Source organism: Trachurus japonicus, chromosome 19, assembly GCF_045865225.1.
Source record: "Trachurus japonicus isolate A0001 chromosome 19, Traja_1.0".
In the NCBI taxonomy this organism is placed as follows: Eukaryota; Metazoa; Chordata; class Actinopteri; order Carangiformes; family Carangidae; genus Trachurus; species Trachurus japonicus.
This window is the reverse complement of record NC_140925.1, coordinates 6,866,374-6,971,917: the sequence shown is the minus strand read 5'-3', so window position 1 is coordinate 6,971,917 and position 105,544 is coordinate 6,866,374. Positions and strand designations below refer to the sequence as shown.

The 105,544-nt window shown below is 45.0% G+C and overlaps 1 protein-coding gene across 33 annotated transcripts; it reads left to right on the top strand.

Annotated features, from left to right (window-relative positions):
• Positions 1 to 1,846: 1,846 nt before the first annotated feature.
• tcf7l2 (transcription factor 7 like 2) lies at positions 1,847 to 96,219 on the top strand. Of its 33 annotated transcripts, none has more exons than XM_085762233.1 (16): positions 1,847 to 2,125; positions 2,336 to 2,402; positions 2,604 to 2,728; positions 34,269 to 34,370; positions 41,454 to 41,513; positions 77,066 to 77,198; positions 80,423 to 80,525; positions 81,468 to 81,554; positions 86,301 to 86,426; positions 86,541 to 86,703; positions 87,189 to 87,296; positions 88,032 to 88,080; positions 88,942 to 88,992; positions 90,311 to 90,383; positions 93,869 to 94,365; positions 94,410 to 94,650. In XM_085762233.1, the coding sequence occupies exons 1-15, from the start codon at positions 1,937 to 1,939 to the stop codon at positions 94,326 to 94,328; spliced, it is 1,896 nt and encodes a 631-aa protein (XP_085618359.1). In that variant the 5' UTR covers positions 1,847 to 1,936; the 3' UTR covers positions 94,329 to 94,365; positions 94,410 to 94,650. The 33 variants fall into 33 exon arrangements, with proteins under 33 accessions (XP_085618359.1, XP_085618358.1, XP_085618355.1 ...); XM_085762232.1 differs by having other exon boundaries at positions 87,189 to 87,297; positions 88,018 to 88,080; XM_085762229.1 differs by lacking the exon at positions 90,311 to 90,383 and adding an exon at positions 91,004 to 91,076 and having other exon boundaries at positions 86,286 to 86,426.
• Positions 96,220 to 105,544: the final 9,325 nt, after the last annotated feature.

Here is a 105,544-nt window from a genome sequence, read left to right as displayed (position 1 = left end):
CTGGATGTATGTTTCGGCTCCGTTTCTCGCCGTTACGTTTTCAAAATTCATTTTGGATTTATTGTGATTGCTCCATCAAATGTAGTACAAACTGCATTTTCCTGAGATGATGAGATAAGGATACTGAATCACCGCTGCTGAGCTCATCATCGACATGTGTGCGCACAAACACACACACATTAAAAAAAACAAAAAAAAAACACATGCACAATCCTCTTGTTCAGCAGGCTGCAGGATTTCCCCCCTCCCTGTCCTTTTTTTTTTTTTTTTTTTTTAAATAGGTAGGCGATGGCAGTTTTTTTTCTTTTGGGGTTTATTTTGTGTTTATCCCCAATTAACCTATTTCCACCAAGAGGACACTGTTAACTATTTTACATTTTAATATTCTCCCTCAATATGTTTTATTAATCAATTATTAATTAATTGGAACTTGGTAAATCAAATATGGTGTTGTAAACATATATATTGAGCGTGTATTAGAATTTCATGAGGTCATTATATATTTAAATTTACATTTTCCCTATTATCTGCAATCACATAAAGTCCACATGATCACTGTCTTATCCTTTAAAGGTTGAATCTCTATATAAATATAACATGGAAGTGGAGCATCCAAATCTGCATCAGTTATTTGTGTCCAGTCTGGCTGCTGCTGCTGCTGAGGGAGGAGAGGAAAAATAAAATAGTATAAAAAGAAAATAAAAAAAGAAAACAGCCCAGTCTGTGCTGCCAGTGAGGAATTCAGGTTATAGTCCCAGAGGACATCACACCTGTCAAGAAAGCAGGATGCAATAACACCCTCCATCCCAAAAAATAGATCTGAGGAAACATTATCTAATAAAATGAAAAATAGATCTAAGGAACTGACAAAGCAGATAAAATAGGAAAACAAGCTAGGGAGTAATAGCTTTTATTCTGCTTTGATAGGCCTCTGGTATTTAGAATAAGCAAAAAAAAAAAAAAAAAGCAGATGTAAAAGTAGGTTATAGAGTCTTACGTGTGAATGATGGGTTATGAAAGAATTAAATAATAATAATAATAATAGAAAACTTCCATTTTAGCCATAATGTGAACTTCATTTGGCTCCAGTGTGACAAACTGGTCGGGAATAGTGGAGTCAAACTGGTTGCAAACAGCCTGAGGAAGTACCCTCTTTCCCTCTTTTTTTCTCTCTCTCTCTCCCCCTCTCTCTCTGTTTTCCTCCTCCTCTCTTTCACCGGGAGACCGCCCATATGTGCGTTTAATCCACATTTGCAAGCAACTCCTATCTTCCTCCTATTTTACCATCACTGTCCTGCTCCCAAACTGCCTTTTTCCTCCTCACATGCTTTTTCACTGCAGTCGTCCGCCGGCTTCCTCTAGCCTCTCTCTCTCTCTTTCTCTTTCTGTCTCTCTCTCTCTCTCTCTTTCTTCCCCCTCCTCCTCCTCCTCCTCCTCCCTCCACCTCCTCCTCCTCTTCCACCACCACCACCACCTCTCTCTCTCTCCCTCGCTCTCTCTCTCTTTTTTTCCTCCTATTTATGAAAACGTCACTTCAAGTCCCTCCCTGTTTGAATCTCATTAGTTTCTTGTGTGTTTCTCCCTGTCAATAATCCTGAATCCAGACTCTCTCTATTTCCATCCCTCTCTATCTGTCAATCAGCGCCGCCTTTGAACTGAAAACCACTCCGACCAACTTCAACTCACTCAATCCGAGCGGCTCGGCTCCTTCTCCGGCTTCCTTTTTCTGCCAAGATTCCCTTCTTTTTTAGTTTTGTACCAACCGCCAGAAGCTTTGGAAAACGCCAGTGCAGACCCCCAAACTTAAACTCGGACTTTCTAGATCACCGAGATCAAGGGTTTTAAAACTTTGTCTCTCTTTTTTTTTTTTTTTTTTTTTTGTGTGTGTTGCCCCCCTGACTTAAAGAGAAAAAAAAATTCTTCTTGCTCGGGAAAAATGCCGCAGCTCAACGGCGGTGGAGGGGACGATCTGGGTGCAAACGATGAAATGATTGCCTTCAAAGACGAAGGGGAGCAGGAAGAGAAAATTTCGGAGAACTCCTCGGCAGAAAGGGATTTAGCAGATGTCAAATCTTCTCTTGTAAACGAGTCGGAAACGAATCAAAACAGCTCGTCGGATTCAGAGGTAAGTTACAGATTACCACCAGCACCAAAAAAAAAGAGAGAGACACAGACACACGCATGGATCGATCGTCCCCCCGGTTTGTGTTAAGTTTAAGAGGCCTAAGGTTTGTTATACACTGTGCTGATTGACTTGAAAAGAAAGTTAACTATCGCCCTCGTCGCCCCGCTGTGTTAACTTTAACGCAATCCCTGTGTTTCATTGCATTTCAAGGCGGAAAGACGGCCTCCGCCTAGATCTGAAACTTACAGAGACAAAACAAGAGAAAGTTTAGAGGAGGGTGAGTTTCTGCTTTATTCTTCCACTCTTGTTTTTATTTTCGCACCATGACATTATAAGTGTCTGACGGAGGGGATATCCCAACCCCCCCTCCCGGCTTTGTTCCCTCTAATGCATTTTTTCTGGATTAAAAAAAAAAAAACAACTCTCCAAGGCCACTTTATAAAAAAGTTTTCTTCTTTTTTCCCCCCCGCCATGTTAGCTGCGAAAAGGCAAGATGGAGGGCTGTTCAAGAGCCCACCGTACCCGGGCTATCCATTTATAATGATCCCCGATCTCACAAGCCCCTACCTTCCCAATGGATCACTTTCTCCAACAGCACGCACAGTAAGTTCATTTATTTACAACTGTATGTGCACACACCACACCACACCACACACACGCACTCACAGACTGACACACACACGGACACCGTATAGGCAAGTCAGTCAGACACGGGAGTGTTGTCACCCACAAGTGCAGCCGATTACAAAAAAAAAAAACAACCTAAAAAAAAAAAAAATCCCGTAGAGCCAAGTTTTCCAACTCCCCGTGAAGTGTACAGTACAATGGCATGCATGTCCGCCTGCAGCTCCCTCCAGCCTGTGAGCCTGTCATGGTCAGCAGCAGCTAGCATGCTAACCGTGCTAAACGCTAAGACTCATTGCAATGAAATAGGACATAATGGTTTTATAGCAGGTCATGTGCACATGACATTTTTTTTTTTTTTTTTTACACTGCTGTGCTACCTGAATTTATACGTTAGCAACTTTAAAAAAAATTAAATGCATGGTCAATGTGAAATTATTATTCTTGTGTAATATTATTATTATTATTGGTAATGTAACTATTATTATTATTATCATGCAGGGTCTGCTGTGTTGCAGGCCACAACAAGTGCATGTTTTTAACCCACTGAATAATGCAATTGGCTTGTGTTTGCACAGCCTCATCAAAAATGCCCTTTTTTCTACCACAAACTGCATGAGCACTCAGACCTTTGCACTGGCTTTTCTGACACACTGTAAGCAGTTGTAAAGCAATGTAAAAAAGATAAATAAATAACACACACAAATAAAAATCAATATGCAAATGTGCTTTTCCAAAGTGATTTGCATGTGTCAAACCGTGTGAAGACATTGTGTGAAAGGTGCATGCATTAAAATTTGACAGCTTTTTTTTTTTTTTTACCCCCCCCCCTTCCCCTCCTCCTCCCTCTTCCCTCCAAAACATCAGACAATATTTTTTTTTTCCTGATTGATGTATATTTAGATTTATTAAGAGGTGTGATTTGTTGAATAGAAACACAATATGCTCTGCTGTGCATGTGCACCACCTTTGCCTTTAATGAGGAATCTATTGCCCCCTTTTTTTTTAAGAAAAAAAAAAAGCATGTGCCATGCAAACCCCATATTTATAAATAAATTCATGTTATTTATTTAGACACAATCAGCCATGCTGTAATTATGCACACTTACTCATTTGCTCAGCACCTCACTGGTCCCACTGGGCAATAGCAGTCCTTAAGCGGCATAATTTTTTTTAACCATGGGTGTTTTTTTTTTTCTTTTTTCTTCCTCTTCCTTTGCCCCCCTATTTTAAACGATTGCAATTACAAGTCTGCGCTTTAGGACCTGTCATCTCATTTTACAAGGTTAAGGCAAAGACCAGGCATTAGGAAATATGACCCCCTCCACCCCCTCCACTGCCGCCAACACCCCCCCCCCCACACACACACACACACACACACACACACCACCTCAGCTCTGCCTAACGAAACTGATATTTTGTTACCTCAAATTTTTTTTGTGCGCTGTGCACACCTTGAAAATAAATGCACATCTGACACATAATGCCTTCTTTTGTGTTTCTGCTATTGAGTTCAACATGATCACCCAGGTTTTTTTTTTTTGCATTAAATTATTTTATTTATTTATTTTGCTGCTTCTGTGTGTGTGTGTGTATGTGTGTGTCTTAATAGTTAAAAAAGATTTTATCATTCTTGGCATATGCACTTATGAGAACGTTTTGCCATTCCTTCCCTCTTACTCAGCCTCGGCCTCGTTAACGCTTCCGGCTGGTGCGTGGAATTAGTCACTCATTATTCTCATCATTACTGACACAAACACACATTCACACTCGACACACATGATTTTAAACTGAAGCGACTCCTTGTTGCAGTGGCCGAGGTTTCGGAGGCTGTCTCTTTGTGGCTGTATCGCAGCACTGTATCCGCGGAGCGCTCACTTCACTGTGCTCAATGCAGCAGTTGGTGGTGGGGTGGGGGGGGGCAGTAAATTGTGTAGTGTGGCTGGAGGATGCTGCGGCGAGACGGCGTTGACCTTTGCTCTCTTAATCCCACTATTTTCAGGCATATTTCACACATGGAATGATCTCATTTTTGTTTTTTTAAATGCACGTTTCCTGATTTGTTACCTGTTGTGAAGCTCCTTCTCAACGCAACTTTCCCTCCATTCTAGATAAAGTCATTACACATATAACACGTGTAATGGCGACAGCTGAGGGGCTTCATTAGTAATAAAGCAGGCCAGATTTATTCCATGTGAATTCACACATGTACCTGAGCAGTGTCTGGAGATGAACATGGTTTTCAGCGAGCAGTGGTCTTGGTACTGTATAGCCTCGGCCCCCACTGTCTGCAGCGCCCTGTGTGTCCAGCCATTACAGCTTTGAAGTCAGCGGTCGCTGTTATATAAATGTATTAGACTTAAAGCAGGCATAAATAATTCACCTGGACATTGATTAGCTGTCTTGCTCCCTAACATGTCACGAGAGGCAGTGAATATGACTGCAGAGTATTATTGGAATGAGACTTTCTCTGTCTTGTCATGAAAGGCTTTGATTCTCGCTGCTTTTCCCTTCATTTTCTCTCCTCCTGCTCCTCGTGGTCTGGACGATGCTGTGATAGAATTCTCAGGATGTGGATTTCGGCATCAAACCTTTTTTTTTTTTCTATTTTCATATAAATGATTTTAAAATTATATTTTTTTCACATTTCTGTGTAGGAAAATTATCAGGGTTTTTTTTTCAGGGTGAAATTCAGATCAATTTTGATTTTATTTAACCCGTTTGGCATTGATCTTGGTCTGTTTGGACATGTTACCTTGTTTCAGTGATTTCTCATTTTTGCATGACTTGAGGGAGGGGGGGGGGGGGGGGGGGGGGGGATTCCTGCATGTGGCGGTTATCATAATTTGTCTAACCTCTGGGAGCCATAACCAGTGAGAATTTGTTTTTCCTACCACCTAAGTCCAAGGAGGCTCACAATTTAGTATCATTTAGCAATTTGACATGACGCTGTGCCCGGGCTTTAAAAACACCTCTTGCCCTTGTCTCCTCCTCTCCTCTCCTCTCCTCTCCTCTCCTCTCCTCTCCTCTCCTCTCCTCTCCTCTCCTCTCCTCTCCTCTCCCCTCTTCTCATCTCCTCTCCCTGCCGTCTCCCTCCTCCCTAAACCTCACACAAAGGCCTGCTGGATCACTGGGTGCAGGTTGAATTGGAGAAGTGGCCTGGCCAGTTCACCCTGGTTTTCTGTCTCCTTTCACTTTCTCCCCCCTCCATCCCTCCACCCCCCCCTCCTCCTTCTTCCCTCCTGTTCCCTTTTTGCTCTCTCTACCTCCCTTCCTCTCTCTGTCTTCCTTTTGTTTCCTGCCGATGCTAACACGGGGCTTGTGGAAAAAAGGCGGTGGGTTAACTCCGGTGCTGTGGGCTAACATCACACCTCAACAGGTCTGGAGACACAGAGGCTGAGGGGAGGGGAGGACGGGATCTGGGCGGCCAGCTCTCCTGCATCGGGGGCTGCAGGGCCGTAAATCCACTGGCTTTATTTACTGCCTCTCGGACTTATGAATGTTAAGATATTTGACGCCACCCCTGGCCCCATAATTCTCCAGGCCTGGAGACTTTTGGCGGAGGTTTTGAGTTTCGATGTATAATTACGAGTAGTTTAAAAAAGAACAAGAAAGTGTGTGTGTGTGTATGTGTGTGTATGGTGGGGGGTGGGGGGGGCAAAGGGAGGAGGAGGAGGGTGTGTGTGTGTGTGTGCAAATGCAACACCAAGCATCCACCGCTGTGTTTAGAGTGAAAAAAGATGCTCTCAGAACCTGTGGCGATTCCTCTACAAGACGGTGCAAAGGCTTTGTGTGGTTGAAACAATAGCTTTTCTCCCCTTTTCCCTCTTTGTCTCAGTTGTGTTGTCGTGGCGAGGATCGCTCATGTTGCCGCAGACTCACCTTTTTTTTTTTTTCTTTCCTTTTTCCTTTTTTTTTTTTTTTTTTTTTAAATCCACTTTCACACAGGGCTGACTCCTTCCTTTATCGTTTTTCATTTTAAGAAGAAATAATGGAGGGATTTTCTGCTCAGATTATTGTAATGAACATGCAGAAACGAATGCAACACTACATCCTTTGTGCTCGTGTGCACACACTGCTCGGGCCTTATCTGTTACAATTGACACAGACAGAGACAGTATCTTCCCTTAACATGGCAGCAGCATAAGCATAACAATGGTATATCATATGGATTATGTGTGTTCGGCTGCTGTAAATGGATTTTTGGCTGTGACAAGAGGAAAGATAGTTTAATACGGATTTAAGGGATAGGGCCTACACCTTATCAAATTGGCTTTACATGTTAATAGGGCCTAATTGGTGTCCGTGGGGGGTTTCCAGGCACGACGCGGCCGCATTTTGTGCCTCTAGCCGCAAAATGCACTCTGAATTTAGTTGGAAGGTTGCGCTCCTTTTGTCTTGCAAATCACTTTTGTTTACAAAGTATGGCGGAAGCAGCTCCTGCGCTCCCTCTCTCTCTCTCCCTCCCACTACTTCTTTTTGTGCTCCCTCTCTTCCTCTCTCTCTCTCGCTCTGCTGTTTCTCTCATCCTATGCTAGGAGAGGGGAAAGAAAAGGTCCTTATTTTTTTCTTCGACTCAATAAACAGTCATAAAAAGTACAATCTGCTTTGGATTTGAGGAGTTAAGTTAGAAAAAGAGGAGGGGAGGTGGTGGTGGTGGTGGTGGTGAGGGGGGGGGGGGGGACTGGGAAGCAAAGTTTGGCACCATTAAACTAAAATTGAGGCCTGCTAGACATTAGCGGTGCACAGCACATTCTCGGAGCTTAATTAGTCCGAACTGTAATTGTTCATGGTCTGCCAATAGGAGTAATGCTCAGGAAAAGTGGAGTTGCACTAAATCGGCCCAGGGTTTTTAAAACAATAAATCACTCGCATATTTGTGCCGTGATTCAGATGGAGGCTCGACCTCTCCCATCTCGACATGTGGTAAATTGTAAAGTCAATGAATCGCAGATGTAGGGGTGGGGGGGTGGGGGGGAGCAGCGGTGGTGGTGGTGGTGGTGGGGACTCAGAAAGAGAAGGGAGAGGGAGAGTACAGTAAGGTTTTGTTAGTGCCTGCTGAATGAATGGAAAAAGATTTGTGCAGTAAATATTTACCGAGGAGAGATATATATATATATGTGTGTGTGTGTGTGTGTGTGTGTGTGTGTGTGTGTGTGTGTGTGTGTGTTATTCTCTCTCAGCTAGCAGGGATTAATTGTCAAACGCTGATGATGTTGGCAGGCTGAGCCGCGCAAGAGCTTACGCACCCATCGATCTGTCGCTCTGCTCGAAGGGGAAAAAAAAAAAAAAGAAATCAGTCAGTTTGTGGGTGTGTTTCTAATCAGATTTTTAACTAGTGCGAAGGGAGTCGTGGTTCCCTGGTGGCAGTGTGAGCTGGGCTTGGGTGTAGCTAACATTTCAGCTGCAGTCAAGTCTGCTCTGGGGCTGAACCTTTTTTTTTTTTCTTTTCTTAATTAAATCATTGACTTCATTGTTTTTAATGCAATAACAGCTAATCTGATGCCTAATTTTGACTTCAATGTAACAGATTAGGCCTGTTACTCATCAAGTCACAGCACAGCCTGGATTTTTTTTTCTTTTTTTTTTTTTGTAAAACAAATTATTCTCAGAATGGATGCATCCATTTCTACCTCCTGTATCCTTCCCTGTTTCTGTCAGTGAGCCACCACACTCTGCTTTTCTGTGTCTGAGCAAAAGAGAAAAAAAAAGGCATTAGTTTAGCAGCTGTGCACTGGTGCCCCCCCCCCCTCCACCCCTCCACCCCTCCAGCCCCCAGTGTAACCCCCATCCTCTCCCAGCCGCAGCCCCCCCCCCCACCACCACCACCACCACCACCACACCACCACCCCACCTCGCTCCCTCTTTCTCACATGCATGTCTATAGAGCTCAACACAAAGATAGTACTGTACATCTGGAATGCAACTTTTGTCATCTGTTAAATATAGGCTAGCTCTGCTCCTGGCCCACAGGGCTTGGGGCTCCCTGAAAACATGGAAATTAAATTATTCTGTGTACGTGTGTGTGTGTGTGTGTGTGTGTGTGTGCGTGCGTGCATGAAGCCACCAGTTAAATTTGTATCTGTATACAGAGCGTGTTCGCTTTATTTTTATTTACTGTTTTTCCTCGGTAGACAGCACATCTTGAACTCCCTAGAATTGTTGGCAAGTTCACTTTTAATCTCAAAAGCAGCGAAAAAAAAAAAAAAAATCTGCACAGAGCTAGATACTACAGTAGTTTTGGTTTTTGTACGATTCTGTTTCTCATCCCAAACAAAAAGTCTTCAGAGTTTTTATTTAAACTTGAATGTAAACCAAACTTTGTACGTTGTGCTTTCAAAATACATTGACCTTCGTGAATTCAAAAAATTTCTTGAAGGACAGTGCATGCATAGCTGATCCATTCATCCCTGCTATGAAAAAAAACACGCGTTGACAGTGTTGGTTTCTGTAGAATGTGAAGCTTCCTTTCACTTTGCAGCCAACACACTGAACTTATATGGACGAGTTTCATATAAAGGCTCAGTGAAAACGGCAGTAATTGGAAGTGGTTGCTGGCTGGAGATTTGGGATTTTCTGCGTTCAGCTTGAAAGATAAGGTCAGAATGACTATTGATCTCATGCATCTTTTAGACATGAAAGTGAAGGCTATAGGGCTGGGATTAGGATTAGGCTAGTTTTAAAACATGATTACCTAGAATCTGTATTTTTCTGAAAGTGTCATAATATTTTTTTTTTCTCAGTAAAAGTTTTGAAGAGTTAAATAAAATAGTTTCTCCTGTGCTGCTGTAAAAGTGCACTGAACATGATGAAGTTGTGCAAAAAATAAATCACAGACTGTAACATGAAGGATAGTTTGAGCTCAGGTATCACTCTACAAATACTTGTGGTATGTATTTGGCTTTTTTCTTCTCCTTCCTCTTCTTCCTCCTGCTTTTCCTTTGCCTGAATGTGCATATTTCTGAAAGTTCATTCATAATGGGACCAGAGTGGCTCCAGTAGCTAAATGAGTTCACCAGTAGCTGTAGCCCGAGTGGGAGGAAAAGCACGGGGCAGGAGGGAGGAGGGAGGAGGGGGGAGAGAGAGAAAAGCGGGAAATGTGTGTTAGGACTCTGTGCGTGTGTGTGAGTGAGTGAGCGGAGGGGGACGGAGGGGTGACAGCGGGCGGGGTGGGGGGCGGTGGTGGAGGGGGTCGCACACACAAAAGCCTTCTGAATAGAGCGCATAATTGCTGTTAATGCCAGGGCAATGAGAGCAGCGACAGTTCCTGGTTAGATGTCCAAACAATAGTTGCCCCTAGGCTTCACATTTATCTTCCCGTTTAAAAAAAAAAAAAAAAAGAAACAACGTATGGCCCGAGCCAGCGAGGGGGAGCACAGATTGGAGCGGGCAACTTTCAGTTTTTAGCCACGCTTTGACGAGCAGGCGTATGTTCATGTGTGTGGTTTCTGCTTCTGAGCTCCCTCCCCTCCTTCCCTCTCTTTTCTTTTCCCTTCCTCTTCCCCTTCCTTCCTTCCCACTCCTCCACATTAGCCCCTCCGTGCTTCCCACCCCTCGTCCTCCTCATCAGGAGAGATTTGCCTTAAAAGCTGCGAGGAGAGGGTGAGAGGGAGAGAGGGAAAGAGGGAGAGAGGGCCACGGTGACGCCGCCGGAGGAATCCTGGCGGTGCCGGCCTTCTGTTTGGATTGTTGGAGTGTGTTTGGGAAGGGTCAAAGTGCACCGGCGCTGACATGCTTTTCGTTGAGAAAGGAGCTTCCCCTCTCACCCCTTTTTTTTTTTTTTTTTACAACGACTGATAGGGAGTGCTTGAGTTTTCCCCCCCAGCTTGTGTGTGTGTGTGTGTGTGTGTGTGTGTGCACAGGGAGGAGGTGCCACACTGCCATCACAGCTCTTAATGATCATGTCGGGCTAGATAATGACTAGCCGTGCCAGTGTGCAGTGAACACCTGTGGTACGCCAGCCTTTTATGGATGTGGTAGAATGCTCTGGAACGCACCGCAGAGGAAGAATCTCATTCGTTCAAATATGTTTTTAAAATAGTTTTTTTCCCCCCCCATTTTTTTTTTCTTCTTTCCCCTCTGGTCCATAAATACTCACAGAGCACAGATAGAAAATACACAGGCTAATTTCATTTTCAACATGAAATGAAAACAGATATCTCTTATTACCTGTATGTTGTGATATAGCTTGAGCTCCCATATTCTGCGGCGTGATTCTTATTGCAACATAAATAATGTCAAACTCTGTGCAGTCTCCAACTTTGCTCAGCTGCATGCAGTATATTATGCAGATGGTGTTCCTCAGCGCTCTTGTTTTTTCGCTCCTCACTCTCTATCTCCAGTCTTAATGCAGTCAAGGGAAAATCTGTATGCAGATAATCTGTTCAAAATGGCTCAGATGGGAAGGAGGCACTTTGTGTGAGCTAAACACATAATGGAGGAGTTTAAGGTGATAAAACTCCAGTCGATGTATTTTTAATCTACTAATTAAACTTTTTAATTGTGGCGGGATAATCTCCAAGGAGTGTGTTGCGATTATGTGCGCCTGTATGTGTGTGCGTTTGTGTCTGTGTGTGTATTTGGGAAGCGGAGCGTGTCCACTAATGAGGTGATCGTCCGCTTGTTTTGTCGTTTTTAAAGGTGGCGGATTCGTAGCCGCGTTGCAAAAGGTGAGGGAGTTTTCAGAGTGCAAGCAGAAATACATTCATCTGCTAATCTGCGGATTATGGTAGGATTTGGAGGGGGAGAAAAAAAATGTTGGCGAGATTTACTTAGAAATGCACAAGGCTAATAAAATGTAACCCCCTTTACCCTGACTCGCTGTGTGGAACTGTATTAGATTCTTTTCCTTTTTTTTTTTTCGTCTTTTCTTAAGTTGATGAACCAATTCCAGTGGAAGACAGATTAAGAGTAAATTCCCGTGTTAGCTCTTTAACCAGCTGTTAGAAACCTATTTACACACAATAATAATACGCCTCTTGTAAAGAGGCAGCTGTCAACTTGTGTACAGCACTAGATAACATTTCATGTGAACAGCTTGTCACATCCACACATGGCCTACGCCTAGCACGTGAGAGCTGGATTGCCAACTATTGTGCAGGTAATGCTGTGTGTTTTGTGAGTGCACTAAGTGTGCGTTTGGCTCCAGAACGACTGCATCAAGCAATGTGATTTCTGGTGCAAATTTAACTAGATTGTTATGTAATTTCTATTTTCTGTCTCACATTATTAGTTTATGGACTGTATGTGTTTTTTTTTTGTATGTTAAATGCATTACATTCGGGGTCGCCTTTCAGATTATGTTTGTTTTTCTTCTCTACCTTCCCCCAAAAATGGGTTTTTAACTGCTCTCTTGATGCGTAGCTCTGAAAACTGAAAACTGAAAACATATGTACGGACATTATTTTAACATGTTTAAAGGGTTTTTCTTTAAAACTCCCTTCCACGCCCTCCACCACTCCTCAGTATTACGTATTCATTCCACTCCAGTGAGAGGCCGGTGCGTCAGCAGCGTTCGGGGTCAATTCCAAAAGTGAACAAATTGACTCACGGCACTGAGTGAATCGTCAATTGCCTATCTCCCTCGAGAGGTCGGAGTGAATGGAGTGTCTTGTTTAAACAACTGTCCCGACGCGAGATGAGTGGCCTTCGCCATTAAGCCAGTGGGGACACACTGATGGACAGACAAGACGGAGAGGAACCAAATGACTTGGCAGACAAACGGATGGGGGGGGTGGCGAGAGTGAACGCGGCGCTGTCGAGGCAGAAAACAATGCAATCCAGTCACCCTGAAATTACTGTTTGATTGACATAATGACCTGCAGTTCACCGTCATTTGCAGCTCTGATGGAGTCGGTCGTTGCCGAGGCATCGACACCGGATGGAGGCTAATGATTGTTGGAGTTTTCCTAATAATAAAAGCAGCTCAGATCGACAGCAGATTTAGTGGAAGCCCGTGTTAAATATTAAACGTAGATCAGCGCTGCCAAATGTTCCCGCACTTAAATTCACACACTTTGGCGACGGGAGCGCCGCGAGGACGATCATCGTACCACATCCTGGTTGTTTTTCTAATGACGGGTCTTGACCCAGAACGGTTCCCCTGTGGCTGTCCCGTCTCAATAACTGTGTGAGCAGGAGATTGAATTTCTTTTTTGGTTTGGAGGCCGCTTAAGTGGAACAAAACCGTCAAAGTCCAAAATTAAGACTACAAAATGTCAACGTTTGTGTTTGGTGGATAATCCCATAAGGAGATGGTGGCCTGGGACTTTAGTGAAGACTGCATTTAAACGTCTTGGTTATATATGCGTAAACACAGTCTGAAATTCTTCTAGGCTGATGTATATGCAGTCTGGGCTTGTGACAAGCATCATAACATCTCTCAGCAGGAGTAACACAGCTGAAGCGTTGTGATGTATCTGCATGCAGAACGTGCTGTAAACATTTTTTGACTCTTTATGACTTTATTACGCGATGGTTATTTTCTTTACTACCCCGTGGCATGTGAGCCAAAGGTCTCAGTTATTAACCGTGAAACCTGTTTGGCCGTAATGAAAGCTGAGATAACAGGTTGGCATGGGTGAGCAGGGTTGGCCTTTGTGTCATGTGATGCACGTCACTGTGTCCTTTAGAACCGGGGGGGGGGGGGATCTTTATCTCCTCTTTACTGCCTGCCTGTATCTTTATAGGCTGCCACACTTTGCATATTTCAAATATCAATAAAGATAAAAATTCCAGCTTCGTCATTACAGGTGGCGTCAAAAGTTGTTAAGATTTCATAGTAGCAATGTGATGATTTCAGCTAATCTCTATTCCGTGGGAGGTCAGCCGGCGTTTTAAGTAGCTCTGGAGCATTTCTAGTAGACGACGAGTCCAGTTTTTGCATGTCTATAAAAGCCCTTTGTGCGTTTGTGGATGACCCTTGCTGTCGTATGGCCCTGTATCTGTCTCTGCTCAGGCGGGCGAGCAGGCCTGCAGTGAGGATGCAGCAGCTGGCCGGGGCCCAGGCACAGGAATGCTGTGTGTGCTGTTTAAACAGTGGCTTGTCTCAGTGCAGGCCTGGAGGAGCGGAGGGAAGGAAGTTGCTGCATGTTTACATAGCTGAATTGTCCTTTGGGCCCCCCCAGTGTCTAATGCACTTCTGTTCAAACATTCACAAGTGTGGAGATGACCCCCACTGATGCTGGTGTTCACAGCTCTGCCTTCGCCCGGCCTCTGCTCTCTGTCTGTGTGGACAATGAAGACTCCCAGCCACTACTCCCTTCCCTACTGTGGGTGTTTGCTGTTTTAACCTGGAGGCTTGGATGATAGATAAAAAAAGTATTACAAGGCTCAATTTATCACACTGAGGGAAGGGCAAAGAGATATATAGACAGATGAAGAGATAGACGGCACCTCATGGCTCTAACCCGGGTCCTGCCCAACGAGGAGCCAGAGTCAGACATTGACGTACGGCGGAGTCGTCAAACTAATTGTTGTTTGAATTACCTGTTATGATTCGATGACAAATCTCTCACACTCTCAGCCACCGGAGCGGAAAACGCATCCGGGGGATTGGCATGATCTTGGTAAGTGTGTAAACCTGGCTTCAACAAGATGGATAAATGCAATTATTGGGCAGACCTGGAGAGGAGAAAATCCATTTAAAGCCCGTAAAGCTAAGCAGGGGCCGTGGTTAATTCATTTGGCCAATTTACGGGTGATGTACGAGTGTCAGGGCACATTAGTCAGGCGTGGGGAGGGGTGGGGGGGAGTGTGTTGGCTCAGTGGGTCGGGTGTGTGTTGTTTTTTGGGGAGGGGAGGGGAGCTGCATGTGAAGTTGCTCTTTGGTTGCATGGCTGTCTCCTTGAGACCTGGTTCCTTACCTCCCACCACACACACACACACTTCACCCCCCCCTCCCCTCCCTTGTCTCAGTGGACAAAACAAATGGAGCCTGGACGTGGAAATGACAAAAAGATGCACTGAGTGCACCGAGTGGCAGAGGAGCAGGATTGCTTTGCAAATGAGGTGGGGAGAAACGTGGCTGTGGTCCGCTGGGCGACAGAGTGAGTACCAGCATGCTTTGCTGTACTGAGAGCTCAATCTGGCTCTGCCCCCCCCCTCCTCACCCCCCTAAACTCTCCACATCCTGCGAGTTAAATGACTGCCATTTCTTTTTTTTCTTTTTTTTTTAAGCAGCAATTGCGGCCGTGCTGAGACCAGTCACTGTCATTCAGTGCTGTGAGAGCACAGACCTAATGTCTGGTTCTAGTGTCAATCTGTCATGAAGTGTTTTAACAAACATTTTAATTTCTATGTAATTAGAAGTGAGAGAAAGATAATACACAGAAGAGAAAGCAGAATAAAAAAAAAAACAAATATAATGTTTCCGTAGGATTTGATGTTAATGGTGTTAAAATTTCCTCTGACCCAGTTTGACTTTGATACTCTATGACCCCAGGGGAGTTTCAAATTGACTTATAATTAGTGTGGTTTACTGTGAGCAAGCACACTGAGTGGTTCACCTTAGAAATGTTTGCTTTAGGCCCGGGCTGCCTTCGCCTCAGTCTCACCTACGTTTCATTTTTTTATTTTGTTATCATGAAAAGTCTCCGGTTGCCTCACGCCTCCCTCTGTCTGCATTTCTCGTCTCGCGTTGGGACTGAATTGTGTTTGTCAACTCTTGAAAGGCAAAGCGACATTAGATGGCTTCGCTCTGCTTAGTCTGTTACACAGCCATTGTCTCGCTGGGGCGAAAGAAAACCACTCGACGGTTACACAAGCCGAGCGGTATGCAAAAACAGTGGTTAGAGCATAGCCGGGCTGGTGAGAGGCGTTGAGGGAAGCTTTGGTTTACAGCTCCAAGCCACAGCCTGAATCAGGGCAAGGTTTGCTATCAGACGGAGAGAGACATGAGAGGCTAAGACCTCTCTCACTATGACGCCGATGCTTTTTAAGTGGTCGGATCATACTTAAGTGCCTCTTGGTTCAGTAGATCTGGGATTGCCGGTGTGCATGCGGCGTGTTTGCCGTCTGCCGTTCGGAGACAGTGTGTGTTAGCATTTGTCACCTGACTGCCAGGCAACCGGCCTCAGGAAACCAGAGTCAGTGTGAATGCCGAGGCTTGTCAAAGACAGGTGCCAGCGCTGCCGCCCATGCCTGCCATACAGCAGCTGGGGGGAGAGAGTGCAAGGCCCTCGGTCAAGTGTGGGCCATTGGGAGAAAGCATCAGCTAGAATTCCCTGCCGTGGGGGTGGGGTGTGTGTGTGTGTGTGTGTGTGTGGATTAAATGGGCAGCATAAGGCCTCAAACATGCCGTATGCACCTGTGCATGCACCTTCTGCACCCTCACACACTTTTCTTTGCACCTCTGTGTTGTGGTCTGAAATAAACTTTGACATGTAAAGTGTCTCGCTTGGTTTTGCTCTGGTTTTAAGTGCGATCAAAAAGAATCAAGACATTTTTCAAACATCTGAAGTCCAGCTGATCCGTTGTTATGTTTTTCAACTGGACATAAGTACAGAAAAAACAAAAAAGCAGGCGATGGGCAGCTGCTGCCTCCGTAATGTTTTGAATTGGGAGAGATAGGCAACAGATTTGCACGCATACTAGGATTACATCATTGCAGACGTGAGATTGGTCATGAGTTAGTGAACACCAGGAACCACAAGGCAGCATGTAATAGCCCGGAGTGTTGCCTGGTTATGAAACGGAAACTCAAAGATGCTTTGTGGAGTTTTGATTCAGTCTTGGTTTGACCTCGGTTCAGGCTATCAGCGCTCTGTTTTGCCTCATTTTCGTTTTCAGTTCAAAAAGTTTGTTGTTGTTTACCCAGCATTGTCTTAGAAACGCAGAGCAACTCAACTTTCATGTGAAAATCCCCCTTCAGACCTCCTCTGTTAATGTTTTTTTTTTATGCCTCTGTCTACAATGCTGTGAACATTGTGCTATTAAACAGCAGAGCAGCTTCTCTCTCTCACAGAGAGCAGAGCAATGGCACAACTGGAAAGTTGAACAGGAAACCTCCCCCGTCCTCTCAGGATAGCGGGGCTGTGGATGTGCCTGGGAGCCATTACTGTAAGTCCTCTGAGCCTTCCAGGGGAAGTTCCACGGACCCCGTCTTCTCATTTTCTACACTCGCCTTCTGGGATAACGTCTTGAATCCCGCAATCTGAAAATCCTGCGCCATAAATATGTAGATCTAGTCCTCATCATCTCCTGAATCCGCCTGCTCCCCTTCTTCCCAGATGCTTTTGCCCACCCTCATGGGAGAACAACTGCTGGCTGCCGTCTATAGGCCACTGGAATTCCTCACCCTGACTCAGAAAAAGAAAAAAAAATGGATGGAAGTTTTCTATATGCGCCCACAGATCGTTTTACACCAGTAGACGTGCCTCTCAACACAACTGTTCCCAGTTAGTGGCGAGCTGCCAGTCTTATTACGGCCACCGGTGGGAGTCGGACAAATGTTTTTTTCCTGAAGCTCTTGGACCAACCTGTTAATCTTCTTCAATCTCCTCTGCATTGGTAAATTTAGAAGCAAACGTTCGCTTCAGCTGTACTTTTAGGTAGTTAAATTTTTTGTTTTACATGGCATCCTGACAAGCTGCGGTTTTCGATACGACACCTATTGGTGCTCGAAGAAATGATGTAGCGGAGGTGCCAAGTTGCTCCAACAAGCTGCAAAATTTACAGTCATGCAGGTCAAACATGTTCAAGATCCAAGTTTTGATAGCTGCGTTAACATTAGTGGTAGGCCTCGCACATTCACAAGTGATCTCACTCAAATCATTTCATGCCTGACATTAATGAGGCCAGTCAGCACAGTTAATTTGCTGTTATTTAGCTCTGCGGTCGTGTTAAATCATAAACAGGCCGAGAGATTCCTCACTAACAGTCAGCGATGAATAAATAGCCAAACCTGGGTCTGAACTTTGAAGAGAATCTTGTTCCTTGGCCGGCGAGCTCGGCTGTTGGAGCTCCCCCTGGCCAGAGATTGAGATGCTGTGGTCTGAAGCGCTGGGAAAGTCGACCTCTAATTGTTCACAGAAGCCATTGGCAGGAGGAGCTGAGAAATGATGAGTGAGGCATCAACAGGGCTGGATGCTGAGACGAGTCCGCTCACACTTGCCGTTTTTTCGGGGGATTTTTTTATTTCGCAGGAGAGAAGTTGAGCCTATTGGGATGCTCCCAAATGACAAACTGGTCGTCCTGAAAAGAAAAGAGAAAAAAAAAAAAAAAACGACACAAAAACCCCAAGAAAATCCAAACTCTTTTTCCTTGGCTCACTTTTAAGAGACAGACACTTTCTTCACGTTTTAAATTGGCCTTGTCATGCGGTTTCCTCAACTGGGCTGCCGGGAGCCGACTGTTTCCACACAGGCCAATGTTCTGTACCAGTTTTGGTTTCGAGAAAAATAAGGATCTGTTTTTTCTGGCAGTGATCACCGTACTATTAAACTTCCAATTTTTCCCAAAAGCTAACACAGTCATGTGCTTGTGTTCTTCACGCCTTTTTGATCTCTGTCACAGTTGCTTGGCAAGAGCCACATCTGCCCCTCTGTCCTGAGCACCGCCACGACCCCCGTAATCCCACCCATCCCCCCGCCCCCCGCCGCCGGCACACTTGTAGCGCAAATCCAGTTTGTTTTTGTTTTTTTGCTGGTGTTTTTCTCTCTTCTGTGCTATAATTTAGCAAATAACATCAGTAATGATTCAATTGGGCATAAAGTAATTGAGAGGCGGCCTGCTTGCCATCTGTCCGGTGAGATTACTACTTTCTGTGTAATTAAACGTGTGACCTTGCGGCCGTGGAGGGAGGTGCCATTGGGCAGCCGCCACCAAAGAGCCAGGCCGTCTTATTTGAAGTCAGGGGAGGCTGGCTGGGAAAGAGGAGGAAGGGGAGGAGGAGGGGGGGGTCGAGTTGTTGTGTGGTTTTAACAGTTTAGCCCAGCTGCTAAAGATAGCACAGGCTGATGTGAGTTGAGCTTAAGTGGCAGTCTCCTTTACATGGATGTGTGTCTGTGTGTGTGTATATATTCACACACACCAATGAGCCTGTGTCAAAGCCCGAGTCACCAGGTCTCAGTCAATTTGGCGATGCGAGAGGAGCCCCCGCTGAAATTGGTGTGATCCCTGTGTGCATACAGTGTAACCAGGAGAGGATAGAGACACGGGCCAGAAGAGAGAGTGTGTGTGTGCGCGTGTGCGTGCGTGTGTTTGTGTGCGCTGGTGGGGTCACGACAGGCTGAATAGAGACTGCTGTTTTAACTCTGATTTTATGTGTGGTTTTGTTTGGACTCCTGAGGTTTGGTTTCCCTTGGACAGTGTCCAGAGACTACAAGGCCTGCTTCTCCTCAGCTCTCCTGCGAGGCCGACGTGAAGGGCCCTGCTCGGCTCTGTGATTGGATTTCAGTCCTGATCTGGTTGTTTTGTGTTGTAAACAGGACATTAAAGACAGGGAAGATGGTGAGCTAATGAGTCTTTATGTCGGTGTGCGCAGGAGGGTGTGTGTTTGTGTGTGTGTGTGTGTGTGGTTTTCAGGCTTTATCTTGTGCGTCCATTGCGGTCTCCACACACCCGTTTCAGAAGAGGAACCAAAACCTAGCGTAGCACCCCGATGACATACAGTTGCGCGCACATATAGCAACTGAAAAAGACATCAGCACCGTTCGTTCGCTCAGTGTGGGTTGGATGGTGTCTTACAATACTTCCGCTCCAGAGCTCTTGGAAAAAAAAAATCCATCTTGTTCCCCCCAAAAAACAAAAATAACCATTTTAATTACTATGGTTGTGCTATGTTGCAGCCACAGCGCGGCTGGCAGGACCTGGCTGAGGTGGCACCGGCCACTGGGGATGGGGACGAGGTCTGGGCCGGCCTCCAGGGAAATTACAGGGTGGTGTGGAGAAGGGGAGGCGTGAGGGGAGAGGAGGAGAGAGGAGGAAAGAGGAGAGAGGAGAGGAGAGGAGGGGAGGGGGGCAGCTGAAGCCGAAGCCTGCCTCCACTCCCTGCTGTCAGCCCCGGAGAGCTACTGTTTGCAGCAAGCTAGCTCCACTCTGTTTCATCTCTGCCCTCTGGAGATAATTGGAGATGTATACGGCTGCGTAAACATGTTTTTTGTTTCAACGTTAAGTTTCATTGTTTCAGTCAGAAAAGGCCTGCGTATCGGCGGCCCCTCCAAAAAAATACGTTTTTATTCTTTTCTTTAAAAAAACAACAACAAAAAAACAAAAACAACATTTTAAAAGTGGACTCAAGTTTCATTTTCGGTTGTTTCTTACATTCGTATGCTTCTGTTCTCCCTCTAACCTCTTCAGCCATCTCTTGTCTCTCCTTCCACCCCTCCCCTCCCCTCTCTCTCTCTCTCCTCCTCAGCCCCTCTCCTCTCTCAGTATGTGCTCTGATTACCTCTCCAAACTGGCAATAAGTTGATTGCTTTACAGAGATGATGTAAGCCGCTGCCCTAGGGTACATCAGGTTGGATTTCTCCCGCTTTATCTTGTAAAGCCTAAATTAACAGCTGGTTTGGTTGGAGTTCTCCTGGATCTGACTAAAGGATTAGGCTTGGTTCTCATGCGAGTCAATCCAGTTTGATTTATTGCAGGTCTATCAAAAAAGATCAATGGGAGTCCTTTTGAAAGTAAATCCTTAATCGCTCTTTGCACTTACGTGTCATCATTGTGAATTTATTTTCCTCCCTTCTATCTCTTGCTCTCTCCTTTCTCCATTTCTCACTCCCTAATTCTTATTCTTTCCTTACACCGCTGCCTTGTCTGTTTTTTTTTATTTATTTTTTTCCCCTCTCCCTTCTCTCTCTCTCTACTTCTACACCCCACCCAAGCCAATCTGGTGGTAGTAGTGATCTTCCCCTGTCGATGGTATCACCGTGAATCGCCGGATAGATTTTTCTCTGCTCTCATTAGTTATCCATTGGGGTGAGACGGCCCCAAGCCCGGCTTTAGTATCCTCTGGTTGTGATCACACCCGAAATAAGACCCCTGGTGCCTCCGCTCTCGTTTTGTCGTCGCCCCCAAACTTCACCTAAAAACCCACGTCCTGTTCCTCTGACATAAGGTAACCAGGAAGTGGAAGAACGCTACATGTTTTTGTTCTCATCATGTCGACTTTCTGGTCAATATTAGTGAACGCAAACTCACTCACTCGATCATTAAGATGCTGGAGAAAGTGAATGTGAGAGCACCCGTGGGGATATTCATGTGATAACAAGAGTAACCCCTTCTTTTTTTTGTGGTTCTGAGATTGTAGCTCTGTTGTAGTGCGAGGCTCATTTACATTTTGCGGTTCCTCAAAATCAACAGAGCAGTTTCGGATTTCACCTTTTGATGACATGAGCCTTTCAATCTCGGTTCTCTGCTCTTTGGTTTCAGGAGAGTGGGCTGTTTGTAGAACTGATACATGGGCACGGCCGAGTCACATCACAGAGATATCAGCCTGTAAATAAAAAAAGGGAAAATATGATAGAGGAATGGACGATTTACCAAACGTTGTGATTTATATCCCTATATCCTTATCCTTTTATATCCAAAAAAACAGATCAGGAAAGCAGTAAAACTGATTCCAGAACATGATCCCAAACTTTCTGCTATGTTGAATATTGGAAAACTGAACGCTTGTTTTCCTCGAGCATCCGATTGCACATACTTCCCTCTCGACAAAATGATATAACACTCAAACAACACCCCGCCGCATATTTTCTCCCAGACGTTCGTAAAGTGACCTGGCAGCTGTTGAGAAGTGGGGGAGTGTGTCGAGGGCGGGGGGCGGGCGAGTGGGGGGGTAAAGATCTCGGCGAGGTTTACACTCTTCCGCCTACTCCTGTTCTCTCACTCTTTCTGTATCACTGTCGCTTCCAACCGACAGCGTTGGTCCTATATGTTATCGACTGTGCTTCTTGCCCCCCCCACCCCCACCCCCTCCTCACTCTTCCTCCATCTTTGAAGGTCCATGACTTTAAAGGACTCTGTCTTGACGAACGCGACGGGCTGCGCTGACAGGAAGCCGACATGAGTGGACCGGCGGCTTTTGATGATGGCGCCGGTGACACCTAACTCTAGTTTTTTTTAGTGGCGCGGTGGATTTTTTCCGAAGCTTCTCCCGCTGCTGGCCTGACGGTCGGAGAAGAACATCTTGTGTCTCCCGAATAATACTCGGGAGTCACATTTTCCTCCAGTGTGTGTGTGTGTGTGTGTGTGTGTGTGAGTGTGTGTGTGAGAATGTGCATGGGAGTGAGGATGGGTGTCGATCGATGTCAAACTCAGGTGTGTCCTCCTTGGCATGCTCGGCGAGCTGGATGGGCTGGCAGAGCTGGGGTTGGAGAGGTGTGGGAGGGGCTCTTGGAAGTTGTGGGGGTGGATGGATGGATGGGTGGGTACTGGGGCAGTTGTGTGTGTGTGTGTGTAGGAGAAGGGGTAGGGTGGGGGGGTGAGATCGACGGGATACGTGGGAAGGAAGGGCTTGCTGTCAGCCAGCTGGACCTCTTAATCCCACAGCCTTGGGGAAAGGGTGTGTAAGCGCGTTTGTGTCTCTGTGTGTGTGTGTGTGTGTGGACTGTGTTTGTCTCGTAGAGATTTGTCAATTTTAGCACACCTCTGCCCCGCTCTCTGGCCCAGCTGAGCCCACAGTGTGTGTGTTTGTGCTCCAGCAAGAGACAACCAGGATTTCATGTGCTCTGTGTTTACTGTAGTCCTCCGCTTTAACGGCACACTGTATATTTATGTCGAGACGACACAGCCTCTCTCTCGCCCCCTTGATGTTGCAGAGGCACTGGGGGGTTGGTACGAGGTGGAAGTCAGAGGGAGGGGAGTGGGAGAGGGAGGGGAGGGGGGAGGGGAGTGGGGGGGTCCCGTGTTGCTGGTTGAGGATGAGGGGGATGTTGTTGTGAGGGCAACAAACACTGCCAGCCCCCCCCACCACCACCTCCACCCCATCTCTACTCCGCCCCATCCCAGTCCCTGCCTTCATGCCCGGCCCTTTGCCAGTATCAAACGCTCACTCTCCAAAACTCATATCAGAGTCAGAGAGTCAGAGTCGGTTTATTTGCCATTTGTGGAAGGAGACCACATTGGAAAATGGATTTGCAAGAGCTCAAACAGGAACACTTATAGGACAATAAGACAATAGACAACATTTTTGTTAATAAGACAATCAATAAACAGATACAATAGATAGATAGAATAAAAAAAGGGCAATTTGCCCCCATGGATATAGGCTGACGGTCACCAAGACAAAGTACAGCACATATAAAAAATGCATACTATGTAAAGTGCAAAGTGCCTACAGGAGCATTATACATGTGTGTGTGTCTGTCTGTTTCTGTGTGTGTGTGTGAGCACTTTCTCCCGCTCTACGTCACAACTGTAGCTCTATGGCCGATTGCGTCATCATCCTCTTGTCATTCATTAGACACAAAACATACTGTTTAACCACATTCCATGCAAGCCTCCTCTATTATTTATTTATTTATTTATTTATTTATTTATTTTTTGCTCTCGAGCACCCTCTCTCTCACTCTCTCTTCCTGTCTCTCTCTCTCTCTCTGCCCCACTCGCTCTCTTTTGGCGTAGACTTTTGCATATATCACAGGCTGGCAGGCTAAGAGCTTGGGACTTCCCCACGCCACACTCCAAGCCTTTGATCCTTTGCTTTGGAGGTAACATCAAAAGGAGAGGCATAGAAAGGCAGCTACTACTGTGAAGTTCAATGTTCAACTTGATGGCTTGGCTGAGGGCTTTTTTTCCTCTCTCCTCCCTCCCTCGCCACCCCCCGCCCCCCCTCCCTCCCTCCCTCACCTCACCTCCCTCCTCCCGCTGCTCCCTCGATCCCTTCGCTGCATCCCTCAGCTGACAAAAACACACAGTTTGTAGCCAAGGGTTTTTTTTTAGGTGTGTGTGTGTGTGTATATGTGTTTGTTTGTGTGTGTTTGCGTGTGTCTGGTCTGACCTCACCTCTATAGAACCTATCTGGTATAAAACAAGACCTCCTCCCAGTAAAAACTCCGACATACAGATGGTGTACACAAAGATTCGTCCGTTTTCCTTTTTTGACGGCGTGGTAAAAGGTGCAGTTCCAGTCGCCCCGGCAACTTTCCCCCTCGTCGTCTCTCCGTGTGGGTATAACCTGCAGCCATCCCCTACTTTTGCAGCTGCTTGCATCAATGCCAATGGATGGATGGGATGGATGGATGGGCTGGATAGGAGGAAAAAGGGGCATGATCACAGTGTACTGTTTGCTGCACGCCTCCCTACTTCTCTGTATGGATCCATCCTTTGCGCTGGATCGACGTCACTTCTTCTGTGAGAGGAAAAAACGACCTGCTCTGTCTGTCTGCTCTTCTTTTTTTCAGATGCTTTGGTTGCATGTGTTGACACAGGGGCACAAACCAGCCTGCAATCATTTGTTCACAGGAAAACAAACGATTTTCATAACGAAAGCCGCAGCTGGGTTTTTCTTATGCAAACTCTCTCTAAATTAAGGAAGTGTCAGATGAAGCTATATGCATTCCAGGTCAAAGCCAGGCTTTTTTTCTGTGCTGCAGTCGACCGTATTTAAATGACACAGACTTGATAAGGCGATCCAGAAAGATGAGGTGCTCCACTAAATGCTTTTTCGTTTTTTATGAGCTTCCCTGTCTGACTGTGCCAATTAGCAAAGGCGTGTGGCCTGCTTTTTCTTCTCCTCTCTTCCTCCTTTTTTTTTCCCTCCCTCTCCTGCTCCAACTCTCTTTCTAGATAGACGCTCTTTTCTATCTATGTTCCCACACACACACACACACAAGAGCGCGTGCACGCACACCGCTGTACACACACCGAGCACACGTTTCACGTTTGGTGTATCATTAGCTTAGTGTGCGGGGAGGCGTTGGAGCCCGGGCTCTCTCCTGCCTTATCTCCATGTCAATCACAGCGTGTGTGTGAACATCAGTTGTAATGATCTCCATCCAGCCTGTCGGTGCGTGTTAGCGCCTGGCTTCCCTCGCCCCCGGAGCAAGCCGTTCCCTAGCTAATAGATGCAAAATTAAGCTGATCAATAGATGGCCTCAGCTCATTATTGACATGTTATTGCGGTGTGGGATTTTTGTCTGGGGGTTTTTATCCAGAGCTGGCCAGATGCAAGGCAGGAGGAGCGAAGAAATAACAACAACAACCAAAAAAAAAAAAAAAGTTAGCGAAAATGGCTCACTTTATTTCAGCTCTGCAATGATATTATATTACGATAATTTATTCTCATTAATGTCATTTTTTTAGATGCTGGATGTATTTTCTATTTATATTCCTTGTACCAGTGGAGGAGTAATCACCTGCTCAGTGGTAGGAAATGAGATGGAGACTTTGTAAAACGCCATATTAAAGATTCATCAATAATTGGCATGTGTGCTGGCTGTTTGTGTTGCAAAGGAGGAGGAGGGTGGGGGGGGGGGTGCAGGTTTTGGGAAGGGGGGGGTTGATCACCATGTGATTGAGCTAAGTGGTAATTAACCATGAGAGAGGTGCGTTCGTGTGTGTGTGTGTGTGTTTCTTTTTCCAGCTGTACACATCCACGCATGAAGACGCGTGTGCTGCTGCTGCTGCTGGGAGGGAAGGTGCAGGGTGAAGGTTGGGGAGGGGGGTGGGGGGGGTTCATCGCTGACAGGAGTGATTTGGAGGTGAGCGCCGGGGCAATGTGGTCAGGTTAGGGAGGGACAGGATGGAGGTGGTGGGGTGGGGGGCTAAGGAGCCACCCACTCTGGCCTCAACCACAAAGCTGCCCCCCCCCCCCTGACCTTCCTCAGGTCTTATTGTCATGGAAGCATCTCCCATTTTAATGAGCTCCAATAACCAAGCCCTTATTACTTATTTATTCATTAAGCCACCGTGGCAAAGCGGCAGTACCCCACTGTGTGAGTGTGCATGTAATTGCCTGTGTGGGAATCCCCCCCCCAACCACCCCACAGATACCCTTCCTCCATGCACAATATCACAGTAAATACCCGTGTTAAGTAACACCACCAATAATAAGTGGGGTTAAAGCTAATTGAACCAAAAACGGATCGCTCACAGCTGATGTATCATCCAAGCCGGTTGGGTTCCAAATCTATAACCCCAGACCATATTTGAGATTTTTGAGCCGGGACCCTTAAAATTCTGGGCTTTAGGTATGCTGAGGGAGTAGGCCTCATGAATATGGAGGCTGAACTGCTTCAAGGTGTATGTGCAAGTGTGAAAGAGACACAAAACAGGCTGAATGTTTGTTGGTTTCGTATGATGCTCCTGTGAAGATTAATTGCCTGTTGGTATGTGTGTGTGATGCCTTCGACATAATGCTTTCTGATTGATGAATATGCGTAGGTGGAACTGTGTGATATCGTGTAGTGTTTTTTCAGAGTATACCAAGTCTTTGTGAAGCCTGAGAGTGTACACATTCTCTCCCTCTGAGGCATGTTTCATAGCTTCCTTATATCCAGTCTACCGTTTAACTAATTCATAGTGAACTCTCGCAGAACAAAACCAGACACCCAACATCAAGGGCAGCGTTCAGCTCTCCTCCAGCACAATACCAAATACAGCATTCTCCAGCAGAACGTGGGCGCTGCAATCAGCTTACTTTTCTCCCTCAGCAAAGAGCTCAGCTGCCGTTCACCTTTTTAACTCTAACCCTCCACGCCCCTCGCCCTGCTTCCTCGCAAGCAAAGGTAAGCGTGTTGCGAGCGCACCGGTTGCCCAACCTCTTCACCTTCCTCAGCCCTTGCCTGGCCTGGCCCCCTTGCGTAAGGGGGCTCAGACACACCTGGGCCTGCAGACGTGCCTGCTCACCTCCACGCTGCCTCTAAAGTAGGTCAGTGTGTACGGATCTCCCAACCAGGGAAGTCCAGGATCTGATCTTTGCCCTGTTCCTGGTCCAGCCGCCTGTTTTCTGCTGAGTGGTGGGGCCCCTCAGCTGATTACCATTAGTAATGATGCTGGTGTGAATATACTGTACAGAGCACACACAATCGCAATTACTGGACTTAGGCTATAGTTAAACTGCATATTTACATTGGTTTCAGTCTTTTCTTTTGTGATTTGATTGTTTATTGTTTAGCATTAGTTGCAGTATGAAGCACAGACAGGGAAGTAGAGTCTCTAGAAAGACTGGGTCTGCTGTTTCAACTTTCAAAAAGGTTTCACTCTTGATCCAGGATGTATATTAAATTCTCTAGATCTGATAAGTGCCAAACATCCTTGTGAGCAAACCAGTTAGTCCAGCACACCTAGATATCCTGTTACCTGGAGACATTATAGCGAGGAAGGTAAATGAACTTGTTGCTATGTGAAAGATTTGATAGAGCACTGCAGTATGCCACATGTTGTTGTGGCTTTACTTGTAACATTAAAGCATTAGTTTCATCGATGCTGCTTTTTGAAAAAGAAGTCAGCACTCTGTTGCATCCAGATATCTTTCTCTGGCCTTTGTGGTGTGAACATGAAATGAAAACAGGAGAAGTAACTCCAAAAGAGAGTATTGACGACTAATCCCACTCTGTTGATTAGTGAAGTTAACCATAATTACAGCCCTAATAGGAGTAAGTAAGATGCATCGATCAAGCTGCTGCATATATTACAGTCGCAAAACAATCCTTGCTCCTGGCTTCATAACATGCAGCCCACTCAATTTGGGATTGTGGAAGCCAACCAAAGCAGCCAAAAGCCCAAGTTAGATTTGTGTCTGAGTAAAGGAAAAGAAAGAAAGAAAGGAAGGAAGGAAGAAAGAGAGAGAGGGAGAGTCAGTGGGATAGAAGAGCAGCGATGAGCTCTGTGAAGCAGGAGAAGCACCTGAAAGCAGAGGCATTCTGCAGCCGAGCCTGATGCTAAAGGTGCCAGAGCGCCTGTTCATTAGCGGGGCTGATGGAAGACTAGCCAGCTCCTGCTGGCCTTCACCCTCCCTGCCACTATTTATAGAGCAGCCAAGAGATACTCCTAATGACACAGGGAGAGGGACAGTGGGAAAGGGGGGAGGGGAGGGGAGGGGGTGCAAAAGTCAGAAATCGAATGCTGTTTACTTTCTGAGGCTCGCTGAGAAGTCGGAGTGTTTTGGACTGCAATCACGTCACCACCCCCCACCCCCCCTCCCCTCTCTGCTTCCTCTGAGAGCACTGCACCCACCGCATGTGCATCCAGGTGTAATCTCTGCTATAGTCTGTAATCATCCAATCAATTTAATTATAGGCAGTAAACCATGTTTTTGTTAAACATATGAGCACTGCACAATTTAGTCCCTGTGCGATTGTCATAGGGGGAAAAAAAAAAAAAAAAAAAAAATCGTGTTGGCTGTGTGTTGTGCAATCCTTTTGAAACTTTCCGGTCAATCAGCTGGTGTTTGAACAGCACATTTGTCCACACCTGCTAAGTAAACAGTGTCAGAGCAAAGCCATGCGCATGAACCAGTGCTTAAGGGAGCGAGACTAACTCTCCAGAACAGGCCAGATAAAAGTCGAGCGTTCATGGAGGTGAAGTCTAAAAACTGAGCAGTGCTTCTTTCTTTCTTTTTGAATCAAATCTACTGGCTTTCTGAGATATTTTGAACAATAGTAGTTTCACGTTCAGCTCGATTTTCAAGGGGTGAGTCGGGTAGAGAGGATGGAGAGGTCACGTGCATGTGGAGAAAAAAAAAGGGTTATATGAGAGTGTCAGGTTGAGTTTTTTTTCCTGTAAGGAAGCGAGAGATGGGGAGTTTGAGGTGGAGATGTTGGCAAACGGGGCAGGGGTAGGAGGTGAGGAGGAGGATGAGGAGGAGGAGGAGGGAAGGTTTTGGATAAGGTTGGCTGCCCCGGTGCTGTCAGGGCCAGTGGAACCCCCAAGGTGTTCTGGCTTTAGAGTAAATATGGGCCCAGCGGACCCCTTCCTGCCCCAGGGCACACAAACCCCAGGCCTTCCCACATTCCACTTTTATTTTCCTGGTTGCAAAATGCCTCTGGCTATCAGAGCAGGTGGGGTGTGAGTGTGTGTTTTTTTTTTTTTTTTTAATATTTACTCATAAAATGTGCATTAGCAGAACCAAAGCAGCCGTGATGGGCCCTCTTGTGTCTGCTAACTTTCTCCCAGTTCGGTCCAGAAATCCTCGTGCTATATTTCCATTCACTTTTTTAACCCGTCCGTTTGCACTGCACTCAGAAACAAACACGGTCTATCGTCGTTTTTTTTTATATTTTGTTTTTAACCAAGAGGATTTCAAAGGGTCTGTGTTGCATTAAGCTTCTCCCTCCCTCAATTACAGAAAATTACCGTCCCCTCCTCAACAAATTACATGTTTGTATAACCACGTGTTTGCTTCTTCTCCTGCACCTGCGAGCGAGGACAAAGACTGCCGGCAATATCCGCAACAGATCAAGACAATATGCTCGGCTCTCGTTTTTTAAAGGGATAAAATTGTAGTCAAACTGGATGTACTAATCTCTTAAGCTTGGTGCAGTTTACTTGCAGAGCTTTGAATGGGCTCATCTTACTAGCCTTGATCATTTCAGACTTAAATAAAGCTCTTTATAGTAGCAGTCTGATTGGTTTAATCTGCAAGCTGTCAATCCCATCGCTGAGCGCTCTCCCAGAGGAGCTGCACGCCGCGCCTGGCGACCAGAGGATGTTTCAAATGTGGGTGAGCGTTGTCGTTCAGGTGCCGCGTATTTATGTACAGTAAAGTGCATGTAACGGTATGTCGAGGGAGGGAGGGAGGGAGGGAGGGAGGGGGTCACCGCGAACCTACATGTGTTATCCTCCGCACACACACTGGCTGTAAATGTGCAAAGTGAAGCCGTGTCATGCCTGCGATGATGCGAGGAGGCCACAGATGGGCCGAAGATCTGCTGGACTCTCTAGATCGACATCCAGCATCCATATGCTGACTCTCAACCCAAGCTGCTATCTGTCTGTCTGTCTGTGTGCGTGTGTGTGTCTGTCGCTCGCTCGCTCACATGGCTGGAAAACGCTCGGACAGATCCCCCAGCGGTCCTCATCATCTGTCCCACGGTCCCCTGCTGGAGAGTGGACCAGTGTTTGGGAGCCATATTGGCACATAAGGAGCTCTGTTTGTTTGTTTGATTGGTCTGAAGCCCTCTGCTCTTAATCCAAAACAAAACGAACAAGCCGTGCGGTGGCTGCCGCTCCAGCCGCCAGGCCGCATGTGATAAACACATCAGATGGAGGAGAGAGAGGGAGAAAAAAAGTAAAAAAAAAAAAGTTGGTTGTTGACCAGAAACAGGCAGAACAATCCTGCGCTTTTTGCGTGTCTGTCGTTCACACTGAAAAATTTACGAGTAAGACTTTTCCTGTCTTTTTTTCCCCCTGTCTTTCTGTCAATGGCTCATATTGACGTTTGGTTAATGTTTGATAGAATCTGTAAAAAAAAAAAGAAGCTTTATTTTGGGGAGGATCAGAGTCTAGCTCCGGTAGGAAGGAGTGTTTTAGGGGCCAAATTGCTTCTGTGGCAGCTTGTTGAATTAGTAACAACGAACGGTGTGTGTGTGTGTGTGTGGAAGTGTCGGTGTTGTGGACGTGTGAGGATGATGTTGATGTGTGAGCGCTCAGGATCAGGATGCCCCTTCCATTTGTCTTCAACCTGCTGCCCCTCTGCCACCACGAGCTGTGACACCCCCGGCTTGTTTTCACTGCGATGACAGTCGGTGTGGATCTGGGTTAACACTTGTGTAGCTCATAACATGCCAAGCCCCCCCCCCCCCCATCCCAGTAGCTGCATGTTTAAAAATAGTGTGGTGATAAAACAGCACTGGAACAAGTGGGAGATAAATTGATCAACAGATTATCAATCTCCAGAAATACAAGTGTCTTTAGGCGCTTTCTGTCCAGGCTAATTGGTTAATTGAAAAAAATAACCAATCAATAATGACAATGATTATTTGCTGTAGGCCTTGTAAACAACAACCCCTCACCCTCCCCCCCCCCCACACACTCTCCACTTACCACCAACTCCCCATCTTCTGCTTGGGGAAGCAGTAGTGGACAGGGAAAATCGGGGACAGTGAGAGTGAGTTCATCTCTCTGTAAGGATTTAGAGGACTCCCTTGTCTTTCACTTCATCAGAGACAATTGAGTCATTCAGCTCCCATTGTGGGGCTGTGGGGCTGGCCAGGCGAGGAGGAGGGTGGGAGGGAGGGGAGGGGAGGGGGGGTACAGGGTAGGGGAAGGGGAACAGAGGGTGGTGGTGGTGGTGGTGGGGAGAAGGAGAAGCCGTCTGCTGCTGCACAACACGGAGCTGGAGCACAACCACTGGGTGGCTCCTACAGGGTGGGGGTCTGGGGGGGGGGGCTGGTTAGTGTTTGAGTGTATGTGTGTGTGTGTGTGTGGCAGAGGAAGAGGGGAGGGGGGGGGGGGAGAGAGACAGAGGAGAAGAGAGAGTTATCCTGGAACTCCGGAGCAATTTGTCACATTGGAATGGCTCTTGAGTTACCCGGGGGGCCCCCTCATAGCAGGAGAGTTTTCAGGTCGCAGAGTGAATATGGTGGGGTAAAGAGGGGGGGGGGGGGCTGGGAGGGAGGGAGGGGCAGAGAGGGGTCAGAGGTCACGGGCCTCCTCGAGCCCATGCAGGCGGCGGTGCGTCCGTTAGCGAGCAAGCAGGGCAGACGGGCGGGTGGAGAGACAGAGACAGAGACAGAGAGAGAGAAAGAGGAAGGAGGCCAAGAAGGGGGGAGGGAGGAGGGGTGAGAGGAGGGGAGGGGGGGGTCGGAAAGCCCGGTGCCTGCCAGGGCTCCGTTTTCCTTGGCATGCTTGTAAAACCTGCAGGAGAGATTAGTGTGTGAGAACATTTGCAATAGCAGGGCTGAAGAGGAGCCACTTGTCAGGGCATGCGCTCCGGCACCCTTCCCCTCTCTCCCTCTCTCTCTCCCTCTCTCCCTCCCTCTCTCTCTCTCTCTGTAGTCTTTCAAAGCCTCTCTCGTCCCCCCGTTGCCACACTCGGGGGGTGTCACCTTCACGCTCCTTTACCCATCTCCTCCAGAATGTCCCCTCGACCCCGTTTTTTGCCAGCTGCAGCTGCGTTTGAATATTTGCATGTGCGAGCATGTGTGCACAGTACACGCAATGGCAGGCAGGACTTTCCCATGGACAAGACCCCGTCCCCACCCCCCCCCTCTCAGACCGCCACCCTCTCCCCACCTCTCTCTCCAGCGCTAACCCATGTCTTCTCTAGCCCTTCTGGCACCAATGGACACCGTCTTGAATTACCTCATAGATGACAGCGGCCCCGTCACTCTCTTCCTCCTCTTTTCCTGTTACAACACCCCCTCCTCCTCCCCTCCCCTCCTTGTCCCTCCTCCTCCCCCCGCCCCCCCCTTCATGGCAATTAATACCCAGTGTGTGGGGTCCATAAAAAAAACCCACAAGACCTCAACTCTGGAGTTTTTACAACCTTTCCTTTTTCCACTCTCAGGACATACAAACAAGCATAAACAAACCCAGTATTTTAGCAGTAAAAAGCCATCGTGGGGTCATAAATGAGTGGTAGTGGTGGAGAAAGACCAGGCAGCAAACTGTGTTTTTTTTCTTAGCAGGGGCTGCAACTGAGGACATGGAGTCAATAACTCCCTCCAGCGTCTACCACTGGCAGGCACCCCACAGTGAACTCTCCGCTAATTACCACTGATATAGACACAGTCTCAGGAAGGGTCGCGACACACTCACTCACTCTCTGACCAGCTCTGACACACACACACACACACACACACACACACACACACTCTCTCTCTCAGACATGCATACAAACTAGCGGTCACCCTCTCTGAATGGCAACACAGATTGAATTAATGTACCTGCCTCTCCATGCAGGAAAGAAAGCTGCAACTGGGAGGACTGGGGGGCTGAGGGAGATGGTTGCACTGATCTATTCTAATTTATATAGCAAACAAAACAAAACCATTGGTCAACAAGTGCTGAAACTTGATCCTGGGCCATGGTGGTGGGATGCATGTGAAATGTTTACAGGATTGCATGAAGCTCTGAGGTCGTTATAGGAACCAAGCTTGTGATTTCAATCAGTCATGAAACATAATTGAATAGGATTCAGACAGGATGTTGAAATGATGCAACAAAACTGGACCATCAGAAATGCTGTTTTACAGATTTCTGTTCATGTTGTCATAGGCCCACATCTAATTCTTAAGTAAAGGTTCAACCCATTCATTTGCTTTTGAAATATCTGTGGCGCTGAGGTTTCACTTGTTTGTTCCCGTCGCTGCTCTTGTTCTGTTATTTTATTTAATTCCACAAGAATTTGTTTGAGTTTAATAGACTTTTTCTTTCAACAAATGTTTTATATTTAAGCATCTTTTTGGACTTGAGCTGAGGCGAGAGGTTTTTTTTTTCTTCTTTACTCTGCTGATGTTGAGCTCCAACACCAGTTTCCACCTTTTCTACAGTTTTCAGACCCTTCACCTCTCCGCGCCGCAGCCATTCCAAAGGCCTCAGAGCCGAAACAGCTGCTGTGACCTCTTTCCCTCAAACTAGGTGGCCGTGACATTGATAAGCAGAGCTCGGACCACATACTGGAGCAAAGTGAAACACCACCAGCAGCAGTCGGTGGCAGGAACTCACTGTACCGACAGTCAATCTGAATGTGAAGTTTGATGACAGCAGATTCAAGATTGTTTTGTCATGTTTTATTATTATTATGGGGCGTGTAATTGAAGATGCTCATTTTTTTTTTATAAGATGAGGCACCGAGTAGTCGACCGTTGTAGGTAGAACAGTCAACACAGCACATGTCATCAAATTAAAAGGCCTCCACCCAGTTTATAACGCAGACAGATGTTTCTCATGACCCTCGTTTCTGCTTATCTTGGTTTTCTGTGCTTATGTATGCGAGTGATAGAGAAAGAGAGAGAGAGAGATCGAAGGAGAGGTTGGGTGGGAGAAAAAAAGAGAGAGAGAGAGGCCAAGTCAATCATTTATGGGAGCAGTCAGGAGGTTCAGCCTCAGAGGAGTGTGGTGAGACGCCACGCTTTAACCTCTTTATGGGCTCCAATAAAACTCTGACAACAGTCACATTTATGACATTAGGTCATCTTAAAAGCCATAAGCTATGTACAATACTTCCCCTAACCTCTGCCCCCCCCCCCCCCCCCTCCGAGCTCTAAATTAGTGACCTAATGAAATCCAAAGAAGCCACTCCTCGGCTACTTTAGAGACAAAAAGTTGTTTTGTTTTTGGATTCCTTACTCGCTGTGAAGGAGTTTAATGCCATATGTCCCTGGAGGGGGAAAAAAAAAAAAGTGTCATTTGATTTACACAACCGCTGTGTGCTCTCCTGCTGGACTCACAGATGCATGCTCGAGGCTATCTTCACCCCATCCACCATCCGCCTTCAAGATCTTTATTTGCTTTTCCATGTTTTTGAGTTTCCACACCCATCAAGAAATGTCGTCCCCTCCCCTCCCCGTCCCCGTCCCCCCCTCCCCTTTTTTTGTCTTACCTTTAATTTGTTCTTTTTGGTTTTTGATTTCTGCATTGTTAACATGTTTTGTTTTCTTTCTTTCCATTCTGTTTCCTTTCTACCATTCAGTACCTACAGATGAAATGGCCCCTGCTAGATGTTCAACCAGGAGGTCTTCAAAGTAGACAAGCACTTAAAGATGCCAGGTCCCCGTCACCGGCACACATCGTTGTAAGTAACACTCCGCTCGGTACTTTTCCTCTCTCACCAGCTCTTCTTCCCTTTATTCATGACAGAAAGACAAACAAACGCTGCTTTCCCTGAACATCCTCAGTGTTAAAGCCCTTCCTCCCCCCCCTTTGCCCTGTGAATGGATGCTTTAACTGGAAAATGCATATTTGTTTGCATTTACCCCTAAATCACAGTCTCTATACGAATCCCAGTCAGTTTTATGTGAACTTCTTCTATACATGCACATTTTCACAATGCAAGTGTTGTGGTTTGCAGAAAGTAGAGCTTTTGTCTTGTTAGGGAGTGATCAGTGATCAGGAGGCGCGTGGCGTGGTGCTGGGGGGGGGGGGCTGCTTCTTTGGACGGCCACCCCTCAGCTTTGTACCGAGCTGGACGATATTGGAAAAGCTGGTCTCACGTTGACAACTTTTTTTTTTCTTCTTTTTCTTTTTTTTTTCATGAGAAATGAGCTAATGCTGGGCTGCTAACATACTGTCTTTTGAAAAGAAAGTGTGGGCGCTCCTTCAACATTGATTACCCTATCCATGGAGTTGGAGGAGTATACTCTGGCAGGAGGAAGAGTTGGCTGGAACCGCCATAGGGGCATATGCAGCACATAACACATAACAGAGCATCACCACCGCAGGCATGTCGATATCTAAGAGGCTAGCAGCTTCTAGAACGAACAGTCGGACGTGAACTTAGCAGTTAGCCAAAGGCAAAAAGTTTTCAGGAGGTCAGCGGAAAGGTTGAACATAGGGAGGTGTACGTATGTGGTCACGAGGTTAGCGAGCCAGGAAAATCAATGAGAGTGGGGACTGAGCAGAATTAATGAGGTGACCATGAATGCCCTCGGCCATTATTGGCACAGTTGTTACTTTTTTTTTGTTTTGGAGTGGTGCATCTCCTTCTACATATTGTTATCAACACGGAAATTTGAAAAGGGCATAATGATTTTAGATGGAGAAGCCTTCCGAGTTAGTGCGCTCATGAATACACCGTCTCCTGTGGTAAAAGTTCAGCACTGGAGCTAATAACACACATAAGACCTTTCCTTTTGGTTTTTGTTTATGTACCGTGTGCATCAATGCAGTTAGGCGTCGTCATGGCGCTGGAGCTCACACACGGAAGGCGGCGATGATTTTTATCGCACAAATTAGCCTGTCAAGAAACAGTGTCCCCTCTGAGTCACATTCGACATTTGATCAGTTCAGTTACTTTTATGGTCTGTAATAAAAAACCATCTCGAAACAGTTACTCAGAAGTTGGCGAGCCGAGGCCTCCTTGGTATTTTGCCAATTTAAGTTAAGCACATCTTAAAATAGCAGGAGTCGACAGGGTTGTATATTTGAAACAGAAACCTTGTCAAAAGTTGCGTTTTTTAAGACAAAGAGCTGGAGATGACAGTGTTGTTCTGAACAAAACAAGCCCAGCTAAGGCCCTCCTTATCTACCCCTGTGATGCTGCTGTTATTTTTATACCTAAGAGTTCAGGGGCCTCTTCTTACTGTTATTTTAGGAGACGCTGAAGACTCCCAGCTCCTATGAAGTCATTAAACTGGTTGTAGGAAGCAAAAGCTGCAGGTAAATGCTTGTGGTTTTATCCTGGTATGAGTCATGAGGCTGTAAATACTCACCACCTCACATCTACATCGACTCCTGCTGTACGATTTAAGAAGTTTTAGAGCAAAAAAAGTAAAAGCCACAAGTTTTTAGAACGTGTTAGTGACGTTATCACACATTTTATATACATTTTTGTTGTTATATATACATTTTATTGGATTTCATGGGTGCGAAAATGATCTATGATTATGGCAAAATATTTTTGGACGCTTTTTTCTCCCCCTTTTTTCTTGGGAGACTAAATTTACAGATCCATTTTTCACTATGTCCACAGACAGCTGTAATACAAACAGTCAAGTGTGCAACACTTAACAGGCTTGGAACAAACAGAAAACACCAGCAACTCATCACAAAAACAGAAACTGGCTGTGGGGCGAAAAAACAGACTTGAAACGGCAAAAGATGGACAAGCAGTCAAATGGAAAAAATAGGCTCAGCACATGGTTGCAGTTATACACCAGTTCACAACAACAAAATGTTGTGATTGTGCCCGATGAGGTACATGAAAAAGACAATACAGAAATAAATCATAGATAAAATGCCAGTCAAATGGCGGGTTGGCTTTTCTTTTGGTTTTGCTTTTAACGAAATACAGAGAAACCGTCTTGTGAACGTTGAGATAATCACTACCAACTTTTACCTGCGCTGTAAAAAAGTGACATCCATTGTGATCTCAAGTTACAAACACAATATAATCCTGTTTATTGTTGGGTTTCAGTTGAGTTTTCGAGAGGAACGATGGACGCCGTTTGGTCGTGAGGTGTTTTTGCAGATTATGAGGAGATTTTTTTAGCAAAACCAAAGAAAAAAACACCAAATTCCACAATCATCTCTGGAAAGTCTAGAAAATAGTTGAAGCTGATGATAAATATCTGAACCTTGAACCTTCTTCTTTTGCTCTTTTATTTTCCATTACGGGGGGGCTTTAGCTTTGAGCAGAAAAGGCAAAGAAAAGCAGAGCGGAGCAGTGGGAGCGCCGTTAAATGCATATCCTAATTAGTTCTGACACTGATCAATAAGAGAGAATATATTGTAATATTTGTGGTCATATTGCCCAGCCCTGGTGTGATCTGTTTGATAGAGTACACAGGCTGATAAGATCAGAGGCATTGCAGCATCACTGCATAGGCACACAACTCGCTGTTGGCACAAGTGATGAAATTGAATGTGAAATGCAGCTTGTATTGTTGGCGCCCCTTCCATCCTGCTCCAGCATCCACCTCTGACTGAGAAGGAAGTGTGATTGAATGTTTCGCTGGTTTGCATCATACCGGCTGTCGTACATATAGAAAAGACAGATTACTGTGGACAGCATCGTGAATGCCAATGATAACCCCACACGGACTCCCGCTGGTGTCACTCAGTCAATCAGTCAAGGTTTTTTTTTTCCCCCTCCTTCCTTCCTTCCTTCCTTCCTTCCCCTCCTTTTTTTTTTTTAAACTTCAGGATGCCAGTCTGCATGTTCCAATACGTGATCCCCTTATCAATAAATTGGGCTGTAAACGGTAGTTTCTTTTTGTTTACAAATGCGCAGAAACACTCGGGCACCTTGACCTCTCCCTGCCTTGGAGCGCTCGCAGGCTGCATCGGCAGTGATAAGGAGCCGTGGATCGGCCTGCGAGATAAAGGCGATCTGAAGCCCGAGTGACCCTGACAAACAGTTGAAACAACAATAGACAGACAGTGAGAGATAGAAGCAGAGATATAGATGGCTGGAGATAAGACTCAGAGTTGTGGCTGAGGAAGAGCGTGGCGTTGGAGGAAAGGGGGAGAGAAGGAGGCAAACGGACAGACGGTCCGGCTGAAAGAAGCCAGGTGGAATACTTGAGTGTCGGCCCCGAGAAAAGAGGAAGTGACCTCACGCCGGCTGGTCTTTCTGAGGGCAACGCTATATGCCCCTGTTTACCATGCTCTCAGAGGGGGCCACGCAGGGCCTTTTTGAAGTGGCTGACCACCCCGCAGGCAGCCCTCAAAACCTGCCGCCGCTGAACTTTTATGCCATTGGCTGAACGTTATTCAATATTTATCCACCTATTGATGTGTCTTTTTTTTAAGGGAGAGACTCCCAGAAGCATTCTCATGCCTCACACGGCTCCTGAGGGAAGGATCATAAACAGTCCTCGCTTTGTCAACCCGCCTTTTTTTATTGTGATGTTTTAATTTGACATTGTGGGTTTAAAGAGTCTTTGTGGATACTTAGCAGCAGGCAGTGACGGATGAATTTAGGAAGGGGAGTGTGCGTGTGTGTGTGTGTGTGTGTGTGTGTGTTTTGGACTGTTTTCACACTCTCTATTATTTAGACTGTGATTATTGCATTAACCCAATAACGCAACATAACATACCATACCAGATTGTTTTGTAAATCTGCTGTTTAAAGTGTGATAGCATCAACAATGGTGCAGTGAAGGCCTCAGCAGGAGTCCAGCCTCATGTGGGTAATGTCATGACATCATTTGGCTGAAAAGCATTAAAGCATCTCGTCTTACATATGGAACTTTTTCCAGTGTCGTATAAAGAACAGCGGCTATAGATTTCAACTGAAGTCATTTTATTTTTTATTTTTTATTTTTATGGTATCACATTTGTTCATTTGTAATTCTGGGAATTAGGACACAAACATGCACATGTTAAAGAGCCTACACACAAACTACACTTTCCTGACATTCATACACACACACACACACACACACACACACACACACACACACACACACACACACACACACACATACACATACACAGACAAACACATGCACACACAGCCTTAGAGTCTAGAGCCTAGCCCCGGCTGAACAATGTCTCCATTGTTTTGTGGGCTTTCACTGGCAGCAGGGGATGGCTGGAGTGTTAACCATTTCCCAACTGCACCTCACTGTGTTGTTAGAGTGTGTGTGTGTGTGTGTGTGTGTGTGTCAGAGGTAGTGAAGCCCAGGGATCAAGAGAGGGAGGGCACTTGTTCCAAGTGTATGGTAATTAGTGTGGAGGAAGTGATGGAATCTGGCCATTTTTACGGCCTGTAAGACCTCCCACCTGAGCCTTTACAACTACTGAACATGCTTAGTTTATTCCCATTCACTCTCACGTGTCTCTATGAAGAATGTGCACTGGGAAAGGGCTGTGTGAAAAGACAGGCATGTTTTTGATATTATATATATAAAAAAAAACAACAACAAAAAAACACAGCATTTAGCCAAGCATTCAGGAAAAGACATGGCACAATAACTCTGCGGATCCCCCACAATGGGCCAAAGGACTGGACGGGCCATGCGACTGCTGCTCCAGGGGTTAGTGTTAGAAAAGACACAGCCCTGGATCACATTCATCCTCCTTGAGCGCTTCTCTGTCCATTTTGGAGGAACGTGGGGGGGTTGGGGGATAAAGAAGGGCTTCCTGTGGTCTGAATGGAGGCCGTGCACCTGGTCTGGTCAAACAATTGCTGGGGACTCGGGGAGGTCTGGCCTCCTCGGCTGTTAATGAGCGACCCGGCGGTCAGCAGCCACCACCCACACACTGTCCACAGGCTTTACCTAGAAGGCTTTCTCTATCCTGACTTACACCGACCTTTCGCTGCTCTTTCCCTCTGCATTTCAAGCACTTTTTGTCTTCTCTCTGTGCACGCATCCCTCCATCCATCCCTCCATCCATCCATCCATCCATCCATCCACCCTCAACCTTCGCTGCAAGGGAAAAGCTTTAAGTATCACATGTTTATTTACCGCTGTGGTCACTTGAGTTGCAAACAAGGCTCTTTGCATGTAAAGATTTTTATTTACGATGATTTCATTTCAGTTCTTCTTCGCACATGATCCACCCCCCCCCCCCCCCTCCAGATAGAGGCCTTTGTGCCTGTCAGCTGTCTCTCACTTGTCTTCTCCAGACAAGATGCTTGTTCATGGGGTCACGCTTACATCATCGGCTCGAGCCCAAAAAATGGGAGGCCGTCGAGACGTGGCGTCAGGCCCGGGAGCCGTGACAATGAAAATGAGAGCACCTCTGTCATTGTATCTGTCCAGCAGTCTGGACCGGCTTCTTGTTTCCCACAGACAATCCACTCAGTGTTGTTGGCTTAGTCAGCAACAATACCACAACACAGACTGAAGAGTCTTCACACTCACTTCATGGACTTCACAGAATCCCCCAAAGGTTTTTTTTTTAAAGTAGAGGTTTCTGCTAAGTTGCCGTCGGAGCCGTCGTGTAGCTATAGCGACAACGTTAAAGGGCCAAATGAGCGGAATTCAAAACTTTGCACATTTTTTTTGTCGAACGTGTAGATTGAATTTGTGAAGAACTCTTAGCTTCTGCATTACAACATCTGATTGCAGGAAATGTGAATAGCAGCTTTTTGTATTGCCCTCCCCCCCCCCACCCCTACCTCTCAATCTGTGTGTGTGTGTGTGTGTAAGTAGCTCTAGGGCCATTGTCGTCTTTTCTTTCCTTGCTGTGGTATTTGACCGATATATAACCCCTCGTGAACTTAACCCACCCCGGGGAACGTGTGACTCCATGTTGGACACGCACATTTTCAAAGGATAATAGATATTTGTATCTGGAAGTGTGTGTGTGTGTGTGTGTGTGTGTGTGCCGCGCAGCGCTCACCGGTCTGGCTGTTATGAGAAGTTATCACGTTGGCCTCAGGTTCAAGCACAAGTACAAATAGAAGCTGCTGATCTTTGTGCAGCGACCTGCACAGTAGCTTGTACTGTATGCACACACTGCTGCACTACAGTAAATCAAAGGCCCTGTTGCTTCTCTTCCTCCACCATCATGTTGCAAATCTTACACCTCCCTTTCCATATTTTCCTCCTCCTCTTTCTTCCTTTTCATCATCTCCAGTTGTTTCAGAGCCATGTACTGTATTTGCCATTACGTCCACTAGATAGGAATCCATAGTTGAAACCATCAGAAATGACTCCTCTGGGGACCCGTAGTCTTCACACTTTTCATGCTGTCATTTAAAACCCATTAGGCGTCTCATCCACTCTTGTTTCTGTGCCGGATCTCGCTGCCTTGGTGGCGACGACAGTGGATTCCCTCAGATCAGCTGGAGCGTCTGTGAAGGTGCTGCCGGGTGCTAAGGAGGTTAAATGTTCTACTGAAGCGAAATATGGTTTTAACAACCAGCCAGCACAGCTTCCAACAGCCGTGTAAACCAGTTCAGAGCCAGTGTTCTCCTATTCTCTCTGTGTAAAAATCAGTAATAATGGTGCCGAACATGCACCCGGGAGAAAGCTGAGCCAGCAGAGGTGAGCTAGTAGTTTAAATAACTAAAAAGCCAGGGGATGCATTATATCCTGGGAGAACACGTTTGCTTTTGCATAAAAAAAAAACCTAAAAAAAAAAAAACCCTGTTGGCTGGGATTGTGTGCAGATGTGCATTTTGTGTGTGTGTGTGTGTATGCGAAGGAGAGATGGAGAGCTGATATAATTGTGTGACTTGGGAACGTCCATCTTTGCCTTTCAGGGGCCCTTCTGCTGGGAATTCCCTGGACAGTCAGATCTGAGCCTTCACCAATTTCATTTGGTGAGAGAACTTTGAATTCCAAAAATATCTTGCTGGATTTTTTTATTTTGTTTTGTTTTGGTTGATTCCACGCACAAATTAACAACTGATAATTGATGATTTTTTAAAAGCAAAAAAAAAAAAAAAAAAAAAAAAAATGAATGAAAAGCCTAAATCCTGGTGATGATGAGTGATGATAATCATGCTGTGTTGCGCTTTGTGCTAATTCAGTGCTGCTGCTTTGATGCTGATGTGCTTCTTTTTAATGTCTAAAATGCCAATTTCCCCACCATGGGATATTTGTGTTGGAGCCTCATACATTTGACCAATGTGCTTACTTAACATTTCTTTTAACACTAAACAAAGACGGTCCAGTTTCCTGAGGGGAGTTCAGTTGTCATCTTTCTCAGTTTTGTTTTTCACCCTTAACTCATCTCTATGTGTTTGTCATGTGTCCTGTTCCTAACGGGTCTTTGGTTTCTGGATCGCTCTGGTTTAATGACAACATCCTCTTCTAGCTTTTTGGGAGTAGTTGTCAAAAAAAAAAAAAGTGGATGTATTTGGTTTGAATAAGCTGAGACTCCAGCAGCAGCAGCAGGAGCAGTCAGAGAGTCTTTTCAGCTTTGTTTGTGTTTTATTTCTCTGCACAGCTGTTTTGAAGACTTCTCTCTATTAAACAGCATCTGGATATAAAGAGCGGAGCGATGATACACAGTCCGCGTCCCCCTTCGGTTGAAGATTCGGAGTAAATATTTCATGATATAGTGTCACAGACCAGAATCCTCCTCCGTCCGCCGCTGTGCTGCCACTTTAAAAATCAGTCCCTCGAACGCTGGCTGTAATTTAAAGAAACCAGAGCCCAAAGGTACAAAAATTTGTCTTGATTTTCCTGCGGCGCCAACATGCTGAGGACATCAGTGAGCCTTGTTTTGGTTTGCTTCACTTAGGCTCTGTGAAGCTAGAAAGAGGCTGGCATTACCAAGCCCAAAGGGGGGAACTTATTAATCTCCTCTGAGGCGACCGTGGACTCTGTGGATTGCCTACTTGAATTGTTTGACTAATCAATTGCTTGTTGATTTTGCACACTCTGCAGGGCCTTTGTTGTCGGTAAATAACATGAGTCCTTCAAAAAAAAAAAGGAGAGAAGGATAGGGGAAAAAGAAACAAGGTAAAGCGTGCTTGATTGTGCAAATAGCTGTTAATATGACGGTGGAGTCTGCTAGGATTTAAAACAAAACAACAACAACAAAAAAGAAAAAGAAGAAGCAAAAAAAAAAAAAAAAAACCTCCTTTCCCCATGTCAACATGCTGCCTCTCTCTCTTCCCTCCCTCTCTTATACAAGCACCTTTGCTAGAACTTGTTTGACAAGGTCTGGCAGGATCACTGTTGGGTGTGCCTGTCTGTCTTTCTGCGTGTGTGCGTGTGTGTTTGTGTCTTACAAACACACCTTTGTCTACACCAGTGCATATGTAGTATCCTTCCCTGCATCTAAGGTGTGACTCGAGCTTTAGATGACAGGTCGTCAGAGTCAGTTCACTTCAGGTTATAAACTTTTTGTGTGTTTGCATACAATGACGTGAACTCATTTAACCCCAGAGGCCGGACTTGCAGGCTTGTGTGGAGGGAATACTGAGCAGGAAGATCAGACACACACACACACAGAAAAAAAAGACAAAAAGACACACAGCAGGCTTTAGAGAGAATGTGGTAATCATGATTTGGTCATAGTTCGTTTGCACAAAGAAGCAGGATCAAGGTTCAGAAATTATATTGATAAATAATCTAATTTATGGTGAAGCGCTCCTGACAGACTGACAGTCGAGTGCACTCATCTTTGACTAATTTTCCCTGGGATAACGTGATCCCCGGCTCCGTTGTGCGGCGGCCCGGGCCTCCGGAGTGACAACAGACTCAGCAGCTCCCTGTGCTACTGTATTAACACTGGAGGCCGTTTCACAGAGAAACTTGTTTTGACAGAACTCCAGGTGTCTTATTGTTGGGGCTGGCATGGTTCAACAGATTTACCAATTAGCACTGGGCCGAGGGCAGGGGAAGGGTGGGAGGAGAGGAGAGGAGAGGAGAGGAGAGGAGAGGGGAGAGAAGGGAGGGAAGGAACGAAAACGGGAGGGGGGAGAGAGTAAGCAAGTGAGTGAGGAAGGGAGGGAGGGAGGGAGGGAGGGAGGGAGGGAGGGAGGGAGGGAGGGAGGGAGGGAGGATGGATGAGGCGGATTTGGCCGCAGTGATGGAATGAGGTTTTGAGTGAGAGGGGAAGGTGAGGCGGGAGAGGAGGAGGAGGAGGAGAAGGAGGAGGTGGGAAAGGGGACAAGACGAGGAGAAGGGGAAGGGGGGGGGGGGTTGTGGCCATACGGAGGCAGGCTGGAGTAAGGCGATCCGTGACCTCGTTTTTTTTTTTCTTTTCTTTTCTTTTTTTTCTCTTTTTCCCAGCAGCAGCAGCAGCAGCAGCAGCAGCAGCAGCAGCAGCAGCAGCAGCAGCAGCATGGAAGAGTTTGAGGTCTGAGCTGAGCCACAAAGAGGAGGAAGGGGAGGAGGGGGGGGGGGAACTACGTAGAAAAGGAAGGAGAGAGGGAAACTGTGTTAATTCATGACAACTTTACCACAGCTGAGTTTCTTGTGTGTGTGTTTTTTTTTTCCACACATAGGTACCTGCTGGGGGTGAACAGAAGTGCGGTAGTTTTATTCTTATAGATAAACTCCTGACACTTGATTCGGTTGTTGTGTGTTGTGTTGTGTTGTGTTGTGTTGCTAACACACATCCGTCTGCAGGGGAGCGCTGATTTTTTTTGTTTTGGCTCCAAGTCCCTCCTGGCTCGCCTGTTCTCACTCTGGTACGAGGCAGAATTTGTGTGGGATTAAACACGACGTTATTACTCTCACTAACCCTCTTTGTTATTCCTCAGAAAATATCTGCTCCTTTTTCCAGGAAGTTTGGAAGTGAACTTTTGAAAACAGGGTGAAGTGATTTAGTAAATATCCCAGGGGTGGCCCGCAGAATGCAGAGCAGTTTTTTTTTTTTTTTTTGGCTCATGAGTGTTATGACACCGGCACATGTGCCCACACATGCGTTGCTGCACCGCATGTATGTGTAGGTACATGTGCCCTTTAAGCTGGAAAATAGAACTGAAACTATAACTACAGGACGTGTTTCACTACTCGTGCTTCTTTTGGAGATGGAAAAACTATTGTTACTTTTTTTTTTTTAAGTTGCATGTTTTTTTTTTGTATGTATTTGAGCCAACCAATCACAAACCAGAAAAGTCAGGCTTTCTCTATATGTAGGAAGCCGTCAGGTCAACAGCTAAACTCGAAATATAGAAAGTAGCGGAGGGGGGGAAAAGTTGCGGAGTAGCAAGTTGTCTAATGTTTTTAGTGTGTAAGCAGAGCATGGGATGTCTGGTCTGAGTCACTGTTGAAAAAAAGTTGAATAGCTGCTAACAAGCCCATTGTTTAGAGTTAAACACCCCCCCTCCGCCTCCCTTCAACCAACTGCAGCTGGCTCCACCTGAGCAGAGCAAAAACTATAGGACAGCCATGAGTGTGTTCCTAGAAACCAGTCGTTGTGAGAGGAGAGGAGTGCGGATGCTTCCTGCTGCTCCACTTGTAAGTTTTAAGTTAAAGTAAAAGTTTGTGTTCTGCAGGAGAAGTTGGCTACACTGACATGCGGTAATAAGGCCTTTAAAGAATACACACCGTTCATGTGAGCTCGAAAGCTTCAGTCAGTCAGTCAGTCTTCGCGAAATCCAAATACTTTTTTTATTTTTTTATTACCACTGAGCAAGACTGAATTCATTACAGCAGCCAGCCGGGGAAGGTTCGACATTTAGACGCTTTGACACTTGAAGCCTTTCAGGAATCCTGTTTCAAAATATTCAGATCCTGTACCCGGCCCTGGCAACCTCACCGTGTGGGATGCCAGGGGAAAGGTTAAACCCAAATGAAGACATCAGCGTTTAATAAGCAAAACACAAAAAAGGTGTTTGATCAGTGGAGATTACAGTCAAAAAGCTCATTTCGGGACATCCTTCATAGTGCGGCCTCGTGAATCTGCCTCGATCCCACTATTGCTCTTGTTGTATACATAAAGTACGTACATGTACAAGCAGCTTGTGATAGAGAGTGATGGAGACAGCTTTCTGGAGATAGTGGTGGTGGTGGTGGTGGGGATAAGAGAGGAGGGGGGGTCGGGAGGAGGAGAAGAACATGAAGCCCCGCCAAATTCCCCAAAGAACAATTTACAGTTATGGATGAATACACTGTCACAGTCAAATCTGAACAGCGTGGATGTGTGTGTGCTGAGGACGGTGGAATGCTGAGTGATTCCAGAGAGCACTTAAGCTGCCTCGAATTCATTTTTTTTTCGCCCTGTTCCCACCCACTTTACACTTTATAACAGGAGAGGGGGCTTCTCTTTAGAGTTTGCAGGGGTAAACACCGGGGTATCTGCTTTCCTAGTCATTTAGCAGCGTTCCTCCGTCACCTTCCTCATATATTCTAAACAGTGTTTTTGAGATTTGTCGGGCCAGCGCGAACGACACTAACCCTCCAATTTATTTGATTTTTTTGTTCCACTCGGCAGTTCCAATGAAGACCTATCTGAACTTTTTGTTGGATTTGTTTGGCTCCGGTTTTGATGTGCCGTGTTGTTATTTTTTATTTTTTCCTTCTCTTCTCTGTCTTCTCCGTCTGTGTGTGTAGTCGACGGTGTCTGAATGCCAGGCCCTGCTTTTGTCTCGGGCTCGGGGAAGGAATTGTGATGTGAGACTTTATTTTCCTACCCAGTCAGTTTCTTTGAGCATTTTTATTCCCCCCCTCCCCTCCTCTCCCCTCTCCCCTTCCCCACACCCCCTCTCCAAACCCACCCTCCCACCACCTCGCTCCTGTGTTTTTGTTTTGTTTTTGTTTTTTCTAATAGTCCTGGAAGTTTGGGACACTTCTTTGAGGCAGGTGACGCCGCGATTTGACTGCTCTTGCATACCTGTGCAGGTGTGCACACGCTTTTGTATTTATTTATCCAGCCTTTCCAAAAAAAAAAAAAGAAAGAGAAATCTTGTCTCTCTGAATGGGCTGTTAAAGTGTCACTGAAATCTGTCATGTCATAGGAGGAGGGGGAAGTGTGATGGGGTGAAAAGGAGACCTGGATTCCACGAGATTAAGGAGGATCATCATACGAGAGGTTTTTGGATGAAGGGAAGGATGGCTCAATCCTGACGGTATATGAGCTGTTTTCCATGGAAGAGGAGTCAGTCAGTAACATGTCGGAGCACTTTTTATTCTCATCAGCGAGATGTGCTATATAGTAGACTGCTGCTCAGCGTTGGCCAGACGTTGCCTTGGAAAAAAAGATGCAGAGAGTTGCATGCTGGGAAAAGAATAAACAAGCCTGGCTGTCACCAAAGTTGGGGAAGAATCCTTAGTGCAGCGTTACTGTCAAAAAGCAGCTTCCATTTCATTCATTATTAACATTACCTAAACGCATTATTTGTGTATTTATTCATTCATTTGTCTTGTTAACATCCTCCCGGAGTAAGATAAACAGCGGCGGCCAGACTGGCTGTGTGACAGTTGGGTGTGTGAGATTTGAATAAAGAGCCCGGCAGCGTGATTGGAGCGAGACAGGAGCCGATTCGATGGACACCAGACTTCCTCTCCAGGCTCATTAAGGGACAGTAAGGCAATGATGTCGAATCGGCGCGCACTTTACCGGCCTGCCTTCTTCTTTGAACAGCGTCGCCCTCTTATCTGCAACATGCTCTGTTCCTCCATAACAAGACGCTCCCACTCTCGCGCTTACGCACGCACGCACGCACACACGCACGCACACTGTCTGTCTCTCTCTCTCGCTCTCTCCCCCTCGCGCACAAGCGTTCTGCCTACATACACACTCCCTCACACTTATTTAGTTTGTGTAGACAGAAAACTCTTAAGTATGTGGCTTGTCCACAGAATTTTGGCAGCTTTTGTTGTATTTTCTCCTACGCTATCGAAAAAGCCCGGTACTTGTTTTCTTTTTTTGTTCTGTTTTTTTTTTTTTTCTGCACAGACATCACAAATGGATATTTTAATTGGAACTTTTGGCACTGTCTCCATCTTGTGTTGGAATGGCAGACAAGTGAGTGGCTGGCGAGGCCGGGGCCGGGCTGATTGGTGTGTAGCGAGGCGTGCCTAAATCAACTGGCAGCATGAATAGCTTGCTTGATTCTCACTGGCATTCACTGGAATCCATGACATTTTTTTTTTTTTTTTCAAACAAGATTCTTTCTTTGGAGAGAGTCTGGGATAACCAACAGGGGAGAGAGAGGGAGAGAGAGAGAGAGAGAGAGAGAATACCTCCTGCTCCCATGAAGCATGACTTCCCTTTTGTTTTGTTGGTGCAATTTGCCTGCCTTTATGCCGACTCACTTTTTTGGGGGGGCTTTTGTGTTGTCAGAATTAAACAACTAACCCATGTTGTTGCCGCTCTCCAGCTGCAATCATTCGCTTTACAACTTCATATGGTTTTGAGATCTTAATGTACTTGTGATCACATCAGCGTAGAGAGTTATTGTCGTCGCACTTTTGATTTCAGAATGGGTTTAATTTACATAACAACAGAGCGAACAGGCTCGTTGGGGTTGGTTGAATAAGAAAACATGTGGACGGACTCATCGGCCTTGAAGATAATATAAAATATCTGATTGTTAAAGTGTCATTCAGTCTGCAGGCTGTGCTGGATTAGACTTTGTATGCACTCTGTTTAGATGCCTATTGCAAAGTTGTTTATTCTTATTTTTCTAAAGGATCTTTGTGAACCTTTACAGGCAGGTAAATGCCCAACACGATACATTTTATTCTTTTTATTTATTTATTTTTACTAACAAAGCTTTTCGTTGTGTGACCATGAAGAAGAAGATAATACAAATGTGCTGTTTTTTTTTTTTTTTTAATTCTTCTCCTTCTGCAGTAAGTCTGTCAGTGCTTCCACTCCTCTGGGCTTCAACAATGGCAGAAATACTTGAGATATTACTCACATCTCCAAAGTTTGCATAGAGGTTTAAGTTAATAGATTATTCATACATGCACCTTTTGGAATTTTGAGGAAATATCCACGTCCAGATTTCAGGGAATTGAAAGTGAATAGATCACCAACCCCAAATGACATGTTGGGCTGGACTGCTTAGGGGGAAAGCTCACTTTGGCTCGGCTGCAGCGACTAATGCAAACCACATGTTTGAGCTGCGCATCTGCATAAGTACACACCTGTTTAAACTGTGGACAGTCTTTTTTACCTCAAACAGTAAATTCAGGCACACTCACGCCAGCGGCACAGCGGCTGCAGAGCCGGGTCAGGTTGGAGTCATTGTAATCCTCCTTGACATAATGGAGTCCTTGTGTTTGGCTGGGCCTGTGTGAGTGTGTCAGTGTGTGTGTGTATGTGTGTGTGTGTGTGTGTGGAGGAAGAAGAGAGAGAGAGAGAATGGGAGAAAGATATGGTGTATGTCCAGGTGGGGTTGTGTGATCTGTATATACTCTGTGAATGCAAATAAGTGTTTTTGTGAGTGTGTGAGTGTGTGTGTGTGGTAGTGGGGCCTTCCTCTCCGGGCTGGTAGTCAGTGCTGTGTAATTACCTGGCTGTCTGCCACCGAGCCCCACTGGAGAAGAGACAGGAGTGGAGCTGTGTCTTACACAACGTAACGCTGCAGCCCATCTCAACCACTGGACCACAGTTTGTTCAGCTTGGGGTGTGTGGGCGCGACACAGTAACCTCTGGAGAGCCAGACCAGGTCGCTGAAGGTTTCGAAAGACTCACATATTAAAGGTTATTCCAATCACATCTTTTTTTATTTTTTTTAAGCGAGGAAAACGGGCTCGAAATGTATCAACACTCAGGTTTGTGTACAGTATGAGCTGAAAAACTCAATAATGGCGAATTACCATTATGTTGATGTCAGAAAATTGGGCAAAATGTCTTTCACATGTTCCCACAACCCAACGTGAAGTCAAAAATCCAAAGCTAATTTAATAAGTTTTAATATAATTTGATTTATTTAATTTGATGATATAAAATGGAAACGCAGCCAATTCTTGCATTGGAGCTGAAAAACATAAAAAAAAAAAAAAAAGAAAAAAAGAGCCAGCTCTCTTGGTTTTTGCCTTGTAAAATTACCCAACTAATGAACAGATCATTAAAACTGATGATTAATTTTAAGTTGCTTAATTGATTTATAGGCAAAAAAAAAAGAAGTTTGTAACACCAAAGTAAATACAGGGCAACAGGCCAGGAAAGGTTGTGAAACGCTGCTCTGCTGCTTCAGGGTAGAAAGCCCTTAACTGACAGACACAGACGGAAACAGAGCCAGCCAATCAGAGGACAGGAGAAGCCACAAGACAGATTTATAGCGCTGGCATAAAGAACATCTCTGAACTGGCATGTGACTTTTTTTTTTATTGCTTCACCACCAGGCACTGGGCTGGGGGAACTGATCTCTGCTCTAATACTGAGGCGCACCCCCTACCTGTGAAGGCCGGGCTCTCGTAGGTGCACAGGCACAGGAGAGACCACACCGCCATTTTAATTATTATATCTCCTCGGTCTTGATATGAGCAAAAAGCGAAGGCCTCGGCAGAACCTGGCACATCAAAGGATACCTCCCCTAGTCTTACAAGTTGCCTGTCTCTTTGGAGGAACCCAGGCCTTTGGAGTGAGCCACAGAAAGGGGGTTGGAGCCGCGGTGTGGATTCCCGGCTGGAATGAGTTTGATGGGCTAATTGTAGCCCCCAGTGGACACAGGCACACATCACAGAGGGACGGCAGAGCAGGGGGAGCAGGAGCTGTGGATGTGGAGCTGCAGTGGCGGGAAAAATCCTCCTGCTACTGTAGCTCGTCCCTCCACCTCTGGATCTCTGGATCTCTGGATCTCTGCACATACTTTTGATTCCAGCATCCCATCTTGCATTTATGGAAGTCTGGTATATTCTGACATGTGTCACTCTTTTTCCACTGTTCGCTTCACTCACTTTGCTGCACATGCACTTATTCTCTTCTGTTTAGCTCTGCAAACCTGGCAACTCCTTCGAGTATAGTCGCTGCCCATCTTTGCATTTTCTCTTTGCATATTGTGTTTTTCCGAGCCGGAGGCCTAATCTGCCGACTTTGACATTCTCCTTCGGAAATGACACTTTTCTCCAGGCTGTTGTGCACATTAATGATGAGCCGGCCTTGACAAGAATGCACGGCGGTCACCGCTTTTTAATAAGCCCTCTGACCGCACGATGGAGGGGCCGAAGCCGCAACACGACGCACAACAAAGCAGTGTAATGCACAGACAAAAGCGCACAATCCATTGTGCCTTGCAACCAACAAACATTAGCAACTGGCTCGACTGTGCTGGTGATCAAACGGGGCTTTCTGCAGCTTTGAACAGTTCTCTTTATTTTCTTCCTATCTGCATCCAAAAAAAAAAAAGAAAAGAAAAAGAAATCAATAGCCGAAACTTTTGAGTGCATGGATCAGTTTTTCCTCCCATTGCACCCGTAGCACCTCCCACACCCCCCCAACTCCCACTGCTAGTCTTCCAGTTGTACATTATGCCACAAGAGTAAAAACTCAGTTAAAAGGAGAAAGGCACAAGGAGATGACACCAGCAAGGAAGCGGCTCGTGTTTGGGTAGAACCCTGGCTGGGAGAAAAATCAATGGGAGGGAACACTTCCATACACGGAAATGGCACAATGGGAGGGAGGGGAGGGAGTAAAGATTTTCTTTTCTTTTTTTTCTTTTTTTTTAACTGAAAAATGATGCATTTGTTTTACCCAGAGAGAGAAAAAGCAAAGACGAGGAGCGAGGAGAGAAGAAGAAGAAGAAAAAAAAAACACTCTTCTGAACATCTTTTGAAAAAAAGCTAGCTCTTTGGTGAGGTTGAGTTGTGTGGTTAAGGTTTGTTTTATCCAACTGTGCGGAAGCGTGTGTAGCTGTCTTTCAGGTCTCTTTTTAGTTGAGGCGCAGAAAGACTACTCATGGCATGTTCAAGGGCACTCGGTGGACACGGATGCCCTGCAGGAGGCGGAATTATGAATACAACATGAGTAAACAGACACCTACATATACTATTAAAATAGTAAGCTTAGTACTTGGCAAGAGACGCTTCTAAGTAGTAATTTGAGCCGGTCCGTAGCAGTTCAACCTCACTCTTCTGAGGGTCATTGATAAAGACTTGTGAAAAATCAGCTCTAATTTGCCTGATAGTGGAATGATTTGCACATTGGCAGTAATGTATTCCTGCGTGCATTCCTCCAATACAAGCTTTTTAGTATTCAGCTTAGTGATAAAGGATTTTTTTTTTTTTTTTTTTTACACAACAGCTGTGAACAAAGAATACAATAGCACACAAACTCGAAACACAATTCCGAGCCTGAGCCTTGAATGGCATTCAGACTTCACTGTGACTGAGCGTACCCATTCAGTGGGAGTATACGCGCCGGCGGTTGAAGAGATGGTATCAAGTTGCCTGCAGATGGGGGTCAGTGTGACTGGCACAGTTGGCACCTTGGCACAGCAGCAGCAGCAGCAGCAGCAGCAGCAGCAGCAGCGTCGCCGTATAGCACTCAGATCCGCAAAAGGATGCGTCGACTGAAGAGGTTGAGGGGAGGGGAGGAGGGTGGTTGGTTGGTTGGTTGGCGGTGATGGTGGTGGTGGTGGTGGTGGTGGTGGGGGGGGCCGGGGAGCGAATCGTTCTTCTCACTTCTCCTTTTTTTTTATTTTTTTATTGTCTGCGCTTCCTGTTTTGAAAGCCATTAAGGAGCAAATTTCCTCACAGCGAGAGGGGAGATGAAAAGGCCCGGTCTTTTGAAACATGTCCAAGCGCAAATGTGAAAAAGAGGGGGAATGATAGCTATCTGTAAACATCTCTGTCGAGGGGTCGACGGAAAAGGAATTGTGAGGGGGGAAAAATGATACATTCATTTGCGTTCCTCTTTTTTTTGATTCGCTGATGAAAGAGATGCTGCAGTTTTTTGTTCCCAGCCAGCTGTATTGCTCTATTCACAACCACACTAATATATCAGGGTGCTGGCTCACATAACTGCACAGCCATCCCCCCCCCCCTCCACCACCACCACCACCACCCCCCTCACCCCCTTTCCGAAAATGCTTTGTGACATCTGCATCCACACATGTCTGCATTCACTGTAGCCGGCGAGTATTTATAGACGAGTTTGGTTTTGTCATCCATTGATCCCGTCAGGTCCTCTGATCGCAAAACTGTACTTTCAAGCAGCTTTTAAAATGCAATCTCGCTGCGTGCGCTTGAACCGAGAGCGCCCGAGGTTATACCTGCTCCACCAGACCTGGTTTTTACGGAGGAGACCTTGGAAAGTCTTTAAGTGCGACCCCGGTAACACCAGTTAGTCATTTTGTGTGCTGCAGCTGTCGCTTCTATTTAACACGTTCAGTTGGCACACACTACGTTTATGCCAGTCTCCCCTCTTTGGTGCTTGTCTGGTTTCTCAAGAGTAGCAGTAACTCGGTGCTGCAGACTCTCCTCCTCCTCCTCCTCCTCCTCCTCCTCCTCCTCCCTCTCCTCTTCCTTCTCCCTCCTCTACCCCCTCACTGCCCCCGAGCCTGGCCAGTCTGTGGCTCTTAATAAAACCGACAGGCTCTAATTGGGCTTAATTGCACCCTTCGGGCATCGTCAAAAGGAGTGTTGCAAAACAAACTGCAGGGTCTGCAAGCAGGCCAGCCAGTGTACGGCAGCACGTCGGCCCACCGAGCTCGCGCGTCTTTATGCGCGTACGCGTGCAAAATGTTTGCCGGAGCTTGTCGTTTTAACGTACGGCATGCACGAGCGGTGTAAAACGGGCCGCGTCAGGAATGTGCATGAGTAAGCGTCATGTTTAATGACGTGGGTGTATGTGCAGGGAGGAGGTTTAGCAAACCATTCATTCCTCACAGCGAGCCAAAGTGAACAAGAGCTCACAAGTCTGGGAATCTTATGCATTCAAGCAGGCAGCATCACCTGACTGTGAACCCCTCGCCGCTGTCTGCCGCCAAAAATCGACATCAACAGTAAAAAAAAACGGAGTACGTCTGGTGTCTTTGAGGAAACGTCTGCAACTCCATGTGTCAAAAAAAGAAGCCGTCTTAAATCCCCGCTATTACAAAGAACCCCTACTAAACAAATCCCCATCTGCCTTTGAGCGGTGTAAGTAAAAAGATGAAATGGTGCTCTGCATCCCAGTAGCACCACCTCCTGGTTAACGGACAGGGGCGACCATGATACTGGCTTCCCGTTCGAACGTGGGCTAATTCAGGAGAGGCGGGGCCCGGCGCTCCCCCACAGGAGCCTTTGCTGGGTCATTGAGCACAATCGATGGAGAGCTCCAGATGGGATTGAGTCATTCAAATGGCAAAATCTAACCTGTGTGTGTGTGTCTGTGTGTGTGTGAGAGAGACGGTGGTGACCCCTGAGGCTGCGACCCGCAAGGAAGACGGAGAGATAATCACATTGAGCACAGAGCTGTGCTAAAACTCTCCTCGCCATTTGTTCCTCCTTCTACCCTTTGAGTTGTTTACTCCTTTCACAGTCATCCCCCTGAAAACTTCTGGAACTCCATTTTGTTTTGAAGACCTAGTATACAGCTTGATAGGGGGAAAGGAGAGAAAAAAAAATAAAAAAGATGCCACAAACCGGATCATTTCTATTGTGCGGCGCGTTGTGCCGGGTAGAGACACGGGGAACGAGGCATCCACTGTGTTTTTGTCCAGAGCTTAAAAGTCATGTAATGATGCAGTGGCTGAGCCGGAGGCCCCATAAAGACTGGAAGGGCCTTATTTCAGTGGCCTGCTGCTGCTCCAGCGCCTGACGAGCAGACTCTGTCAGGTCTTTCAGGAAAAGAGACAGAGCACATAATTAAGATATACAGCCCAGGGTGGACTGAATATATAGACTGAAAATATAGAGGAGCAGACCAGTCGGCCTCAATCACAGCCTGTGGTTAAGTGTTTGGCTGCAGACGGTGCCCAGACCTGTGCGAGTGTATGTTTCTGTTTGTGTGTGTGTGTGTGTGTGTGTGTGTGTGTGTGTGTCTGTCAGCAGTCTGAGCAGCATGCTATAAAAGGCTGGTGAGTCGAGCCATAGCCTCTCTGTGTGTCGGGGTCACAGCGAGCCAAGCTGCTTGTGCGTGTATGTGAACACGTACACGTATTCGATGTGGGTATTCTACGTGTTTATTTGCAAGCGTGTGTGCGTGTGCATGTGTGTGTGAAAGATGCAACTCCCCCTCTCTGACCCAAAGTTCCTTCCCCATTTCCGTATTCATCCCAGTTGTAATATATAATCCTGCTGTCTGGGGCAATAGTGTGTATCTGAGAGGACACATCCTCCTGCTTGCTCCTTGACTTAACACCCAATGTAAACACACACACACACACACACACACCGACACACACACTTTGCTGCTCACACCTCAGCCGTTTCAGTGCTTTGTCACTCTCTAATGATAACTATCCATCAATGGCAGGGGCGTTGCTTTGGGAAATGAAGATGGATTGAATTAGCGTCGAGTGCGCTGGCCGCTGCGTTGTGGCGGCAACCCGTAATTACACTGTCAGGACTATTGAACCGACACCACCCCCCCCACCTACCCACCCAATACCCCCCCACCACCACCCTCCTTACCCTGAACGAGACGCTGAACTTAACACATTTGCACCAGTGTTGATTACAAGGTCTCTTAGTCGGGGCAGATTCACATCATGTAGTTCCTAATGGCAAGTGAAAGGCCCGGTCATCTGCGGAGGATTAGAGCGTCGCCGTGTGTACACAGCGCTGAATCAACAGCGGCGATGGAGCGACGGCTGCAAACCGTAACCCTCATTGTTGGAGGAATGAAAACAATGGGGGAAAGCTTCACGCAGTCTCATTGTCCCATTGTAAACAAACACACATGGGAGCAATCATGTTTGAAACTCGCCCGAGTGCTATAGCACCACATCGCTCGGCAGCTGATCCGCATGGAAACCAAAGCACTATCAGTGTTTACCACAAGTTCATGGAATAACCAGTCCGAGTGTAGGGAGGGGAAAGGGAGGGAGGGCTTATTGTTTTCCTTTTTGACTCTTTTGTTGCATTTTTGATTTTGCAACTCGGCTAAAAAAAAAACAAACACGTAAATTTAATCTATAAAAACAGTTTATGCTCCCAGTCCGGATGATTATGAATTTTGCATTGCTGCACATTGCTGCTGTTTTCATTCCATTCAGAGACATTCAGCATATGAGATGGGCAGGATTATACATGCAATCTGTTTGTACAATTGAATAAAGAAAATTAAAATTTGTAAAAAAAAAATAAAAAAAAAGACATAATGAGACACATACAGGGACCTGTGTGTGGTGATTTCTACACAATGTGCAGCCACTGTAACTTCTGTAAACACAGTGTCCAGCTTCATGGAATTGTACAAACAAACCTTAGATGATAAAATATCTGTATAAAAAATATTTTATGAAGTATTTGCAGAGCTTAAAATGACGGGATCTTTGTGAGAATTCAGAATGGGAGCTGCCATTGCAACCATTTGTCTTTGAAGAGGCACAAACACAGATAGCGTAGAGGCGACAAGTAACACAAGCACAAACAACCAGACCTTCCTCCGCCACCACCATCAGCATCCGTTTCCTGCGACCCCCTCCCCTCTCTGTGGGAAATTAAAATTGGGCTGAAGTGTTTGTTATTAGATACGTCCGAGGAAACTCCAGGAAATGGACTTAATTTCATATTGAGGCACATGACTCGGAGGATCTTAGCGAACCAATTAACCTCACCTCAGCTCATTAAAAACTCTCCTTTCATGTCCAGAAGCAGCGACTCATCCGCCAACACGGGACATGAAAGCACAAATTTGTCCATCCAAAACTCTTAAAAGTAATTGGAAAGGTAGATACAAAGGGCCGGTAATCTAGTGACACAGCCTAACTCAAGTGAAGTTATAAAAAAAAAAAAAGAGGTGAAGACGAGCTGAGAGAAAGGATCCATCATGCAGATGATCGCTTATATTATCGGCTTTGAAAGGGCAACCTTAAAGACCTCGCCCCGCAGGATTAAGACAATCGCACTCCAAGGTCACCACAGCTGGAAATGCAGAAACATCTGCTTCACTCAATAGATGTCAGTTCCCTTCGTGGCTCAATGCAAACCAGGGGAGGTGCTGCGGCAAATGGTTTCCGTTTTTCTTTTTTTTTTCCTTCTTCTCAAATGACCCATCTCCATGTCAGCGAACTGTAAAGAGCCTAACTAGTTGCTATTGTGTTTTCCTGCCAGATAAGTTTCCCTGCACGCACGCACACTGCCTGGAATTTGAACTCTTTCAGTTTTTATCAATAGAAAGAGTGATAAATATATTTTTTTTTACTTACGCCACCAAAGCAGTAGAGTAGAGGATGATGAGATGCGTGTAGTGGCTGTAAGCTTAGCTCAGCATTGTCGCATTGTTTCCTGCGGTTTTCTGTGTCAGTCTCATTGAAAGTCCATTTGTGTAGCCCAACAAGAACATTAATATTAGTCATAACTTAAGGATTATGGTGCAGTAATTGCATGTGCACAGTGTGTGTGTATGTGTGTGTGTGTGTTTTTCTGCACATAAAACACAATTTCAGGCCTTTGTTGAAACTATCTAATGGGTTAATGGCATTGAGAGGGACCATTCAGCTCTTTGCACGCCAGCATGGGCGCGCGTGCTGAGTGTGTGTGTGTGCACGTCTTGGCTCACACAGTGCACACTCATCAAGCCACATGCAAACAACCAATCTCTGTCATCTGCATCAAAATAATTACAGAGAGATAAACACACCATTTGACCATTTTCACAGTGATCTAATCTGAAGCTGGGCTGTGAAAGCGCACGGGGGAGATGATCAAATCCCTGCTTAATGGAACTGATCACTACTGTGTGTTCAACATTCAGCCGACAGCCGTATTACAGATGCATCTCCTCATCTTTCTCTGCACTTAGCATGCCTGCTTTGTCTTTTCAGACATTTCTATTTAAAACAGAAATTAGGAGAAAAATTACATTTAGCATTCATTTAGATTTTGACTGTCTGACCCATTTTTTCTTGGCGGTATAAACCATTTAGATCAGATGTTAAGGAGGGGGAAAAAAGTGCAGGCCTTTTGTCTTGAGATCAGGATGGCGATGGACTCGGAGTGTATTGGTTACAGCCCTATTGCTCAACGCGTTTCCATCTCCTTTTAGCTAGAAGGCAAACAGCCTCCGAAATCTGATTAGCCTCCATTATAAAGAGTGATATTTTCATCCCGCCGATTCTCGGCACTGCGTCAGAGCATTTGGCCGCTTTAATGCCGGGAAAAGCATGCTCTTTTGACAGATAGTAGATATTCCTAACATCTCTTGTTTGGACATTTCTGTCTTTTGTGACATGGAATAAAAGACGGGCAAGAAAATAAAAAGCAACTAAATAATGTCAAAAGATCAGAAATCAATGGGCCGGAGGAACGTGATCCGCACGGCTCCGTATGCGACCGCTCTGCCCCCCACCCCTGCATTACGAGTGTCTTTCCACGGCCGCTTAAGTTGCTTTTGTTCACCCCCTCGGAGATGTAACTCAAGCATGAGGAAGCCGTCTGACAATGTTTGGATATCGGCAAAAAAAAAAAAAGAAAAAGCCTTTTACTTAAAGGTTACTTGCCCAAGGTTTATTGAGTTACACGTTCATCAGTGATGGGAGGCAGAAGAGTTGAGCCATGAGAGAGCTTCATTAATGTGTAGGTTTGTATTTCACATTTTGATGTAACCGTGATGTGGAGTAGCAGGAAATGATCAATGAGGCTGTGGATAAAATGTTTCGTTCAGACAGATGGAAGTTGGATTTTTGGCATACAGTATGTGGATTTTTTCTATGCAGCAAAATAACAATAAAAACTGAATATCAAAGAAAAAAACAAAACAAAAATCAAGATGGCATATTGTAATTGTATTTTATTCATTTTGACACATTTATTTTTTGTATTTGTTAGCACTGAAATATACATAAAGTTAGCAATAACCATTATGAATAGAAAATCCCCCTTTGTAAAAGAATTATACGTAACAATTTAATTGGCTCAAACACCTTTTTACAATATTTGCGCAACATATACAAAATTTGATAATAAATTGTAAACAATTCAAAGGGCCTGTGAATTAAATGCTTGATTTTGAAGATGATGTTGCCTATATAAATATAAAAAGAGCAGTTCTCCTTTTAAGTTTTTTTTTCTTCTTGGTTTTAATCTGATAATAGCTCCCCTTGTTGGATAAAAATAGATACTGCATTTATTATCATCTTGTATTTTTGCTATAACTGTAGGTCATTGGCAGGGTACTTTATCACCCCCTTTTCTTTCTAAAGAAATGTTGGACTCCTTTTAAAACAATTTCTATGGGTTACACTAGAGGTTACAGTATAAGGTTTCAACTTCTGTGGGAGTTGTGATCTGTTCTAATGAGAAAAAGAAAATGCAGCACCACAATGCTTTGTGTCACCCACTGAGGCAGAGAGATAGACACAGGATTAAAAAAAAAAAAAGAAAGAGGCGAAAAAAACAATTTCTGGACATTTCTAGGAGATAAATTTAATTTCTTTGCTATTTGGAGGTCTTCTTTGAAAACGCAATTGTAATGAACACATTCAAAACTGGAGAATAGATTTACCCTCAGCTTCAAATAAGTTGGCGTTATCGGACTCTGTCATTCGCTCCTTCCCATTTTCGAGCTGCTAATTGATGTTTTTGATGTCGGCGAGAAAATTGAAGAAAATGTCATGTGTGAACCGGCGCGGAAGTTAATAAGATTGACTTCGTTGACTGAATTCACAATGAGCGAAGGAGAGGCGTGTAATGGGGACTGCTGCGAATTCGCCCGTCCATCTGCCGAGGGTTGAAATCGACACCTAGCGCGAATGGTCGATATAGGAGGGATGGAGCATTTGGGATGCCCCCTCCACCTCCAAAAAGAAAAAAAAAATTTCCTCCGTTCTTAACAGTTGGGTTTTGATTTTGTTTTCCCACTGATTGGAGTGCATAAGCAGCTGTTTTTCCAGAGGGCTCCTGCCCCGGCCCCGGCTCCCAGGGCTGCCTCCTTCCTCGCTCCAAACAATACTCGTTCTTAATGCTGTTTTGAGACTGAAAAGCCACGGAGCTCTATAGAGGTTAGATTAAGATGTGGCTAAAAGATGCACCAATATCAGTTAGGGTCATTGCATATGCTTGGCCAATGTGTAACAGAGCTTGAACTTAAATCCCCTTAAATAAAAGGATAGAAGCACCACCGGGGTCGCTCCATCTTGAGCCATTTATCGAGCACTGGCTGAAAGCCAAACGTAGCCGCTTTACCTCTCATGCTCTTTTTTTCTTAAAGTTCGTCCAATGATGAAATTATAAGTAAGAATTTTGCCGAATTTTTAATAAACATAGCATCGATTCAATAGTATTTATTTGTTGATTGGCGTTTGCGTTAGGTGTAATGGGTTTTGCGTTTTTAATTGGGGCACGGATTAGTTGAGTTTGGTTCAGTGCTTCTGATTATTTTTCCCCGGCCTAAAGGGGACTGAGCTAAACCCCTAATACGGCCAGTACCCCTAAGCGCTCTTCTTTTTGAAGACACCAAACAAAAAAAAAAAAAGTGGCCTCAGCTAGCGTTCGGCCCTCCGAGGATCGTGGATAAGGGACATTATTCTCAGAATAGGCAATTAATTCCGCTGGCAACGATCGGTTAGAGCTTCTTCCCCCACCGCCCCTCCAAATGCCCTCCTCTCCACCCTCCACTCGCCATTTGAAATGCTAACACAATGAAATATTTTTCTATTGGTCCGTGTCCCTCGGCTAAGCCACCGCCGCGGGCAAAGAATTTCATCGACTGATGAGACCACAGGCATGCTCGATAAAAAGGTTAACTGTACGTGACACGCACTCCAAGTAGCTCGCGCTACCTTGAACTCTCAAGTTCTGTAACTTTTATTTGACTTTTTATTGTTAGCGAGGCAGGGCTTGTTTGGCTGCGGCGGCTAAGGACGAAGCTGTTTTTTTTTTTTTTTTTGTCACAGTATTACTGAAAAACGAGGATAACGTGACCGTTTTTTTTTTTTTCACACAAAGCAATTTCCTTGTTCTTGATTGTGCCTTTTCTACGATAGCATTTTCCGGACGAGTTTTCATTGTCGCTGATTATATGACAGCTTTTTTCTTTTTTTCTTTTTTATATAAAAAGAAAACAGTTTATAATCAAATGCAGTGCCTTTCAAATGCTAACTCAGGATAGTTTGCCATGTAATGTCCCGTTTCATACAGAATGACAGAAGAATTAATGTGTTCAATTGTGAGACACTGGAATTGATTAAGAAAAAAAAAAAAAAAAAAAAAGAATAAATATGGGCCGGATTTGTATTTGTACCGTGTTATTATTGTCATGCTAAACCTTTAGCTTTCGTTTACATTTTCCTTTCGACACCGCACAGTATACATTTGTATCCATTGTGTTGTATTTTACAAAAGCTTGGCTGTGCTGTGTAAGAATAAAGAAGAATCCAGGATGGCACATTTCTTCCACCTTCAGGGATAGGCAAAGGTAGACTGCCAGAGAGTGGGAGGAGGATTCCAGGCTGTTTTCAAATTGTTAGTAAAAGATATATGGGCACAGAATAGGTATGGCTGCTGCAGTACCCCCCAACCCCATCTTTCATGCACACAAACACACGCGCACGCACACACACATACACAGAGTGCTGTGCGAGGACTGAGGCAGGTGGCTCCCCATGGCTGCAGCTTCATGACAACATGCCATTAGAAATAGCAGGCCTGTTGATCAATCCTGCCGACATGACAGCTTCGCCGCGAGGCCTGGCTCTTTGAGTGCCGACGCCGCGGCAGCTCCCTCTCCCGTTTCTCCCCACTAATTGGTGAAGGTTTCTCTTATATATGCTCGTGGCACAGGGCTTTTTTTCTCTTCCACCTCCTCCTCCTCCTTTTCTTCTTTTTCTCCCTCTCCCTCTTTCTACTTTTTTAGTTTCAGCTCCTCTTTCCCCCCCATGTACCCCCCTCCTCCCCCCCATCCATGCCACCCATTTTTATCTCTCTCTCTACATATATATTTATATATATAATATATATATTTTTTGTTTTTCATTTTAACATTGTCACATTGGAAGCGATAACTTTGGGTGAGATATTGCAAGTGGGTTGAGTAAAGGGATGTGTGTGCCGCGGGCACTGTTCGTTCTGTATTTTTTGTGGGACTATTGGAGCTGGGATTTGACATTGACTCTAGGCAATGTGCATCAGCACCAGATACACAATGGGGATCATCCAGAAAGAAAAAAAATTAAGTCTTTGTCAGGTGAAATGAAGGAGAAACTAGGCCTTTGATACGGTTGCATTTTTAATTGCATGGTTTATTTTGACAATTTAGGCTATGCTGCTAAAAATACTATATCCATAATGAAGTGACACTGTGTCATTTACATTGAAACTCTCTCCTTTTTTTTTCTTTTTTACTCCTCATGAACAGCCGTGTGGAATCTGTATTTATGTTTATTTGATTTATCACGTAATCCCTTTCTTTCTCATCAAACAGAATTAAGTTGCTAAACGTCAAAACAATTGTCAGTGTGTTGCTCGCTGACTTGTCACGGCGCACAGGGCTTGCGTTCTAATTCCACCAGTGTTTCGCCGGCGCATCACTCTTAAACGCCACCCACTCTGAATCTCTCCCAACTAAATAAATGAGGGGGGAGATAAGCACACATTAAATGTTTAACTGTCTCGCATTTGTCATCTGTTTTACCCCTCTTAATTAAACAGACACAGCTTAGCCCCGGCACTCCAAGTGCAGACACACACACACACACACACACATACACACGCTGCCTGTGAGCACTGGAGCCTGAGTGCAAACCCTGTCCTGCCGATGATTAATTTAGCCGTTAATATTTATTTTACCCCGTCTTGCGAAGTTAGCAGCTCAGTGGAGGGTGAACCTGAGATTTTGTGTCTGCGGTCCTGCAGGCTGTCTTGTTGCAGAGTGAGGAGGAAAATATAGATTTTATTTGTTTATTTTTTCTTTTCTTGTTTTTTATTCCTTTCCTATTTTTTTTTTCTTCCTTCCCATTATAGTTCAGAGTTGCAGGAGAGAAGTATTCTGTGGGCCAGTGGTGATTTGTGTCTGCTTCAGTATATTATAGTGATGTGGTGCATGTTGAAAACATTAACTACTACCTCCACCCAGTGGCACAAAATGAAAAAAAAAAAAAAAGGCAGGTGTGATTGGCAGCACACAGTATTTAATGTAGTGGGAAGACTTGCCTTAAGCAAAGAGGGGGATGTATTCACCACACAATAGTACTGCTATCTCCCACTCTGCATTGTCTCTCTCATCGCCGACCTTATTACATGCCGTATTTGGCATGAAGAATCCCCTTCTTATCGACACTGAATTTTAATGCCAATACGCGTAGATGGCCGCCTTATTCTAGTAGTTATTTTGACATCACATTTCATTTTCTGTGTGTGTGTGTGAGAGAGAGAGCGCGTGTGTTGGTTTATTTTTTCCTGGTGAATCAGAAAGGAGATCTGTCTGCACCACTGTACACTACTGTGCTCTCAACTTGCTGACTGTTGTGTAAAATATAGTGCGATTGAACATTGTGTGCCACCGGTGCTTTGCCGCTTCTTGGGGCATCAGCAGACGTTGGAAAAAGCAAAAAAAAAAAAAAAAAAAAAGGAGAAGGGGAGAGTAAGAGAGATGGAGCCCGGGCCCGGGGTGAGTGGGGAAAAGAGAGGAGAGTAAGAATTGGGGGGTTCCTCTGAAGCCCCCTCTCCAGATCCGAGGAGCGGAGCGGGGATCAAAGTGGCTTGTTTTATGTGGCTGGTGCGAGACTTTGAAGTCCCAGAGTCACCTACAGCACTCACTTCATCAAGTTCACTAGTGTCTTAATAGCAGATCAATAAGTTTCAAAGTCGGAGAGTTAATTTGATACTAGCGCTGATGTGATCACGCTGGGCCACAGAGCTGCCTGCTCTGCTCCCTCTCGTCTCTCTCTTCCCTTCTCTCCTCCTCACCTAGATTGGACCTGTTTTAGGCTCTCAACTTGAATTAAGCCGTGGTGGGATTCTGTGTTCGGTGCCTGTTTTCATAGGAAGCCTTGCGTGAACACTTAATCAGTGTCTGTGCTTGTGTCACACCAATTAAAAGATCATTTGTTTAATTAGAATTTAATTTACGGCATTCTTCCGCATACATGTGAATTTCAAGATCTATGTTTTTCACGTCTATATTTTTTAATATTTCTATTATCAGGAATTATTTATGAATGTGAATTTATGCCGAGCTGCAGTACAGATATTTAATTGATCTGATACAGTATTTTGAGCAACAAATAATTGGTTCTTTTCTGGCTCAAAATATAATTATTGAAATAATCAAATTAATATAAAAATATAGTAAATTAGTTTTTTGTTATATCCAGTTGTCCTCCTTAATTTTATTACATTTTCACTTCACTGCTGAATTGGATCAAGTCTTATTCATTTTCGGATCCTGTCAGTTCTAAATTTTAATATCAAATTATAAGAATGATCATGAAAATCAAAGTAACATTTAAAAAAGTAACAAAATTGATTAAATATATCACAGAGTCATTTGTAAAGTTTTTTAAATTTGAACAGTGCGGTGAAAAGAGAAATTACGGCAATGCCGACGGCTTTCGGAGAACGGAAGAATCAGGAAAACAGAGCGCTTTCTTATGCGTGCTATTCATTTCAAGAATAAGCAGCACCATCTGTATTTGGTGCCGTGATACCAGCGAGGTGGTGGCGAGGCCGGATCGGCACCTCGAGAACAAAAGGGCAATTTAGTATGTTCATCTAAGGGTTGCTAATGGTATTAGGGAGCCGGCAGGGTGGTCAGCAGGGGCCCGGCGCTCCAAGGTGAGCCCACAGCTTGACCTCCGCACTCACACCAATTCACCGGGCTGCTGGCATTAGTGCCACACATCTGCCAGTTTTTGTGCAAACCCCTTCAGTGCTTTTCACTTTATTTTGTAATGCATTCCTCATATGGCCGCGAATAGAAAATAAGTTTGCATTTGACCCAAATAAGACTTTGCACTCGGCCGTTCCTCTGACCGAGATAATGGAACTGAGGAAAAGTAATCAGAGAATTGTCCCCCGCTCAAAAAAAAAAAAAAGAAGAAGGGATGGAGGCGGCTTTAAGAGGATGAGTCTGTTGTTTGGAGTTTACAATATATAAGAAAAGAGAAAAGTGTTTGCTTTTTAAAAAATGATGCAAAAGATGCTGTGAGGCTTTGGGTACTGAGGAGAGAAGTGAAGAAGATGGCATGTCATCTGCTTATTTTTTCCAAGACTGCTGCTGCAGGTAGGAAATACTTTTTTGGCTGAGAAGTGAGCAAGCTTTACTGTGTGTATATATACTAAAAGCATTCAGAGGAATTGTCACCATTATTTAGAGAAAAAAATATTGAAAATTGTGCATTGTGAGAGAGAGATTTGATGACGGTTGGAGAAATTGTGCAGAGAGCCGTGCGGTGACAGAGCGGCGGCTCCCGGTGTGAGCTTGTTTCTGTGGGGAAGCGGGTGGCAGAGCGAAGGGAGGAGAGAGAGCGATGCTCCTGGATGGAGCTGAAACGCTGCAGCGGGTGGTGCTGATGCAGGGAGAGGCTGAGGCTGCCTGTGTGGTCCACAGCAGTCGCTGCTCCGCCGGGCTCTGCCGAGAGCGCCGGAGGTCCAACGCTTTTTTTTTTTTAAATAAATGTTTCATGTTAAATTTAGCACCAGCATTGTTCACGGTGCAGCACTTTAAACATCTTTATTTTTCTTAAATGTTCCAACAAAGGTGATGAAGAAGGAAAAAAAAAAAATCCAGATCGTTCTTGTAAAAAAGAAAATCAAGCAGAATAAATCCGTTACATGTCATCAAAAGAGAAAAAAGAAGGATGTTCTTTGAATTCAAATTTTGTCTCCCGTCATCAAAATTATTTCTAATTTATGATTTCGGTCCTTAAAAAATGGTAAAATTTATGACTCAAAATATCTATATATTCCTCTCCTTTTTTTTCTTGAGGTTCCTGCTGTTCATGCACCATGAAATCTTGCTTCATTAAAAGTGTATTAATCTTGTCTCGTCTCATGGGAGGTACCTTAAGATGATGTTGTGTCTTTTTCTTTAAATTGTTGGAGGAAAAAAAAAAAAAATCTTCCAGATTTGGTCCCTGTCAGTCAGAAATAATTGTGTGCTTAATCTTGTCCCTGATGGATGACTTGGAGTTCAGCAATGGGCCAGCTCCAATGACAAATACAATATTAATATTCATTAACTGCTTTGACAATGCTAATTTTGATGCAGTAGTAAAGGGCCTTCCAAAGTTAGCGGCCAAAGCATCAGAGCTGAGCAAGGTGGCAAGATAATTTGTGCTGCTTTACTGAGCTGAAGGCTTTTAAAGTCTTAAGCAGGGGAAAAAAAGGCTAGGTACCACAAACAAAATAAAAGAGAAAGGGAAAAAGTTCAGACGCATTGGAAACCAGGACTGTGGAAGTAATACGATCAAGAGACGGCTACAAAAATCTGACACCTCCAATGCTGCATCTTTGAGCAAATATTTTTTTTTTATTTAAACAAAAACTTACAACAAAAAAGGATCATAACATGGTAAGTCAGCACATTCTTGATTTTTTTTTCTTTTTGTTTAATCTTTTTGATCTTTTCAATTATCGCCATTTGAAGATCAATAGTCATTTTTTTTCTGCTGTGGTTAAAAGGCTCACAGCGGTGGTATGGTGGATGGTCGGATCACGGCTTTAAGAGTGGGCTTCCTCTCTTCAAGCCACCAGTTGGCCGGGTTGAATTTTTCTATTGCCAGCTCTCTTCGGAAAAACCGTCCGGGGCTTGTATCCATTTATTGGTATTTTTTGGTATTGTTTTAACTGCTGTTGTTGGCTTGTTGTGGCAGGTTTGACTTTGGAGTTGGGGTTCCTTTCCTTTCCCCCCCTCTCAGTAGTCAGTATAGAGTTCAGGCAGGAGAGTTGGAGGTGCAAAAGCTGCACGACCATGACAAGCTCTTTTGGTGATAAATGTCTGTTTTTTGGTCTTTTGTGTGGCTGTTTTTTTTCTCCCGGTGCTCCGTAACATCAAAAATTGGGGGGCTACCGACGGGCATGCAGGACCGCGGTGCAACGTGGCTGCAACACCACACACCCTTTTGCCCTGGATCGGAATGCTTTCTCTATAGCTCTTTTTTTTTTTCCTCTTTTTTTTTGTGTGTATGTCTGACACTTTTCCTGCCCAGCGTTTGTGTTTTTGATTTTGTATTTAATTTAGTGTGACTAGTGGTGAATGGAGCGTGGCTAGTTTTGGGGATTAATGACATGACGAGAGACACCCCGCTGCTTGAGTTTAGCCAAGTTAGGGCAACTCCTATAGACGGCACTCCACTACCTTTATGTCTGCCAAGCCGCTGAATGAAAGCCTCTCTCTTTCTCTTCTCTCTTTTTGTTGTTCTTTCAACTTATCAAAGAAAGAGAGATGGACACAAAAGGGCTTATTAGGGGGGATATGAAGATGGGCGCGGGGGAAAGAGGGAGTCCCGGTCAGATGCAAAGAGGAGCAGCGCAGCCTGAGTGTGCGCATGAATGCATGAGGGGGCTGAGAGTGAACAGCCAAGCTCCGGCCGTCCGCTCGCGGTCCTCTCTGCTCCGCTCTGGGACCTGAAGGGGGCCGCCGTCCTAAAGTCGCTCCGGCCACGTATTCCTTGGCTCTCGCCCGGTCCTCCGGTCGCTGTCTTATCGGCTTTACCCATCGGGCGTTAGTGAGGGGCTGCCGTAGATGAGGTGCTGCCCCCCAGTGGATTAGTGGCTGACATGGTGGTGGGAGTCTGCTTGGAGTCTGTGCACTACCACGAGTGCCAGCATGCTTGTTTTAACCAGGAACCGAGCAGCATCCCAAATACAGCTCTTTTAAATGGTAAGACTTTTCAACATTTTAATTACGCTTGTGCTTTATTTTCCCGTGCTTGTTTGGCTTTAAATATTGTGTTTGGATTGAATTTATTCATGGATATTTTTTCTGGGCTCCGTTTGGCAATTTATAACACTTATCCTGCTAAGTGACAGATTGACAATTTGTATAATGAAAGGCAGTGTTTGATTGCTTTGTCTTGACAACCTGACAGGGCTGTATTATTCTAAGGCATCAAACTAAATATGATTTTTGTTTATTGTGCGCTAAAACACAATCCTATTAAATTAAATGAATAAATGGCAGATTTTTTACAAGGTAAATTAAAAAATTTATATGTAGTATCATCATTTAAATTTAACTTATTCTGATCAGTGGTTGCATCTACTAATCCTCTTCCCATCACTGAGCCTGGGTTAATATTTTTGTTTAGTTGATGTCTAAAATCTTGCTGCATCTTTTAATTTCTAATCAAATGTAATTTTTTGTTAATATCATAATTTTACTGTATTTATTACAGTAAATGCTAAAAGGAGAGACTTTGAAGTTGTGTTTTGTGTGTTGATAACACTTTGTATTTAGTGTTTTATCCTGTGTTGCTAAAAGTTATCTGAGAAGATAATGGTTGTGTAAAGGTCAGAGGTTGTTCCGTTTCCTCGTTTTGTCAAAACTTTTTGTTATTCCTTTTTTTTTTTTTTCCATACTTCTGTGTCTCGTGCGAACATCTCAGACAGTGGCGTGGCATGGAGTATTTTTTTTTTCTTTTCTTTTCTTTCTTCTTCCCCCCTCTGCTCTCTTGTGTTGTGGCGTTGATGCCATTGTGGCTGGGTGATTGGGAGCTGTCCATCACTTACTGGCGAACTGGCAGTTTACTTAAGAAAGTGCACGTGGGACAAAAGGAGATGGCAGGAGTGTGGCAGGCCGGCTGAATGGAGGGAGGGCAGGCAATTAGCCACCGCCTTGTCGGGGCTCTTTTACTTGTCAAGCTGGAGCCCCGGCGCTATTGTCCAAGCTGTGTAAAGGACATTCCCAGGGCTTTGTTTTGGCTTTAAGGGCCTCAGGACTGCCTGCTGCAGGCCAGGGGAAGAGCAGGGTCCTAACAGTGACAGAGAGGCCGAGCGACAACACAGCGAAAAAAGAAAGGAACAGCGTATTAACAGAAAAGTCTTGTGTAAGTTTTTTAGCTTCTGTTGCCAACTCTTAAAATGCCTTAATGCAGCTGAAGGAACATTAAAGCCCCCTGTTGTACTGGCTTCACGTTTAAAGATATTTTTCTCTTGATTCATTTCCAACGTTTCTAAAATTCCCTCACTTTAGCTCCTTTTTTTTTCTGAATTATTTTCTTCTTCAATATTAAGCCTCACCAGGTTCTATTAAAAATAAATTCAATATTACTGTGCTTGGATGGAAATAATTTATTCTATAAATATTTAATTTGTCACGGTCATTAGTCAGGTTCAGGTTGTTAAAGGTTATAAAAGGTAATTAAAAGATGACAAGTCGAGTTAATTATAGAATGTAGAAATGAAAATTATCCTTTACATCTGGAGACTGATTTGTGCTGTTTTCAGAATTTAAACTTGAAAATGAAAATTTCTTATTTAAATTAACTTTTTTCTTTTTATAGTGTGTTTCCTTTTTTCTTCTGCTCCTATTATTAAGCATTTAGATGATATTCCCCTGATATTAAATGTTTAATGTTGGAACAAATAATTTCTTTCAAGATAAACAAAATTAGTATTTTGTTTTGGACTTTTAAAAAGAAAATATATATATAAATTAAAAAAGATCAAAATCAACATTATCGATCAAAATTATTTAAAAACAATGTGTCTGGTTATAAGGACTTGTTTAATTATCACAAATAAGAAATTTGAAGAGGAAGATTTCTAACATGTTCATTTTTTTTTTCTTTTTTTGGAAAAGACCATGTGAAGTTTATCATTAGACCGAAGTGTGGAGAAGAGAAGGATAATGGATTTGAAGGTGAAATAGTTGCGGAGACAGGAGAATGGGGGAGAAGAGGGCGGTGAGGAGGGGGCTCGAGGCCTTGTTCACATAAACCTTGAATGGAGACAGAGTTGAGGGAGAGGTGGAGGGGGGGGGGGGTTAAGAGAAGAATTGTTCTCCACCTCTGAGGTATTGTTTAGAAGAAGGGTGAGAGGGAGCAAGAAAAAAAAAAAGAAAAGAAAAGGACTGCGACGACGAAAGGTGCCACATCCGTGTCAGAGTGAAGACTTTCTCTCTCTCCCTCTCCCCCCCCGGAAAGTGTGTATGAAGAGGGGACTGTCAGCATCACACAGATAAAGTGACTGTTGGCCACACTTTGCTGAGCCTGCCCTCCCTTTGTGGATGTTGTTGTGTCTTGTTCCTTTTTTTTTTTTTTTTTCCTTTTTCCTTTTCCCTTTCTATCTCTCTCTCCCTCCCTCTCCTTCTCTCTCTCTCCTCTTTGTCTCCATCTCTCGCCTTGCTCGCTTTACCTTGTAGCCAAAGCTTTTCAAGCTGCCAGTTCGTCTCTGGGCATCCTGGAGGCACGGCAGAGCCCACACACACACACATACACACACACACACACACACACACACACATACTCTAAGAAACACATACACAGACCCAACGTACAGCAGGGATTTGGGTAATAACTGATTTTTTTTATGTGTTTGTGGGTATATATATTTTTTTTCTGGAGTATTGCTAGTGGGAAGACGGCTGCGGTGCTGAAAAGCTGCTCACAGTCATTTTTCCTCCTCTGTCTGTCCACATTCTGGCTCTCACTTCGTCTACTTCTTGTCACCGGCATCAAAACTTTCACAGAGAGAGAAGAGGAGACTGCTATGTGCTAAGAGCGAGGGCCTCTGTGGTGGATTTCTAAAAATATATATACTGTATATATATAGGATGGATGTCAGTTGGTCGAGAGGACAGTGTGTGTGACCGTGTGTGTGTGTGTTTATGGGGAAACTATAGGCCTCAGACCCTGACGCCTCAAGAGATGGACGTACTCTTAATGCCAAAACCCGGGGGAACAATGGTCAGCCGGCCGCGGCAAAGAGAGGGGGGACGATAAACACACATGCAACACAGCAACACACACGCTCGACACACACACACAGCGGAGCAAGGAGCCAAGGCAGACACAGACAAAGACAGAGAAGGAGGAGAAGTGGTGGAGAGAAGCGGCCAGGAGAGGCAAGACAGGAGCTAGGAGGGGGGGGACAGGTGGAACGGGAAGGAGAAGGAGAAAGAGGAGGAGGAGGAGGAGGAGACGGGGGCAGGGGGGAGTGGTGGTGGTGGGACAGAGGGGGTCATGTACCCGCGGGATGGAGCTCCAGCCGGGCCGGAGGAGACGGGAGCCAAGGCAGGAGTCTTGGGCCGGGGGCTCTCTCTCCTCCAGCAGGTGGGCTGCTGGCACCTCGATCTGAGCAGCTGGGTGAGTAACGCAGGCCCCTGCCCCCCCCTCAACCCACCCAACTCACCCCCCACTGCCTCTCCACTGTCTCCACTGTCTCTCACCTCTGAAGGCTTTTACTCTGACAGGTTGTTGTTGTGATGCAGGTTGATAGTTGGTCGGTGAGGAGGTTTGAAGTCTGGTCTCAACTTCTGTATGTGTGTATACAGTATGTCTGTTTTATCACATATGCATGCTAATTGCTCAAACCTGCACAGACACACACTTTGAAAATATTTGTGCACTCTTAAATTTAGGCCTAAATAACAAACATGAAAAGAAAAAGAAAAAGAAAAAAAATCCAAATCCATTTTTTTCTCTCTTTTTTAAAGAAAGTACATTTTCAGGGATGTGCTTCTCTCAAGATGAATATTATTTACTTGACAAAACATTATTTGATCAAGCTCATGTCTTAACCATGAAATGTAAAATAAGATTTCAATAACCTCACAGATTAACATATCCCTTTGTTAATGTTGCCATCCAATTCAAATTCTTAATTGCCTGGCTTTCAACTGAAATTCTGAGGGGCTGATTGCATTTCAAAAGGCAGATTTCAGTCTGGCTCTTAACACTGTGATACAATATCACCTCTTGGAGAAAGCCCCCTTTAAACTCAGGTATGAGAGCTCAAGAGGCTGTTTACATTGAAAAGAAAAAGCTTTAACGCACGTGCGTCTAAGAGGCGATTTGTCTTCGCAGAATACAACAGCTCTACCAAATACCACTTCATATTTAAGCTATTTGTGCGCAGTTTTATTTATCTGTGACATATCAGAACATGTCCTTTCTGCGATTCTATTTGATGTGCCGACTATCAAAGATGGGAAGCAAAAATAAATGGTGACGAACGACTTGAGTGCTAGCGAAGAGAGCAGGAGGAAGGGGAGCAAAGGCTCTGGCCCACATAATATTTTTGTTCAGCGCTCTGATCAAGCAGCCGGCATGTCACTGCAGCAAAGTGAATAGATTAACTTTTAAATATACTGTGGTCTCCGGAGCCCTTTGCCCTCGGAGACGCATCTTCCCTGCAAGAGAGAAAACTGATCAACACCTCCATATCTGCTTTTTAACCCCCCAACTACAATTCCCAGGTCTGTAATACTGTGGAGTCTTTTCCCTCCTCTCCAAAGATTAACCAACCAAGAAACATTATTTCTGAAATGTAGCAGAGCTCTTTTTTTTTTTTTTTTTAATCAGCGCACTATGCTGCAGGATTGTGGCTCTGATAAGGCTTCAATTTGTCAGAACATTTTATATTCCACTGCTGTTAATCTCTGAGTATTCCCTTAGATTGTCTGCTTCAATCTGAGGATTGATTTGACCATGTGCTACCAGGGCTGGTGTGTGTCTGTGTGTGTCTCTCTGTGTGTGTGTGTGTGTGTGTGTGTGTGTGTGTGTGTGTGTGTGTGTGAACATTAGTTGGTATGATAAGCATTGGAGATGAGGATCTTCAGCCTGGAGGGGGCACTCTACTCTCTATACTCTGTCCTCCCCAAAGGAAAAACAGCAATCATGTATGTAAACAGATTTGAGCAGGACGACACTGAGTGATACCAGATGATTCATTAAGATTGGCGGCAGCACAGTTTGTACTTTTGTTTTTTTTTGGGGGTTTTTGCACATACTTGCACACACACAGTCTGACACTTTCCCCCAGCTCCTCTGCTGTTGTGTGTGTGTGTGTGTGTGTGTGTGTTTTTTTTCTGTGTGGTGTCACTCCATGTGCTTTGGACGTGGGCCACTCGCACGTTCTGGGAGAGGCTCAGGGCGCTCTGGCAGCTTTTTCTGCTTGCTTTGGAATTCGAAAGGCCTGAGAGGACCCCAATCCATCACGCCACTGTCATCCCCACGTCTCTCTCTCTCCTCTCTCTCTCCTCTCTCCCTCTCTCCTCTCTCTCTCCCTCCCCTCTCTTCCCTGGCCTCTTCTGTCCCTGCCCCGGCCTCACTACAGCTCATTAGCGCCCCGCAAGCTGTTGTGACAACTCATCATATCATGACATAAAGCAGAGAGACAGAGGTTTTCGCCCCCCAACCCCCTCCTCCTCCCCCTCCTCCTCTCCTCTCCGTTGCCTCGGCCACCCCCCTGGGCCCCGCAAGGTCGCCACATTCACATTTAGGGCTCAAATTGGCCCTGCGAGGTGCCACCAGGCGGAAATGCAAGGCCAACAGCTTTTTCCTGTCCGGCCTGCACCTCTCTGTCTCCCTCTCTCTTTGTCTCACTCCGTCCTGCTGTCACTTTCTCACCCGCTCTGCCTTCTCCTGTACCCCCCCTCCCCTCCTCTCTCTCCCTAGAGGTCTGAGTTGAAGCAGCTCATTCATTTGTCCACTTCCAAAAGGCCTTTTTTCTCACAATGGCAGCAGCAGCAGCATTAGTCACCAGCTAGTATCGTATCGTATCGTATAGGAAACGTTTTTACACTTAGATGTAGCAGCACTGCAGCAGCGTGTGGCAATGAGGTTAACACTCACTCACAGAGTTTACGCTGTGCTGTAAGTAGTCTAGAGAATAAAACCAGTGGTGGCTGTTTACAGGTGTTGTAGAGGAAACACTGTAGTGCATAGAAAGTTGTCACAATGACACAAAAACAAAATGCATCCATATACCAGCCTTGTAGTGGGACACAGAATAGAAAAGAATAGAATAGAGCCAAGACGATATCAATATAGTATAACCAGAGGCAGCAGATACCGCTTCTGTGTGTGTGTGTGTGTGTGTGGTGTATCAAGTGTGCTGAGTGCTGGCCCTCCTCAGCAGCAGGCGCCGTATGTGTCCTGGACGTGGAAAGAGTCAACGTGTTCATTGATGTTTCTTGCAAGAGTGCGCTCTTCTTCTGAATTTTTCTTCAGGGTCTTTTTTTGTTTGTCTTCTTTTGTTTTGAGGATTAGAAAAATCTGGTGATCATGACTACAGACGACTAGTTGTTGTGTCTGTTCTGTTGGTCTCCCTGCTACTCTAGATTTGTTTGTTGTAAATGATGGAGGTGGTGGTGGTGGTGGTGCATGGGAAGGATGCGAGTCAGCGGGGGTGTTAAGGGCCAGGAAATGTTCTTTCTTTTCCCCTGGCTTTTTGTGGAGCAGGGGAGAGCAAAGCAAAGCCTCCCACGTTGCCAGTGTGTGTGTGTGTGTGTGTGTTTTTTTTGTCTCTCGGCGCTCTGTGAGCTCCGTGGCGGTTGAAGCACCCAGCAGCAGCAGCGTGCCAGACTCTCTCTGAGTCCCTGCTTCCCTGTTGTATTGTCCCACGGTGGCCACAGGGGCAGGTGCTTTGACGTCAGAAGTTGACGCCGGTGTGTGTGTGTGTGTGTGTGTGTGCACGTGAGGACGGAAAAAGGGAGCATCAGCTGACCGATTGTGTTGTATATACACGCTGGGGCCGTCGGAGGCTGTGGGAGTGAGTTTGACTGATGGCACGGCGGATTTCTTAGAGTTTTCACCCATGTCAGAGGGGACTGTGAAAGGTGGATGAATCTTTAAACAGCCTGTCTTTCCTTGGAAAACAACAACAACAACAACAACAACAGACGCCAGAACATATACACAAACCAAAAAAACTTGAGTTTATCGCTCGCTTTCACAACAACACACACACAGAGTCTGTGGTAGTGGACTGTGGAGGCAGCAGTCGCTCCAGCCTGTTGCTATTTGCCTCACTTATGGGCTTTTCAGGGGGAAGGAGGGAAAAAAAGAGCACACTCTTACACCACAAGTGACTATGATGTAAATCGGCTGGCTTCTAGCTCTCTCTCTCTCTCTCTCTCGGTCCCATACACACCCTCTCTCTCTAACACCCTCTGTCTAAATGTGGACTCAGTGGATGGGCATTTTGAACTGTCTTCTCAATGGCCGGGGCCCCCGGACAAAAGAACTCATTTAAATGGCCACTAAAGCTTTTTTTTTCTGCAGCGAAGAGATGAAGAATTGACAACATTCTTTCACATCATTACCCGAGGGAGGGGCGGGGGAGTCGTGAAGGAGGAGGTTAGGAGGTGAGAGATAGAGGAGAGAGGGAGAGGGAGAGAGGGGTGGGGAGAAAGAAGAGAAAAAGAGGGAGGGAGACATAGAGGCCATCTTCTAGCGTTCAGCTGCCCGACTCATCAGGCTGCATATGGCAGCTGTCATAACCCCCCCACACATACACACACACACACACATACACACCCTACACCCCATCCTGATTGTTTTTCTGCTACTTTCTTTCTTTTCCATCCCTCTGTTCTGGATGTGCAGATCAGATCAGGAGCCTCAATATGCAACAAGAAGAAGTGTCTTGGTTTGTGTTTCTTTTTCCCAACGAATCCCATTCCACCTATACCGCCACCCCACCCCAACCCCACCCGCCCAACACACAAACACACACCCACACACCCACACAAACACACACAGCCCCTCTCTCTCTCCCTCTCTCTCTCCTCCCCAGCCCTTTCAGCTCAGGGCTGTGAATGAGTCCCAGGAGTCTCTCTGCCTCCCTGGAGTTCTGCTGGGGTTCATTAATCTTTCATTGGGACCATGGCAAAAGGGAATGCCCCCCCCTCCCTCCTCCTCCTCCTCCTCCTCCTCCTCACACTCCTTCCCCATCCCCGTCCCCATCCCCATCCCCCCTTACCACCACCACCGTCACTGTAGATGGTCGAGCTTGTACGGCCCATACATACATACAAACACACACACACAAACAGCTCTAAACTGCCCCACTGAACATTTGTACACATTTTATTGGTTGGTGTGGAGCTGATATTCTGATAACTCCAGCCTCAAACAGCCTCAAACAGCTCAACGGGGCCACGTGATGATTTAGTTTTGCGGCATTAAGCTCCGCTCACGTTTGTCTCATTTGCCTTTTGGGCCTGCAGCAGCTTTGCATTTGTATTGTCAATGAGCGTCGGTCGGGCAACCGAAGCATCTTATGCATGTATGCCCCCCTGCCAACATCTAGTCCCATTAATGTTTTTCAAAGTCTGTTGGAAATGTGCCACAGTGGAGCGCTTTTTTTTTTTTTTTCTCCTTGCATGGGTTAAAGTCGCTAATGAGGGTGTGTGGCCTACGAGAGAGCAGACTGCACACACACACACACATAAACACACACACAGAGACACACACACACACAAGCAGCTCAGTGTCTCACTCCTCTCCCCCTGAACGTATCATCCATGTTATGATAAGCCTGATTAGTGCTGCTTCTTTGACTGCTGAGGGCAGGATAAGGATGTGTGGGTAAAGAGGCGAGAGCAGCCTCTGCCACCAGCCTAATCTACAGCAGAGCTCTAATCTGGTTATCTTGTGGTCGGGGGGACTGTGTGTGAGTGTGTGTGTGTGTGTATTAGTGTCTGTCCCAGCCTGGCCCGACGAGAGAGAGGGGCTGAGCTCCGGTTAACGCAGGGGCCCACGGCAGCACACCCCTAAAGCTCCACTGTAATCTTTGGGTAATTGAAAAAAAGGGGGTCTGCACCACTTAGGAGCACAAAGAGAAGATTACATAGCTAAAACTAATTTGGCAAAAATGCAGAAATGGATTTTCTAGCCCCACCTCCTCTCTCTCTCCTAACCCTTTTATTACAATACACCCCTAACCCTCTATGAACCAGGCCCTTGGGGAATAGATGAGGGAAAAGGGGAGCGAGGAGGAGAGGAGGGCCAGGCGGAGGAGGAGGAGGAGGAGGAGAGCACTGACTGGAGCTGCTAATGACTGTGGATTTACACGCGCTGCCTTGATTTCGTGGTTTACAGATGATCGATTACTTCACTTGCAACCGTGGTTAAAAAACTGCCTCATCACACGTCGGGCCCAAATGTGAACTGGCAAGCCCCCAAGCCCCTCTTAGATTGTGTTACCGAATTCCAGGGCGAAACACCGCAGAAGTGTTTTTAATTACAAACCACACTATTTTCACTGTGGCTTGGCGGTTTGGCGCCTGGAGAGCACTCAGAATATGATAGCTCTTCTTTTGAGAGCTTTTCAGACCAAGTTGTAATTCTGCGGCGGGCGCCTGCAATCTAGATCCCTTTACCCAAATATTAACACCTTGGCCTCCTCTCTTTTTTTTTTGTCTCCCCTCTTCTCTCTCTCTCTCTCTCTCTCTCTCTGTGTTTCCTTCCTCTTCTCTCTCTCTCAGTCTAATAAGGTTCCAGTGGTACAGCACCCTCACCATGTGCACCCTCTCACACCTCTGATCACCTACAGCAATGAGCACTTCACACCGGGGAACCCCCCACCTCACCTACAGACAGACGTGGATCCCAAAACAGGTATGTGTGTGTGTGTGTGTGTGTAGTTTTAAAGGTGTAGAATGAAACTTTTCCTCAACACAGGATAGGATAAACACTAGATAGGATAGGATAGGACAGGATAGGATAGGATAGAAAACTTTATTGATCCCCAAGGGGAAACTACTTTGCCACCAGTAAAAACACATACATCCACTTAACAAACAATACAAACATACAGTACCATTGCACAAAAACAGCTGTATCGACATGATTAGGACAGAGTACTCAAAAACAGTGTAAGGTAAATAAGTAAATATATAAATACACACCTCCAGAAGGTAAAAAAAAAACAGCAAACAGCCACTGGTTAGAATAATAACATATATGATATGATATGATATGATATGATATGATATGATATGATATGATAAACTTTATTGTCCCGTTCAGGGAAATTTGTCTTGGTCTCTGCAGCTGCGCCAAAAATGCCTTGATGGCCACAATGACAAAAAACAATAGACCCAGCAAACACAAGACATAACACATTGCACATATCCCACAGCATAGCACATACATACACCTCATAAATTCACCATAGTAAGAGCACTATAGAATTATTGCACAAACTCAAGCAGTATTGTTAAGAAATTTGATGGAAGTTGGGATATATAAAAAGCCACAGCAGCTCTCCTCACTTCCTCATAACTGTTTGCACTGATGGGTGTGTAAATGTTTTATTACGCCACCTAATGTTTGACCTGATGGCGTCTGTCTGTCTGGTGAATCCAATTCAGATGTCATCATATTTACAATGCGCTCATTCTCTAACCTGTAATGTTTAACCCAGCATCCTGTTGAACACTGATCCCGCCCACGCTTGTTATGTGAAGTGTCATTATGAGATAGAAAATGTTCAATTTTCCCCATTAACACGTAATAGTTACGTTGGGGGACGAAGTCGGGTCGAGTGCTTCTCGTCGACAGCTGCCGCTCTCATCTGTTACTGATTGGTTTTTTTAGCGATCGCGGTCATTAACACGGTTTGGCTCGGGGTGCAAAAAAGTGGTTTCAGCGTTTGGAGAACAAGAACCTGAACAGTGGCGCATAAACCTCTCGTAAAACACAGAATTCGGCAAACAACCGCGTCTTGTCACGACCACAGCTCCCCCACCTCGAACGCTGCCAAGTCTCCAAAACAAGACAGCCAGTGTAGCTGGAGGAGCTCACATCCAGCTTCTTTAGAGAGCAGCACGCACACACGGCACACAGTCCTCGAGTGTCTTTTGAAACCGCTTCTGCAGCTAAGTACACAAAACGGTAAGACGTGACCCGAGTGACCCGAGCACTTGGATTCCTCGTTTTTGATCATCAGCTGTTGCACTTGTTGAGATCTTTTCATACCCTGTTGATCCTGCAGGTTCTGCATCTGCACAGTGTCCAGGTTGCAGTCATTCCACAAGTGCCGCCCCCTGCAAATCGTTCAATACGCGCATTTATAGCCAAATATCAATCATTTCCGTGGCACATCTTGACCCCGACGCTTCGTTTTTGTTCACCGTCACTCAGCCTCGGTCCTTTTTAGGTTAATGCATTTCCAGTGCGGCGATTAATTTGGTTGCTTTTCAGCGGTCTCTGGTGGATTCAGTCTGTGTTTTTAGGTAATAATGTTCCCTTATTATGATGGTCCTTACAAAAGGGGGGAAATAATGCGCCAGCTGCTGTTTAATGTAGTGCTTAATGGGGCTGCTTAATTGGGCTCAGTGTTTAATTAATTAATTAATGAGCTATATTAGGTCTTGAGCGCTGGGTGGCGATGGGATAATGTTCACGAGGCTTTTCTTTTTAATTGAATTTTCCCTTTTGTTATAAGACGAAGGGGAAAAAAAGTTAAGTTTCCACACACACACAAAAGCGCGGACACAGACGTGGTCCAGCGGTCCAACAGAATGTCTCTCACAAGAGTCGGTTCCTGCCTGCTTGACCTGGATCGAGCTCCGGTCCGAAACTCTGGGTGTAACCGCCCAAAGTGGCCAAGTTCTGCTGCTCTGTGTGTGTGTGTGTGACGACGAGAACCAAACCAGAACTGGCTCCGGCTTCTGATAATCTGCAACAACAGCTGCACAAGGCGAGGCCAGCTGTGTGGAAGAAACACACATCACATCAGCCAGAAAAAAAAAAAGAAAAGTCCCTTCAGTTCCTGGGTCTGCTGAGAGAGAAAGAGAGAGAGACAGCGAGCAAACACACACTCACTCTCAGACACACAGCACCTCCCTGCTGCGCTTTTACACATGTCTAGTGTTCCCTGTTTCAAGTTTGTCATGAGAGAGAGGAGAGGAGAGAGGAGTTATTTTTACACCGGGGCTGTGTACGAGACCTTTTCAAGGCAGTCATTCAGGGCAGCTTGTCGATGCAGCTTCTCCGCCTGTCAGCTGCCACGGAAAGTAAAGGCAAACGGCGTGGACGCTGTGATGCCCTCAACAAGAGCTGTCCTTAGATTAGATATCTTTGTCACTGCTCGTCAGTGCGGGGTAACAAACAAACAAAACCTGCTTCTTTTCTTACCGGAAATCTGATGATTACACGTGCAAACCGGAGGCCATGGAGCTGTACACAGTTTCACAGCCATTATTATTATTATTATTATAACACTTATAGTATAGCTATTGTAGAAGCCAAAGAAGCAGTATTGATTTAAAGAGCTTATAATAGATCCTAGTTTATGATCTGTAACAGCTGCCTATGTGTAATGGTGGTTTATTGAGGTTTAATATCAGTTAATACCTCATCCTTTCAGCCTGTGCCTGTGTAAATTAGCAGGCAGAGTCAACCTGTAGCCCCATATTGAAGGCTCTGTGATCACAGAGGAGGCTTTAATTATATTGTTGTGTTCTCTTAACTTCTAAACCTCAGTCATTTTATATCATTAATCTTCTGATTCGCTAGACAAATGTAACAGGAATCGTGTTGGTGTTTTCTCCTCACCTCTCTCCCCTCTGCCTCTTCCAACACATTGTGCTGCTGCTGCCGCCGCCGCCTCAAAGGCCTTTGATCAGGGAGTGTGATTTAGCACTGTGTACATGCGAGAGCAACAAGCCCTCTTCCTCCCCATCTGCACTCCTGTGATGTCTGCCCCTGTTCGGATGTGAAACTCTCGACAAAAGAATGAATCCAGCGCTGACAAAGACTTGGTTCTCTCTGTCATCGTCTTGTCTGACCACCTCCTCCTCCTCTCCTCTGTTGCTCCTCTTTTTTCTTCCACACAGGAATTCCAAGGCCTCCACATCCTCCAGATATATCTCCTTATTACCCACTGTCACCTGGCACCGTCGGCCAGATCCCCCATCCGCTAGGATGGTTAGTACCACAGTAAGCGAATCCCTTTTTTATTTACTCCTCTTTCTACTGTGTTGTTTGGAAAAAGCTTACATACTGTATTTATTAATAAGCATGAAATGTATATGTAAACCTTACACGTGTGTACGTTGTAGCAGCATAAAGTCGATTATAGAAGCTGTCTCTGTCTCCTGCTGCTCTCCTCTCTCTGAGTTGGACGCCTCGTGCAAACTCAAAACCTGATCCCTCTAACTTTCTAACACGCCGTCTCCCGGACGGCAGCGGCCCCATCGCAGCCTCCTCAGGCCCGCAACCGACCCTCAACCCGCTACTTTTGTGGCAAATGCTATTTTGCATGAGTCTGTATGGTCCAATTAGAGTAATGAACTGTGATTGCCCGTATTTTACCCACAATTCCACACGGGGGCTCTCCCCTGGTAACTCTTGTCAACACTTGTTAATATGACAAAAGGCTACAAATTAAGCTCTGTTAATTTAATGTTTTCTCACCGCGATCTAAATACCGAGAGAGGCCCCGAGCGCAGCCATGGCGCCCTTTGATTTGCTGCACTTTATTTTGGTATAAATTTACATTCATTATTGTTTGTCTTTGGATGTGTAGACCTCAATTAGCGTGATGGCTCCATTAAAGAGACCCGCGCTTCGTCTTTAATTATCACAACAAAACACCTAGTTCCAGCTTGGGGAGGAACAGGGCCCCACTCTGTCGACACAGAGCGAAGGGTTATGAAATTTAATTAGCCATTGCTATCAAGATTTGTGGCATTCAAATTGTTCAGAGTTTTCCTCCCTTTGATCTGCGCTCTGCAATCCCCCAGATTTTTGTCCTGATCAAATGAGAATAAAGAGGCCCACGGTGGGGAGAGAAGAGAGACAGAGGGCTTTACCTTCTCCTCCTCCGTCAACCCTGTTCCTTTACCTTTTCGCCTTTCTTCTTTTCTTCCCCCTTCCCAGGCAAGGTCAACCTGTTTATCCAATCACAACAGGGGGTTTCAGACACCCCTACCCAACTGCGCTCACTGTCAACGCATCCATGTCAAGGTGAGTTGAGCCCTAGGAGTTGAACGCACTCATGCACTCACTTTTTTCTCGCTTACTCATACATCCAGTTGTGTGTGTGTGTGTGTGTGTGTGTGGGTTTGTGTTGGCTGTGAGGGGGGGGGCAACAAATTCACAAGCAACACACACGCACACACACGCTCACACGCAGAGACGGTAAGCAGCAACTTCTCCCTTAAGGAGAGCGCGCACTCCCCATCTCTGTGTTCAAAAGGCCAATTCTCCAGTGTGGGGGGCTCCAGCTAGCATGCTCAAATATTAATTATATTTATCATTTTCTAATGAGGCCCCTGAAGAACATTTACCCCCACTGCATGTCAGGCAGATCTGAAATGAGCTAGGGCATGTCCTTGCTGCGAGTTTTCAGCAGCCAGACACATAAACAAACACAGTAACACTTTGAAGCGGCCTGGATGATATAAGTCGGGGCCTGGCACTTGGCTCGCGCTTTGGTCCAGCCCATTAGGGTCCAGCTCAAGTGCTGCTGTGGACATTAGTGCACCCATGGGGGTAGGGGGGGGGTATGTGTATTTGTTGCCATCTTGTATACATGTCTGTGTGTTTGTCAGTTGGTGTTAAACTGCTTATTGTTCCCTTGAGGGACGCACGTCATCTATATTGTGTGGGAAGCGTAAAAAAAAAAAAAAAAGGAATTCATTTTCGATGGCTAAAAGCCCGTGATTTGTGGGTCTGAAGGAGCTAGAAAAGGAACAACACACACACACACACACACAAAAAATAAAACAAACAGCCTCCCACTCTCTCCACTCCCTCTGCTCCTCCTCCCTCACTCAGCTCCCCCTCCTCCTCCTCCTCCTCCTCCCCTCCTCCACTCCCCTCTGCATGCATTTGCAGCAGTGGGACGTTTGGATGGGGCTGGTTTAGAGCCGAGGGACGAGGCCAAGCTTTAGTTTAATTACAGCCTGATTGGAAAAGCAGCTCCTGAGGGCGGCGTGTTTAGGTCTCTGCGACATTGATGGATCGTGTAGACGCAGCGAGTCGCCGCAACGGGGGATGACATTTTTTTTTTTTTTTTTTTTTAAAGCATAGCTCTGACAATAAGGGAGCAGAGTTTGTATAAGCTCACACAGACACTTCAGCTCAGGTTTCTGCAGCATGTGTGACTGTATTATACCTCCTTACATCTTTTACCAAACGTTACTTTTACATTATTCTGGAGAATCATCCCTGGATAAGAGCCACATTCGCCCCCCCCCACCCCCCTCCCCTCCCTCACAGAGCAAGTCTCAGGTGCAAAGGGTCAGACGGTGGGCCTGTCCAGACATCGGCATCTGGCAGCGGTACTCAGCCAACCTGGACTTCAAGTGACTGCTAATTTGGTCCCTTAATGACAGCCTCTACATTGTGATCATCTTATTTCCAGTGCAGCTAATTGAATATACTGGCGGGGGTGGTGGGTGTGGGGGTGGGGGGGCTGGCCATGGGGAAGAGCTAATGCCCTGTGATGAGGCCCCTAATTGAATTAGTATAACTGAATAGATGGAGGGCTCTGGGAGCTCTCTGGAGAATGGGAGGGTTTAACACATCTCCAAAAAAAAGGAGGAAAAAAAAATCCCCCAATTCCCTCTTCACGAAAGAGAAAAAACAACATCAACTAAATTCTGACTTTTACAAGAGGGGCAGTGAATGAATAAAATTAAATAGTTGTAATTGTGTCCAAAAAAATGGCAGACTCCTTTCGTACATGGCCTTCAGCTCGTAGGTTTTGTTCAAAGAAAAGGGACCAGACTGTCGTGGAAGCTCAAACAATTTGTAGGGAGCGGGACGACTGGTGCAGGAAAAGGGAAAAGGGAGAAAAGGAAAGACATCCTGGCCTTGTGCGCTCGCTTGTCGGGACCCGGGTGAGCGCTGCACTCGCTACCAGTCCCACTGCGTCGTCGTCGTAGCCCCGGACTGAATTAGGATGCAGGGGAGTGAACGTCGTTGGTACCTCGTATAAGTCCTGCGATGAGCAACCTTACACCTGGGTTTCTGTTTAAAATACAATTTCTTTTAGGACGGGGAGGGGGGAGAGGGGGGAGAAAGGAAAGGAGCCAAGGCGAGAGAGAGGAGAGAGGAAGACAGTCAGCGGAACAAATGAAAGACATTATTTTGATAATGGGGTTGGAGCCCAGTGCAGTGTCCCTTATATTGTGTGTGTGTGTGTCTGCGTGCGAGTGCATGTGTGACAGGTGGGAGGATGTGAAGGCCCCTTTGCCCCCTTATGCTTAAGCCTGCCCTTTGATATGTTCCCCCATCATCCTGCTCCCTCTCTTTTCCCGGGGAACAGGAGAAGTGCACCGGCCAGATCATTATACATTAAACAGGCACGGGGGGGGGGGGCTACTGCTACTGCACTGGCAATTAAATGGCACTGGCTGACACTGGGCTTGCTGCGCCAGTGACCCCCCTCCCCTCCTCCTCCTCCTCCTACCCCTACCCCAACAACCGCCAGCCATTCTTACCTTTCAGATTGAGACGTCGGAGCCCCAGGGTTAGGTGGGGAGGGGGATGGGGGGGGGGGGGGGGGGGGTCTCCGCTGCGTCTCTCTCTCTCTGTGTTGGTTAAATTGGTCCAAGGCGCTGCTTGCCACTGATGAGCCCGGATGATGATGATGGTGGTGATGATGATGATGATGCCCCCACGCTTCAAAGGGATGGCCGTCATGTTTAAACCATAACCTGGGCCATGCAGTGGCAGCAGGAGGAGGGAGGGGAGGGGAGGGGAGAGAGGAAAGGAAGCGGAGGAGCACGGAGGTGGCGAGGGGACAGGGAGGAGTAGAGACGAAGAAGAAGAAGAAGGAGAAGAGGAGAAAAAATAGATCTTGGAACAGAGGAAATTTTAACAAGTGCACAGAGAGAGAGAGAGAGAGAGAAGGAGAAGGAGGGAGGGTGAACAGGGAGAGAGAGGAAACGGAGTGAGCGAAGAAAATGCGGCAGCCCTAATGATGGGCGATATGCAGCCACTGCTGCCGAGCTCCCCATCAACGGATGACATGGCACAAACACCAGTGTGTCAGTGATGAAGGGGAGAAGAGGGGAAAGGAGAAAAAGAGGGAAAGAGTTTGAGGGGGGAGCACACTGGCACTCCCCTGAGATGGCCTCCAACAGAAACTAGTTGTTCCTGGCAAGTTTATCCTCATCATTATATTCTGGCTCGGAGCCATGCAGCCAGACACAGCTGGATAATGAGCTGCTTTAAAAAAAAAAAAGAGAGATAGAGAGAGATAGAGAGAGGGAAGAAGAAGAAGAATTATTCCTCCTTTTTTTCTCTTCTCCTTCATCCTCTTCTCTTCTCTTAAATTTGTGTGTGGTCACGTGGAGCCGCTGTAAACATACATACACACGCTACAGTAGATGCTAGATAGACGACGTGTGCGCGTTCAAATAATCTCACACCAAATAATTAGCGTCATACACACACATACACACACACACACACACACACGCGGGCGCAGGCTGAGCAGCGTCTCACTACCGCTGCTCTGGCCGGCCGCTGAAGCCATTTCATAAATAAGGGCTTTTTTTCTGGCCTCGATATGTGCGCGCGTGGAGTTGTTGGAGATGATGAAATGATGATGGGAGTGTGGAGGGATGAAGATAAAAATGTCAGAGCTTTTTGCACACTGTGCTGAATTGGCAGAAAGAAATGGGAGGAAGCAAACTGGGACCTGGTACCTTGACGTGATGCTGGACTTTGATGGAACATTTTTTTTATCCTAGTTTGGATAGTTCCTTGATGGGAGATAATGGCCCAAGCATCTAAAAAACCTGCTGTTTTCACATCTTGCGTAATTGCAAAAATAAAATAAAAAAGCAAAGGGGGAAAAAAGCAAGTTACGTAACGACCATTTGTCACCCCGGAGTTGAAAGGCGGAAAAATTAAACTGTCACTAAAACTTATTTGGAAACATTTCCCCCCAGCTCTTGTAGGTGACAGTTATTAAGACAGGTGTGCACCTAATGTGAGAGGGGGTTGTTTTAGATCTGAGAAGTGCCTCAGCGCTGATAAAAGCCATGGGTGCCACTGACATATCAGTCTACACAGGCTGACAATGAGCAGGAAAAGTTCAAGGTGCACAGAGCCCTTAAGCAAACCCTGCTGTATTGAATGTATGACAAGAACTGCTGCCTGCATTTGTTAGGACACTCTTCACACAGGTTTTTAATCTCAACCAGGCTGTGTGTTAAATACAGGCACAAAAAAAAGGCAACGTAGATTTATTAAGGGGTTTAAAAAAAAATGTCACAAGAGATTTATCCTTGTGGTTTCGCCACACAATATAGATTTCTCAAGTATTGTATCAATGGTTTGCCATAAATTGATGTTATACCTTTTTGTGAAGTGTATAGTTGTCCAAGCTTGATTCTGAACTCAATTTAATTGCATGACATCTGTCCTGATACTCCGGTTCGAGTGCGGCAGTAATAATGATCTTAATTGGTTGTGAGCGATAATACAAGGAATCAGCCTTGGACATTTTTTTTTTTATGTGGATGATGTGTGTATGTGCATTTACTGTATGTCTCGTGGCCAGAGGCTAATTCCATTTCTCCGAGGATCGTTGAAAAGAAGCTGCGTTAACTGCGAGAGCGTTGAATGACGATGACGACGATGGGGGGAATGGAATCAGCCTCGGCCGCGCAAAGTCTTGTGTATAAATGTTTTTCCATCTTCTCATTTCACCCGTGTCCATTCTGACGATTTACACAGTCTTCTGTCCTCTAGGTTCCCTCCACACATGGTGCCCCCTCACCACAGTTTGCACACCACGGGCATCCCACACCCCGCCATCGTCACACCCAACGTCAAGCAGGAATCCTCCCACAGTGACATCAGCTCCCTCAACAGCTCGTGAGTACAACACCAACTCCAATTTACTTTTTTTAAAAATGTTTCTTTCTTTTTTGAGTCTGATATCGGGGTCAACCTTGCTCACCTTGTTAGATCCTTGTGGTACCTCCACAGGAAACAGTCAGACGCTAAAAAGGAAGAGGAAAAGAAGAAACAGGTCCACATAAAGAAGCCTCTGAACGCCTTCATGCTCTACATGAAGGAGATGCGGGCCAAGGTGGTAGCTGAGTGCACACTGAAGGAAAGTGCTGCCATCAACCAGATCCTGGGGCGGAGGGTGAGTCCTGTTAACACACACATACAAGCACTGTAATGGTCTCATCTGATGGTTTTTACATTCATTCATTCATTCATAACCTTTATTTAAGCTCGGAGATATATTGAGGAGTAACCTCCTTTACAATATAGCCGAGATGAAACACAAAACATAAAAGGACAGAACACAAAACATTTGAAACATACATGAACATAACATAATACCGGAAGTTAAAGGTGACAAAGATAAACTGAAACAAAAGTGTAGTTAAAAGCAGGAGCAGTTAGAGGTCAAATAAAGTGTAATTATGGATTTAAATTGTCCTATTGATAAAAGTGTGGTAAGTTTCAGATGATTTTGCAGAGTGTTCCAGGTTGTAGGTGCACAGTAATGACCCGATGGCCCTGAATTGTAGATTAAAGTCCACTTAACAACCCGTATACCTTTTTTTAAATGTTTCCGGCTTTTAATGTCTTTCTCTGTGTGTCTTGTTTCCCAATGCACAGTGGCACGCCCTATCGCGAGAGGAGCAGGCCAAGTACTACGAGCTGGCCAGGAAAGAACGACAGCTCCACATGCAGCTGTACCCCGGCTGGTCAGCACGAGACAACTATGTAAGTTTTTAAGTTTTCAAGTCGTAACTGCCTCTTTCTTTCCCCCCCTTTCACTAGGTCACATGATGAGGATGACTTGTTTCTTTATCTTTTTTTCTTTCTTACCTAGCCTGAAGGAGGGGGGGTCTTTCTGATTTCCTGTAATGTTCTTTTGATATGTACATCCGAGACTGGACAAATTGCCTTGACCCCAAGCCCCATCTTGTTATGACAGAAAAAGGAAACGTGGTGTTGTTTACATGAATCCCTCAGTCTGAATGTTTCGCTTTGTTCTGACACATAAAGTGCGCCGATTTCTCATCAGTTTTGTCCAGTTTTGGGATCGAGTTGACCAGTGGAGACTTCTTTTTTATTTAGTTTTTTTTATTTTTATTCACGAGCAGCCTTAGAGAAATCCATCCTCCAAACCAGCAAGCAGCCCGTCAAACATGTCTAGATGTTCAGATAGAGGAGGAAAATAAGACAAAAGATTACAGAAAAAAAAGAAGAAAAAGACAGAAAAGCAGAGCGAGGAGGGAGAGTTTGAGTCTGGCCTGCAGTGGCTGTTACAAACCGGAGGGCAGAGACAGAAAGAGAGAGAGAAAAAAAAAAGACAAAGAATGAATGAATAAATAAGTAAACACAAAGATGAGTCCTATTCTCTGTTTCATGTTTTGGGCATTCTGCAATATAATAACTAAGGTTCCTGTCTGTGTCTATTTTTTTCTTTCTATTTTTTTGGCGGCTAACCAACAGGGGAAAAGGAAGAAGAGAAAAAGGGAAAAGCAGCAAGCAGAGAGCAATGGTAAGTGAGCTGCAATTATCTCCCATATTAGAAGAGCCCCATCATGTGTCAGGCAGATGTGACATCTTGCAAGATAAAAGTCAAGCTAGTTTTTTTTTTTGGTGTTATGTTTTTTTGTGTGTGTATGTTATTGTGCCTGGCTTTTTTTCTCTTTTATTTTTTTTTTTTATTTTGGTATAGTTATGCTACCCAATGCAATATTTAGATAGTAGAGTTGCTTGTAATACCCCCTTTTCCCATTTTCCCTAGCTAATAACAACTGAATATGCATGACCCCCCCTCCCCAACACACACAGTCCCCTCTTGACACCCCTCCCTTCCTCTCTGCCCCCCCCTCCCTTCCCTTCCCTACCCTCTCCCTCCCTCCCCCCTCCCCACTTTGCCCCTTAGCGTTCTGGTATTGTGATATGTGTGTTTTGAGAATGTGAAGTTGAAGCATTGTGAGAGCCATTAACTTTGCCAGTGTTGTGTACGCGCCCCCCTGTTATTTTTTATTTTTTTATAATAATAATGCCTGTGGCCTGCAGATAGACTGCACTACTGTACTTTGCGTGCGTGTGCGTATATGTGTGGGTTTGTGCGACTGTGCATGTGCGTGCGTGCTTGTTGGGCTGCCCCTTGCTTGCTTTTCATGCATGCTTTTATACCAACATGAGAAAAAGAAATCACTTACATCTTAAAATTAAGGAGGTTTGCTAACTCTTATGATTTATCTCTATATATATATATTTTTTTATTCTTATGATTCATATTCTTCTGATCGTATTGTGAGGGGCAATGCCGACTTGTTATCATGTATTTTGCGCTCGTTTGGTGACGGATCTCTTCTTGAAGGCCTCTCTATCTGTTCTTTTTTTTCAGAACACAGAGAATATTTTCCAAACCCTTGCCTTTCACTCCCTCCGATTACAGGTGCTAATGTCATTTTGAGTATTAAATTACTAACTTGTTTTATTTTTTCTTTATTTTTTCCTTTTTTAATTAATGTATATTCATTTATCTCTCTATTTATTTATTCATGACTGTGTAATATTGGACAGGTTTAAACTTAAAGTCTATGTTTTGCTTTGTATGCTGCTTCCTTTTCTTAAAAACAATATTGCTACTGTTTATTTGACTTGAAGCTATAGGTTACAGTATATTCCATTCACTTTACCTCCATTTTGCTCATGTTGCTACTTAGTTATGGAGCATTGTCCGTATTTTTTTTGGTAAAGCCACTGTGCAGTATGTTTGAGGAGCTGATGATATGAAGGTAGATTATCATTGTGGAGTATGAGCTGAAGGATGATGTCAGGGTAAACCTCCTTAATCTATATGCTTCACTTAGTAGCTGTGCTTGTGCCTCTCCTATAGGCCAGCATGAGTTTGGCCAACTTGCCCCCTCTCTTTTTTAAACAACAATAATCTGCCTCTGCTCAGACGAGGCCTGGACTCAAACACTCCACCGCACAGTCACAGCGCTCTACTTCTGATAATGACATGATTGCTGGGTAGAGCGAGTGCAAAGTGACTGGCAGCTTTTCTGCAAACCCACAGCCAATGTTGGTGGAAAACAGTCAACTGTTTGATGCCAGGTCTGAGGAGTAGATTCCCCCTCTTCAGGTTCCAGCCCCCCCCCCTCTCCACCTCCACTTCCCCACCCCTTTTTTTTAATCCTTCCCCTGGCTAGGTCTAACTCACGACCGTGCTGTTTTAGCAATCTGCTCCTGCTGCCTAGTTCCACCACCTTGACCTTGTCTCTTTTTTTTTATAAAAACAAAACAAAACATAGTGCACTGATAACATCTAGCAGTAAATTAATCCAGCCTGCATTTGCTCCATTTATACCCTCTCGACCAAATGAGCGTTCTTATCTTCCCGCTTTAACTCCAAGTCAGAATTTAGATTACACGTCTGAAAGTTTCCATATTAATATCATAATTCGATAATTTGCATGCATTTTGGGTTTTTTGTTTTTGTTACTAATATCTGAAACACACTAATTGTGTTCAGTCCTATCTTGAAAGGCACACTTGAGAATGGCTTTAAGGGTTTTTTTTGTGTGTGTAGGGGGGGTAAGGGGGGGTTTCTTGCACAATGAGCCACTGCCAAGCTTCATAGATTCACTGTTATCTGTTTTTTCTCCTCATTTCTCTCCTCCTTTTTGATTTCCCTTTATTATTATTTTTGGGTTTTTTGGTTCTATTCATCCTCTTCTGCTGGCTTCCCTTCCCTGTTGCGGCATCAGACCTGAGCGCTCCTAAGAAGTGTCGAGCGCGCTTTGGGCTCGACCAACAGAATAACTGGTGTGGCCCGTGCAGGTGTGTATGGTGTGTGCTTGCACTGGCCAGGGCCAGGTGAAGGCTGGGTAACTCTACGCTGGGACTTCCTCCGCTCTGCTCTATGCTGCTGCTGCTGCCTCTTTCTTCCTCCCTCTCTTCCTGCCCCTCCTCCCTCCTCTCCCTCCTCCCTTCCTCTGTCTGTCCCACCGCCAGGCTATCGTGACCTCTCAGCTCCCTCCAGCCACGCCCTGCCGGTCTATCTGTAGGGCCCCCCCCCTTACCGCCACCCCCACTATTTTATTTTATTTTACCTCCTTGTTTGGGAAGCAGGGTATTAACAGCACATGTCAGAGTGTTTGTGTGAATGGTGTCTGTGCGTATGTGTCGAGGGGTTTCATTGCAGGATGTACAATGTACAAACAGCCTCACTGAGATTGGTCAGAAATCCTAAACTGGCAGGTCGGGGCTTGGAGGATTCTGGAGCCTGATGGCTTGGTCAATAATGGAGGACATCCCAGTGTTGCCAGCCTAAACCTAAGCCCTGGTTATATGTTTTTGTCCGTGCAATGACGTGTCCATTTTTTCTTTTTTGTTTCTTTCCTTTTTTCTTTTTTTATGTCTCTGTGTGTATGTTTGTTGTCTACCTCTTTGGCTAACAGATGCAAATACCCCAAAGAAGTGTCGTGCCTTGTTCGGGCTTGACCAGCTGAGTTTATGGTGCAAACCATGCAGGTATAACTGCTGTAGTACCAATGGGAGGAAGACATCCACAATGAGCAAAAAAAAAACCTTCTTCTTCCTTGATTATTTGCTCAGATATCCCTCTAAAACGTTGTTTCCATCCGTGTGGTAACAGATGGCAAACTGCTCTGCTCCTCCTCTTTACCGAGGAGCTTCCTGCTATAAATTTCCTCACAGCAATTTTTCCTTCATTGAACTTGGTTCGAGCCCAGTGGCAGAAAATGGATTTCTAAATAAGATTACTGAATATTTTATCACAGCGAGATATCTGTGAGCTGTAACATCACGGTTTTCCTAATGTCATTTGGAACAACCTTTCCTCCAGTCTGACTTATGGTTATGGTTGAAATCCATTTTCTCTCCAGGCAAGTGGATAATTCCCTCCTCCCATCTTAACTGTCATGTTTGTTCTAATTGGCACCCTTTTGAATAACAATGTTATGCTTACAAATTTAGCCCTGCTTTCTCTGAGGGCCTGCTCAGTGACACTCTTTTCTGTGCCCTCTTCCTCCTCCTTCTCCACCTCTTCTTCCTCCAAACTCCTCTTCAATAACCCTTACTTAGTCCCTACCTGTTGTCTTTCTGTTCTGACACAAGCAGTCTTTGAATTGGGAATATTTTCATGGTAGGTATTTGTTTCTGCTAAGTAATACCCTTCTCTGTGTCTGGCTTGCACCACACCCTGGCCCACTCTTTTCCTTTTTACACAACTCTTCAACACCAAACCATTGCAACACATTTGTTTGTGACCGAGTCTCATTCCTATCTTGCAAGTTTAGCCAGATGAGTTTTCTATATATATATATACAGTATATATGTCCCTGCGCTTCACCGTTACACGTTAGGGGGTTTACTCTCGGGCAGAGGATGAAACACATACATCACCTCTGCTTTTTATTGTATTCAGATTGTCTTTGAAATGAATACATCACACTCACTCATCTCCACTGCTGGTGTTCCCACTTGGCTCTTGGATTTCCCTTCCAGCTGACACATACATTATCAAAAATATGACATTATTCCTTAAACTGTAAAAAAAAACGATCAGGAGATCAGGGGGACTGGGAAAGAGCAATAATTCGGTCTTTGTTTTTTTTTCTTTCTTTCTTTCTTTTTTCCTTTTGGAGCCGAGAGGTTAAAACTTCTCTCTGGGCTCCATTTCCTAAAAGATGCATCTGGTGTAATATCCCCCGAGACGGAGAAATCAATAACATACACAGGCACATACTATGAATCGATATGTCTGTTAAAAAATGGATATTAGCTCATTTGTTGCGGTTTGACAGATAGTTATGGAGCAAGATGTGGACGTAGTGGCGAGATGATGCCTTTTTAAGCGCCTGGTCGATAACTCCTGCAGCACCACCCAGTGCTACAGTACCAGCGCAGAATCCACTTAAAAAGCCTTAACCCCCGACGACGCCCCCCCACCCCCACACCCCCACCCCTCACTCACACACTTCTTTTCTAGACTTTTCTAGTTCTATACTTTCTGGTCTTCTTGTGTGTTTGTACTGTTGAGCTTATTGGAAATGCATGCCTGTCTCCCAAAGCCTAGCATGCGATCCAGGTTTCGTGAGCTCCTTCTCTCTGTGATTTGCTGCTGTCCCTCTTCTTTTTTCCACCCTCGGTTATCTGCTCTCTCTGTTTGTGTTTTATGTAGTTTCAATTTTGACAACTCAGATTAAAAAAATACATCGGCCATACTACTCCTTGTCCCTCTATGTTATGAGTCGTAAATACTAATACTAATACTACTGTGGCCTTCAGGCATCCTTGTGATGGAGAATAGAGAGCCGAGACAGGGGTCACTGCCAGGGTCAGGGTAAAGATGAGGTGGGCAGAGATTCCCCCTTAACCAAATCTGTGCACATCCCTCGCAAGAAGAGTCACCACAGATAAAATGCAACAAGCCCCCCCCCCTCCTTTTCCCTTTCCCTTTCCCTTTCCCTCTCCTCCCATGCTCATTTATTGGGTTCCACTGAGCGCAACGGGCCAGGCCCCAGGACTCAGCAGGCAGGGGGAGGGGTCCCGACCCCAGGCAGGAATGCAAACATGCTGCCTTGACCCCTCACGCACACACACACACACACACACATACACATACACATACACACACACTCTCAACTCGTGTCTGTGGGGCAGATTGCAGGGTAGTGTGTGGATCTTGTTGACTTTTTCGCCTCGTATCCAAACTCTGTCCCCTCAGGAGAAGTAGAGAGAGTAGAGAAGCCAGATAGAAGTCGAGGAGCGAGACAGGTCCAGTAACCTCCTGTTTGCTAGAGAGACAGAGAGACAGAGAGAGAGAACATGAGGCCGATCCCCCACAGCTGTACTATACATGTAGCTCTGCCTGTGAGAAGAGAAAGGGCTCGAGTTTACATCCAGAGAGCGTCCACTCCACTCCTCGCTACATCTACTCTGCTTCATTTTGTCCTCTCGCCATCATCACCATCATCTCTCTGTGTGCTTCTCATTTCCCCCCGTTTTGCTTCACCTGTGATCTTTCCCCCTTCAACGTCTGTCCTGTCTGATGGTTTCATATTTGGAAAGTTGTCATTCTTTGTGCCAGCTTTCCTCTTAGCACGAGGTACTGTATATCATGCGGCTTAAATGCACCTGTAAAATAGTGTAACTGTTGCTGTTGTTAGTGTTATTCTAATTCCGTGCCCTTATTTTGAAAGGCAGAGGTGCATTTAAGTCGGCATCGGTGCTAAGAGGCGGTTGCAAGTCCGAGGATGTGATGTTAAAAGACGTTTTCTCTTTCTCGCCTTGTCCCCCAGGAGAAAAAAAAAGTGCATTCGCTACATCCAAGGTGAAGGCAGCTGTGCCAGTCCTCCCTCTACGGACGGAAGCTTACTCGACTCCCCCCCATCCTCCCCCTCCTCAGTGGTTCCCTCTCCCTCCTCAAAAGAGTCCAAACCTCAGACTGAACAAATGCAACCTCTCTCACTGACTATGAAACCGGCCCACCAGCCACTCCACCACCCGCACCTCCTGGCTGGGCCTCCACCGCCATCTTTGGTTCAGCTGGAAAACTCTGCTGCAGCTAGCAAAACGTCAGGCGCCCCCTCCCACAACGGAGCCCTGGAGCACGGCGGCGACGTCTCGTCCTCGCGGCAGCCGGGCTCCTCTGTGGTGTCCTCAATGGCCCGGCCCTCGGCATCGCTGTGTCATTCCCACTCGCTCCTCCCCTCCACAGCCCCTCAGCCTCTGTCGCTAGTGACCAAGTCTATAGAATAGTCTACCCTATTCTCTTTCTTCTCCTCTTTTTCTAGCTCTGCACACACACAAACAAACAAACACCAACACACCAACACACACATTACAGTACACACCTTTCTAGGCCCTCTCTCTGCTATATTTCACTTGCCGTCAGTTCTTTTTCTCTTTTATGTTCCTGTGCCATGAGGCGTTTGAAATTTTAGTTCTTGTTTTATTAAGGTTCATTGGTCAATATTTGACCCATCATTATCAAAAAAAAATCTAATTATTATAAAGAAATGATACAATGAGCTGTAGTATAGCTTTGTGAATCTGCCAAAATTTTTATGAATTTTGTTTTTGTCTTTTTTGTAGTGTTCAACAGTGCAAACAGAAAAAATTATCTAGTTCAACTTCAAAATGTTTAAAAGACGGATATAAAAAGGTAGGCTAGATTATTCAATGAGCCCTTTTCTTGAAAGAGTTGGTTCTCCTTCTTTATTTGTATTAAATACGAGCTTGCGAACCAATCATTTGACATCTGTTCAAACTCTCGGAGGGCATGAGGCTAGCGGTGACACCTCTCTGAGGAACAACTTTAATTGTGATGTTACTTGTTCTTGTTTAAATGTACAGAATAATGGGGAGGGGGGGGATTACTGTGTTAAATATGCATTCTTCCACTGCGTTGTCTTTTTTCTTTGTTGTTTACCTTTGGGGTGGAGTCAGGCAAGTTGGGTGGGCTTGAGGGGAGGTCGGGGTGGGAGGGTTGCGGGTTATTAAATTCAAAATGTCACAACGCTAGGACCAGTAGTATTTATTGCTTTAGAGATTGCTTGTTGTATCTTGTATGTGTCTCTTTTTGACTTTTTTTTTTCTTAATACATTGTACAAATATTTTTTCTTAAGGTAAGCGACTTATATATGAATGATCCATTTTTACAAGGAGGTTTTAAAAAGGCAAATCTTTTGTTATTGATTTCTTTCCTCGCTGAAAACCTGGATTCCACTCAGTGTAATGTGTAGATCTCATGAACAGAAGTATGCACAACTTCATTTCAAGAAATGCGTCTATAAGCCATTTTACAAAAAGAAGAAAAGAAAACTTGAAACAAGAGACAGTGGGTACCGTGTCTTCAGTAGTTGGAAAAGTGTCTAAAGCCCTTCTTTTTTATTGCACAGTCACATCTCAGACTGTAGATTCGTGTACAGATTTTCCGTGCCAAATTTTGTGATAATTTTCTCTGCCCCTCTAACCATACTGTAGGGATCTTTTTTTTTGTTTTTGTTTTTTTTGTTTTGTTGTCGGATTTCTTTTTTGTTTTGTTTTTTTGTTTGTTTTTTGTTTTTTAATTTCGATACCATTCTTTGCTGTGACGTTACATAGATTGCTATGTATGTAGTATAAATGTTGCTATAACAAATGTGTTTGGTAGCAAATTGTCAAATATTAAAATTTAAACTTAATAAAAAGACGGACATCATACTGTATAAACCCACAAGGGCCAAATTATGTATATTAGGAGGTTCATAAAAAAACTATTAAATACAAAAAAATACACAAACTGCCACTTTTAAGTACACTACTACATATAGGTAGATAGAAAAAATAGGCATGTTGATGTTGCAAGAGGCTGTAAAAAAGCTACAAGAGAATCATCCACTCGGTGCCATTGTAGTTGACATGACGCGACTGTAATCTGTCGATTTCTTCTCTGGTTTATTAAGATGCTAATGATAAATAGTTTGAATGTTTCCTTAACGGCTGTGATGTTCCTGTTCTATTTTATGCTCTTATCTTTTTTGTTTGTTTTTTCCTGTTATTTTAAATGGTTCCAAAACCATGTTTTTTTGTAATGAATAAATGTTTATGCTGTACAGTCTCTGTAGCATGCAGTTCTGTATTAATAAAAGCAACTTAGTATGTGCACACCTGTCTCCTCCTTTTATTCTGAAATTCTCTGGCAGGTGTAGCCACCTGAGAAAACGTTCCACCAGCGTCTTCGCGACTCGTCTCTTATTCAGTTTCGGCTCCACAGTTTATTACCGAGTCATCAAACGTGTCAATTAAAGTGAATATTCTGAAAGCTGGCTTTTGAATATATGCAATTGTAATTTAAAAGATATAAATACAGTTTACAGTAACATGGAAAAGAGAGCAGACGTTACTTGAAGCAAAACCAGAAAGCAAGGAATCATCTCTGATATCTAATCTGGGACTAGGCAAACAAACATCTCTACACTGCTCTACTCGAGTCCTAGTAAACAAACATTTAGTTTCTATTTTGTCTGCAAAATAAAAACAGCGAGTTCTGCTCAAGAAACTCCCATTTGAGTGGTTCATGCTCAAAGTAGACTATGTATTTCCACATGTAGTCCACATACTGTAGTTAATTAAATAATATATACTTACTGGCCTTTGATTCGTCACATATTCACTGTTTCATTTCAGATTGACCCATTAAAAACAGTGCAGCAGCAAACTACAACAATAAGCTCCAAACAGCAGAGTTGTGAAACATTGTTTGAAAATGCTCATCAGGTCCCAGTTGGGATTTACTGTGTTTTTACTCGCTGTTATTTAGTTGATTTCCGAGTTGCATTTGCTCACCCACTGCACTTTAATGATGTGGAATTTTTCAAGGGAACTTTAAACTGTTCGTTAGTTAAAAGCAGAATAATATGTCCTACGGTACTTAAAGGCCACAGAATAATACTGACAGAGCATAATATTATATAGATCTATAGATGTGAGGCCTAAAAGTCTTAAAAATATATATAAAATAAAGAAAATATGGACCAAAGTGAATAAATTAGTGATGCCAGGTGCTATGTTTGCCCTAAATGTTGGGTACTGTGTGTTATTTGTGTCACGTCCCACTATGTTTTCAGATTTTTTCTCTTCCGTGTTATACAAATCTAAAAGAGGACACCTCACCACTGCAGTGGTTCACATTGTCTTACTGAAATCTAAATGATGCTGAATCATCTGTTGTTTTGTTTTTGTTTTTTTTTGGGGGGGGGGGGGCTGCATGCCTCCCTCAGAGTAGATCCATCTTGTCTCCAGATATTAGCATTGACCAGAATGTGGCTGGCTCTGATCACACAGACGAGTCTCTCTTCACACCAGGTATCAAAATGCATCTGAGAAGCAACATCAGCGACCACTTGTGATTCAATTCTCTGCTCTGTTTGGATTTCATGCGAGATGAAACGACGACTGCCGCTTAAAAGACACACACTCAGCACCGTGCTGCATGCAGACAGAGAGAGAAGAGGACCATGGTGGTTAGTGCGTTTGTCAGGTACGGATTAAACCTACTGTAAGGGATTACGTACAGGCTGAATCAGCTGTGTTTGGGGGCTTTGTTGTGCTATTTATATGTGATCTTGGATTGATTTTTGTTCACACTGCAGTACATGCAATACATAGACACATCTCTAGCTATAGCTACATCATGGCGTAATGCCTTTACAACTGAGTCACCGTGAATTACATTTAGTAGCATATATTTCTAGAGGTGGAAAGGACAAATCAATACAAAATGTATAAGGTCCAAGATTAAATAACCAAATGTGAGAGCTACTGAGGAGGAAAGTTACCGATGCTCTGATCTCTAACACCTAATAAGACAAATCTCCCTTGTCTGACCACAGTCGGTCATACCTGTGTCTCATGCAAATGGTTCTTCTTGCTCTGGTACTTAATTAATAATAAGGTAAACTTTGCTGATCCCCACAGGGAGTTAATTCTCCATTCCCTCGCCTCTCTACGTGCAGGCCAGAGTTCAGCATGAGCACAGAGCTGGTAAAGGAGCTCAGCGACTCGCAGAAGTCACTTCAACAGTGCAGATTCCTGCCGACGAAAAAAAGGGACCTGCACATTTCTGTGTTTACTGTGATTTGCTCAAGAATTCAAAGTATCCTGACATTAACGTAAGATGGCCCTCGACACACTGAGCCCCTTCAACACAGGGCGTCGGATGTTTCATCATAGCGGTGATTTAATTTTGCGTCTGGTTATCGAGGTATTTTCTCTCCCCTTTCATCTGTGAAATATCACCGAAGCGTTCCAGCTCCTCCAGTGCTGCCTCCATCAGTAGTTATGTCAGGAATTTTGTGTACAAATTTTCTGTATTAGAAACAGCACACAGGCGTTACATCGCAGTCAAAGTGGGCTGTGTTGTTTGGGTTGGTCTCCACTTAGGTTGGCGCTCTCAATGGATCAACAACAGCTTTGCAAGAAAACAGTCTCTGTGTGTACACGCTCGCAAGTGAGCGAGTGCAACATTTTATGGATTCACTCTGTACACCGAGGAGAACGGCATTGATTTCTTATTTATTTGAAGGTTGCTTAAATCTACAAAGTAGCCAAGCAAACAACGAAAAAAGTATTGAGGTGCAGCTGAAATACAGCGTGCGTGTTGTACTTGAACATGGTCATAATGTACAGATCGTCCTCCAATGAATACCAAGCAAAGGCGAACTGAAAGCTGGGGAATGGGTTCAGTTGTGATCAAGCAAATGCGGGACTCTTCTTTGTTCCCTTTGAATGTGTACAGTGTGCACACTTAATGCATTTGTGTGGGCTATACCCTTGAACTATAAACCGTTAGACTAGCGACGTATAACATGGAAGCGTCCGTGACGGTTCTATTACATTTCAAGAAGGAGGAAAGTCTTTGTATACCTGAGTAAAGAAATGACGTTTTTTGATGTCATTGTGGCATGGAGGAAGAATGTTGAAGGCCATCGCTGCAGGCAAGCATACAAATCTGAAAACAATGCAAAAACATTAAATATGTCCCCTAGGCTGCAACAAACAAAACACAAAAAGATATTGTTTTGGATGTTATTGAAAAAAAGGATGAGGAAAAAAAGAGAAAAAGATGTATACCCCTGATCCTGATCACAGTGGTAGGATAAAATTGAAAGGTTGAAGAAATGGCTGCAGATAGAACAGCACAAACATCTTCAGTCTCCTCTGCTGCAGATGAAACTACCACAGTTTTCACAAAGCTTCAAGTTTACAGATTCATTTCGTCCTCCATAATGATATTCCTCTTTTCACCCCAACTGGGTTTAATACCAAGTTGAAAGAAAATACGATGGAGGGTCTGTGTTGGGTTTCTATGTGTACAGTAGATGTGTTTTTCAAAGGTGCTCTTTAGTCTGAAACTGCTGTTTTTTGAGCGTTTGAGGCCTTTTTTTTTCTTAAAGGAGCCTGAATTAACAGAAGTTCAGTCAGACAATTCTGAAATGAGAACAAATAATTTATTGAGTGTAAGCACTGCAAGCTGAAACACAGCATATTTCCTTGAGCATGGCTGCAGCAGGTTTGGTGTCAGGCTCTTGTCTCAGTTATTTGTTCCCTGAATGATCTGCTTTGCCAGACATTACGGGGGGAATGAAGCAGACACTAGCAGGGGATCATAGAGACAGATCCCACAGGTGGATGCTGGGGAGGAGGTGGGTTTGCAAAACATCATGGGCAACAGCAACGAGATGTATGTGTAGCCGATGATCATATCTGGGCCTCTGCGTTGTGTTTCTCAGCCTGCCTTAGGTGGGGTTCGAACCCTGCTCTCTTGCACGGTAGGCGACGATGCTAACCGCTTCGCCAAGAGGTTGACAAACGTTTGGCAAGTTGGTTAGCCTGTCCTTTATGGGTGAGTGAGTGCACATCCGGGTCACGGCACCATTGTAGCGGTGTTGGTACTCATCATTGCGTTGTGTAGTTTTAACATACAGTATGAGGCAGACCTTCACCGTTGGCAATCTCGCCGTTTATTTTTCACATGGACTGACCTGGCAGAGGAATCAACATTACAGTCAGTCCAGTTCTTCTTCTCACACACACACACACATACACGGCTGAAAAGTGTAAAATGAAAAGAAAGTGCAGGTTAGCTAACATGTGTAGCCCTAGCCATTTTGTAAACAAAAATAAGAGAAGAACACCGTCAACGTTTTACGAAAAAGGACGTGCTCGACCGTTCGGGAGCTATATGCTTAAAAAATACAACTTAAACCACCCCTTAGTATTGAAATTAAAATAATTAATGTGAAACAATGGCGGAACTCGTAGCTTGTGCACCGACCAGAGAGACGGCAAGGTCCGACTGCTGCTACCCCACGACCCTAATCCACAGGGTTGCTGCATTTAATTACCATAGGAAAAACAAGTTTTTGTGTTGTGTTGTGAGTTTTTATGGCAAGTGGAATCAAATTACCTTTTAACTCTGTTACATATGCAGAAGCAGCAGCATAGCCAGGGATGAGGAGGTAGCTACTGTAAGCTGGGGGGTTTAAGTTGCCTGCCCTATTTGGATGAGGAGAGCATGTGACTGATCAGCTGATCAGGAAAGAAGCAGCTTGAGGTGTCTGCTTTAACTACTGTAGCTCCACAGGCTCGTACCATATAGTTCTAAGCACCATATTGAAACCAATGCATCAATGCACTGCAGCCCTGCCGTGACCTTCATCAGGGAGAAGCAAACGTCTATTCATTCACTCGCTGCTCCCTGAAGAAGACCAATGCGCGCCCACCGAAATCATAAAAGCACTTAAGTAATTCTATGGGAGTTGGAAAACCGAGCCAGTGCAATGTTTGTGCTAAGATTTAAGTCATGTGTCTAAAGATGATCTGGAGTCAATTGATTTTTTTTTTCAGGTTTGAAGGGGGGAAGAAGACACAGAGGTAAAGGAATCAGAAGTCACGTCAATACTTATTACAAGTTTGCACTCAACAGTGGAGGTGAAGAGGCTGTGAAAGAAGATGGCAACAAAGGAGATGATGGTATATAGTGTATAAAAAAAAGATACAGAGGACAGTAAGTTGTGAGTTATGTTGTAGTTTCAAACAGTGATGTGTTACTGTAGGTAGAAGGCATTTTGGAAATCTTTTTGGAAACAAGAGTCCAGTCTACATTATCAGAACCACAGCAAAACAACTGATCAGGATCAGGCCAAGTTGTACATTAACCTAAATGAAAACTGAGGATGTGCTTCTCTATCTGAGCGCTGTCATCGTTGGCTCTCATCAGACATTTTAAAGATTGGCAGAAGATGTCAGACCACGGAAATCATGAGTTTCACTTTAATGAATTTTGCAAATTAAATAAAATCTTCCCTATTTTTGATTTTGGATTCATCCTTTTTTTTTCCACGATCCCTTTCTTTGTTAGGGAAATCACATTTAGGATTATCTGTTATGTTTACCATATGTTGCTACATTCGGTATGCTTTGTGTCTCAGAAAAAACAGAAACAGAGTGGGAAAAAAAATCAATGTATAAAAAGGGTAAACAAATAAAAGAACTCCAGGAGAACAGGGGCCAGAAAAGGAAATGTTGACGGTGACTTTAATGTGCTGTTAGTTTTTGATGCCAATAACTCCTTGTCGATACCTATTTTCATAAATCTTAAAACCACCGAATAAGTTGTAAACTGAATAGCTACAGTATATCCTCTTTTTATCCAAAACTAATTGTGGAAGAATCATTTCACTCTTTATTCAGTAACAATTGTCCTCTAACCTTGAAGAACAAAATGATGCACATGAAAGGTGGGTATTTTGAGAGATTTTCTTTTTCCTACGATATGAAAGAATCTCTTTTATCTAAGAAATAAATAGGGGCTACCACACAAGGGAAAATTTGGTACAATTTGATGCACAATGCTTTCCCTAAAGGACTATCCCGTGGTGTGCCAGTAACAAGGCCACCGTTAATCACAAAGATTTTGGATCCATTAAGGCCATATTGTGTGTATTGCACTACAATAGATTCTGATAAGAGGGAAATTGAAAGCAACGATAAAGTACACAGAGAAGAGAAAAGAGCAACAGGGAGTGCAGGGATGTTCCATCAGAGACAGATTTAAGCAATTCCATCCAGAACATGGAGAGCCCTTTTCTTTTTTTCTCCGCTAAAGTCTCTCTCATAAACTGTTTTAAAATGAACGCCACAGACATCTGATGGATGAAACCTAGAAGTCAAACACACGCAGGCAACAGTTGGGCGACGACAATATAGGACAAAAAGAAGAAAGAGGTATCATATTGTGCTCCACATACTGTCCAAACCAAGCCAAAAGACAATCAGCATCTTTTTAGAGAGATCACACCCACTGAAGCCACAGCCATCCAATCAGAAACCAACACGACTGATGGAGTCAAAGGTGAGCTATATCAGAGAATAATGAGACACATGGCTAGTTGTTGAGATTATCACCTTGCTGGATCCATTAATTATTGAAGTCACTCCACTTCAAGCAAAAATAGAGATGCCAACATAGCCATTGGACATGTATTTAAAAATATTGTGTATATAATCAAGACATTAGTTGATAATGATAATAACCATAAGCTGCCGCCTTAAATGACCCTACAGTCCTAATCAGTGTAAATTACTACCAAATGATCTTGAAGCTGCTATAATTAGTATTTTGCATGAGTAATGAATCACATGACTACTTGTGTTGTGTATATAAAAAGGGGTGACAGTGACACTACAGGGATTTCTCAACAATCATACAGTAGCATCTTTCATCTTATTGTATTGGTTTCCCACCACTTTATCATGTTCAGGGTAAATACTGGACTTCATCCCATCAACTTCATAAGGGGATAGAATACATTTCTGTTCATCCCAGTGTGTTGAAAATGCAGGTTTAGCTGACCCCTTTCCATGGTTAACCCTAACCCTAATGTAACCCCAACATAACCATAACCCTAACTTAACCCTATAGCCCTGAAAATGTGTTTTAAAATCTAAAACGCTCATATTCTGTGCTGGAACATTACGCATCTTAATCATTGCACATCTTAAAGTTTACTCGCAGCCTGTAAAGTTCTGCACTTCAACCAAATAGCGCCTCATGTGAAGACTGTGGTCTCAGTGATTATGAAGCAAAACTCCCTTAAGAGGGAGTGTGAGGTCAAGACAGTCAGAGAGAGAGAAGTGCAGAGAGAGAAGTGCAGCATATATACAGGTGTTCTGTGTATGTGCTGCTGTCTGAATGTAGGCTTGTGTGTCACCTTCCCCAGCACAAGTGCCCTAGTCCCTAATGATGGCGGTGTGCAGCGAGCTAACTACCCTCACAGTGGAGCGAGCCCCCAGGCTAGTGCCACATCTCTCCATCAAGGCCTGCCTTCATCCTGCTTTACACTGGGCCCTTTCCAAAGACACGCACACACACACACACACACACAGACCCAATGACAAATAATTCATATTATGGCCTGCCTGAAAGTTTGCCACACTACCTCATTAAGCAGCCTATTGTAACTGGCTGACATTCTCTCAGCATAATAACATTCCTTGGTCGGGTTGTTTTTGAAGTGACATCTCACTAGAGGGAAACAGAAATAAATAAAGAAATGATAATAATAAAAAAAAAAACACCCAGTTGTGCTATGTTGCTTTTCACCTTCGGAACTCTCAAGGTGATGCAACTTTAGCTGCCAGATATCAATAATGGATCCCTGTTGTTTCTTGATATGGTACAAGGTCCAGCAATGACATATCAAATGAAGACAGAAATGTGGCTGCTTGTGTCATTCGCATGGAAAAAGAGCTGCTTTTTCCATTTCAGCTCACCGCTAACCGCTAACAGGGATTCACTGTGACAAGGACAGGAGTGAAGTAGCAGCACACCGACAGTGTCACACGCCTTCATATTAATTTTAATCACAAATTTTTTTGTCAAAAGATAAGGTCTTAACAGGCCATCTGTTTATTTAGAGTGCAGACAGCAAATCATTAAGGACTGAGGAGTTTTGTTGTTGTAACTGGCAACATGTATTGTTTGGCCGATTACAATCCATGTTAGATAAGGTGCAGGACAACACAATAACCTGAGCCTTCACCTTTTTAGATAAAAATTGCTAAGTCATCAAAGGGACATTTCACCCTACACAGTCTTGTGCTCACGTGGACTTTTCACACTCTACACACACACACACACACACATGTCAGGATGATGGGTTTATTTGGTGTAATGAAGACACTATGGCTCAATCCAAACCTACACACATTGAGTTTGATCTTCCACTTAGGGCTGCATTGATTTTTCCTTTTAGCCACACGGTCCGGTGCACCGCTTCTGACACACAAATGAAAATGAGTCTGTTTGATTTCATCAGCAAAAAAATGTACAATGGGCAAAAAGGAAGATAGGGGGAGAGAGAGGGAGAGAGAGGCGGGTAAGTTAGGAAGGCAGGAGGAGGAGTGCAGCGGGGCATTGATGAGGGTGTGGAGAGGGGGTAAGTGAATATGCTGCTTTGATGTGCTCTGCGTTTGCTCGCACAGCAGCAAATGGTAGAATGGCAACAGTGTGGGAGTTTTTTTTTTTTTTTTTCTGAGTGGCAATCAGTCAGTTCAGAGGCGCGGAGCTCCTGGCGAGCCTACGAGGCATGTGGCTAGGTGCTCTCTGTCCTGGGGGCGAGACAGGGAGCGCTCTGACTTAGCTCTGACTTTTCCGGGGCATCAACGAGGCATGGGAGAGGAAGAAGAAACTTTCTCAGCAAAGTGGAAAAAAGCGGGGGGGAAGGTGAGAGAGAGAGAGAGAGAGAAAAGGGGGGGTGGGGGGATCATCCAAGGAAGGTAGACATGCCGTTAAAGCACCGACGAGCACTTCAATCTTCACTTCAGTCTCGACAAGTATGCCAAACATGGATTTTGCATAAACACACAGCACTTCAGAGGCAGACGTAGAGATAAAGACGAAGTTAGGGCGAAAAACAAAAGGGGAAAATGAGAGAGAGATGGCAGGCGAATCCCCCAAACATGAGGAAAGATGGAAGACAACCCCTGCTAAGTTGGATTCTGCGGCCGTCTTCCATCTCCCTCAGCAGATAGCAGGAATGATAGCGAAGCATGTTCCAGCCTCCCATAATGAAGTCCAGATGCATCGAGTCAGCTCTGCTCCTCATCATCACAGGCTGTGACCTTGGGAAAACTACCTCAGCTGTGGGCCCTTCCTCATATTTACACTGCAGAAACACAGCAACCAGCGCTCGCTGCTCGCTGCTCGGGGACCGAGAAGCAGAAAATTCCTCAGAAACAAAACGTCTTTTCCAAACGGCTGCATCTCCTCTGTCCCCCGTTAATCTAGAATTAATAGAGTGGCTGGAGTATGCTCCTCTCTTCAACCGTCGACTCCCTGCATGAGAGGTATTGCTATTGAGCTGACCCTGACCTATCATTTTGTCAAAACACATCACTGTCAGTGTGTGTATAGTATGTGTGTGTG

Coding starts and splice junctions, on each gene's coding strand:
- tcf7l2 (XM_085762226.1), top strand. CDS start 1,937: ATGCCGCAGCTCAACGGCGGTGGAGGGGACGATCTGGGTGCAAACGAT. Junction 2,126..2,335: donor ACAGCTCGTCGGATTCAGAG/GTAAGTTACAGA, acceptor TTGCATTTCAAG/GCGGAAAGACGGCCTCCGCC. Junction 34,371..41,453: donor CGTCACCGGCACACATCGTT/GTAAGTAACACT, acceptor TTTGCCTTTCAG/GGGCCCTTCTGCTGGGAATT.